General features: G+C 34.1%; 2 long non-coding RNA genes across 3 annotated transcripts; one reads left to right on the forward strand and one right to left on the reverse strand.

The window, feature by feature from the left end:
• Positions 1–29,973: 29,973 nt before the first annotated feature.
• On the forward strand, positions 29,974–30,909 carry LOC131806097 (uncharacterized). Its single transcript, XR_009343959.1, has 2 exons — positions 29,974–30,317; positions 30,380–30,909. It is a non-coding gene; the product is annotated as an uncharacterized LOC131806097 (long non-coding RNA).
• Positions 30,910–43,910: 13,001 nt separating this feature from the next.
• Positions 43,911–102,676, reverse strand: LOC109613816 (uncharacterized). Of its 2 annotated transcripts, none has more exons than XR_009343989.1 (3): positions 102,393–102,676; positions 102,114–102,325; positions 43,911–44,070 (listed from the first exon to the last, which is right to left on the reverse strand). It is a non-coding gene; the product is annotated as an uncharacterized LOC109613816 (long non-coding RNA). The 2 variants fall into 2 exon arrangements; XR_002195209.2 differs by lacking the exon at positions 43,911–44,070 and adding an exon at positions 100,137–100,371.
• Between the last annotated feature and the right edge of the window lie 41,503 nt (positions 102,677–144,179).

Genomic DNA, 144,179 nt, shown 5'->3' on the forward strand with positions numbered 1-144,179 from the left:
TATGCATTAGCCTATTTGGGGGGTGGAACGGGTTATTATCCTATTGTTCTATTACTATGAAACCAGGTTTAGTAGGGTAGAGCACCTTTGTAGCGTTTACGTATTTTTCGCATATTTCACTAGAAATTTAATTATTATAAATTTGTGGGTATGTAAAATTGTCAATATTTTAATTTTCAGATAGAAATATCATTTTTAGTCAATGCCAAAAATGTAACCTGAAACATTGTTGTAGCCTTTGTGTTATTTGTGAACTATAGAGGCATTGAGTTGAGAGGGGTTTGCCAAAGTTAAAACACAAATGTCGCATTGGCCCTTGAAACTTTTTCCACATTTGGACAGAATAACCCTTTAAATTGTAAATGGAAACTTATGATGAACAAATGTGTGCTGTGAACTACTATTTAAAAGTTAGACGACACTGAAAGTACATTTTCTGACATTTTTATAGTTGGTATGTATGCCATTGCAGCTGATTTGATGTTAGTTGGCACCATTGTGTTCATCATCAACAGCAACGAATCGGCATCCACGTTTTCGTCACACAGATCTCTTAACATGTGATCAACCTTGTCGTTTTTTATACCCTCCACCTTGGAAAGGAGCGTATATTAACTTAATTCCGTCATTCCGTTTGTAACATCCCTAAATATTCGTTGTAGACTCCATAATGTATATATATTCATAATCAGCATAAGTCGACTAAACAATGTCTGTCTGTTGAAATCACGATACAGACCACATTATTTGAGGTAGAGCGTCAAAAATTTAGCAAAATAATTTGTATTGTGTCTAGGATGGCTGGTATTGAAAATGAGATATCGGTCCACGTTTTGGTTTTTGTCAGACTTTTTCACGGATTCGTCTAAAAATTGGCATTTGTAGGTCATAATGGGTCCTAGTTCGTGTGACGAAACATTGAACGTGTAGGTCCACGCTTTGGTTTAGCCCCCATATAACGGTATCTCACACCACAACTGAAATACACTCTAATTCTTTCCAATCCTAAACATTTCCTGAAGCGTGTTTCGATCTGACTCTCTCACATCTCTTTCCACAAACAAAATTTTTCTTAAATCTCCCAAAAACTACTTCTATGACGTGGATGGTTTCCAAATGGGATTTTACATGACACATATACAAAATATTTTATAATTTTAGATAAGTAAACAACATATCGCAGAATATGTTGTGATATTTTTCATTGTACATCAAACCACATTTTTTGGTTTTAACAATATGTGTCAATCCAAGTGATTTGTTTACCAACACATGTACAAAAAAGAAAAAGAAATATCTTAACAGAAGAAAAACAACACAATCTATCACTAACATCATGAAACATGTGCTGATTGACTCCCGAGAGATATGCGCCTTTCATTTCAGTCAAGAAAATGCATCACATCACAACTCATCAGAACATATTCTTTTTGTCAGATAAATGTACACAAAGAATCCTTTCTTCTGTCAGTTGTACACTTACGTACCTTAAATGAACGCACAAATGTTGTTGTTAGGTAACCGATTTAGATTATAAACTTCAAATATATTCTACGTCATTACTGCAACACGTTTCAGATGAATGATGGAAAACTACGCACATCAAAGTAAGAAAAATAGACAATACTGTGTTGGGTTAGGATGTAAAATTTTTTGCTTCATTTGTTTTGGCAGCAATAAATTTCTTTAGTTTAACTTCCACCAACAAAAGGAATCTGTATTTAGTTTATCCATTGATTTGTAGTTTATTTTAATGATTCTAAAGACATTTTAGACCCGAATTAATTGAAATCTCGTATTTATAAAGGTACCACCCGATATTCGGTAGTTTGGTTATTTTAGCAACATTTTTCAACGGAATTGTCTGAAATTCTGCACAAGGAGTTCTTTGCGTGCACTTTACCCCTTGAGAGAGAATTGTCTATAAAGGACCACGATAGCGTATATCCCCCATATAACGGTACACCCACCCCCCCACATTCGGAATTTTCATGATTTTAGCCACATTTTAAAATGGAATTGTTTGAAATTCCACACAAGGAGTTCCTTGTGAGCACTTTATCCCTTGAAAGAGAATTATGTATATAGGTCCACGATATCGTATAGCCCCCATATAACTGTGCCCCCGATATTCAGTATTTTAATGATTTTAGCCACATTTTCCAATGGAATCGTCTTAAATGCTACACAAGCAGTTATTTGTGAGTATTTAACCCAGCTATGGAATTTGTCTTTTTATACCCTCCACCATACATAGTATGGAGGGTATATTAAGTTGGTCATTCCGTTTGTAACTCATCGAAATTATAATTTTAGTCTGAACAAAGTATATATATTCTTGATCAGCGTAAAATTCTAAGACGATTTAGCCCTGTTTGTCCGTCTGCCCGATATGAAGTTAAACTTTTGCACAAGTCTGTCTTTTGTCTGCAGGAAGGTCAAGTTCGAAGATGGGCTATATCGGTACACGATATCGTATTGACCCCATATAACGGTACCCCCGATATTCGGTATTTTGATGATTTTAGCCCTGAAAGAGAATTGTCTATATAGGTCCGCGATATCGTAAAGCCCCCATATAACGGTACCTCCCGATATTCGGTATTTTGATGATTTTAGCCACATTTTGCAATGGAATTGTATGAAATTCTGCACACGGAGTTCTTTGTTAGTACTTTACCCTCTGAAAGGTACTTTACCGGCCCAGGATATCGTGTAGCCCCCATATAACCGTTCGACCCGATATTCGGTGTTGATGATTTTAGCCACATTTTGCAAAGGAATTGTCTGAAATTCTACACAAGTAGTTCCTTGTGAGTACTTTAACCCTTGAAAATGAATAGTCCGATTTTCGGTATTTTTAAAAGTTTAATAGAATGTTTAATGGACTTTATTTTTTTTGAAAATTTCCAAATTCGTTCCAAATGATGGAGGGTATTCAAAGATCGGCCCGGCCGAACTTACTGCTTTTTCACTTGTTTTTACTAAAATAGAGCAGTTTTCTTCAGTTCAAGTGGTACGTATGTAGACCTTTTCTCAATAAAGCTTAGTATGTTGGTCATCTTCTTGTCGAAAATCTATTGGATTTTGTGAGTGCACATAAATGGCATCTTACTTTAGTTACCACTGAGTTGAATTCTTCCTTAGTTCTTTACTTATTTCGCCTTGCTTTTTCTAACACCATTGTAAATAATTTCCAATGTTGCACTTTGCAGCAAAGTTTATTTTCATGTTTTGCGAAAATTGCTCTCATAATTTGTTAGCTAGTTTGTATGTTTGCTGTATAACAAATGATCAGCTCCCGATGGTCATACATTTTTGTTTGACTTTGAAATTAATTTTAGTTTTTTGTAGTTTTTTGTGAATTTTTCTATGAAAGAAGTTTCCTGCCGGAGAAACTCTCCCAAAATTATGTTAGTTCTCATTTTAGTTAATCTCTTCGTGTGACTTCAAATTTATTGCATTTATTTGTATTTCATTACAAGTGGCCATCGACTGCACTTTAGGATGTATTGGCATTGCACATTGCCTTCCCTTCCGAAATTTGTGTTCATATCATTGTTTATTTTAATTTTATTTAATGAAGTTTAAAAATAAATCTTATGTATATAGGTAACGGCGTTTCGGTTCGTTATTAATATGATACATTGTGTATAATCATGTTACAACAAGTGGAATTTTTTTACTTTTTGAAATAAATTAAATAAAGTAGTTTTTTCTACAGCCATACATTTCATAGGAAATTTTGGCCAAAAATATTCTTGAATAATTAGTTAAATTGGAATTGTATTAAATTGGATTTAGGTACCCTTTAATAACTTGAAATATTAAATTAAACGTGACTCCATTGTATCGCTAGGTAGTTTAAAAAATTAAGTTCAGTCGTCGTTCAGTCCATAAAGACCCAGTAAACACTATCAAAAGAGTAGAATTCTTCTTTCCTGGGGGTTTTAAAGGTTTGTTTCATTGATTTAAATACTAAATTACAATCTGTGTGAATACTTGAATTTATTGGAGTATTGACGAATTGTCTTCAAAAATACTTGTGGATTCAAAAAAAGCTGTTCAGGTGCATTTTCTGTTTTTGTTTTTTTTGACGATTTGTAGATCGGAAACTTCGATATATAGACTTCGGGTGTCCGGTGATTACGTTGATAATCTTCGGGTCGTTGATGGTTAGAAGATAATCGGGTGCTGATGAGTCTTCGTCGGGGATCTCGACATTCCGGTTACAGGGGATAATCGGGAATTCTGGTGCTATTTCGTAGAGGACCCCGATGTAGATGATTTCGCTGTTGGGGTTGTATACGATATCGCTGTTCAGGTTATAATCAGGAATTCAGGCCGGCGACCATGTACAAATTTGTGTGTAAATAAAATTGGGAAATTAATAAAATCAAAAACAAAAATCCAGCGACCACGATGATGATGATGATTGGGTTATAAATAGCTTTGCTAAACGGGAACTCTTGTGAAAAGCGAGGAGTAGATAAAAGGGAACTTGTATCAGTGCTCGGAGGCTAGATAGTTAGACTATGCTACGGTCTACCTTTACTATTATAGATTTCGGTTGGAACAGCAAATCCAAAGCACCTGTATCAATATATTACCGGCCACTCTAATTAATGAGAGCCAGCCAAAAAAGACATTCCCAAGCTAACAGTTCCTGTTAGTCGGAGGATAGTAAATGATATCAAAATCACCACGTACCCTTTAGCCAAGCCCTATGTTCCGTTAACAGAAACGAAAACTAGTCATAGTCAAGTGAACGAGAGTTTTTTCTCATGTGTTGCTATGATGATAGCAAATGAGCGGCTATTATTTTATAAGCGGTGTAAGCATTGCTCATGGTGGTTGAGTTGCTCGTCGGTCTATTGTTTTGCTGGTTGGTTGACTGTGTGTTGTTATTGCTGTTAGAGTGTAGTGTGGAAGGTGATGGCTGCAATTGAGTGTTGATTGCTATTGCTCGGCCGTCCGAAATTTTAATCCCTCCACCATTCGGAAGGAACTACTAAAGCACTCAAAGGGAACTCCTTGTGTAGAATTTCAGACATTTCCACCATTCGGAAGGAACTACTAAAGCACTCAAAGGGAACTCCTTGTGTAGAATTTCAGACATTGAAAAAACTGTCTAAAGTGCCCTGGAGACGTTCAAATTTTTTCATCAAGCAAGTGCGTATGTATTAGTGTGTAACTTCCCTGCAAATAATGCGCAATTTATCACAACGCACAACGATTCAACCGACGCACCACGCTTCCAGAAACAAACTAAAATCAATGTCAAATTTGTGCCAAAAAAAAAAAAAAAAAAAAAAAAAAAAAAAAAAAAACGATAAACACGTGTCTGCAAAAAAACTAACGCTTGCAAAAACAACAAATTAATGAGCAAACGATAAAAAACGATCATTTGCCGTTACATTTCTTAACCCAAAACATTGTTGATTGACAATGGCATGGTCCATAGCTGCATTACATAGGACAATGTTGTAACCAGTCCGCAGCTGCTGAAATGGATCTCGTAGTCCACAATTATTTGCAGGGTTCGTGTTTTGCCCGCAAACATACAAACAAGTTTGTCAAACATTCATTTTGTAATTATTTTCGTTGAGTGAAGTCATGTCGTAGTCGGAAGATGTGTGGTTAAAATCATCAAAATACCGTTATATGGGGGCTATACGAAGACGTGCACCTGCATAGACAATTTTCTGTCATAGGCTGTAGTATCCATCACGAAATTCAAATAGGAAATTTGAAACATTTTCATTTCACGAAAATAGGTACAAATGATCCATTTTTAATACCAAAAGACCTGCAGACATAATATACATTTGAGTAAAATTTTATCAACCTACTTCATTTCGTTCGGATTTCGCTAGAGTAATTTCTACGGACGGATATACGGACGTACATCAGTAAATCGACATAGAATTGTATGCTGACCAAGAAAATATATACTATATACAAACGGAATGACAAACTTAATATACTGTGGTGGAGGGTATAAGAATATTTATTAGAGAAATGGATGTACCGGACCGAGTTTCACCAAATGAAAAAAATTGGTTGAATATGAACAAATCTATTCAATTTGAGCTGATGTTACATATATGGTGAACAATAACCTTAATATCTGATCTGATCGGTATCAAATATTAGTCTTGTGGAATGCATCAATGTGGTTTTCACCAAATTTGATGTACTTACTTCAAGACTGAATTCGGCCGGATGTGATTTGGGATGATTTTGGGATTTGGTGCACAATTAACCCGAAATCGGTTAATGATATATATATATATATATATATATATATATATATATAGATATATATAATTAATATAATATAATTCCTCTCCTATCTAACATAAGAAATGTTTTTCAAAACAGTACATTTTTCGATGTGGGTTTTTGGGTTTTTATAAATAACAAGTAAGCAAAGGCTACAGTCGAGCGGGGCCGACCGTTGAATACCCTACAACACTATAATAAACGATAAAGTTTATATAGGCGAGATACTCGAAAGAATTCCACAAGATATTGTGACAAATAATAAAGGAAAACCATCAGGCTCCGTTCTCTAATTTTCGAATAATAGCAACTTAAACTAAGTTGCTCATTTCCAATTTTTTGGCAGATGTTGCACGTAAATGGCCTTCCTAGATCTGGAACCAATATTTCCCAATATATATTCTTTAACGAAATCAGCGTTAACGACATAGTCAGAAGTGTGTCTTTCCTGTATTTGTGAATTCTCCAAAAAGTCACTGGAATGGACATTTTCGTATTTTGTCTACAAAAGTTGGCAAACTATTTCACACATTGAATATTTTTGGATGGCCATTCAAAACTGCTTGGCTTTTGTAAAGTCCGGTAACCACCATTCAAATTGCGTGAGTATCGGGCGATAATTACGACCTGCAGACAATTTTGCAGTTTTTTGGTCCATTGCAAACCCTAAATATATGGCGATCATCTCCAAAAAGAGTAGGCTTCTATTCTGACCCTCATCATATCTCCATGCAAAATTTCGTAAGGATCGGGCCATAAATGCGATCTGTATATGATATCCTGATATCCTAACTACTTAGTTTTGTTAGCTGTAGAAATATTACCAAATGTTTAATTCAATATGAAAATATGCCAAAAATATGACAAAATTGAAAAAAATATGAGAAAATTTTACAAAATCAATATTTTCATCTTTAGACATACATTTTTATGCGATTTTTTAGACGTTTTTTCTTTCCTGCCAAGAGGCCATTCTGAATTAATGAGAACTGTCGAAATCAGTTCAGCCGTTCTCGACATATAAGAGATCTTTCAAGCATATCTTCTTTGATAGACATATATATCGCACATATTTTGCTATATATCCGATTTGTTGGATGCTAACATCAATGTAAAGATCAGAAGTAACCTTGTCATGGCTTTGTGATTTAGCCGGGATTTAAAATATTCGCGGTTTAATGGAAAATTTTGAATTTTTTCAACACAAAATATATGGTCTATTTTACCCGCTAAATATTATCCGATGACCACCCAAATTGGTAGGCTTCTTCCCCGCCCTAAACTCTAGCTACATGCGTCGATTGGTCTATAATTGCGACCTGTATAGCTACTGCAAAATCCGACATTTTTTCAGTATTTGGTCCATTTCAACCCCTAAACATTTGGCGATCATCTTCAAAAGAAATAGGCTTCTATTCTGACCCCACCTCCATTCTAAATTTCGTGAAGATCGGGCCATAATTGCGACCTGTAGAGTGATTACAAATTAACATGGACAGACGGACAGACGGACGGACGGACATACATAGCTAGATCGACTCAGCTCGGCGAGCTAGGAAGATCCATATATACTTTCCTATATGGGAAACCAATATTTCTGGCCCAATCAAACTTATAATACCCCCAACACATAGTGTTGTAGGGTATAAAAACATTATTGTTATTTTGCTACCAACAGAGCTTTTTGTTACATCTTCTTGAAAATCATTTATTTAAAAATTTAACCTCAAAATACAATTTTTTTTTTTCTACTTTATTTCCCTTGAACTTAATAAGCTTATTCCCCGAATCTCCAAAAATGCCACCTACTTTGTCAGATTTTGACCATTTAACATAAATATCTGTTGGGTAGAACGTTGAAGTGCTACATTTCTCTAAAAACATTTCCTCATGCAACGGAAATTCTCCATTCACTTTTGAACGTGGCGTTCTCACAAGAGCAATCATTGGAGCAGAAATATACTAAAGTTGCAAAGGCGATGACAACACCACCATTCACAACTACCAAGCAGATATTTACCCTCCACCATAGTATGGAGGGTATATCAAGCTTGTCATTCCGTTTGTAACACCTCGAAATATACATTTTAGACCCCACAAAGTATATATATTCTTCATCAGTATAAAATTTTATGTCGATTTAGCGATGTCCGTCCGTCTGTCTGTCTGTGGAATCAATCTAGCTTCAGAACGAAATGAAGTGGGTTGATAAAATTTTACTCAAATGTATATTATGTCTGCAGGACTTTTGGTATTAAAAATGGGTGATGTAGTTGTACGTTTTGGTATAGCCGGAACTGTTTCAAATTTGATATTTAAAGTTCGTAATGGGTACTAAAGCCTATAACAGGAGATTGTCTGTGCAGGTCCATGTCTTCATATAGCTCCCATATAACGGTACCCCCGATATTCGGTATTTTGATGATTTAAGCGACACTATTCACCGAAATTGCTTCAAATTTGGTATATAAAATTCGTAGTAGATACTACAGCTTATGGCAAAAAATTTTCTGTGCAGCTCCACGTTTTTGGTACAGCCTGTATTCTGTATTTTGATGAATATAGCTACATTATTCACCGATTTTTTTTCAAGTTTCACATTAGAATAATGCAATGGCTTATGACAAAAGTCGTCGTATAGTCCATCATATAAAGACTACATTCGGTATTTTTAAGATTTTAACAGAATTTTTAATGGATTTTATTGTTTTTGAGAATTACAAAATTCGTTCCAAATGGTGAAGGGTATTAAAAGTTCGTCCCGGCCGAACTTACAGCTTTTTTATTTTTCTTATGTTGTTGATGATTTTGCCACATTTGCGGTATATTGGAAATTTGCTTTTATTCTATGTTCAGATTTTATATAGAATTGCACCTACAACAAAACAAGAGAATGAGTTTCATTGTTCAACTAAGTATACAATGTTTGTGAAAGAGATAATAGTTGTGTTCCATTACTTTTTTAGTAGTAAAACTAGCAGAAGAGAGAACAGTTAGAAATGTCATTCTCAATTAGGTGTGCTCAAAAAATAAGGGAACGGAAAATTAGCAGAAATGCGATAAAATGTCAAAATTCCAAGAGTAAACAGTCCAAATCGGACTGGTGAAACCTTACTGAAACGGACGCCAAAATTTAAAAAAATTAGTATTGAAGACGATACGTTAAAATTAATAATCTATAATAATAATTAATAATCTGATTCATCATTCAGCCAGTCCTCTTCACTACTGGAATCATCCAAACGTGCTCCATATTCTCTCTTTTTGTTTTTTGCACTACAAATATTAGCTTTTCCTTTAGTTTTTAAGTTGATCATTTCTTTATTTTTGTTATGACGCGGGAACATTGAAATGTATACATTTTTCAACCTTGTTAGCCCTGCCAATTAAATGTCAAATTCACAATTTGCACATTTCTGCTCGGCCAAATTCATGTAGCTAAAACAAGCAGAAATGTGCACCACTCAGCGCCATTTTTTTCTCGAGAGAGCTGCAAGTTTTGCTAGTTTTTGCAGTACGGGAACGCGTTGTAGCAGAATTAGTACTAATTAGTGCTAATTTGTAGGTTCTGGAACACAACTAATGTGTATGTGCCTTAAATAGAGTCTTAGCACACTGGGATAAATGACATTTCGGAAATTTAATTCAAAGCACGTGTTACATATTTGAGCAACTGATTGTCATATATTTGCACATGTTTGAGTGGTATTTATATCGTTAAATATATTTGGTATATTTTATAAGTAGAAATCCTAATGACAATGCTAATATAGATGTTTAAGGGTGAATGCTAATTAACAAGATTAAAATGAAATATATAGAAATAAATAGAAATTATGATTGTTTTAATGTATTTTCTATCAGATTTTTTGCAAATATTAATTTTTCCTTGCAAGATCTCAATATATATTTTGTAAGAATGAATATTGAAATGTGGGATTTTCAAAGATAATTCCATGTCATTCTACTAACGTTCTTAACATTCGTTGATATCGTTTGCAAGAGTAGTCAGTCAGTTTGACATCTTACATTCTGTCTTAATGATGATTATCTGTACCTCCCATCTATGAATATCAAAGTATTACCAGCTATTACCTGGCTATCACCAATTGGTCTCTATGCTAACACAAATACAATCAATACTGTCTTTACATCAACTCTTTGCCTACAGCCAATTAAAATTTAAAACATTCATATACAATCGGTTAGTCAATGCAAATAAATAAATTACTTATAATTTTTTCACATTTAATTTCAAGATGCCATTATACGGAAAAAAGATAATTTTGAGGGGTGATCGCATCTATAGTGTCACTGGAAAATTCAACTACATAATTATCCCACATCGGTTTCACATAAATTGATCTACGCCTGCGAGTGAAAGTCGGCAAATTAAAGATAATGGCAAAAATTAATGTTAATTTTCATACCTTACACTTGTGGACAGAATCAATGGATCAATAATTGCTTTGTGGTTAACTGTAAATATTGACATATCGGGGTTTTTAGCCATGTTTTAGAAAATGTTAAAGTTTTAATAACAATCCCCTACCCTTTGAACATGTGGTACTTTCATTAGACTTAATCCAGTTTTATTACATACCTTTGCACCAAAAAACATTGTTGCATGATTAGCACATTTTAGGACTTTTATACCCTAAAAGTAGGAATGTCAAAAGTTCTCAACCTTCGGCCAAAATTACCAATTCCCACCTCTTATTGATCAGTTTATGAAATTTTGTAGCTTTTCGTAAAAATTGCTCTAAAGAAATTTATTTTTTTTTTTTCAATTTACCTTTGCCTCTTATCTCCTTTCTAAATGGGAATAAATTTCATTATTTCCATGAATGCAGCTGTTCTACACAATCGCTTCTCTTATATTTTCTTATTCATATTTCTTTACAAAATTCGCGAATTTAAGATTTGTTTATTTTCTGTATGTCAAAGGAAGCCGTTTGCTAAAAAACGAACACATATATCCTAACAATGAGATTCCACAAATTTCTATTCAAAGAATGGAAGAGAAGCAGGAGTAGAAAGTAGAGTAATAAAAGTCTCACAATTTGCCTACCTTAGTAAACGTGTTTCCTTTGTAAAAGTCATGTATATCCTAAAACTCATTCTTCCTTTGTTTGTTTTCTGTGGTAGGAGAAAACATACACGCACAACCATTCTGCTGGTATTTGGAAGGTATATTATTTTCAGTTTTTATGATGGCTTTTTGTTTAAGATGCCGACTACTATTATTTGTGGTTTCACGCTTACACAGTTCCCTGCCTTACTAAGGGAAAACTTACACTTAGTGCACTTTCTCAAACTTGTGAGTTGGTGTGGTGGCTTAAACTTCCTTCTTCTTAGTAAATTGCTTTAATTTTCTGAAATAGTGCTATAAACTATGCAAAACTCTCTAAATAATCATTTAAGAACCATTGTGGAATACTAAAGTTATTAACTAATTTCCGTGTACTAAAAATTTACTCGCAATCATATTTATAGGAATGAAATTGTTAAATCCTTGTTAAGCCCCACCCAATTTGAGGCATTTTGAGCTGTTTGGATTCCCAAGGTGCTCAATAACTCTGTGCTACAAATCCGACTGAGATCGGACTGTTTTATTGTTTAGGCCTCATTTTTATAGTGTGGATATATTTTTTTTTAATATTGTGGAGGGTTTGATCACATTTTTCAACGGAATAAACTATAGTTAGGTATTTCGGTTTCTCATCTGTACCAAAACATTCGATCTCGATCCCATCTTAGAATTGTCTAAATATAATGGTTCCTCCCGATTTTGAGCTACAATCTGGTATTTAGAGTTCACGTTTGTCCACATAACAATTCTTTCCGATTTAGTTTTGAATAACTCATCAAGTTTTACATATTTTTATGGAAATTAATTTTATTTGATTTAAAACCACTTTTATTTGTAGCACAAATTATTCCACGGTATTCCATAATATATTTATCGTATTAATATAATTTGAACGTCCTGGTTAATTGGTGAACATATTTTTCAAGAGTTTTTATACCCTCTGCCATAGTATGGAGGATATATTAAGTTTGTCATTCCGCTTGTAACATCTCATTTTAGACCCCACAAAGTATATATATATTTTTGATCAGCATAAAATTATATGTCGATTTAGCGATGTCCGTTCGTCTGCCCGTCACTCTAGATTCCGAATGAAATGAAGTAGGTTGATGCAGGACTATTGGTATTGAAAATGGGTCATGTAGGTCAACGTTTTGGTATAGCCCCCATATAATGGTACCTACAGATATTCGGGATTTTGATAAATTTAGCGGCATTATTCACTGGGAAAATTGTCTGTGCAGGTCCACGTCTTCGTATAGCCAACATATAACGGTTAATCCCGATATTCGGTACCTTGTTGATTTTAGCGAAATTATTCACCGGAATATTTTCAAATTTGGTATTTGAAGTTTGTAATGGATACTGCAGCCTATGATAGGAAAGTGTCTGTGCAGATCCACGTTTTGTTACTGCCCCCATGTTACCTCCCTATATTCGGTATATTGATTATTTTAGCTACAATATACACCGATTTTTTTTCAAATTTTGCATTTGAATATTGTAATGGCTTATGACAAAAGTTGCCTATGCAGGTCCACGTCGTCGTATAGACCCAATATAACGGCTACATTCGGTATTTTTAAGATTTTAACAGAAATCTTAACGGATTTTATTTTTTAAATTGTCAAATTCGTTCCAAATAGTGGAGTGTATTCAAAGTTCTGCCCGGCCGAACTTACAGCTTTTTTACTTGTTTCCACTGAATTTTTCCATTTGATGAAACCATATGGCATATCTATTGCTCCAATAAATAGTGTTTTAATATAATCCTTATGGAAGTCATATTATGCACCGTACAGCTATGTTAATTGTTACTAGGGGTAAACAAATTGATTCAGAGTTGGAATTAGTTCCCAAATTGTGACGACTCTAAAGCCATGATGCGCATTCAAATAAGGTTCAGAGTTGGTATGATCTACTTCACATAAATTTCAATATAAACTTTGTTTGTTACGGAACTCCTTCTTCATACGCATTGTCGAGTACGGTATCATGTAGTTAGTCCCACCTGATTTTTTACCTTTCCTTACTGGTTTTTATATTCTAATTGTGGAAAACAATTGTTCCTTATTTATTGAAATACAATTCGTACACAGAATCCTTAATTAAATGTTTCGGTAATATAAAGCTCGAAATATTTTTTCGACACCCACCATGCCATATATTGAAAGTAAGGAAAGGACTCCGTATAAAATATCAGTTCAAACATTTGCTCTTTTATTAAATTTTAAAGGAATACAAATGATGAAACTCTAACAAAACTTGTTATTAGTCTCTAAGCAGATGGTGATTAATGAAGACAGTATCCAACATATTATATAGCTAGGGAGAAAGTTGGTCAAGTCACTAACAATCTTTACTCTTTCAGTTATAGTGTTCACATAAAATTCACATAATGTCAATTATAATTGGGTCATTTATTTTTGTGAATATAATTTGGAAGAAAATACAGCAAACGGACCACAAAATTAATCACTATCTTCATTGTCAAACAGAATGAATGAATGAATGAATGAATGAATGAATTGAAATGACTTGAAAAACTTTTTGCAAGAAAATCTATTTTTCTTCTCACAAGACTTTAAGAGATGAATACAATTTTCGAAGAAATTATTTCTGCCGTTTTGCTTTTTTACCATTCTATGAAACTCAGCAAACAACTGTTGACAGTGGTTCCCATTTGACAAGAGTTACCCATGGACTTCTGCTTAATTCACCACTCTTGGTCTTTGACTTTTCAAAATATTTATTTTCCATTCTTCTTTAAATGTCAATAGCATATTCGATACTTTTGTAGGAACGTATGTTTTACAATCTTAAGGGAGAATATATTTGTTGAGGGCTGGTAAACCAATGGTCTCCAATGGTTGATACCTAGCACATGCTATGGTTAACATTTCACAAACTTGATGTTTGCGTTATTTCATGAATATGAAAAAGGACGGAAGTAACGAATTGGACTTGAATTTTGTTTCAATTTCAATCAACGAATTGAAAAGAAAATATGTGGTAATGGTTAATTACAGAAGTTACTTGGTATTTAGAACACGCAAAGTAGAAGCAAGTATAGGTTTTATGGAAGGTGTTGGTATACCAGGAAATGAAAAAAAACACATTTTCAAATATAAGGATTCAAAATTTGTTTCTTAATAAAAGTTGAATGAAAAAATGAATTCAACATCTGACAGATTTATCTGGGAAAAGGTTAATCTTACCTGACATTGCAGAGAGTAAACTTTTCTTGGAACTCTAATTAAATAAACTTTGTCCTATCCTGTTAAGCACCATCTATTTATTATAGCAGTTGCATGAAGTTCATGCGAAATTCCGCGTCGATTGGTCTATAATTGCGACCTGTATAGCTACTGCAAAATCCGACATTTTTTCAGTATTTGGTCCATTTCAACCCCTAAACATTTGGCGATCATCTCCAAAAGCAATAGGGTTCTATTCTGGTTCAAGCCCCACCTACATTCTAAATTTCGTGAAGATCGGGCCATAATTGCGACCTGTAGAGTGATTACAAATTAACATGGACAGACGGACAGACGGACAGACGGACGGACGGACATACATAGTTAGATCGACTCAGCTCGGCGGGCGAAACCAATATTTCGTGATGTTACATAATTTTTGGCCCAATCAAACTTATAATACCCCCAACACATAGTGTTGTAGGGTATAAGAATTGTAAAAAATAAACATCCACTAAGTTTTTTAAAACGGCTTGAGAGATTCAGTTCCAAATATTCTCCTTCGAAAATCTGAAACATTCGTCAACCAAGTTTATACATAAGAACCTCTAAATATCTTTTATGATATAAAAACTAAAATTTTAAGGATGTTAAGAAATTAAATTTGTGGGCAATGGAAGTTTCCCTAACTTCAAGTTGAATAAATTCTTTAATTAAATACACAAATTCACATTCATCCTTGCCTCTTCTTTTACTGACCGATCGCTTATTCAAAATAAAATCTTAAATTTAAAATTGACAAGTGAAGACATCCTTTGTATGTATGCACAAAAAAGTGTGTCTGAGTAAGTGTGTGTGTTGTGGATCTGATTGCGGTAGAAAAACCTTTTGATAGGTTTTCGTTTTCGCATGGCTTCATTAACTGTCTTTTACGTTTCAGTTCACAACATTCAACAGGAAAAAAATCTGCCCAAAAGAGAAAAAAAGACATATACATACACATAAGTTTTATTACTATAGACTCACACTACAATTGAATTTTGTGCTCCTCAATACAATTAGTTTTTGTTTGATTAAAGAGACAATTAAAGTTGGAAGAAAAGCATAAATACACTTTTTGGTAATTATGGCGGGTGACTCCAAGTCGAATATTCTGTTTGCTTTCTCCCTCACAGATGGCTTTTTGGAACTTGGCTTTTTACTGCAAATAATACCATCTCTACCCATTTCACATCTACTACCAATACACTACTAGTCTTGTTCTTTATTAATAATCCTTCAAATGTGCTTTTGTGTGATCAGATTTTTTAACCCCTTTTAAGAAACATGATCTGATACATATTGCGTATGGCTTCACGAACAAATATCTTATAGTGACTTCCAAACCGTTAATTATGAACTTTTAGATGCCATAGTGAGCCAAATAATCTATAATGAAGTTTATACACTAATTTTTATCGATCAGAAAAACCCTTATATGCAAGATCATATCATATGAGATCCTATGATGCAACTGAGAACCAAAAAATTCTCATCAAGGACAAAACCTTGGTTTAATTTAAGAATCAAGGTTATTCTCGCGTATATGAACTTGGCATATAACAGATTAAAACGCTTAAGACTATTGAGCTTTAATAAGAGTCTCGTGAAGCCAGGAAAATGTGTTGGCAGTTTCATTAATGCTGCCAAAACGAAATACTATTGCTTAAACATCAATTTTGTAATTGACTCGAAAAGTGAATGAGAGATTGTTTATGATATCGGGGTTTGAAAATGAACTGAAATTAGTAGGGCTTTTATACCCATACCTAGTCTGTTTTACTCAGTTTTACTCCAATGGCAATGAGGCAAAATTTAATGTCGCTACTAGAAATTCGTTTGAGTTTCGGTGTATAAATAATGAGTATGTTTTAATTAGTTTTGCGCAAGTGAAATCGAGATCGGTCCTAAATTTAGACTGCATTGATTTTATTTTTTTAAGAATATTACTCCTTACTATAGAATATTACTGTGCTACAATTTGTACACGATTTTTTAGCACAGTTTTGAGTTAAATTGAATATCCTAAAATCTGGAAGCATTCAAAATTCTTACCAATCGCCAAATCGAGTGTTGAGTATAGTCCAATTTATATTATGTGTGATCTCCCTAAGGGTTTAAAAAAATTTACTCACCCAGATTTAGGAATACATTCACTGTGAGTCCTTGCTTTCTGAACGACAACCAGACTTTCGCTCTGATCACAGTTGCTTTACTGCCCTGGTAAAGGTATGTGGATCAATCAGAATTTACATTGATGACAACAAATTCGGTCTTCTTATACCTTTAGATAACTCCTAAGATGTTGACTCCAATGATCATTTGAAGTTATGTATGAAAGTGAGAACTATCTTTAATTTTACAAAATTAGTCATGTCATATATCACCAAGAAACATCAATCAGTTTGTGCGGAGAATACAGTATCTAATCAGTTGTTAGTAGCTAAGAGAGTATGATCTCACAATTCTTCCCTTCTTGCTAAAATTTACTAGTTCCACACCTTCTTTATGGTGGTGAGTCTACGTAATGTAAACCAAACCTTTAGCAGCATATCCTATAATTCTTGATATTTTTAACATTTTAAATATGAGTGACCACAACATTTTTACCCACACCCCTGAAACTACATAGATGACATCTACTGAACAGAATTTTTTCGACGATAAGCGGTTAATGCATTCCGTTTTCTGATAATCATTAGTCTATGGTCAGACCACATCATCAAAACTTTAGAGTAAAAACTTTGGAGAAAATTTTATATGCCACTTCAATTTAGTCATTCCAAATTTGCTTAAATATTATAGTTAAGGCGCACGTGATATCTTCTTGTTTCAAAATTCGTTATTAATTTGAATGTTATTCCCTTTGAAAGATTTTTTAAATGTATCTTCTACTGATCTGCATTGTAGTGCGTATTCGTTGTGAGTTTTTGTTGCTGCTTTTTTCAGAACAAGTGTGCGCTTTTGCAATTTCTTTCTATGCTTTTGTTACTTTTACTGTAAACACGCACAATTTAACCGAAATTAATTTTCTATTTTATCAAACCTCCCTTGGCACCACCATCGCAAGTTCAATCCATCTACACACTCATATCTACATCAATCCATTTCCATTGCTCATCAATGCCATCTATCTTTTGAATATTGTCCTTCCTTTCACTATCCATCATCCCATTCATTAGCACAACCAAACACGACAGACAATAATATTGAATTTCTTTAAACATAATTTAAGTGATTGACTGAGATTTGTTTGAGAGATTGAGATTATTCAGTGTTACTTCGGTTTTTGCGCTTTCTGGGGACTTGTTGGTTTGATGGATCAACATTGATGTCTGGTAATGGTGTCAAATATTTTAACATAGATTCTTATAAAGAAGGTAACTGTCACCACTTTTGTTTGTGTAAACTGAAGAATAGAACATTTAAGTGAATGTCAACTAGGCGAAGATAAATATTTAAAATTATTTATAGAGAAAAGTTTTATTAAAGACTTAAAATTATAATTATTAAATTTGAAAGGTCTTAGCGTTAGTTAAAAATCAATGGTTATGAAGTTTGAGGTTCATTGAGACGGTCAAAGAATTTTCGATACTACAATTAAACCTCTGAAAAAGCTATATACAACATGTTTAACGTCTTCTATCTACACATCGTCTTTAATGGCCATATTTCTATACGGTTGAGATAGAAAAACTACAACAAAGTCAAATCCCATAGTTTTTATTTTTTTTTTTTAAATTTTTTTGAATGAAAGCTAAAATTGTCGCAAATAGCATCAACTTTTAGAATAAGTTTGGATTTGTTCGAATTTGTCACCTTTGGCACGAATTATGGCCTTCACAGCCAACGAAACCGTCACAAGCTGCCCCAACGTAGATCTGCGGTATTTTGGTCCATTCCCGGCGAAGCGCTTGTTTAAGGTGATCGACACTTTCGTATTTTTTAGTGCCAACCTTGCTTTTCAAAATACTCCACACACAATAGTCCAACGGATTAGTAGTATCCGGAGATTTTGGTGGCCATTGTGCGCTGAAAATGAAGCGAGGAACCTTATTTTGAGTGCGATGGTACTGAGTTCTGTTGGAATGTCCAAGGTGTGCGGCCAAATGTTTGTGTGCCCAAAGCTTCAATGCACCCTACAGCATATTTCCGCCACATTTATTCAGATGCAACCATCGATTACTAGGAGTGGAGAGCGACCACACCATCACCATGGCCGGCGCTTGAGTTCTGGTGGCCAACCGAAGGTGCACATTTTCAGCTGACCTCTTTGGCAAGTAAACACGATCATTTTTTGAAATTCCAAATTTGAATTTCCAATGGCTTTACCTCAAGCTAATTTTTCAATATTTGCCGAATGGAATATTGCGATATGGTTAGCCTACGAGCCATTCTTCGGCCACTGCGACGCGTGTTTTGATCAACTCGCTTCTTTACTTTTCGAACCATTTCTGCCGTCCACTTCCTTGACGTTGGGCTATATTACCAGTATTACGGTTACGAGCGCTCCAGCATTTAAATGTGAATATATCTTTTGTGTCTCGTATATTTTTTTTATTTTTTTATATTTGGCTGGAAAACCACACACACATATATATATATATATATATTTATAGATACATTTCACAGGTAATATTGATTGATAATATATACAATTTTTTCTCAGTTATCGAAAACCGCATTTTATAAATATATCCCGTTCTATATTCCCATCGTAACAAATACAAACGGAGGAACCCGACTAAATATATCAGTGGTGTTTATAACCAACGCCATTATTCTATTGCAAAAAACTTTAAATGCAAAATATCTAAAAGTTATAGTTTTATAAACAAAATATTTGTGTTTGATATAACTACAGCTTCATGTTTAATTTATTTTATTTAGTTTGACTTTAATTGCAACAGTCATCAACACGTTTTTGGCCACAAATATACGATTTAATTAACATAAGTTATAACTGAATAAAGTGTGTACAATTGTACAATTGAAATACTTGGCGGATTGAAGCTCTATTTATTTCAATATGCACACATGTATGTATTAAACCAGTATTTTAATAACACAATCTATCCAAGTAATGTTTCACATTAATGTTCTTATTTCGATCTCATTTTTTTTTTTTGTTAAAAGTTAAAAAGTTTGTTCTTGTAAACGAACATGTGAGGCCCGTCAAAATAAGTCAAGAGGTAGCTTTAATAAAATGGCGACCTATAGGGGTAATTTTAAAGATGAACGATTTTTGACATTGGAAAGCCATAGGAAGTAAGTGGTCTTCAAATTTTCGAAAGAAGCTGTAAATGACGAATTGTATAAGTATAATCTATTGCGAATATAAAAAATCTTTTCACTCCAGAATGATTATTTCTCCAATTAGTGTAGTTTTAATAATAATTTAATTAAGTTTAAAAGATTACAAGCACCTTTGCATTCCTCATGCATCTATACTATACACTTGATTCGAAAGAGGTTAATTAGTTCAGAATCAATTTTTTCTATTTGCTGTGGAAGGTTTAAATTGGAATAGTATTTTTATGCGTTTGTCGTATACCACCAGATTAAAACTTGTTAGATTACCATCACTGTAGAACCGAGTAGAACTATTCCTATAGTGAACAAATTAGTCGGATGCGTTCAGACGATAATTCTCTTTTATAGAATATATTTACGCGTGAGTCTCGATCGGTCAATAAATGCGACCTGTACTTTGTTCACGAAAATACATGGACGGATAAATCGACTCAGAAAGTAACAGGATCCTCAAACGTAAGAAATGGTCTATAACTTTTCCTTCTGCATGTTACGAACAAATGTACAAATACAGAAAACCCTGCTGCACAATGTGGCGTATGGTATAACAACATGCTAACTACGCGGACTGGGTATATAAATAAGCCAATGAAATTGTGCAAAGATGTGGATAATTGTTTTAATGCCATAATTTTGTTTCTGAAAATAATATTTTGACAAATAATATGTTGCAGGGATGCTGACAAAGTGTCTGGAATTTATTTTTATTGGGCTTCACCAATATTTTACCAAAAATAAAAACAAGTATGCAGTTAATTTAATAATAATAATAATAATAATAATAATAATAATAATAATAATAATAATAATAATAATAATTATTATTATTATTATTATTATTGGTATTTAATTGTTTAAAAGTTTAATGGTTAAAAAGTTTTGTTAGTAATCCACATTTAATGAACACGTTCCCTTAAAAATGTTTCCTATTATCATTCCCAACAGTTAACATATTAACAAATATATCGAAGCAGAAGTTTCGGAAGATGACAAACGTCATATGTAATCCATCCACCAATTGTAACTGCAAGGTGCTCTGTCTCAGATGGTCGAAAAACCCCTACAATTTTATTTATTTCTATGTTACACAACAACAACGAAAGAACTACCCTAGATGTTTATCTCTGCTAGCTAATGATAGCACAATGGTAAAGTGTATGTATGCATTATTATTTTTGCATACATTCAGTAATGCATTCTTTACAAGACAAAATTTCACAAACATTGCTTAGATTTGCTTTCAATATAAATTCCTATGGTTTTACACTCTTAATTCCTGTCGAAACATTTTTATTTGCCAGCCAAGCTATACATAGGCGTTAACAAATTCCAATTTATGAGTAACTTGTTGATAGCACTGCAATTGTGGTTTGTGGGTGGAACTAACTGCACCTCGAAATGAAATTACAAATGTGTAAAATTAATGACTCATTATGGGAAGCAATTCTGGCATTTTCAACGGAATAATATTGGTAAATAATCAACATGCAATTAAACAAGTATTTACAGCAATAATGCTAACCTAGCACACATTTACAATGTCAAAGCAAATGTAGGAAATTAATGAGAATTAAACTAGGAAATTAATTTTTTTTATGATAAGAATTTTCCAACCACAGAATTTTAAATATCAAAAATATGAGATCTTAAAATTATGTGTTCAATTTATTTACATGTGCTCATTGGGTAGTTGTTAGTATCTTGTGGTTACGCGGTACGTATAAGTGATACGTACATTCATATTCCACAATGACATTGCTTATACGCCTATATATTATTGCTGTGTATTTCAATTTGACCATACGCGACAAAGTTTACATTAAACAAAAGAACTTTAAAATCATTATAATAGAAAAAATGTGCGAGTTATATTTTTAATATATTTTGGCGAAATGTGTAGGGCAGGCATATTACCCAAATACGCAAGGTTTATATCTTCAATAAAAAAGGAAATTTTCAAAAAAATTTGAATGTTGTTTTGTATTTTTATCTTTTGGTTTGTGAACACCACATGCTAATTTTGGCAACATGTTTCATATTATCATGAAATCATAGTTGATACAACGATACCTTCATAGAGGACATTTATATATTCATTGGAATATATAACTACCCCACATTTCCCTGGCGCATTTAAAATAGTAATACCTTTAAAGTAAAACTATATGCCATAATATCCTTTATATACCAGCACAGCCAAATTGTCCGCTGACACGTCTTCCGCATAGGTTATATAAAAGTGGTCACACAAGTGTCTAAATAATCAAATAAACTTTTGAGGATGTGTTCTAGCGTTAATATCCTATCTATTTACATTATTTTCTTCCTGTTCTGTCTAGTTTTGTTTTTCAAATCAATTCTCCATTTCACAAATTTGTTAATTTTCATGGATACATTTTCTGTGTATATTCTCTCGATAAGTTTGTGTATTCAATTACACCCTTACAATTGTAGTTTTATGTATTTCTATCGTCGTGTTGGGAATAACAAATTATTAGTTTTTTTCCTTGATCTGAAATATTGAATATGCCCCCTGACTAATAGTACGTATACGTTGTAAATTATTTAGAAAACCTAGCTGATTTCAATTGTCAATTCCATTGCATATACCTCAAATAAATCTTCCTAACGAAGGTTAATCCGAAAAAAATTTGCAACGTAAACATACCTTAAGGTAGTTAAGAATGTTGGTGTATCAACTTTCATATGTTTTCGTTATGATACTTGTATTTAAAAGAAAATATTCATTACTTTGGGCTTTGCATTAGATTTCTATAGGTTAGGGTAGATTAGTTTTCATGCTGTAAATTTCAAAACTGGATATTCCGATTCTCGTTATATATTGCCTCCGTAAAACGTTGCCCCGAAATTACCATATCAACTAATTTTTTGATTTTAATCAACTAGTTTTATATCTTCCAAACGGATAGGAACCACTTCATTATCAGGACCCAGGCATGGTATCTCACACATAATTCCATTCATCTTATTCTGCAGATTGACTAAATTCGTTTGTTACCCAATTCAGATAATATAATTTATATAATTTTATAATAATATAATTTCATATCATATCCAACAGAGGTACAGGGTGAGATGAAAAAACTGAAACCAAATTCAAACTGCTGTCATTTCTAAGCGACTAGCACTTTGGTCAGAATTTTACAGAACAAAAGTTATTCGTGATGGAATTCAAGCGCTGAAAAACGACAAGTGGCTATCGTTAGAGCACTCCAGCATTTAAATGTGAATAAATCTTTTGTGTCTCGCTCGTTACTGTGATAGTAGCGTAGCCCGACGTCAAGGAAGTGGTTGGTCGAAACCCGCGTCGCAGTGGCCGAAAAATGGCTCGTGAGCTGAAAGCCTTGGGCAGTGAAACATTTTGGCCGCAGACCTTAGACATTCCAACAGGACTCAGCACCATCGCACGCGCCACCAAGAATGTTTACAAAATGAGGTTCTTCACTTCATTTCCAGCGCACAATGGCCACCAAAATCTCCGGGTACCAATCCGTTGGACTATTGTGTCTGGAGTATTTTGGAAAGCAAGGTTGGCGCCATGGTACAATAAGGAGGTAGAACAGCTTTGTAAAACTAAAGAAATACAGCCCTGAGGCTCCTGTCAGACAAGGTGTTTTCATTTTTAAAACGAGTCTGATATCGCGGAAGATGAATGAAATGTCTGGATATTCTCTCCAAAATATGATCCTAAGCGTTCAATCTTAATTCCAAATTTCCGCATACCAATCCGTTGGACTATTCTGTCTGAAGTATCTTGGAAAGCAAGGTTGGCACTAAAAAATACGAAAGTGTCGATCACCTCAAGCAAGGGCTTCGCCGGGAATGGGCCAAAATACCGCAGAGCAACATTCATTGGCCATTTGAGCCAAAGTAAATCTAAACTTATTCTAAAATTTGAAGATATTTTCGACATTTTTTGCTTTCTTTCAATAAAATATAAAAAAATAATGTAAAAACTATATCGTTTGACTTCGTTGCAGTTTTTTTATCTTACCCTGTACATACATAAGACATATAGTCTCATTCGACACCTTTTAAACAGCGCTGTAGACGACATGTCGAACTTTTTACGCCTTAATAATTTAGTTACTTTCAATTAGATTACTCAAAAAACCATTACTTTTATGGGCTTATTGATAATGGCCGAACAATAATAAAATACGAGTTTTCTTCGACAGTATAACAAGAAAATGAAATTTGATTGAATTTCATTTAAACATTTATTCTATTAGGAATTATTTTCAATTTTAAGGTTTAGAAACATTAGTTATTATTGAAACAAAACTACATTAAACATGATTAAACAAAATATGAATATCTGGAATAGGTAAATGTAGCCACGAGTTTTGTCGTCCAATGAACAAACCAATCAACAAACACTTAAGAAGGAACATTGCTTTTGTATCAGAAGAAACAGAAATGGGATTATTCAGTGTAGTAGTGGATCCTCTAACTGTTTTTTGCTAACACCGACAAAAAAAGGTTGCTTTTAATTTTTTTAAAGTAAAAGCTCGTCTATTCATTTTAAATGTCACTATCATTTAAACTGAACTGCAAATAAGTAGTTAAAGATAACAACATTGTTACCTATTGGTAGGTTCTAGCGATGACTTTAATTTTGTAATATCGTTATTCTGTAGTTAACTAATTAGATAATCGCATTTATGATCTGAACGAATCGAATCGAATAATAACTTTAATCAGATACATACTCATAGGGAAAATAATACAACATGTATGCGTTTTAATACTGAGATAAATTATGTCGGAATTAAGATTTTAAATTCGTTAATGGTACCTTAATTTTTGTTATTCACCTGTCTGCTTTGAATTTGGGCACAGAGCTTAGACCAGAGACATATTTGCAAATCGTTGAATGTAATTTAAGAATAAAAACAATTACTTGGTGCATACATTTATACTCCTTTGAAACTTTATGTGTGTGTGTACCGGCTTTTATGATTATCCTTTTTGTGTGTGAGTGAATGATCTAAGGGTTTTATACCACACTACGCTAGAGGGGATAAATGTATAAAGATTTTATGATGTTGACGTTGATGATGATTATGATGTTGCGGTTGATGGGACTATGTTTATTTCAGAAATGACATTGGCCTCTAAGCATTGCTCTTTAATGAATTAGAATATGTATGTTGTTCGGTGACAAAACTAACTAAACAAAGTAAACATCCCACAAATTCTCGTTGACTTTAGCTAAGTTCTATTTTAATCCCTTTAACTTATTCAAAGAGAAGTTAATTAGTCGTAATAAACTACATTTGGATAGATTTACTAGTCCCTTGATATGCCATCTCCTGGTTGTGTTCACATGTTCCTAAATACAACATAAAATATTTAAGGAATGAAAACGAATAAAATTTTAGACATTAAGAGTGTGTGCGTGCGTATCCATCTATAATACGTTTCCTACAGTAATTGAAAGTTTTAATTGTTAGTTTTAAGGTAGACAAAATGTTAAATTTATATCAGGGCGTCTATTATATAATTATTGCGAATGAATGAATTAAAGATAATATAGAAACAAGTAAAAAACATTAAGTTCGGCCAGGTCGAAATTTTAATATCCTCCACCTTAGAGTAAAGAAAACATTTTTATATAACAATTAATAATACAGTTTAGCTTATAAAAATCATAAAGTAAGTGACTCCGTTATATGGGGACATACCAAAACGGGAACCTCTGTAGAAAAGTTTTTATTTCAAGGATTGTCATCTATCAAATCTCCTAAAATACCAAATATGAAACTAGGACTAGGATTATCCAAATACTGAATATCGGTGGGTATCGTTATATGTGCGCAATAGGAAAACGTGGAACTTAATATTCAATGTTCTGCCACCGAGCTAGAAACCACTATGAACTATAAATATAATTTTTATCAAAATATCGAATATCGGCAGGTACAGTTACCAAAACGTGGACCTATACATGCAATGTTTCGCCACCGGATTTAGAACCCATTATGACCCCAAAAACCAATTTTTAGACGCATTCGTGGGAAAATATGACGTAAAAATAACAAATATCGGAAGCCTATACAAATTTTATTGCTGATTATGAATATATACACTTTATTAGGTCTACGACAAATATATAGGGATTTTACAATTGGAATGACAAAGTTAATATACACTCCTTTTCAGGGTGGGGGGTATAAAAATGAGGAAATCTAATAAGTAGTGCCTCCAAACATGTATACAAATAGATAAGGTATTGACTAATTTATTCATTAATAACCAATTCGTTGGTAAGTTAGTAAAATTGCCTTTTTAGTAAAATTATTAAAGAAAAAAATATTAAAATAACTTTTTAAAATTCCTGGTGAAGCTTCTTGTCTGACCACTTGGGCCCATCCAATGAACTAAAGGATATACCATTTTTCTAAAACCTTATATATTTACTCCACAATTCTATATGCACCACAAAGTTATAGGTTAAGTGTTTTATAATTTTTACTGCTCCTAAAATTTTGTAACGCATTGGTAATGGATTCCCCGAATGTTTTTTCAAGTAGATCAATTATGTAAAACAATATATTGGGGAATTCGTTCACATATACAGAGACTACCATAAATTAGAGTGTTAAAGGGTATCATATAGTAGACTGTATCCGTTGCTTGATTTTATTTTTTTTTTTTTTGTAATTTTCTTGAAAATAGATATTTGACAAAAAAAATTATTTCCAAGAATCATTACAAATATAAATGTTTTGCGTAGATACATGAAGGTGAAGGCTAAAAACATTTGAGGGATCTTCAATCTCGCAATATGAGCCTAATAGCAACAATAATAAATCAGTCGTTGATTATCAAATTGAGTGAAATCAGTCTCTCAAGAATATTTGTGGAGAGGACAACATCCATCAGTGATATAAGAAGGTGGACACATCCGCGGAAAGTTTTACTGAACCAAGAAATATCCTTGAATCTTGAAGAAACACAACAATGTAAGTCCATCAATTTAAGTAAGTCCATCAAATTAATCGTCGACTTATTATCTTCATAAAAAGTCTTGAAGAAATGTAAGATATTGAGGAATGGCATATCATTTTTTACAAGGAGAGAAGTAATAAAAAAATATAAGAAATGTGAAAATTAGTTTTTTCGCAGGATAAATTCACTAGGCATCGATTGAAAGATATTTTTTCTGAGGCTACATTGATTGTTTGCACCTAAAAACCAGAAAGCCTAGAAAAATAGATGTATGTACAAAACATCTTAAATATACCAAGCACAACAACTAAAAATCACTTCAATAAATATTACTACAATTATGCTAAACGTCAACAAATAAAAACAAACGAGTTGTAAAAAAGGCATAATATTTTGGTTCATCGGATAAATAAAAATAAAACCAAGGGGGCTTTCATTAACACCATATTTTCTATTCCCTTGGTCAAGGTATGTTCTCTGTACGAAACAGACATTTGTCCATTGATATATTATGCCATTGCTTTTTTCCTGACCATATAGTTCAGTAGTTAGCCATCATTTTGTTCCACCCCAAGTCTTGTAAGGATTACCTTTGTTAAATTACCCTTAAGTATTAGCAGTAAATTACCAGATAACTTGTCTTTGTATTCTTTTTGCGTTCAAGAAATGGGCAGCAATAGCTAGGCTGCAAATGTCTATATAGTAATAAACACTAATTAGATCAATTATAAAAGCTTTAAAAGTGAATGAAAAGTGATGCTATTGAGACGCTGATGACATAATGCATATAATCTGATACTCGTTCGTAAATAGGAATTGTGCACTAAAAAATATTTTCAGACAAAACGAGGAATATAAAAGTTGGCGCAATTATGGTTGTGATTACTATCGAAGACATGAGCAGCATTATCACTAATTAATAATAGTAATTTTTAAGCATTTTAAGCCATACAATATCTAACTAATTGGGTTTATAGAACATTCGCAACATATTCAAACTGCGTTCCTTAAAATAGGTGGAGCTCTAAATAATGTTTATTCCTTCGCAATGCTTTGGGAAATCTAGGCGAGGAGTGATTTCCGTAGAACTAGATAAATACCATCCGATTGGGCAGAACTCAACAAACTACTCTTACTCAACTTAAGCCATTTAAATTTTCGGTTATTATACCCTCCACCATAGTATGGATGGTATATTAAGTTTGTTATTCCGTTTTTAACACCTCGAAATATACAATTTAGACCCCACAAAGTATACATATTCTTGATCAGAATAAAATTATAAGTCGATATTCGGTATTTTGATGATTTTAGCGACATTATTTTCCGGATTTGCTTCACATTTGGTATTTGAAGTTCGTTACGGATTTGAATTGGTATTTGAAGTTCGTAATGGATACTACAGCCTAAAACAGAAAATGGGTCATGTAGGTCCACGTCTTCGTATAGCCCCCATATAACGATACCTCCCAATATTCGGTGTTCTGATGATTTAGTGACATTATTCCCAGGTATTAAAATTTCCAATTTGGTATTTGAAGTCCGTAATGGATACTACAGCCTTAGCTAGAAAATTGTCTGTACAGGTCCTCGTTTTATAACCCACAAGATACATCCCTATATTCGGTATTTTGATGACTTTAGCTACATTATAAACAGATTTTTTTCAAGTTTCGCATTTGAATATAGTAATAGCTTATGACGAAAGTTGCCTATGCAGGTCCACTTCGTCGTATAGACCCTAATAAACGGATACATTCGGTATTTTGAAGATTTCAACAGAATTTTTAACTGATTTTATTTTTTTGAAAATTGCCAAATTTGTACTAAATGATGGAGGGTATTCAAAGTTCGGCCCGGCCGAACTTACAGCTTTTTTACTTGTTACTGTATCAAATGATATATATCCTCTTGAGATAAATGTCTGAGGGTATATAGAGTAAAAAGAGTATTAAGTTCTGATGGTAAAAAAAGTTAAAGGTTCAGTACTAGTGTTTTTGTTTGTTTAGAGGTTTTGTACGAAACACACTCAAAGTTGTACAATATTTTTTCAGTATTTTCAGTTGCTAGTCAAAACTTGTATCGAAATATTCATTTTGGATCCAACAAAGTTCATATATTCTTGATCATCGTAAAATACTTCTACAGGATTTGTTTCTAATTCTTCATATATAGTTTTAATGGGAATTGCCACTTGTGGCAATATCTACATAAGTTTATGTTTGTCAATAGCCCGCATAAAATCGTACCTCCTGCTTTTATACCCTCCACCATAGTATGGAGGGTATATTAAGTTTGTCATTCCGTTTGTAACACCTCGAAATATACAGTTTAGACCCCACAACGTATATATATTCTTCATCAGCATAAAATTCTATGTCAATTTATCATTATCCGTCCGTCTGTCCGTCTGTGGAAATCACTCTAGCTTCCGAACGAAATGAAGTAGGTTGATACAATTTTACTCAAATGTGTACTATGTCTTCAGGACTTTTGGTATTGAAAATGGGCTATCGAGGACCACGTCTGCGTATAGCCCCCATATAACGGTACCTCCCGATATGCTGTATTTGGATGATTCTAGCGACATTTTTTACCGGAATTGTTTCAAAATTAATATTTAAAGTTCGTAATAAATGCTACGGCTTAAGACAGAAAATGGGTCATGTAGGTCCACGTCTTCGTACAGCCCCCACATAACGGTACCTCCCTATATTCGGTATTTTGATGATTTTGGCTACATTATTCACAATTTTTTTTTTTAAGTTTCGCATTTGAATATTGTAATAGCTGGTGACAAATGTTGCCTATGCAGGTCCACGTAGTCGTATAGATTTTAACAGAATTTTTAACGGATTTTATTTTTTTGAAAATTGTTTAATTTGTACCAAATGGTGGAGGGTTTTCAAAGTTCGGCCCGGCCGAACTTACAGCTTGTTTATTTGTTTTTTTTTTTTTTTTCAAATTTGATACTTGAAAATTCAAAAGGATAGCATCTATTTCGACTGAAAATTTAAATGTTCTTTGAAGATTGGACAAAATGTTATATTTGAAATTAAATTGAGATTATCAGGCATGTCACAGAAGTTTTACGAAATCGATTTATTTCACCTTTTCCAAATCGTTACGATTTGCTTTTGCTTCTTCAGCACTCGTACGTTTTGACTAATCCGGAAAAAAAATCATTTCACATTTTTGAAATAAAAATATGGTAACTCCATGAAAAAAAAGTCGTAAACAAATTATTGACAATTAAAAAAGGAGTTTAAATTGTTTTTTTATAATATAAACACCAAAAGTAAAAATGCCAGGGGCTTCAATACTTGCTGTAATGGATGAAGAAATAAATCTACTGAAAAAATTCGTCGCCGGACATTGAGGAACGCATCAGATCCTTTATCTCACTCAAATGCAGAGTAAGGATCCACCAGCAATGAGTTATTTTCAAATTTATTTTAATAATAATTTATTTCTACAGATTTATAGCTTATTATCGGCTAAATGAAGAAGCTTTTGTTTTAGTTTTGGAAAAAATTTCTCCCCACCTCAAACGTTCCAATATACCGGCTATTATCCAGCTTGCAACAACGCTTAGGTTTTTGGCTACGGGTGCATTTCAAGGAGTTATAGGTAGAGATGTGGAGCTAAGCCTTGGGAGAAGTACAGTTTCTACAATTATGTGGAGAGTTATTAATGCAATTGAAGCTGAAATTTGTCCACATTGGATCAAATTAAGAATGTCTTCCGAAGAAAAAAGAAAGTCGAAATTGTACTTTTTTGAAAATTATGAAATTCCAGGAATTGTAGGATGCATTGACGGAACTCACGTTAGAATGGTTAAACCTTCCGAAGACTAATCCCTTTTTTACATTTCTACACCTTCTTCTTCAACACAAAATGCAATAATTCAACAATACAAGTCTGCCGTTCATTTCTGCATATTTTTTTGCGTTTTCATCATGGATTAGAAAAATAATAGATTTTTTGTAAAATAAATTCCAAAAACATGTTCATTCTAAGAGAATTTTGTTAATACAATATTTTCTGTTAAATGTATCTGTCTCCTGTTTATTTTTTACGTTAAAATCACTAAACATTTCAATTTCACCCTGCTTTTTGAAAGTGATATCAAAACGCAAAATTTTTGCGTTTTCCGTTTTTTAGAGAAGCTTAAACCGTTTTCGTTTTCACTCTTGAACGATTTTACATTCTGTGACATGCCTGTATATTCATTTTGATTTTGTTCTAAATGCTGGAATGGTTTAAAGCCCAGCTGCACATAAATGGTCTCTGATATTATAGTTTGCAGTTCATTTTATTCGCAGTCCATGAAACTACCTATTTGTTTGTAAGTTCGTTAAAAGAATAGTTATTGTATTTTACACTTCCTTTTGAAAGGGTATTGATTGTTTCTAGTTGAGGGTATTATAAGTTTGATTGGGCCAAAAATTATGTAACACCTCGAAATATTGGTTTCCCACATAGGAAAGTATTTATATATCTTCCTATCTCGCGGAGCTGAGTCGATCTAGCTATGTATGTCCGTCCGTCCGTCTGTCCATGTTAATTTGTAATCACTCTACAGGTCACAATAATGGCCCGATACTTACGAAATTGAAAATGTAGGTGGGGTTTGGGTCAGAATAGAACCCTATTGCTTTGGTCGCAATTATGGACCAATCGACGCGGAAGTTAGCATGGGGCTAGAGCTTAGGGCTGGGCAGAAGTCTTCCAATTTTGATTGTCATTGGGTTATATTTAATGGGTAAAATAGACCATAACATTTGTGTTAAATAAAAGTCAAATTTTCCATTCAACTGCGAATATTTTTAATCCCAACGAAAACACAAATAGATGAAAAGGTAAATTCTGACCGTTACGGAGATTCCGATCATAAATATATCGAATATATATAACGAAATATATAGAATGTGTATATAGAAAGGAATGATATATTAGACATAATGCTTATATCTCAAGAATGCCTGGTCCGATTTTGACAAATTTTGTCAATTCAGAATTCCCTCTTGGCATAAAATATTAAAGCATGCCAATATTAATGTTAAAATAGATTTTGTGATTTTTTTTATTTTTTCATATTTTTTATCGCATGCGACTTTTTCAATTTGACTTATAACATTGAGGAGTACATTTTGTAATATTTTTTTCACCTTACAACACAGGTGGGAGTTATTATATACATATTGTAATTATCGTCCGATCCCCACGAAAATTTTCATAAGGGTAGGGTTACGCTGAGAAGTACTAGGGCTATTGTTTTTAAAGATGTCCGCAATATAAAGAGTGATTTGTTAAGAGCTTGATAACTTTTTTTAAAACAAAACCCATAAAATTTGCAAAATCTCATCGGTTCTTTATTTGAAACGTTAGATTGGTCCATGACATTTACTTTTTGAAGATAATTTCATTTAAATGTTGACCGCGGCTGCGTCTTAGGTGGTCCATTCGGAAAGTCCAATTTTGGGCAACTTTTTCGACCATTTCGGCCGGAATAGCCCGAATTTCTTCGGAAATGTTGTCTTCCAAAGCTGGAATAGTTGCTGGCTTATTTCTGTAGACTTTATACTTGACGTAGCCCCACAAAAAATAGTCTAAAGGCGTCAAATCGCATGATCTTGGTGGCCAACTTACCGGTCCATTTCTTGAGATGAATTGTTCTCCGAAGTTTTCCCTCAAAATGGCCATAGAATCGCGAGCTGTGTGGCATGTAGCGCCATCTTGTTGAAACCACATGTCAACCAAGTTCAGTTCTTCCATTTTTGGCAACAAAAAGTTTGTTAGCATCGAACGATAGCGATCGCCATTCACCGTAACGTTGCGTCCAACAGCATCTTTGAAAAAATACGGTCCAATGATTCCACCAGCGTACAAACCACACCAAACAGTGCAGTGTTCTGGTTGCTCTTCACTCCAAATGCGGCAATTTTGCTTATTTACGTAGCCATTCAACCAGAAATGAGCCTCATCGCTGAACAAAATTTGTCGATAAAAAAGCGGATTTTCTGCCAACTTTTCTAGGGCCCATTCACTGAAAATTCGACGTTGTGGCAGATCGTTCGGCTTCAGTTCTTGCACGAGCTGTATTTTATACGGTTTTACACCAAGATCTTTGCGTAAAATCTTCCATGTGGTCGAATAACACAAACCCAATTGCTGCGAACGGCGACGAATCGACTTTTCACGGTCTTCAGCAACACTCTCAGAAACAGACGATATTCTCTTCTGTACGCACTGTACGCATTCGTGTGGTTGGTTTAATGTCCAATAAAGTAAACTGAGTGCGAAACTTGGTCACAATCGCATTAATTGTTTGCTCACTTGGTCGATTATGTAGACCATAAATCGGACGTAAAGCGTGAAACACATTTCGAACCGAACACTGATTTTGGTAATAAAATTCAATGATTTGCAAGCGTTGCTCGTTAGTAAGTCTATTCATGATGAAATGTCAAAGCATACTGAGCATCTTTCTCTTTGACACCATGTCTGAAATCCCACGTGATCTGTCAAATACTAATGCATGAAAATCCTAACCTCAAAAAAATCACCCTTTATTTAGATGTTGAAATAGACCAACAACTAGAAATGTTCCTGATTTTGCAGGCGTTACAAGAGTCAAAAGTAGAAACCAAAAGACACGAAAACTCGCATGATATTAGAGTTTAGAACAGCGGGTAGAATGGACCAATACTTTAGAGTAAAAATTACCAACATTTTCATTCTACCGAATCGCTGAAAATAACATACAGCGAAATCCAAAATACATAAATAAGAACTTCTGGCTTTTTATACCCTCCACCAAAAAAGGTATGGAAGGTATATTAACTTTGTCATTCCGTTTGTAACTCATCGAAATAATCATTTTAGACCCAACAAAGTATATATATTCTTGATCAGCGTAAAATTCTAAGACGATTTAGCCCTGTCCGTCCGTCTGTCCGTCTGTTGTAATCACGCTACAGTCTAAACGAATTAAGATAGGAAGCTAAAATTTTGCACAGATCTCTCTTTTGTCTGCAGGCAGGTCATGTTCGAAGATGGGCTATATCGGTCCACGATATCGTATAGCCCCCATATAACGGTACCCCCCGATATTCGGTATTTCGATGATTTTACCCACATTTTTCAACGGAATTGTCTGAAAATCCACACAAGGAGTTCCTTGTGGGTACTTTATACCTCGGCATAGAATTGTACATATAGGTCCATGATATCGTATAGCCCCCATATAACGGTACCCCCCGATATTCGGTATTTTGATGACTTTATCCACATTTTTCAACGGAATTGTCTGAAAATCCACACAAGGAGTTCCTTGTGGGTACTTTATAATTCGGCAGAGAATTATCTATATAGGTTCACAATATCGTATAGCCGCCATATAACGGTACCCCCCGATATTCGGTATTTTGATGATTTTACCCACATTTTTCAACGGAATTGTCTGAAAATCCACACAAGGAGTTCCTTGTGGGTACTTTATAGCTCGGTAGAGAATTGTCTATATAGGTCCACGATATCGTATAGCCCCCATGTAACGGTACCCCCCGATATTCGGTATTTTGATGATTTTACCCACATTTTTCAACGGAATTGTCTGAAAATCCACACAAGGAGTTCCTTGTTGGTACTTTATACCTCGGCAGAGAATTGTCCATAGAGGTCCACGATATCGTATAGCCCCCATGTAACGGTACCCCCCGATATTCGGTATTTTAATGATTTTACCCACATTTTTCAACGGAATTGTCTGAAAATCCACACAAGGAGTTCCTTGTGGGTACTTTATACCTCGGCAGAGAATTGTCCATATAGGTCCACGATATCGTATAGCCCCCATGTAACGGTACCCCCCGATATTCGGTATTTTGATGATTTTACCCACATTTTTCAACGGAATTGTCTGAAAATCCACACAAGGAGTTCCTTTTGGGTACTTTATACCTCGGCAGAGAATTGTGCATATAGGTCCACGATATCGTATAGCCCCCATGTAACGGTACCCCCCGATATTCGGTATTTTAATGATTTTACCCACATTTTTCAACGGAATTGTCTGAAAATCCACACAAGGAGTTCCTTGTGGGTACTTTATACCTCGGCAGAGAATTGTCTATATAGGTCCACAATATCGTATAGCCCCCATATAACGGTACCCCCGATATTTGGTATTTTGATGATTTTACCCACATTTTTCAACGGAATTGTCTGAAAATCCACACAAGGAGTTCCTTGTGGATATTTTATACCTCGGCAGAGAATTATTTATATAGGTCCACAATATCGTATAGCCCCCATATAACGGTACCCCCCGAAATTCGGTATTTTGAAGATTTTACCCACATTTTTGAACGGAATTGTCTGAAAATCCACAAAAGGAGTCCCTTGTGGGCATTTTACCTCCTCAAAATGAAGTGTCTATATAGGTCCACGATATCGTATATCCCCCATATAACTGTAACCTCCGATATTCGGTATTTTGATGATGTTAGCCGCGCTTTTCAATGGAATTGTCTTAAAATCAACACAAGTAGTTCCTTTTGAGTACTTCACCCCCTGAAAGAGAATTGTCTATACAGGTCCACCCCCTTGTGGGTACTTTATACCTCGGCAGAGAATTATCTATATAGATCCACGATATTGTATAGCCCTCATATAACGGTACCCCCGATATTCGGTATTTTGATGTTTTTAGCCATATTTTTCAACGGAATGGTCACAAGGGGTTCTTTGTACACAAGGGGTTCTTTGTGAGCACTTTACCCACCGACAGAGAATTCTCTATATAGGTCAACGATAACGTATAGCTCCCATATAACGGTACCCCGCGATATTCGGTATTTTGATGATTTTAGCCACATTTTCCAATCGTATTGTCTGAAAATCCACACACGGAGTTCCTTGTGAGTACTTTACACGCAGACATAGATTTGTCTTTATAGGTCCACAATATCGTATATCTCCCCATATATCGGCACCTTCCTATATTAGATATTTTAAAGATTTTAAAAGAATTTTTATTGGATTTTATTTTTTTGAAAATTTTCTAATTCGTTCCAAATGGTGGAGGGTATTCAAAGTTCGGCCCGGCCGAACTTACTGCTTTTTTACTTGTTTTTCTTAAAAGAGAGATAATCTTATTTTATTTCTTCCTTTCAACTCATAGCTTTTTAAACCCAAATTCAATTAACAATCACAGGTTATTGCTAATTATATAGCCACATTGGATTAGCATACCCACATTCTACATACAAGCATGTCGTGTTTTTAGTTCACATGAATTAATACATCAGAAATAACTTCAAAATCAATATTTAACAAATTTAATGTTAATTTAAACTACCTGTTGAACTGCCGAAGGATATCTGCAGCGCACAACTGGTGTGCATAAAATTTAGTCTGTTCTGTTCTACTTAACATTTTTAATCTCTTAAACAACAATCGGAATTTGTACATATATTGAAAAATGTTGAAACGTACCCAGAAATGGCAATAAGCGTGTGCTGCAACTCTCCAAAAATACGATTAAAATACCCACCAAATCAGAAAAACTAACTTAAAACTGCTATGGGCATTGCTGCGGATATGAAGGAACTTTTACTATTCAATGAAAAATTGTTATGCCCTCCACCATGCATAGTATGAAACGCCATTCCGTTTGTAACTCATCGAAATAATAATTTTAGACCTAACAAAGTATATATATATATATTTTTGATCAGCGTAAAATTCTAGAGTCAAAACGAATTAAGATAAGAAGCTAAAATTTGCGCAGATCAGTATTTTGTTTGCGGCCAGGTCAAATTCGAAGATGGGCTATATCGGTCCACGATATCGTATGGTACTTCCTGATATTTGGTATTTGATGATTTTATCCGCATTTTTCAATGTAATTGTCTACAATTCCACACAAGGTGTTCCTTCAGAGCATTTTATTGCCTGTAAGACAATCGTCTATATAGATCCACGATGTCGTATATCCCCTATATAACTGTACAAAACGATATACGGTATTTTATTTAATACGAAAAAAGGTTATATTAGGCGTAATTGCATTGTTATTGCTTTTATAAAAACAAGATATTTTCAATTTTGATGAATATCGGTTTCGATTTAAATGCATTTCGGCACACTAAATCGAATTCAGTCCGGAAACAAGTATTTCAAAGTTGGTGGATTTATAGTTTCAGATGTATCTAAAGACCCCATATATATGTTTCATCCGACTTGGTGTTCAAGTTCCTCACATTCGTAACATATACTTCACAACAATGATATTGGGTACCAGATAAAGCTCAGAAATGCATCTGCCAAATTTTATTGAGATCGGCTTAGATTTGAATATAGTTCTTACATATATCTTTACCCGCTTTGACATTTATTGTGCACCAAATGGTGAATATCAGGCAAAACAGAATGAATTTCGGCACATATGACCTAATTCAGCCAGGATGTGAGTGTAAAAAAGTGGTGATCGCTTCAGATATAGCTATAGCCCCCATATATATGTTTCATCCGATAAAGTGTTTTCGTCCACCACATTTTTAATAAGCACTCCACAAAACTGATATATGGTACCAGATATCAGATAGAGCTCAGAAATACCTTTGCCGAATGTTGTCGAGATCGATTCTGATTTGAATATAGCTTCCATATTTATATTCGTTCGACTTGAAGTATATTCTTCGCCAAATGTGTAAAATTAGCCTAAATGGGATGAATTTTGGCAGAGGCTACCAAATTTAGCCAAGAATCAAGTGTGTTGAAATTCGCTGCTATAGCTCACAAATGTATATATTTCTGCCGATTTAATTTTTTAATTTTTAAGTCACTCAAATCCCTATAATACACCTAATAACAAGGATTTTCGGTACAAAATATTGTGTATATCCTAAAAACGCCTTTTCCAAGTTTTGTCGAGATTGTGGTGGGTATCAGATAAATATTTCTGGGAATTTCAAAGTGGCTATAACTGGGGACCAGCGTTGTAGCTCCAAATTCTAGGACCTGGATCCACATTAAGCATTCATTGTCAGCATGTTTTCCACTTTCTATGGCCTTAAAACATTAAATTGTAACACTTAGAAACTTTAATACACCCTAAATTGGCCCAGTCTATAACATAAATACAAAATTACTGAGAATCTAGTTATAAGTTGTGAGTGAAACATTCATGAGAGTAAAATTCGTGATGTATTTCTATATGTGGGCTACACCAAATAGCGAACTTATATCGATTTGTATTTACTGAAAACTTGAACTGCCAATTCAAAAGTATTTTGATATAAAAATGAGTTGAACACCTTCATAATACCCTAAATCAGGACATCTTACTTTATAACCCCATTTACCTCAATATTATTCGTTTTCAGAAGATATTTCGCATCGAGGTCTCAAAATGAGACATTATTGACATATTTGAAATAGAAAATTATTCAACATAACAATATATTTGTTTTGATATTGTGACTAAATCCTTTAATATATAAATATATTAGGTGCCCTAGTAAATGGAGGACATATGTCGAACAACAATCAAATTTCGCTGAATGCCTTTAATTTATCTACTTTTTAAATACCAATTCAGAAGATTGAAACAACAACATAAGCCAACAACAAGTAGAGTAAAAATAAACAGAAAAACAACAAAGTAAAAAACAAGCCAAAGAACACGAATACACAAGGAATTGGAATGAAGAAAATAGAATAATCTATATATATAAAAATCAATTGTTGTTCGTTGGTAATGGAATCAGTTGAGAACGGCTGGACCGATTTGCATAATTGTTTGTACAAACGTTCGTCTTACCTCGAGTTAGGTTTATAAAATAATATTGACCACGCCTACTTTTAAGCGATTTATCGAAATTCTTTATATTTACCAAATAATAAAGATACCGGTTGAAAATTATTACACGCGATACTGTTGACTTTATCTCAAACCCTTAGTATTTATTTGGGGGCTGAGGATCTGACCACACCTACTTTTTAATATATATGTATAAACCAATTGTTGTTCGTTGGTTATTGAACCATTTGAGAATGGCTGGGACGATTTGGATATTTTTCTTTTTTTGACGTTCGTCCTAAGCAGAGTTAGGTTTTTATGCAAAGAAAAAGTGACCACGCCCAATTTTACGTCCATTTTTCGACATACTTAAAATCATACTAGAGAAACTGTCCACACCTGATTTTTTTAAATCTATATGTAAAAAAAAATAAAAAAGTATAAAAAAAATCTTCTTTTTTTGAAAGAAAATTTTGGGAAAAGCCTCCAGAAAAATCGAGGAACTGAAAAAATTGACTGTTCTATTCTGATATGGTATTTCGTGTAGAATTGTTTTAGAATGCCTTTTGGAATTGAAAATTCTTATTGAAAAAAATCCAGAAATTTTGTATTTTCAATTTTGATTAATAAATATTTTCAATGCATCAAAACATTTAAAATCTCATTGTTATTCCTAATGGGGTACAGATAGTAAACAGTTATTGCTGGCATTGATTTCACAACACTGAAAACTTTAAATGTCAAATTACAGTTCATTCGGTAGAAATTGTAACAAGAACATGCAAAAGACGAATGTTTTCTGGTATTATTATACCTAAACGAAAGGGATATATTCGAACTTCCGCATATTCGAATACGCATATTAAATTTGGCGACCTTTATTGTAATTGCAAATGGTTAAAGGAGAGGCTCACGGACATAATATAGTGGACATGATTTCCACTCTTTAACATACTCTATGCGGTCCATAACTTTAACAAACCGACGAAACTTTATTTATGATAGTTAAATTGCCAGGATTTCAATTTAGATCACAGGTAACGTTATACGGTTACTATGCGCTATCGTAATTACACTGCGCCGAAATCACGGGGTTGGGAAATTTTTCGGATGTTAGATACATATCCCAAAAGGGGGGTTCCCGGGTCCAACTTTTTTAGGGTCCATTTTATATAGCTTAACCATACACAAAGGGCCTCAAATACTTTGGTCTATACTCCGCAAAAGTTACGATACCGTTTTTAATTTGATACAGTCCTAGGGGTTACATGAAGAATCATTTGTATACATTGTGATATAGCCCCCCCTCAAATAATAAAGCCCCTTTCAAACTCCTCAAATGTTGGTAATTTAAGATTTTAGAAAGAACAACACATTCTTTCAAATAATTAGAAGTATAGGACCATGCATTGGTATAACCCTTCAGCTGATTTCAGCTATTTCCAGGATCTTGGTCACATTTTTATACCCTCCACCATACTATGGAGGGTATTATAATTTTGTCATTCCGTTTGTAACTCCTCGAAATATTCATGTCAGACCCAACAAATTATATATATTCTTGATCAGCGTAAAATTCTAAGACGATTTAGCCCTGTCCTTCCGTCTGTCCGTCTGTTGTAATCACGCTACAGTCTAGGAAGCTAAAATATTGCACAGATCTATCTTTTGTGCAGGTTAAGTTCGAAGATGGCCTATATCGGTCCACGATATCGTATTGGCCCCATATAACGGTACCGGTATTCGGTATTTTGATGATGTTAGCCACATTTTTCAACGGCATTGTCTGAAAATCCGCACAGGGAGTTCCTTGTGGGTACTTTATACCTCGGCAGAGAATTATCTATATAGGTACACAATATAGTATAGCCCCCATATAACGGTACTCCCACGGTATTCGATGATTTTTGATGATTTTATCCACATTTTTCAATGAAATTGTCTGAAATTCCACAAAAGGAGTCCTTTGTGGGCATTTTACCTCCTCAAAAAGAATTGTCTATATAGGTCCACGATATCGTATATCCCCCATATAACTGTAACGGTACCCCCGATATTCGGTATTTTGATGTTTTTAGCCACATTTTTCAACGGAATTGTCTGAAAATCCACAAAAGGAGTCCCTTGTGACATTTTGCCTCCTCAACATGAAGTGTCTATATAGGTCCACGATACCGTATATCCCCCATATAACTGTAACCTCCGATATTCGGTATTTTGATGATGTTAGCCACGCATTTCAATGGAATTGTCTTAAAATCAACACAAGTAGTTCCTTGTGAGTACTTCACCCCCTGAGAGAGAATTGTCTATACAGGTCCACGATATCGTATATCCCCCATATAACGGTACCTCCCGATATTCGGTATTTTATGATTTGACCCACATTTTTGATCGGAATTGTCTGAAAATCCACACAAGGAGTTCCTTGTGGGTACTTTATACCTCGGCAGAGAATTATCTATATAGATCCACGATATTGTATAGCCCTCATATAACAGTACCCCCGATATTCGGTATTTTGATGTTTTTAGCCATATTTTTCAACGGAATGGTCACAAGGGGTTCTTTGTGAGCACTTTACCCCCCGGCAAAGAATTCTCTATATAGGTTAACGATAACGTATAGCTCCAATATAACGCTACCCGCGATATTCGGTATTTTGATGATTTTAGCCACATTTTTCAATTGTTTTGTCTGAAAATCCACACACGGAGTTCTTTGTGACCACTTTACCCCCTGAAACGGAATTGTCTATATAGGTCCACAATATCGTATATCCCCCATATATCGACGCCTTCCTATAATATATATTTTAAAGATTTTAAAATAATTTTTAATGGATTTTATTTTTTTTTTTTAATTTTCTAATTCGTTCCAAACGGTGGAGGGTATCCAAAGTTCGGCCCGGCCGAACCTACTGCTTTTATACTTATTTTTCTTAACATTGTTTTAATTTTGATTTATTTTCACAGTTCTCTTTTCAATTATTTCTTTGAATTCTAAAGGTTATCTTTTTATTTCTCCTTTCATTCTTTCTTTTTTACAATTTCATTTACATGCTAGCTAGAGTTCGAACATTTTTTTCCGATTTATTCATTGCTTCTGCCTTGCTTCTGTTCCCAATCGACCCGACGACTGGAACTTAATAACTGAATTCACGGAAATTAGTTTGTTTTCTTTCAACCGCCTTCTGTCGATAAAACTTCAACAGGCTGTTTGTTACGAGAAATATTTTTTTCTGTTTTCTGCAAACGTGTGCAGTTATTGGTGCTCGTCAGCTTTGGAACAAATACAGTTCAGGAGAGAACTTCGAAAAGTCAGCTGTTAGAAAAAAAGCTTCCTTGACTACATGTGAAATTTCCTAAATTATTTTTTTTTTTTTTTTGCAGACTGGCTGTCACCAGCCACTTATTTCTCTTTAACTGAACTAGAAACACATAATACCTAAATAGCCACATTAGTGTAACCATCCTTCCCTTATCTAATATCGGTGGCAGACTCTTGTTTATTGCCAAATAGTGTTTTAAAACTCTCCAGTGAGAGGCAGAAATGTGGGTGAAAACTTTCAAATTATTTTGAATCACTAGTTCGTAAGGGAGCACACACTAGACTTGTTTGCGCACAAGTAATGCTCACTAGCGTTGTTGAAGAAGTAAGTACTCTCTTTTTCTTCTCTCTTATCACTTTCCATGACATTTATGTCGACGACGTTGATTGCATGGTCTATATTTGCAGTTGTAAATTTTATTGTCTAGATTTTGCATGCACCTGGCAATGTCATGTTGCACTCTCTAACGTTGTTACTGCTTTAATATTCTATTATACACCCAGAACAACAGATTCGTCAAAATACAATTAAAAAGGAGATAAAATAATATTATGAAATTCGTGCCATTGTAATCCAGTCTCTGATAATAATTTCAAAGTGGACTGACATTTTGCAAATTTAATAAGAATGTTACTCTTAATTAATTTTCTTCCTCTTTCTCTTTTCTTCGTATAACCCCCATATAATGGCAACGCCCGATATTCAGTATTTTGATGATTTTAGCTATATTATTCACCACATTTCTTTTAAGTTCAGGCTAGTCAACGTCGTCGTATAGATCCTAATATAACGGCTATATTCGGTATTTTTAACAACATTTTTAACGGTTTCTTTTTTTTTTGAAAATGGTCAAATTTGTTCCAAATGGTGGAGGGTATTGAAAGTTCGGCCAGGCCGAATTTGCAGCTTTTTTACTTGTTAATTACCCAATTGGGTACTTCTTTCTCAGGAAAAGGCAATGCCAGCACAACAATTACCGTTATTATAGTGGCGTGTAAGTTTTGGTATGCGAATTCGGATGTTATACTCCAATTTCAGTTTCGAATTTATATATTACTAGCTAAACCTGGCGCGCTTCGCCACACCATTTGATATTATATGCATTCAAAATAATAAAACAAATTTCAAAATTTAAAAAATACCGAATATAAATAAACTAATAGCTCGGTCTACCAACTCGTGAACTTGCCAGGAACAGCTGACCATGAGAAAGGTAGGAACATGCCAAATTTAGTCCGAAGGGCTAACTACAGAATTAGAGATAGCAACATACTTCCCTGTAATAATTGTATCCTGAGTTAAATTATTGTGTAGTTTTTTACTCTTACCTTAATACCATTGCAAAGGCGTTGTGGGTCCATGCTTCTTAATATATATATATATATATATATATATATATATATATATATATATATATATATATATATATATATATATATATATATATATATATATATATATATATATATATACAGTTTGTTAAATAATACTTTGCAAAATTAAAAAAAATATTTTTTTCTATATATATAAAGTAAAAATTTATTAAGAAAACTAATTTTTTTACCTTTTTTTCTTTTACTATATATTAGATTTAATAGTAAATATTGATATTAATGAAAAAATTATACGTTTCTACATTAAATAAAAAAACAAAATAAAAGCAAATATTTCCTTGTCAATAAATTCTTTGCAAAACGAAAACTCATAGTAGAATTACAACAGAAAATTTAAAATTTTTTTACTATGAAGGTTAATATTTGATATGACTGCGTTTAGCCGACGCGGCATTGACTGTAGGCAATCTAATATTCATCAAAAAAGAAAACAATTTACATTTCAAATTGTTGTTTTTTATTCGCCATTTTTTATTTGTGAACCAATAATTTTTAAAAATATTTATAAAAAGTAATGTAAAAGATGAATGATATGATTGTGTATTATTGTATTGCTTATTGTTGTATATTTTGATGATCTCGGAATGTAATAATGGTAGTGAGAGTGTCTCCCAAAATTTCTGGTTAAATAAGCCCTGAAAATATGTCAAATAATAAATAATAATTAAATATCCAATATCTAAACTTATCATTCTAATATAAATAATATTTATTTATTGCTTTTATAATCCTTAAGAAGAAAATACTCGCATATAATTGTACATTGAAATAAAGATAAAGTACAAAGGAGAGAAGAAAAGTTGGCACTCCGTCTTTTATTTTCTTCTGACGTTTCATTAATTTGTGACATTTCGTAACAAACTTAAAATACATATACCTTGGGGAAAGACTTAAAAAAGTTCAAAGGACTAAATATGCCGAAGCATTTGTATCCTTTAAATTCGGACTTGTTTTGCCCATTTGGTGTAAAATCAGATAAAAATATATATGGGAGCTATATCCAAATCTGAACCGATCTCTATAAAATTTGGCAAATATATTTCTGAGCTGTATTTGATATATTTCCCTGAATATCGTTGTTACGGAGTGTATATTACGGCTGTGGGTAACAAATACAACAAATCGGATGAACAATATATATGGGAGCTAAAGCTATATTTGAGCCAAATATGGCATACTACCTTCTAGATTTAATTCGGTCGTATGTGCCCAATTCCATCCCATTTGGGCAAATATTAGACGTTTGGTGCACAATAAAAGGTAAATCGGACGACGTTATATATGGGAGCTATATCCAAATCCGAACCGATCTCGATACAATTTAGCAAAGGTATTTCTGAGCTGCATTAGATATATTTCCCCAAATATTGTTGTTACAGAGTGCATATTACGGCTGCGGAGGGCAAAAATAACAAATCGGATGAACAATATATATGGGAGCTATAGCTATATCAGAACTGATTTCAATAAAATTTGGCATTCCTATTTTCAGGCCTAATTTGGTTGTATGTGCAAAATTCCATACTATTCGGGCTGATATTACACGTTTGGCGCAATTTCAATAAGGTTCGTCCGTCAGCCAAACAAATGATTTGTGCAAAATGTTTTCATCTCAATCGGATAATAAAGGCGACCTGCATTTTGTTCACAAGAATACATGGACAGACGGACGGACGGACAAACGAACTGACGTGCATAAATTAACTCAGAACGTGATTCTAAGGAGATCCTCAAAAGTAAGTATGGGTCTACCTCGCTTCCTTCTCCATGTTACAAACAAATGCACAAAGACATAATACCCTTACCACTATGTGGTGTAGGGTATAAAAACAGGAACCTATATAGACAATTTTATACTAGAAAGATTTGTATGTATTAGGAGTGTCAAGTGCAAAATTTTTAACAATTCTTTGGTTAAATGTGATCAAAATACCGAATATAGGAGGGTGCCGTTATATGGAAAACGCTTACCAATATTGACAATATTTTGACACCAATACCAAATTTTACACAATCCGTTAAAAAATGTGGCGTGGACCTACATATACAATGTTCTGCCCATTACGAACTACAAATACCAATTTTTACACAAAACCATGGAAAATATGGCTAAAACTAACAAAATACTGAATATCTGGAGGTACCGTTATACTGGGCCAATACGAAAACGTGAACCTATTTATACAATGTTCCGCTACCGGAGCTAGAACTCAATACGGACTGCAAACACCACTTCTTATAATACCATTTCTCAATCCGTGGACAAATGTGGTTAAAACTATCAAAACCCGAATATCGGGAGATACCGTTATTTGGAGGCAATAGTAAAACATGGACTTATATGGCCAATGTCCTGCCACCAGAGGTAGAACGTTATTTACTCTTAAAATCAAATTTGAAACAATTCCTTGGAAAAATGTGTAAAAATCATGAAAATATCGAATACCGGAAGATAGTGTTATATGAGGGCTATACCGAAACGTGAACCGATATATCTCATTTTCAATACCAACCATTTTAGCCTCAATTGAAATATTCGTCGAATATCCCAATATGTTTCAAACGGAATGACGAAAATTTTATATACCCTCTATACTATGGTGGTGGTTATAAAAAGCTTACTCGTAAAAGTTGATAGCATCACTCACGGACAAAAAGTAAGTATGCAACAAAATATTCTCCCAATCTTCTTACTCCTACTGGGATCGTACAGACTGTAATACTCATTCATATTCAACAACATTTTTCTACAATATCTATAGTATATTTTGCATAAATTAAGCCTAAAGAATTAAAAATTTCAAAAATTACCCTGCATTGAATTGGTAGTGTGGTAAACGATACATTTACATGCCGTCATAATTAAATATTTGATATAGCATGGACGTATTCCACGACTCAAAGGATAAAGACTACAAAATTAAAATGTCCATGCCTCAGGTGTTTTTGAATGCAGTATAAATGCACAATGAGCTTAATGAAAGGTAATCACGATATTGTTACATATATACGGGATTCCATCTTGCGGAATTGATTGAATCCTTTTGATACAGAAACACGAATACATACATGAGGGAGGTACCATTATATGATGGCAATACAAAAACGAGGACGTGCCCATTTTCAATACCAAAAGTCCTGCAGAGATAATATACATTTGAGTACAATTTTATCAATCTACTCCATTTCGTTCGGACGGAAATCGCTAAATCGACATAAAATTTTATGCAGATCAATAATATATACACTTTGTGAGGTTTAAAATGTTAATTTCGAGGTGTTACAAGCGGAATGACAAACTTAGTATACCCTCCATACTATGGTGGAGGGTATAAAAATATTTATTTACCAAATGATAAATCTCGGTTGAATATGAAAAAATCTATTCAATTTGGGCTGATCTCGATAAAATTAGGTTGAGGAATTTTCGAGCAGTATGTGATGTCCTGTATCATCATTGTTGTGAAGTGCATATTACGCATATGCGGGACTTTAACACCAAGTCGCATAAAATATATACATGGAAGCTATATCAAATTTGAAGGATAGACTAACATGCATACATCGACTCAGAAAGTGATGTTTTGAAGATCTTCAAAAGTAAATATGGGTCTTTCCCGCTACTGTCTCCATGCCACAAACAAATCCAGAAAGGCATAATACCCTCACCACTATGTGGTGTATGGTATAAACAGAAGGACATTATGGAAAAAACTTGGAGGGTATAAGCACTTAACACAAACACTCAACGAACCACCAACATTTTCATCGTTTAAGTTTTTGTACTCGAATGACAAAACAACAGCTTTAATCATTATTATCATTGCTGTATGTATTCGTGTTTCTGTATCAAAAGGATTCAATTAATTCCGCAAGATGGACTCCCGTATATATGTAACAATATCGTACGCACATACAATATGATTACCTTTCATTAAGCTCATTGTGCATTTATACTGCATTCAAAAACACCTTAGGCATGGACATTTTAATTATGTAGTCTTTATCCTTTGAGTCGTGTAATACGTTCATGCTATATCAAATATTTAATTATGATGGTATGTAAATATATCGTTTATACTTTTGATTCTTCGTCAGCATGTTATTCACCCTACCAATGCAATGCAGTGTAATTTTTGCATTTTTTAATTCTTTAGGCATTATTTATGCAAAATAAACTATGGATATTGTGGAAAATTGATGTTGCATATGAACATTACAATCTGTACGCTCCCAGTAGGAATCCGTAAAAGGAGCCTAAAGATCGGGCGGGCCGACGTTATGATACCCTTCACCAATTTGTATACTTAATAGAATGAATAAACCTTTTTATGGGGAATTATGAATGTATATTCTGACTTGAAAGCAGTTGTAATTAAAAGCCAAACGGAACTAATATATGGGAGATGTATCCTCCTCTGAATCGATTTCTACTAAATTTGACGGGGGCATTTATGTCTGAGCCAATAATAATCAAAATCCATCCTATTTGAGTTGATATTACATTTTATGGAACAGTAAACGCTAAATCGGATGAAGATATATATAACAATTAAGCATATATAAAATAAAGCAGAGTTATTTCTGAGCTATAGTTGATACATTTCGCCGAACAAATTGTTACAGAGTGCATATTACGGCTGTGGAGGATAAAAATAACAAATTAAATTAAATAAAAATAAATAAATAAATCAAATATGAGAGCTCTAGCTATATCTGAACCGATTTCCACCTTATTTGGCACACTTATTTCTAAGATCAATTTGGTCGAATGTGCCAATTTCTATCCTATTTGGACTAATATTGCACATTTGATGCACAATAGAAATCAAACCGAACGAAGATATATATGGGAGCTATATCTAAATTATTACCGATTATCCCAATGTTAATAGGGTTCGTCCTTAAGCCAAACAAATGCCTTGTGCAAATTTTCTTCTCGATGGAGCAATAGATACTGTGTTTACAAAAATACATGGACATGCGGACAGACAGATTCTATGCACATCATCAAGGGTAAGTATGATTCTGTCTCTCTTCCGTATCTCTGTTACAAACAAATTCACAAATACATAATACCCTGACTACAGTGTGGTGTAGGGTATAAAAAGCAGCATAAGAGAATGCTTTATTGTATGCTTACTTTTTTGTATGTAAGTCATGCTATCACTATCCAGGAGTTCCCTTTACTTTCTTAACATAATGACCGCCGGTGGAAAGCGTTAATTGGGAAACATCGTGTTTGGATTCCAAAATACCTTTTCTTCGCAATGAAAGTGTAATGCAGTGCAATATACGAACATGCATTCAAAATGTAATTTATTTTTGGCCAAATATGTTTTCATCGCTTACATTGTAGAGGGTAGGTAATGGTAAAGGACAGCTTTATGTTTTAACTATTCTAGCTTCGTTGAGTAATCAGAAAAATTAAGTCTTTAAAACTTAATTTACATTCGAAAGTACCTTACCGACTTTCCGTTTAGGTTGTTGATGCCTTCGAATGTATGAAATCAACAATGATGAATATATGAGCATACAATCTTTTATATATATTTATACCCTACACCACATAGTGGTAAAGGTATCACGTCTTTGTGCATTTGTTGTATCATGAAGAAGGGAGCGAGATAGATCCATAGTTATTTTTAAGGATCTTTATAGAATCACTCTCTGAGTCGATTTATGCATGTCTCTCCGTCTTGTGAACAAAATGCAGGTCTTATTTATTATCCGATTGAAATGAAATTTTGCAAACAGTATTTGTTTGGCCCAAGAACGAACCCTATTGAAATTGGTGATAATCGGTTCAGATTTATATATAGCTCCCATATATCTGTAACCGATTTCGGGTTAAGTGTGCCCCAAATGGCTAATATCAGCCAAAATTAACTGAAATTTGGCAGTTACGACTGAATTCAACCTATAAACCAGTATTTCAAATTTGGTGTAAATCTGTTCAGATACAGCCATAGCTCCTAAATATGTGTTTTATCCGATTTGGGGTTTAAAGTCCCTCACAAACGCAATATGCTTTCTACAACAATGATCTTTGGTACCAAATACCAGATACAGCTCTAAAATAAGTATGTCAAATTTTTCCAAGATCGGTTCAGATTTGGATATAGCTCCCATATCCTCCCATATATCCTCAACCGATTTCGGGTTAATTGTGCACCAAATATGAATATTAATCCAAAGATTGTGTTGTAATCATGAGTAATAATTTGGATAAACCCAAGTATTTTCCTTCATAGAATACCTATTGCCAATTTCAGTTACCAAATGACACACAATTCCGCCAAGTGTAAGGTTTTATTAGGTATCACAAATGCTATTTTGCTGAAAATCCCAATAATGTCCGAAAATTTAAAATTTTGTTTGGTAGTTACGAAGTCTGTAAACTCTTTAAAATTTGTATTAAACTTATATATGTTCCCAAAAAATGATTTTTGGATAAAACGTCTATCCAATATTTTTGGTCTTACTTGTAGCAAACAAAAATATATTTCCCACCTTTAGCTTTTCGCACAAACTGTATCCACACGAAGGAACTTTCGAAGCTACGTGATGTTATTTTGAAACTACAGCACTTGTCTCTCATTACTTTTCGCTAATTCTAAATTGAAACAAATGATCAAGCGGTTTGAAATTAAAAATCGTCCCAGAAATAAGACCAGTTAATAAATTTTTCTTTTTGATAGATGGAAAGATATTTTTCTAAACATTTACCATAATCTAAGATGCTTATGGATAATAATAGAAACGACTAGTATGACGCGGTAGCCACTCAATGTTGAATTTACTATAAAAGACCCTAAATTTGTCCTATGGTACTCTTACTAGAATAGAGCCAGTTTTCTTCAGTTCAAGCCTCACGGATGTTATGCGTTTCTCCAGAGAGTTCCGAACTTTGGATGTCTGGTCAAAAATATAATAGATTTTGTGAGTGCATGTATTTGGCATGTCACAATTGTTATCACTGAGTTGAACCCTGTAAACTGTTTTCAATGTTTCCGTGTGACAGCAAAGTTTGTTCACAGTTTTTACGAAAATTGTTCTTATAATTTGTTAGCTTTGTTAGTTAGTTTGTATGTTTGCAAATGATAAGCTCCCGATGGCCATATATTTTAGTTTGACTTCGAAATTAATATTAGTTTTTCGCAGTTTTTCGTGATTTTTGCTATGGAGGGAGTTTGCTGCCTAGAACATCCAACAAAAATATGTTAGTTAATCTTTTTGTTTGACTTCAAAGTTATAGCGTTTGTTTGTATTTCATTGCAAGTGGCCATCGACTGCACGTCTGGATGTGATGGCAATGCACAAAATCCCTTCCGAAATTTATGTTAATATTTTTGTTTATTTTCATTTTAGTTAAGAAAGTTTAGTAAATAAATTTTAATCTTATCGACAACGGCATTCCGGTTTAAAATTAATAGAATGGATTTTGGTTTAAATAAATTTACATTAAAGGATTTTAAGGCAAGTGCAATACCAAAATCGAAAAATGTTGTCAAAACGTATGTATGATATGTCTCAATTCATCCATCTTTTATATGGTGACTACATGTGATACCCTAAACCCAACAATATGTTAGAAACCCCTCTATGTCCAAAGAGTTCGCTTTTACAATTATATCACGGAGCACTGCCCAGATACTACCCTCAGCATTTTGACCAGGGGCATTTGGCTAAATTTACGCACTCCGTCGTGCTGTTAGTTGTTGTGGCCCATTTTACTGATAAATATAATCCAATGGTCATTCAATATGCTAGAATTCTTCTCTGCCCTTAACTCTCTTCTCAGGCGTGTCGATTGGCTTCAATTGTGTGATCGGGAATTTTTTTCAGTTTATAGTTCATTTGAACCCCTGAATATTTTGCGATCATCTTCAAAAACAAGAGGCCCCTCTGTATCTCCAAATTTGGACTCGTCTATATGATTTGCTTGTCTACGATATTTGGCTATATTCATCAACGAAATTAGTGAAAAATTTAACTTTTATTTAACACAAATCTTATGGTATGTTTCACCCACTGTAGAAAAACTGCAAACTCAGGAATTAATTTTATTTTTGGTCCATTTCAAAATATTTTGCGTTAGTCTCCAAAAGCAATAGGCTTCTATTCTGACCATAACCTTACCTCCATGCAAAATTTCGTTAGGATCGGTCCAAAATTGCGACCTGTAGCGTGATTACAAATTAACATGGACAGACGGACATACATAGCTAGATCGATTCAGCTCGGCGAGATAGGAAGATCCATATATACTTTCCTATGCGGTAACCAATATTTCGAAGTGTTACATAATTTTTGGCCCAATCAAACTTATAATACACCTAGCACAAAGTGTTGTAGGGAGTAACAACAAAGTTAAATACAAATTGATTTCGTTTTAGATGCAACAGCCAAGCATTAATGAGTCTCTTTGCTGTTTTTGCAAAGTAGAAATCATTAATCTGTATGTCTATATTATTTACCCATGTCATATATTTTTGTCAACTGTTACAATATTCCGTTAGAAAACAAATATAGAGGTTACAATCATTCCTTCCTTTGCTTAAACGCAATAAAACAGACAAATTGTGAATTTTTTATTGCATAAGATTAAATTCCATTCCCATATTTATTGTATCCTTGGCATTTTGACACCACTTTGCTAATTTAGTAGAGCTCCACATAACAATTAAAAGTTTTTATGAGCGAATTCAATCATACACGCTATCATTATAATTATAATTTAAAGTTCAAAAGACTAAATATGCCGAAGCATTTGTATCTTTTAAATTCGGACTTGTATTGCCCATTTGGTGCAGCATTTGAAATCAGATAGAGATATATATGGGAGCTATATCCAAATCTGAACCGATCTCGATAAAATTTGGCAAATATATTTCTGGGCTGTATTTGATATATTTCCCTGAATATCGTTGTTGCGGAGTGCATATTACGGGTGTGGGTAACAAATATAACAAATCGGATGAACAGTATATATGGGAGCTATAGCTATATCTGAACCGATCTTCACCAAATTTGACATACTAGCTTCTAGATCAATTCGGTCGTAAGTGCCAAATTCCATCCCATTTGGACAAATATTAGACGTTTGGTGCACAATAAAAAGTAAATCGGACGAAGTTATATATGGGAGCTATATCCAAATCTGAACCGATCTCGATAAAATTTAGCAATTGATATATTTCCCCAAATATCGTTGTTACAGAGTGCAAATTACGGCTGCGGAGGACAAAAATAACAAATCGGATGAATAATATATATGGGAGATATATCTACATCTGAACCGATTTCGATAAAATTGGCATACTTATATTCAGGTCCAATCTGGTCGTACGTGCAAACTTTCATACTATTTGGGCTGATATTACAAGTTTGGTGCACAATATATGGTAAATTGGACGAAAATATATATGGGAGTTATATCTAAATTTTGACCGATTATCTCCAATTTCAATAGAGTTCGTCCTTGGATCAAACAGACAGACGGACGGACATGCATAAATCGACTCAGTATGTGATTCTATGCATATCAGCAAATGAACTATGGATCTATCTCGTTTCCTTTTGCCTGTTACAAACAAATGCACACAGACATAATACCCTGACCACCTTGTGGTGTAGGGTATAGAAACATTACAAAAGAACATATTTAAATAATATATATTAATGAGTTTTCGTGTTCTTCAGTCAGAGTCAATATGTAAAAAACATGCTTATCTTGCAATACTCAGTAGATGTTGATGACGACAAGGGCGAGGGGCAGGAGTACGAAGTAATGTGTCATTATTACTGTTTGTAACTTAAATTTGGCGAACATTAACCGAAAGAATGAGTTAAACTGTCAATAAATTGTTTGAATAGTAGATGTTTGTAAGCCTGCGGATGTGCGTATCCGTTTGTGGGTGTTCGTAATTTACATAAATTTGTTAAAATAAATGTTTTACTTGTTCTCATTAACCGAGCGGTGTTGGTGTTTTTGCCTTTTCAACAAGTTTTTTTAATGTTTGCTTGCACGAATGAACGGTTATTTAATTACACACAGGATGCAAAGTGCTATGCTTGGGACGTTACTTGAAGGCAGTTACAGGTTAATACATACTGCACAGTGGCTATGCGAGACACTAGAAATGATTTTGTACACCTAAGACTCCCCTATAGACCCACAATGTTTCGTATTTCCCCAATATGTTAACGATTACTAGAATGTCCGCGCAATATATTTAATCGAATACCATAGAAGCGTCTTATTTACAACACACACGTGACTATTTTGGGAAAATTAATGCATAACTTAAATCTTAACAATAATATTCGATATTTTGATGGTTTTAGCCACATTATTCATCGGAATTGTTTCGTAATTGATACTGCAGCCTAAGGAAGAAAATTGTATGTGCAGGTCCATATTTTGGTTTAGACCCATATAATAGTATCTCTGTATATTGATGATTTTAGCTACATTATTCACCGACTTTTTTTTAAGATTCGCATTTGAATATTGTAAAGGCTTATGACCAAAGTTGCCTATGCAGGTCCACGTCGTCGTATAGACCCTAATATAACGGCTACATTCGGTATTTTTAAGATTTTAACAGAATTTTTTAGTTTTTTTTTTTTTTTTTTGAAAATTGCCAAATTATTTCCAAATGGTGGAGGGTATTCAAAGTTTGGCCCGGCCGAATTCACAGCTTTTGTACTTGTTTTGCATTTAATTCATGTATGAATTAAATGCAAAACTTGAAATATTGGAAAAACAATCTTGAAGAAAATAAGTCTTTACTTTTGAAATAGCCCCTCACTTTTAATTGAGTTACCCTTTAAAGACTATTTTCAGAATCTGCGGCAAATGTTTATTTGGGTTATTTCCAAAGAATTTCATAAATATCTTGGTCAAAATATCATCAAACAATCACTGTCCAAAATGTTGTTTAGAGAATAGGGAGATATTTTTATACCCTCCACCATACTATGGAGGGTATATTAACTTCGTCATTCCGTTTGTAACTCCTCGAAATGTCAGACCCAACAACGTAAAATTCTAAGTCGATTTAGCGATGTCCGTCTGTCTGTTGTAATCACGGTATCTCTCGAATGAATTCAGATTGATGGCTAAAATTTTGCACACATGTTTATTTTTCCAGTAGGCAGGTTAAGTTCGTAAATGGGCCATGTAGCTCCACGTTTTCATAGACCCCCCATATAACAGCACCTCCCGATATTCGGTATTTTGATGATTTTAGGGACATTATTCATCGGCATTGTTTCAAATTTGGTATTTAAAGTTCGAAATGGATACCACACCCTAAGACAAAAATTTTCTGTGCAAGTCCTCGTCTTTGTATAGCCCCCATATGATGGTACCTCCCAATATTCGGTATTTTGATGATTTTAGCGACATTATTCACCAGAATTGTTTGAAATTACGTATTTGGAGTTCGTTATGGGAACTACAGCCTGTGAGAGAAAATTGTCTATGCAGGTCCAGGTCTTCGTATAGGCCCCATATATTAGTACCTATTTATATGCGGTATTTTGACGATTTTAGGTACAATACCCACCGAAATTGTTTGAGATGTTGTATTTAAAGTTCGTAATGGATGCTACAGCCTGTGACAGCTTGGAAATTGTCTATGCAGGTCCATGTCTCCGCACAGCTCCGATATAACCGTACCTCCCTATATACGATATTTTGATGATTTTAGCTACTGTTTATTTCAAGTTTCGAATTTGAATATGGTAATGGCTTATGACAAACAATGCCTATGTAGACCCACGTCGTATAGATCGGCTGTATTGAATATATCGGCTATATTTGGTACTTTTAAAATTGTAACAGAATGTTTTAAGGATTTTATTTTTTGAAATTTTTTAAATTCGTTTCAAATGGTTCAGGGTATTCAAAGTTCGGCCCGGCCGAACTTACTGCTTTTTAACTTGTTCAATTTTGAATTGCATATACAAGTGGCGAGATTCCCTTTTAAAGAATGCATTAAAATACTGGTTTAATAGAAATATTATTATTTTTAAATAAAAATTGTAGCATATTTTACCCGCTACATATTATTCGATGACCGTCAAAATTGGTAGGCTTCTGCCCAGCCCTAAACTCTGAGTCGATTGGTGTATAATTGTGACCAGAATTTCTCTGTTTTTGGCCCATTTGAAACCCTTAATATTTTGCGATCATCCCCAAAAACAATAGGCTTGTATTCAGACCTTATCCCCACCGCCATTAAAATCAGGAAAATTGTGACCAGTACCGTGATTACAATTTAACATGGATAGGCGGAGAGAGCGATTAATGGACAGACGAACATATATTGCTAGATCGATTCAGCTAGGCGAGGTAGGAAGATCCATATATAGTTCTGGGCCCTATCAAATTTATAATACAAAGTTCTTCTATCACAGAATCGTACGGATGCAATTTTCTTAAGCCAAATGTGAATTATCTACGATTAATGTTACAGATAATTTGAAGTACACGTGGACATTACATAGAAGTTTGTGGCAAAACGATAAAGTCAAATAATACCAGAGTGAGTGCAGGAGGTGTCTGCATTAAAGTTTTATATTTACAACAGCTGTGAACAACAATTTGTAGTTGTAGTTGTCATGTATCCTTTGTGGTAGTATTGGTGACCTTATAGCGGCCATTTTGAAAAAACTCGCGACATTGTTTCCTTTTGCATCTTTTGATTGCTTCATTACGCAACGATATAAAGTGGATCAGATTGTATTTGGCTGCCGACATCAAGAGAAGATAAATGCACAGGCTTGAGCTTCACTATATTTGTTCATGTCATCATGTTTGTAAATATGCCATTGCGTGTGGGACAACATAGGCTGTTAAAAGAACAACACTGTATCAGTCATGCCTTTTTGTACGTTACAACTATGTGATATGTGTTTTTATGTCAGGAGCGACACTATGTGTGTTGCAAAAGTGTGAAAAAGATATTTAAGGACTTATTTAATTTTAATTCATCGAACTAATTAAGGATAGGCAACTCAATTTCCGATTAATCGACGTTTAGTACTCAAAGTTCTGAAACTCGAACTCGACTATTTACTTGGGTGAAACCCGAATACTTGACTATTCATACTCGATTGTTCGACATATGCTACATTCTCATTGCAATTTCAATCACGTTGTTCGCTCTCAAAATTAGTAAAAGTACATGGAATTAGTATTAATAATAATAGAAGAAATTATTTTTTTTCCTCCAAAGATTTATGTTACCTTTCAGACAACATTTTAATTCATGAATGATTTTGGACTTTGTCTTATTGGGCTTTTGTTCTGTCATTTAGATCTTTCATGTTTTGAACTTTTTGTATAAACGTTAACATTTTCGGTTTTTAAATACAAAATGTGGACAAAAAGCGTACCCCGGAAAAGAGAAAAATAGAACTTGCTTTCGTTCGAATGCACATACGCTATTATTCATAATTCTCAAACATCCTGAAAATTTAACAAGTAAAAAAGCAGTAAGTTCGGCCTGGCCGAACTTTGAATACCCTCCACCATTTGGAACGAATAAGAAAATATTCAAAAAAATAAAATCCATTGAAAATTCTGTTAAAATCTTTAAAATACCTAATATCGGAAGGTGCCGATATATGGGGGGATATACGCTATTGTGGACCTATATAGACAAATCTATGTCTGAGGGTAAAGTACTCACAAGGAACTCCTTGTGTGGATTTTCAGATAATTCCATTGGGAAATGTGGCTAAAATCATCAAAACCCCGAATATCGGGTGTACAAAATACTTTGTACATACTTTTGAGTGCGATTGAGGCGCTGGGAAAATGTAGCAATAAAAGATAAATGTTCTAAAATTAAATATTTCCCAGCCGCCATAAAATATCACATGTGAAGAATTCGGTGATCTTGTGCGCCGACGCATACGATAATGTGAGAGATAATAAAGGTTATGACCCACACGCACAGATATCGATGCGCTCAGTAGATGCACAAGATCACTTGAATGAAATGTAAAGCAGCCCTGCAATGTTCTCCATTCAATATTAGAATAGATAAGAACAATTGTGTGGCTGCGACTAGGTTAAGTTAGATTAGTTTCAGTAGTACGTAAGGAAAATATTTTTGAAATAAAACTAGAATTGAAACAACAGCCTAGTCTTTCGTTTGGTTTTCTCTTCTCATTCATCGGGGGTACCGTTATATGGGGGATATACGATATTGTGGACCTGTATAGACAATTCCGTTTCAGGGGTAAAGTGTTCACAAAGAACCCCTTGTGTACACAGAATCCCTTGTGACCATTCCGTTGAAAAATATGGCTAAAAACATAAAAATTCCGAATATCGGGGGTACCGTTATATAAGGGCTATACGATATCGTGGACCTATATAGATAATTCTCTGTCGAGGCATAAAGTAGCCACAAGGAAATCCTTGTGTGGATTTTCACACAATTCCGATAAAAAATGTGGGTAAAATCATAAAAATACCGAATATCGGGGGGTACCGTTATATGGGGGACATACGATATCGTTAACCTATATAGATAATTCTCTCTCAGGGGGTAAAGTACTCACAAGGAATTACTTGTGTGGATTTTCAGATAATTCCGTTGAAAAATGTGGATAAAATCATCAAAATACCAAATATCGGGGGTACCGTTATATGGGGGCTATACGATATCGTGGAACGATATACCCCATCTTCGAACTTTACCTGCCTTAAGACAAAAGAGAGATCTGTGCAAAATTGTAGCTTTCTATCTTAATTCGTTTAGACTGTAGCGTGATTACAACAGACGAACAGACGGACGGACAGGGCTAAATCGTCTTAGAATTTTACGCTGATCAAGAATATATATACTTTGTTGGGTCTAAAATGATTATTTCGATGAGTTACAAACGGAATGACGAACTTAATATACCCTCCATACCTTTTTTGGTGGAGGGTATAAAAATTTTATAAAATTTTTCTATTTTGAATTTTTAAAAGTCATAATTTATTTTCCTGATATATACTCTTTTTTGTTAGCGATGGCATACATTTCATCGTAGTTCTGAGAATGATCAACAAAAATCTTTGTTCTGATATTTTGTGTGGGGAATCAAGTAGATACTTCATAATTAATTGTCGAACAACGCTTAGAAAGCGAGTCACGTGCAATGTGGTTAAGGTGTGCTTGTAGAGCGCGCTAAAGGTAAGAATTCGACTGTTACCATTTGCATTTCCGGAACTGCGACGTACTACAATATTTCCATAGTAAGTAATTTGTGTTTTAACAGTATTTCCTAATGTTAAATATTCATTACCTCCACTCAGTGGACAAACTGTCGAATCTCAACAAGTTGAAGAAATGCTTGGAAATAACGAAATTCCCATTAGCATCGAAATGGATACTGGGAATAACCTTGAAACAGAGAAGGAACACACGAATATAAAAATTGTGCTATTATATACTTGCCATAGCAGGAACCAGAAATTGAAGTTAATGAAAGATGTGGAAAATCAGATTGAGTAACTAGATTCTGCAAGTCTGTGATTTTAATACAATCTTACATAAAATTGATGGTTTGTCATTCCATTTGACCAATTCAACTCCGTCCGCCTGTGAAAATCACTCTAGATTTGGAAAAAAATGGAATATGTTGGAAATCGTAGAGGGCATTTTCTCATGTAATAGAAAATTGCTTCTATATATCTCCCTATGTGCTATCCATATATATACCGTTCGAATAATGGATATCAGAACCTTATTTTCAAAATTGTAACTGGCCAAATTGTGGAGGATAAAATGTGTGTGCTGTCGTTCGCTAATATGTCTCGAATACAACCGGGTCGATGACTATGTACGGAAACCGGCAAACTTCGTTCAGGTTGTTTTGGCCAGAGGATTAAAGAAATTGTGGAAGAAACCCGTGTTCTATGATTTCGACTGCAAAATAACCTTCGAAGTATTAATGCGGATTGAAGCCCTAGGGAGTGCTACATTTTTAGTGGTTGAAGTATGTGACATGGGTCCATCGAATCGTAAGTTGTGGAAAGATTTAGGCATCACACATTGTAAGCATTGCACAGGAAACCCTCTCGGCAATATTTCGTCTCGGTATTAACTTGTGGATTAATCACATCGGTAAAAACGGTGAATAAAAATATAGATTTGAATTTAGTCATAGGGTTTTTAAAAGAACAGTATAACTTAGAATTATTTATCATTATTATTTTCCTTCATCGCTTGGTTTTTTATTTCACGCATTATTTTTTCGCATGTGTGCGAACTTCTCATTTTCATTACATCAAATTTTGCAATTATGTAAAAACAATAATTTATACTTGACTTGTAATATTACTTATTACTTAACCTTATATGTTTAGGAAAGCCACGGTTCTAACATCCCACCAATCCGAAAGACAATGTATTTACTTTCTTTGATGTTCCACATTTGTTAAAACTGATAAGGAACCACTTTATTGACACTGGACTACTTGTCAATAAAGAACTTCTAGTATCAAGAACAATAAGCGATGTGCTTAAGCACACCAAAAAGAGTGATTTGTCGATACAAGAAGAACATCTTAATGTAAAAGGAGCAGATATGGAGAGCCAACCCAAAATCTGAATAATTTTTTCACTTTAGTAATTCTAGGGCGACATAAGGTTATTTTTAAACTCAACTACAAACGCTATTAAACGATGCAGGTCATTGGGCATTGAAATATATAAATCGGAGCAAACAGTAGATTTTATAAAATTTATTAATGATTGGTTTGATATTCATAATGCTTCACTGTCAACTTTGGTCTACCGGGAAAGGTAAGTACAATTTTCTTTATTAAAAATATAGCAATCAACAACAAGAAATATTTTTGCAGATGGACATAATCAAGCCCTGTTGTTCCTAATAAGAAAACTCTGGAATGTTACATAAATATTTGCAAGAAAGAATGTTACATAAATATTTGCAAGAAAGAGGATTCAAATACATAGTGACATCGTTTGAACCAACGTGTTGTGGAACATTTTTTGGGGCCACAAGAATTCAAGTACAGAATTCGCAAATACATTTTAGGTAAGTAAACATGTTCGATATCTAAATAATATTTACCTTATGTTTACATTACAACAAGAAACACTGAAATTCTGTCGGGTAAAGGAAATGTTGAAGACGATGCAACAGAATGACCCTCCAAGAGACCGAAGAGTATACCCAAGATGGCGGCTATGAAGACACTCAGCTAAGTTTAACACAAGCTACCGATTTTAGTGACATTGATAATGCCAATTAACATGCTAGTTAATGCTATGTCATACGCAAGCTGAAATTTCAAGATTCTCCTTATAATGCTTGCACTTACACTTGGGTTGATCATGTTTCACAGAACTTAAAAGAAAGAGTACGGAAATACGTTATAATTATGTCAATGGCATGGACATTTTTTATGTCCCCTAACTTCGACGATTGTTGATTAGAAGAAGTGAAAAGGTTGACCTTTGCAAAAAAAAGTAAGGGAGTTATTCTTTAAATGCACCTCTGTCCTGTTGTGTTGTTTCAAAACAGAGCAAAACGAATATGAAGGCCACAGAGGAATTCTTGATAAAAAATAAACAGAAAGCAAAATCTCGACGTACTCTGTTGTTAACGAATGAGACATGAGGAAACCCATGGTTGAAGAATAAAGGAGCATACATCGACGCTTGGGAACATTGATATGTCAAAAATTAAAATGTTTTAAATATAAGTAGATTTTATACGTTTTCTTATACAACGTCATTCGGAAATTATTATAATTCGCGTTTTTCAACAATTTTTACAAGTTTGAATTATTTTTTATTCAACATTTTCAATTCCAAAATTGGTTTGACCAAGTAGCTGTGTCGATGCGTCTACCTATATTCTTCTTCCATGAGGAAAACTGAACACATTAACTAAAAGAACGCGGAACTAGCTACAAATTAAATTTGAATCATTGTTGAACAAAAAAGGGAAAGATGAAAATAATGTAAGGTGGTTTACACTCCGTTGAACAAAACGGTGCAAGTACTGGAATTGATCGGGAATTCCAGGGAAATACATGGTACAATTAAATCAAGGTAACCTTATTTCAAATTATATAATTATAATTTACCTTGTCAAATTTCACTGCATAGAAAATAGGTTCCCATCTCTGATCCTTAGGTATATACAATGGATTTATGAATAAAGATTTTGACAATGAGAGGTTGTCAAAGGTATAATTTTGAAAAAAAATTCAAACACATGATTGCATGACCTTACCTTCTTTGTTCTACCATGAGAAAATTCTTCGCAAGGAAGTGCGGCGAAATCCTTTCAGCTGTTTAACTATTAACATTCAAGTATATATATGTCCATTGTATTATGCCAGATGTTTGACAATAAACTGAAGGGATGGGAATAGTATAAAATAGTGCACACGTTTCCTCTGTTCCAGAACCTACAGTGGAATACTTTATTTTTAAATTGCCGACAAAAATTGGTAACCTTCAAAGGCTTATGGTTTCGGTAATATGAAAAGGTACGTCGACTTTCCATTAATTGAATTTTCGCATTCAAAGTTCTAGAACTTGAACTCGAAGTCGATATTCGATTTTTTTCAAACTTGCTAAAGTCGGTGTTGAAAAATTCGAGTTTTCAGTTTTAGAACAAAATCGAAAACTCGGAAAGTCCATTATTGCTTTCCATTACCTTTTCCTAGAACTAATTTAATTTATTAAAATAAACGAAACAACATTTATTTTTTAAGTTTTAGGCGAATACAAAATGGACATTTTAAGTTCCTTGTGAATAGAAATGCTATCTGAAATGTTTGCGCTATGCCTCCTAAATACATGTACTGGCTGATTTTCCTGACTTTTACTACATATGCATTTTTCAGTAAATGGCTTTTGTTAATTTCATTCTTAATACAAGTATCACTACCGAACACCGAATCACAATTTATTTTACAAACATTTACAATAGTTTTCCTTCGCTTATTATGGAAGTCAATAAAAGATTAGCACCTTCAAAATATATTTTTCACAGAATTTTTGTAGCGCTAAAATAACCACTAGCATTGTTCAAAAATATGAATGTAAACTGATTTATATTTTTAGCTTGCCTCTCTCGCTTTTTCAACCCTTTTGCTAGATATCGCTGACTTTCTGCAGAAACGACCATAAACTAGCAAAGGCCATATTGCATTTTCGCCCCTGATTTAAACCTTTTTATTTTTATGGCTTTTTTCTTCTTGTCACAAATATGAAATGACATTGTTTAGTTCACATTCAACTTTTAAATCCAAGGATTCGAACAAGGTAAACGAAAATGTGGTATGTCAACGACCATATCTAGAAAAAGTTGTAAAATATTTTTTTACAATGATATGTATGTATTGTTAACAAAGCACCTCATACAGAACAATGACATTTGATGAAATCAAATTCTTTTTAACGTTTGAAGAATTCCACTGCGTTTCGAAGCAAAATGTAAAAAGTTTGATTCAACATCGATTTAAGTGCGTCACTAGTCGGTTATATGTAACTGAAGGAATCTTTATAGTCGAATATTAGATCGGTATAGTGTGATATCGTAGATAGGAACAGTTGTGTGCTGAATGAGTGGGTGATTGAATTTTGGTGTGGTTGTTATTTATATGGGAGAATAAGTTTGGGAGATCAATTTGTTACAAATCTTAAAAGAATGATTTTAAACCATTTTGATGGAAGACTTCAGTGACGGAAAAAATCAACCCCCATTTTGCCACATCTGCGAATGGTTTTCAACACCTCGAAATATTCGTCAGAGACCCAACAAAGTCCATATATTCTTGATCGGCGTAAGATTTTAGTGAATTTAGCGATGTCGATATGTCTGTACGTTTAGGTCTGTTCTCTCCCTGCAAATACGGATATTCGGTATTTGGAGGTTTCTGTCACAATTTCCAACTAAATTAGATAATATGGGTTTCGTTTTTTTTTATTATTTTTTTTAATTAAAATGAATTGATATTCTAAGTTAACATATTCAATTCTATTCTTTTCATTTTACTTTGATAAATATAGCGTGCAGAGAATAAAAATTTCGGCCCGGCCGAACACAAACTCTTTTTACTTTTATAAGAATTTATTTTTTTTTTCACGGGTAAACAACATTCCGTTAGTCTTATTTTTTACAAGCCACGTGGTCGACTTATCAGCAGACAACCCCTACGCACAGTGGGGAAATTATTAACGGAGATTATGTATTAACAATATATAAACGGCACTTCAAAACTTCAGGTATTTTCAGAATCCCTCCCTGTAAAATTTTGTGAAGGTAAGTTCACTGTTACATATAGGACCTATATAATGGTGTTTCCTAATTTTAGGTATTTTGAATCAAAGTCTGCAGGAACGCAAGATTTGAAGTTAAATAATTGTTCATTTATTTCAGAAATGCGCCATGATGTTAAGGAATGGAACATGCCCGAAACGAGAGTCTAACATTTTAAAAGCGTTTTCGCAACTCCAAGGCATATTAAATGCATGTAATCCAGTGGTATTTGCTTTACCGTATCCATTTCAATATTTTCTAAATTATATATGTCCGTTCTAACATGATGCTCAGGATGATTTCTATTCTAAAAGAGGAATTTGTCGGCTGTAGTGATGGGAAAGACAACGCGATTCTAATGTAACTCCCTTTTTGCAACACATCTTGTATATGAATAGTACCCAGAAAGACCTTTTATCCCCAGTACAAGAACTTTGGCGAGGGCATCCATTATAACTGTCCTAAATTTTACGCCAAAAACTTTGTTTTAGTAATGAAACAACACCCTTCATATACACCAATTATAAAAACTTCAGCGAAAAATAGTTTTTTGTCTAAAATTGGTTAAATTTACTTAGAGGAATATTAACATCAATGTCAATTGAGTCGGCCTTGAAACTTGAATTTTTCAACATAAAATCAGTAAGGCAGCCCTTTAACCCGTATTTGGTGTAAGAACCATCTCCCATGCTGCATCTGTTGGTGTTCTTTTAAGTATTCTGCAGTCTTTGGGGGCATTGAATTGCCAAAATAATATTTTTGTGCCCACTGCCACAATTTTTGGCACAATATTCCATTTTCAGAATTCTCAAAATTTTCCGATTCAGATTCCTCGTCGCTTTCTTTTTTGCTTTGGCTTGTACTTTTGTTTCTTTCTTTTCAGTAAAAGTAGGTTTTCTAGAAGCGACATTGGCACTGCGCTTGGCTCCGGACGACATTATTTGCAAACTTCGTTGATTTTCAAAGAAAATATTCATTAACTATTGTAAAAACTGTGGCATGTACAAATGTAATCATATCTTTTTATCCCCTACAACACTATGTGTTGGGGGTATTATAAGTTTGGTTGGGCCAAAAATTATGTAACACCTCGAAATATTGGTTTCCCACATAGGAAAGTATATATGGATCTTCCTATCTCGCCGAGCTGAGTCGATCTAACTATGTATGTCCGTCCGTCCGTCTGTCCATGTTAATTTGTAATCACTCTACAGGTCGCAATTATAGTCCGATCTTAACAAAATTCAGAATAAAGGTGGGGATAGGGTCAGAATAGAACCGTATTTCTTTTGGAGATGATCGCATAATATTTAGGAGTTGAAATGGGCCAATATATTTCTGATTTTGTAGTTGCTCTACAGGTCGCAATTATAGACCAATCGACGCGGAAGTTAGCATGGGGCTATAGCTTAGGGCTGGGCAGAAGCCTTCCAATTTTGATGGTCATCGGGTAATATTTAGTGGGTGAAAAAGGCTATGACATTTGAGTTAAATAAAATCAAATTTTCCATTAAACCGCGAATATTTTTAATCCCTGACCGTTACGTAGATGCCAATAGTAAATATTTCGGGTACATATAGCGAAATATATACAATGTATATATACAAAGGAAGGGGATGTTATAGATATAATGCTTATATTTCAAGAATGGCTGGACCGATTTTGACAAATTTTGTTAATCCAGAATGCCCTAATGGCGTAAAAGGATAAAATCTAAAAAAAAATGCATAAAAAGACGCCTATAATGATGTTAATATAGATATTTTAGTATTTTGTGACATATTTTTATTTTTTCATATTTTTTATCGCATGCGATTTTTCAATTTGACTTATAATATTAAAGTGTATATTTTGTAATATTTTTTCACCTTACAACACAGGTTGGGAATATTCTATATATATTGCAATTATCGTCAGATCCTCACGAAAAGGGTAGAGTTAGGCTCAGAATGTCTAGGCCTATTGTTTTCAAAGATGTCCGCAGTATATTTAGGGGTTGAAATTGACCAACAAAACATGTTCCTGATTTTGCAGCCGTTATAATACAAATAGAAACCAATCGATTCAAAATCTCGCATGAAGTTAGAGTTAAGGACTCTGGGTGGAATGGACCACTACTTTGTGTAAATAATACCAGCATTACTTACAGGCGATATCTGACGATAGCCAAATATCGTAGATCATATCGTAAATCATATAGATGAGTCTAAATTTGAAGATTCAGAGGAGCCTCTTGCTTTTGGAGATAGTTCAAATAACCCAAAAACAGAAAAAAATTCTGATACACAATTGAAGCCATTCGACATGCCTGGGAAGAGCGATAAGGACAGGGAAGAATTCTAGCATTTTTGCACAACAACTAACAACACCACATAGTTCGTAAATATTGGGCAAATGTCCCTGTTCAAAATGCTAAGGGTAATATCTGCGTGACATAGTTTCAAAGACGAAATCTTCCAAAATGGATTAGGACATAAGAGGGCTTCTAACATGTTGTAGTGTTGTAGGGTATCACATGGTCGTCCCCGCACGACTATAGCCTTTGCTTACTTGTTTAAAATTATATTAAAATTTAGAGATCGTATGGATTTCTGAGAGAAATTGCATAATGAAAAGGTTGCGACGGCGATCTAAGTGCATTGAGCATAACAATGAAATTAGTCAATCTTTGATCTACTTTGACTACGTCACTGGATGAATAAATTTTATTTATCATTTACACAGGCAAGGAATGCATAACAGAATGATAACTTAAATATTTATTTGAATGAAAATATGTACTGTTGCGTGAATGGCCGAGATAAATTGTTCTATTTATTTGATAATAACTGGCAGCATCCACTTCGTGGTTTTCCAAACTGCCTTATTTATGAACAATGTTACCACTGGCGAAAGTAGTTAGTGGAAACGTATCGTATCGTATAGCCATACAACCATGTGTTGGCCGCAATAGATTTGTACAGGCCAATAAAAGAGAAAAAATAAATATCAGGAAAATTGGCGAAAATAATAAAATGTGGGAAAATTGCTTCCAATGGCTGCCGTATATAAAGGGTAACGGAGCCAAAATTTGATATTGACAATTTTGGTGAACATTAAGATTTGGTTATATATAATTCCATTTTTAAATATATGGTTATTTTTAGTTCGGCAGATTTTCACACAGCCTATGAGGTACTGCCACTGTGCGTTGCCACTTATTTAACTTGGGCCCAATAGGCCTACCTACCCAGCACAACTTTTGTGTGCGAATCGCACGACTTTTCTTGTATGCAAGCAAATGTCGTGCTACAAATACCTACCAAATTCGATCTATAAGCTCCTGCATGTTCGTTACAGGACTCGATCTGGAGGCCCCTGTGAGTTTGTTGCAAAAAATCGATCTAGATTCTCCTACGAATTTTCCAGTAAGTTTCTTGTTGTACATTTATGTGGTTTACGCAATGGATTCCAGCAAGAAAGATGTGACTACTGTTGAGTAAAATTATTTGGTAAGTATTTAACAATGGATTTGAAGTAATTCTTAGATTACAAGCTATATTTTCTTTCTTCAAGGTACCACATGAAAGGGGCATCAAAATGATACCGAATTCGCTGTCTGTCATTGCCGTAAAACTCGGAGGTCTCCGGAATAGCTGCTGTTATATAGTAGGTGGCGACATATGAGTTTTAGCTAAAAATAAGTAATGATTTGTTTTAGTTTTTTTGAAGGACCGGATGATGAAAACTTCTGTTGGAGTTGGAATAAAAATGTACCTTCTGTTTGTTTTGTGTATAATAAATGGAAATACAACAGATATAAACCTGTTCAGCAATATTAAAGTGACGAAGTTAATTATTTGGAAAAAGATTAAGGGGAGGCAATAGGTATAACAAAAATGTATTGCAGATACTTTTAAACTCTACACTACACTGTGGTCAGGGTAGTACAGGTCGCATCTATTGCCCGATCGCGATGAAATTTTGTAAACATCATTTGTTTGGCCCAAGGGCGAACCCTATTGAAATTGGAGTTAATGGGTCAAAATTAAGATGTCCAATTTCAGATTTATTGTGCAAAAAAATGTAATATCTGCTCAAATAGGTTAAATTTAGATGAGTATCGATTTCTATTAAATTTCACAGAGGCATTAGGGGCTGTTCTGTGAAATTTAATAGAAATTGAGTGACTTTCTCTTATTTGTTCCTTTTTGCTATTAATTTTAACTATTTTAAAGCCATATTACACATTCAAAATAATCGTACTTGATTTATTTTTCATAATTTCTCCATTAAAACGTTTAGTATGGGTAGCTCTACTAAATATGCAGTGGTTTAGGATAGAATAAAGTCGGCCCCGTTCGACTTTTAGACTTTATATACCCCCCACCATAGTATGGAGGATATATTAATTTTGTCATTCCGTTTGTAACACCTCAAAATACACATTTTAGACCCCACAAAGTAAATATATTCTTGATCAACATTAAATTCTATGTCGATGTGTAAATCACTCTAGCTTTCGAACGAATTAAAGTAGGTTGACAAAATTTTACTCAGTACTCTGCAGGACTCTTGGTATTGAAAATGTGCTATATATATAATATAACTGTACCTCCATATATTCAGTTCTTTGATGATTTTAGCTACATTATTCACAAGAATCCTTTCAAATTTCATATTTGCATCTAGTACTACAGCTGTGACAGATAATTGCCTATGCAGGACCGTGATCTTCGTATAGCTCCCATATTACTGTACCTCTCTATATTATTTTCATGTTTTTGCTACATTATTCACCGGTAATGTTTAAGATTTAAATATAGTAGTGTCATTTGACAAAAATTGCCAATATGACGGTAGCTCCCTACATTTTGTATTTTTTATGATTTTGCTTTTATTTATTATTATTTTTTATGGTGCAGGTTACCTACATTTTCTAATTACACCAAGGGCAATTCCTAAACTTTTTGCGGTGCAAGACAATAAATAGCTTGTAGGTGAATTTTGCATGCATTTAAAAGATTTTCTTTGTTTTGTCGTATTTAGATGTGTTGTCTAAATGAAATAAATTGTAATTCCCAATTCTCGGTATGGTTTGTGTCACATTTTTCAACGGAATTGCCATCAAAGCTCTCCTCGGATCTTAATCCTCTGGAAGAGAATTGTATGAGCAGGTCCCTCTTTTTCTGTAAACACACACATTTTTCTACAAATGTTATTAGGACGATGGAGGATGTAAGAAGATTGGTTGATCTTCACACCTTATTTACTTGTGTGACCATTGTGCGTTATGAGGAGTATGGTTGTGGCATTTCTGACAGCCAAATTTACTATTCCCTTGTTTTGCTTTCGGGGGTGGAAAAGATCGTTTCTTCTTGAATCTATTCACGTGAGCACTTATTGTTTTGTTTTTTATTGGCAAATATAATTAATTCTTAAAACTTGTGATGACATAACGAAAATTTGACTGCATATAATATTTTTATTCAAAGATAATTATAATTTCGTCGATTGAGAAAATTTTCTTTGGCGCATACACATGTTGAAACAATAGTGTTGTACTATAATGTGTACATGCTAGGTATTATACACTTTTATGAAATATAAAATGTTTGGTAAAATGCGTCGAACTTAAAGTAGAGATTTTGAAGGCGGTATTTGCAACAAATAAATAACGGCGATGAAAGTAGGAACTCGGAACAGAGTATTTTTATTTCTTTTTTTTATTTTTATTTTCCAATCAAATAGTGAATTACAAAATGGCGAATTTAAAAAACGTATTATTTTGCAATATTTGCAAACTTTTTTTCTAAATTATAAATATAAAGGAGTCTATTGACTCCTTTTGTTTGTGTATATCTCTTCTCTTTTTATTGTTCTAGGACTGCTGATGGCAGTGTTAAGAACATTTTGAAAGTATGTGCCCCGACTGAGCGAGTTGGTACCCCACCATAGCGCCGCATTAGGTGGTACGCTAACTGTACTTACTATTACTCTTTCATAAATTTGGATATTAATTTATTTGCTTTTTTAATTGTTAATTTAAAATTTATTTTTACTTCCAATATTTTTTCTCCTCTTGGTTTCCTCACACTTCATAACAACAAAACATAAAAAACAACTTGCTCCATTTTCACTTTTCACCATGTAACATATTTATAGTTTAGATATTAAATAAAAATCGCTTAAAATGATCATTAGAAAAGGATTGAATAAAAAATGGTACATTGTTCATGTTTTTTGTAAACAACCAAATATCTTATATTCATCTCGTAGAAGGAACTTAGTATTATCTTCAAGACGATGAAACATAGACAACTACAAATTTGTTTTTGTACATTATATTTATATTCTTACATGACGCTAAGTAGTTACCCATCAAAGTTGGCAACAGTATTGTTGTTGTGAATATGCTAACTATTGCCTTATAGTGGAAAAGAAGTGTCGTGGAGGCTTCTCTTAGGCATGGAAGTGAGTGATTCAACGTATCGCCGTTTTGGAAGAAATGAACCACTTCTTAACATTGACTTTTTAGTGGTAGATGAAATTGACGATGCGTATGGGGTCGAATTTATAAAAACTGTAAACTTATTACCAATTGATCTCGCAGTTCATTTTCAGTTAAAAGTTTTCTATCAACATTTGTGAACTCGTTCAAATTATTCAAGGGTAAGGATATCAGTAGGTTAAGTTGCCCTTCCACATGAGCAAGCTCTTGAATTGCCGTAATTAATTTTTTGGGGTAATAACTTCTTCAGTTAGCGTCTTCAGAAGCATTTGGCTTGCCACTTGATTTTGGTGGCTATTGATTATGAATTTGTCCAATCTATCTTTAAGGCCTCGTACCTCCATTTAAAGTTGGTATATATTTATATCTTTAAGAATGAATGTATTAATATTAGAAATTGTAAAAATTATAAATTGAGTTAAGAGTTTAATTTTCATTTAAACACAGACCTAAAATATAAGTATTAATGTTATGATTTTATTTTTATAGAAACACCCTAGTCGTATTATGTTAATTTCAATTTGAAGTTTTTAAGCTATTTATACGCCGCTTAGCAATAAAGAAAAGAGGATAGACATAATTCTTACCCAGGTGAATAATTAATATAATAGTATATTAAAATGTAAAATTTTAAAGCATATCAAGTATAGATAATGTGACCATTTATATTTTTCGTCAGAGCGGTACGCCTGCGGAATTTTGTAAAAAAAAAATTATGCATTTAAAAACTAATTTTATTCAAAAACGGAGAGAATACCTATAAATCTAATTTATGAAATTAATCTTATGTCTAAGTATTTGTTTTATATTTGTCAGCAGAGCAAATTAGTTTTAAAATATCAGGTCTAGTTTTCAAGTAGGAATGGAGCTGATTACATTGTTTGTTGATGTTAGTCTTAGTAATTAAAATAGCTTTTAAAACTGTCACACTTAACTGCGTTTTTTCACTTGTCCATATTTTATTCATTAGGGAAAAAACTCTTTCGACAGGTGCGTTACTTCCAGGCATACATAAAACATACTCAATAATTGTGCGAAAGTTTGTGCAGTTCAGATTATTAGCACGGAAGTGTTTAAACAGCTCCACCCAACGGTCTTCAGTAGCAATATTCTCATCGTTCCAGCTTTTGATTTTTTCAACTGTGACGTAACTGGAAATAAGCGAAAACTCATCGAACACCTCCGTATCTTGGCTACTGCTAAGAAATCTTTGTGTGATCAGCAAATCCGTCACATTCTGTACGTCTTCCCAAGTAGGGACTTTTCTCAAATTTGACAATTCAAATACTGCTAGTAGTGCATTGAACTGGCACCACTGTTCCAAGTATTCTTTACTTGTCTTATAAAAATCCGCTGCCGCAGTTTTCACATTCTGCTCATCAACAGCAACGTCAGTTTTTTGTAATTTTACCAGTAGATTGCGGACGGAATGAGGAAGGAAAATCGAATTCTCTTTAAGTTCTAAGTTATCTCGGAGACGATTAATTTCATTCGCAGACTCTATTGCGGACACGTTTTGTCCCTCGATTTTCAACACGGCTTGATGAAAAATCGCTGTCTGTGCGTGCAAAAAATATAACCACAATTCAGAGCTGGGATTTTCGAAAAACGTTTTTAAAATAGTATGGCATTTATCTATGCTCAGAAAATTGTTTTACTGTAGCCCAACAGTTTCTGATACTCTGTGTCGGTGGAATCACAGAACTCTTTCAGAACTTCTACCCGAATGCTGTAGATGTAGAAGAATGAATAAATTTTCACAATGATGCATTCCAATTCAACAGGGAGACAATCTGCGGCTGTTTTGATAGCATTATGAATTATGTGGGCTCCACACCCAATCCCAATGAGCTGCCTTCCGACGGATAGGTTCAATTTCGCGTAAACATTATTTATCCCTTTTCTATTCTTTCCTCCGAAATTGCAGTTTGTATTGTCTGCACAAAATGTCACAATTTTCTTATTCAAATCATTGCCAGATAATACTTCTTTCAAATAATCCACAATTATATCAGATGATTCGCCTGGCTGCTTTTGAAACTCTAAAATCCTGACTCACGCCTTCGTATGGTACAAAATAGCGAACTAAAACAGGGAATAATTTTATTGAGCCATGATTGGAAGCATCGGTTAATAAAGATATGCAGTGGGCTTCGTGAAGGTGTTCTTTCAATTCGTCCATCGCCATAGGTGCCAGCACATTTACAACTATAGCTTGTGATTTTGTACGGGCACATCTAAATTTTTGCTCAAAACATGTTTGTATTAGATTTGAAGCACAGTCAATCGAACGAAAACTGTGGTTTTCTTGCACTGTGTGGTACGCCCACGCACCCTCCGCTGCAGCTATATCCAAGTCTTTGGAAGTCGCCAAATTTGTTCTTTAAAAAAAAAGAAAGCATTGACGAGCTTGAAGCGGCAGCTTGATCAGAAAGCTTGTGTTTTTCCGATTTTAAATGCTGGCACCACCATGTCCAACACTAAAATCAGTTCACACGTAACGTCTGATTCACCACTTCTTTGTTTTATAAATGGATACTTATTTTGCAAAGAAATGTTAAAAGTACACTTGCGTTTAGGCATTATTGTAATGTTACAATCACTAACATTGAAAATAATTTGTTTGACTTTGCTCGCCTTCTCCGACTCCGCGATGAAAAGATACCAGAACAATTTAGACCGTCTATGCTTAGGGTACTGACAGAGTGACAGAAACTTTTTCTGTTTTTATAAGCATTTTTAATTTGGTGATTTCCCTTGTTATGCTGGAGTTAATGTCAACGCCGTCGACGACGCCGAAAAAGTTGAAACAGATTGAACTTTTTCGGCGTCGAATTTCTTACGGCGTTAAGATTAACTGCTCTCATAAAATTTCATACGATTCAATTTTTTGACATTTGACGGCGTCGACGACGTCGACATTAACTCCAGCATTAGCATTACAAAATCTTTCGAGTTATCGAAGATTTATAAATAAAATATTTTAAGTATGTATTTGTACTACATTTAGCAAAAGCGAAATTGAGGGATGCTTCGAATAAATTTTATATTTTTCTAAGTCATGTTCTTCGCATTTCAAAGTGTTTAAGTGTATTACGAATCATCGAAATTGTAATGTATTTAAAAAAATGTCGGTAGTGTTATTTTACAGAATTTAAATTACCTTGTGTTAAGGTTTGCATTAGATGATACACCAATGGTTGATTGTTGCTTTCATCGCAGTACATCATGGTTTCTAAATGAAAAATCATTTTTGTTAAATCATGAAAACCTATATACTAATAAAAAGTACCTGTATTGTTTTTAAATCTGGGGACTGGGAATCTCTTAGTATGAGGGCTTTATTTGAAACGCTTGAGATTGAGAACTCTATGTCACCCCCAATAACGAAATTTTCAGTTTTTTATCCACGTAACAGAAATTATTGTAGCCGTCTAAATTAAAGTAAAAACTTTCCGTTTTTACTGAATGTAACATTCGCATTCACTGCATATCTTCTTCTATCTAAATGTTGGAATTTTTTTCTTGCAAATTTGTGCACACCCGTTGTTAATTTTTCACATACTTTTAAATTTTTTGAAGGTGGTTTTCAAATTGAAAAGCTTTCACATCTTCAAGGCTTCCATATAGATTAGCAACAAAATGTATGTGGATAAGACCGTGGAAGTTGTGCGACAAAAAGGACAAATCATAAAGCTCTGCCACATCATTTACAAATGACTTTAACAGAAAATCTGCATAATCCTTGTTGGTCTGGATCAAGCAGTAATCTTATTGCAACCGAGAGCTTCAAAAATGCTTGTATCTGTCATTGGATATAACGTTTTGTAACACACATGGCCCAGTATACAATAGTATTTGCCTCAACTCTGTAGCCTTTTACCTCTCCAATTCATCTAAGGACCGTGGCTTTCTAGAGAATTCGTCTGTCAGTCATTTTTTCAGTTCACTTAATTTCTTAGACAGCCGTGAAATGTGCTAAGATTGTAAGGAATATGCTTCACCCTTAACCCGAGTCCATGATTTAATTAGAGTTTTGACAACACCGAGGCATACTAAATGCATATAGTCAAATGGTATTTGGTTGACAAGGTCAATGTCGAGACTTTCTATAATATTTTTTTCCAGCCTCAAATGATGCTCTAGTTGGGCTCTGTCTCGAAAAGATGAATCTGTTTGGTTTTCAGACCCAGAATTGGAAAAAACTACACGCTTCTTGTACATCAACCTCTTCTCAACACATTTTGTGCACGAATAATACCCAGTATGCCGTTTTATTCCCAGCACAAAGGATTTGGCGGGCACATGCATGATTATGGTTCTCAATTTTACAACGAAGGTTTTATTTTTGAAAATAAGGCCGATGCATGTTAGCAAATTCAAATCTTCCACAAATTCTTTCAGATATTCATTTGTGTTTTCTGGTTTTGAGTATCCTTCGAATACGACAATTAAAAAAATATCATTGTACGACGGTACATTTCCCAGAATAGGCCAAACCTGCTTAGACGAGCTTTTGCATAGAGGTAAACCGTCAATATTTACATCTGTACTTATAAGGTTGTTTTGAGAGTTGGGATTTTTTAATAAAAAATCTGTAAGACCATAGTGGATGTAGGAACAACCTCCAATGGTACGGATGTTTACATCGTTTGGAGTTCTTTCTAGTGTCCTACAATCTTTAGGGACATCAATACCCTCTTCTCTCAACAAAACCAACAGTTTGTTCAGCGCATTATGGCTAATATAATTTTTAATAGCCTATTGTCATAATTTTTTCGAAAAAGATTCTCTTTCTCCATTTAGGACATTAGCTTCTATTTCGTCATCATAGTCGCTTTCACTACTGTCCGTACTTCTATTCACATTCATTCCATCAGGTACAAAAAAAAAAAAACAAAAAACTAATTACCTTCTGGTGTTATATTTTCTTCAAAACACATCAACTTTTCAGGTGGATTACAACTATTGCGTTGAGAGGAGTTTGGGATAAATTTTGATAATAATTGAGACGTTTCCCTCTTGCTTCTCAATTCAGTAGCTTTTTTGAGGGTATGGAGGGTATATTAATTTTGTCACTCCCTTTGTAACTCCTCGAAATACTCATGTCAGACCCAACAAATTATATATATTCTTGATCAGCGTAAAATTCTAAGACGATGTAGCCATGTCCGTCTGTCTGTCTGTAGTAATCACGCTATCTTTCAAACAAATTGAGATAGAAGGCTAAAATTTTGCACACATGTATATTTTACCAGTAGGCAGGTTAAGTTCGTAAATGGGCCATATAGGTCCAAGTTATCATATAGCCCCCATAAAACGGTACCTCCCGATATTCGGTATTTTGATGATTCTAGCGACATTATTCACCGGAATCGTTTCAAATTTGGCATTTGAAGTTCGTAACGGATACTACAGCCTAAGACAGAAAATTATATGTGCAGGTCCACGTCTTCGTATAGCCCCCATATACCGTCCCCCCGATATTCGGTATTTTGATGATTTTAGCGACATTATTTAGCGGGATTGTTTCAAATTTCGCAGGTGAAGTTCGTAATGGATACTTCAGCCCATGCCAGAAAATAGTCTGTGCAAGTCCCCGTCTTCGTATAGCCCCCATGTATCGGTACTTTGATGATTTTAGCTACATTATAAACAGATTTTTCTTCAAGTCTCGCATTTAAATATTGTAACAAGTTATGACAAAAGTTGCCTATGCAGGTCCACGTCGTCGTATAGGCATTAGGTATTTTTCAGATTTTAACAGAATTTTAACGGATTTTATTATTATTATTTTTTTTTTTTTTTGGAAATTGGCAAATTTGTACCAAATTGTGGAGGGTATTAAAAGTTCGACCCGGCCGAACTTACAGCTTTTTTTACTTGTTTTCTGTTAAAATATACAAAATTATAATGATGTACTTAAGGGTAATATTTAACAAGTGTGGATATGGAACAAATTTTCAAAAATTATGATTTTTAAAAATAGCTCTATACCTTTTCTTCCATGGAAAAATTTGAATTATTGTTTACAGTTCTCTATTATCTGAAGTGCAAACCAACCATATAATGCCCTACACCACCATAATTTACGGCCAAGTATCATTACATCTGAACCTTCTTCCACAAAATTGAAAGAGCCGCTGAAAGTTTTAGGATACATAATTGGACTACTTACAATTTCATTCCGAAAAATAAGGTTCATTCTCTAATTTTATTGTTTTCTCCATAAACAAATGTCATGAAATATAAAAAATATCAGAAAAATTAATACAGAAAAATTAATAAGTTGTTTTCGAGTGAGTGACTTTACTGAAACAATGATCAACCATGGTGACATCTGCCGGAAGGGGTAATCCTTAAAACAGTTTAGTCTATACCTTTGTTTATGGTTTAGTGTTTGGTAATTTAAATATTAATGCGTTTTATGGATTTAGAGTGGTTAAAATTTGAAATCAGTTGGAATTATCCAATGACAGCTATACCTCAACCGATTTCTATTAACCTTGACCGATGCATATTTATGTTATCAAATATCATTGCTATAGAATGCAGAGATACATCCAAACCTAAACCCATCTCGACTGAATGTGGCAAATGTGTTTCTCGGCTGTATCTGATATTTTGTGCCAATATTCGGCAAATATTAAAAATTAAGCTCGGGGTAAATCCATTCCAAAAAGCATCGTCAAAATACCGAATACCCGAAGGTACAGGTACCAAATTCTTTAGAAAATGGGGCTTAAATCGTCAAAATACCGAATATTGGGAGGTACCGTTATATGGGCCATATAGCCGAAACTTCACATTTTCAGTTCGGTTGGCCACATCGCAGCGATTTTAAACCGTTTTGTGGGGTGACATCAGAGAAAAGTCACAATTGACGCTTCAGGAAGCCAATGGCGAAATACAGCTGCACACAATCAATAATGTGCTTAGAAACTGGACCAATTTGAATAAAATTATTTTCTGTTATGAAACGGAAGGATTGTAGTTTAACATTTCTATACAAAAGTATCTGGATACAAATGTGTTCCACTTTAAACTACAAACTCCAATATGATCGGTAGGAAAATTAAGACAATTTTATACTACAAATTTTGTAATCTATTGTGAGTTTTAAACACCAAATTTAACATAATTTCATGGGTAAATGTGACTAGGATTATCAAAATAGCGAATATCGGTCTACAATCGAATACCGAACTTTTTTACACCGCTTGTAGAACCCATTATGAATTAAAAATTTCACACAAATCTCTTAGAAAATGTGGCTTAAATCGTACGAGCGCTATAGGAAACGTGGATCTAGATATTCAATGTTCTGCCACCAGACCAAGAACACATTACATAACTTCAAATTCCAATATTTAGACAAACCCGTGGAAAAATGGAGTAAAACCATCAAAATAACGAATATCGGAGGTACAGTTAAATTAAAAAAAGAATTAAATTAATAGCCAGACTTATCAGGGTGTCTACTAAGCACTTTGGTGGCTGACGACATCTTCAAATAAAATAAATAATGAAACTTACACCTGCTGATGTCATATATTCTCAATTTTTCATAATGGTTAATGTTGAACCTTAAATATATTTTCAATTTGATCTTATATTACATACTTTTTCGTTTTAACTCTACTTTATGCCATCCCTTTTCTTTAAGGGTTGCATTACAACTTTTTTCTCCAAATTCTCCTGTTATAAAATTCAATGAATGACTTTAGGACCCAACAAAAAAAAACATAAGAAGCCAGTTATATGAAAGTTGTTCACATGTGTTCAGTTCTATTTACAGCCCATTGTCATGCCTCTTCAACCCATTCAAAGTAATTGGTACCACACGTTCATTGTCATTGACAAAACTTTGGTAATATTTATAGAGAATAGCAATTGTGTCCAATGTTTTTCAACACTTTTTTTCTGGCGTCTTTACATTGGTAGTGGTTGTTGGTTACAACTTTTGCGTAATATGATGCTCCGCTTGGCTTAAAGGCTATATGACTTTTAATGATAAGCAGATTGTAGTTGTGTGTGTATGTAACAATTTTGGCCATCCAAATAAGAATACTTGTCATTATGGAATTTACTATAACAACCACACTAAAACAAAAGTAATGTTAATGATGCGGCCATCAACGTTTTCCCCTGCCTCATTTAAATTTTAAAGATGTATTTGGTCCGAAATTAAAATTGTGACGACAATGAGATATAGTGTAACGTGGTTTTCTCGTCGGCTGAGGTAAGCTCAGCTGTATCCAGGGTCTCCATAAGGACCCACTAAACCTTATGAAATAATAAGAGTAGATTTCTCCCTTTTCTGGGGGTAAAAATCGGATGTTTTATTGATCTTTAATTCTAAATTACAATCTACTCGGGTTGAAATACGATAAGATAAATATGGAATATAGGATGGAAAATGGACTTCGGAGATGGTCGTGATTTCAAGGTACTGGTGCTTAGGTGATGATCGGGGGTTCGATGTTAACTCGTATCGTATGCAGGAGAACGATGACGTCGGGTGCACACAATGAATACTCGGGTGGTTGATGTGAGGTGTGATTAGTCGACGACTTGAAGGCGATAGGATTCTCGGGGATGACCGTCGGAGGTTAATTGTGGGGAAGATCGGGAATCACAGTGTTGCGTTCGGGTGACGCTTACGTTGACGATTTGAAGGTAATCGGGAACTTGTGTTCGTCGGTTGTCGACGATGATTGTGTTCGGGTGATGCGTTCTGTTGACGATTTGACGGTAATCGGGAACTTGTGGTCGTCGGTTATCGACGATCCGGAATTACGATGATTGTGTTCGGGTGATGCGTTCTGTTGACGGTAATCGGGAACTCATGGTCGTTGACGATTTGAAGGTAATCGGGAACTCATGGTCGTTGACGATTTTAAGGTAATCGGGAACTTGTGGTCGTCGGTTGTCGACGATCAGGAATTACGATGTTGGTGTTCGGGTGATGAGGGTTGTTGACAATTAGAAGGTAGTCGGGAGCAGCTGTCCAGGTCTTCGTGAGCGGATTGACATTCGTACTGGTTGGGCAGCTCGTTGAGGGTAGATTCGGCAACCGATGCGTTCGTGTAGATGGTTCGGGGCTCGTTCGTGTTCGACAGCTCGTTGAGGGTAGATTCGGCAACCGATGCGTTCGTGTAGATGGTTCGGGGCTCGTTCGTGTTCGACAGCTCGTTGAGCGTAGATTCGGCAACCGATGCGTTCGTGTAGATGGTTCGGGGCTCGTTCGTGTTCGACAGCTCGCTGAGGGTAGATTCGGCAACCGATGCGTTCGTGTAGATGGTTCGGGGCTCGTTCGTGTTCGACAGCTCGTTGAGCGTAGATTCGGCAACCGATGCGTTCGTGTAGATGGTTCGGGGCTCGTTCATGTTCGACAGCTCGTTGAGCGTAGATTCGGCAACCGATGCGTTCGTGTAGATGGTTCGGGGCTCGTTCGTGTTCGACAGCTCGTTGAGGGTAGATTCGGCAACCGATGCGTTACGCTGTGTAGATGGATCGTGGCTCGTTCGGCAGCTCGGGTTTCTGTTATTCGGGTCGGCTACAGGGGCGAGGTAACTAGCCTAGCTACGATTCTCTAACTACGTCTACCAACGTTTGACTATAATACGGAACAGCGAACCGAAGTTCCTGTGGAACAACGAGCCGAAACTCCTGTGGAACAGCGAACCGAAGTTCAAACAAGTCATTGCGAATTTTTAGCCTTACGCTGTGAACAGCACACCAACGAAAAGTACTTTGTTCACCACGCGCCCAATGAATGCTGCGTTTGCTGGCTAGTGCTGTTGTCGCCTTGCTGACTGCGTATGACCGAGTCGTGTGCAGTGTTGCCGTTTGAAATTTTTATTTCAGCCCAAATTTTTTCTGAAAACCGCCCAAAATCGACCATATCCGCCCAAACTGTATATATATATATATATATATATATATATATATATATATATATATATATATATATATATGAAAAAGTAACATAATACAAGAATTCAATGTATTAAATACTTTAATTATTATTCAGGTTTTTATACCCTACAACACTCGCCGAGCTGAGTCGATCTAGCTATGCATGTCCGTCCGTCCGTCTGTCCGTCTGTCCATGTTAATTTGTAATCACTCTACAGGTCGCAATTATAGACCAATCGAAGCGAAAGTTAGATTGAGGCTAGAGCTTTGGGCTGGGCAGAAGCCTTCCAATGTTGATGGTCATCGGGTAATATTTAGTGGTTTAGTAGCATTTGTGATAAATAAAAGTAAATTTTTCCATTAATCCGGGAATATTTTTACTGCCGGCCAAATCACAAATAGACGAACAGGTCAATTCTGACCGTTACGAAGATGCCGATGGTAAAAATATCGGTTATATATAGCGAAATATATACAATGTATATATACAAAGGAAGGGGATGTCAGCTAGAATGCTTATATCTTCAGAATGGCTGGATCGATTTTGACAAATTTTGTCAATTTAGAATGCCCTTGTGGCATTAAAGTATAAATACTAAAAAATCGCATAAAAAGATACCAATAATGATGTTCATATAGATTTTTTAGTATTTTATGACATTTTTTTTATTTTTTCATATTTTTTATCGCATGTGATTTTTCCAAATTGACTTATAATATTGAAGTATTTTAATGTAATATTTTTTCACTTTACATCACAGGTTAGGGTTATTATTTATATACAGATTGCAATTATCGTTCGATCCTCACGAAATTTTTCACAAAGGTAGGGTTAGGCTCAGAAGGGCTTTGCCTTTTGTTTTCAAAGATGTCCGCAATATATTTAGGGGTTGAAATGGACCAGCAACTCAAAATGTTCCTGATTTTGCAGCCGTTATAAAGGTCCCAAATATAAACCTAAGGACACGAAATCTCGCATGAAGTTAGAGCTAAGGACAGCGGGTAGAATGGACCACTACTTTTGTGTAAAAAATACCAACATTACTTACAGGCGATACACAATAGGCGAACTTCTGGGTTTTTTATGCTGATTTCGTTGAAATATCGTAGACAAACAAATCGTATAGATGAGTCTAAATTTGGAGGTACGGAGGGGCCTCTTGCTTTTGGAGATGATCGCAAAATATATATTTACAATTGAAGCCAATCGACACGCCTGAGAAGATAGTTAAGTACAGGGAAGAATTCTGCCAATTTGGATGACCATTGGAATATATTTAGCCGTAAAATGGACCACAAAAACTAACAGCACGACGGAGTGCATAAATATTGGGAAAATGTCCCTGGTCAAAATGCTAAGGGTAATATGTTGGAGTGCTCCGTGACATTATTTCAAAAGCGAAATCTTCCAAAATGGATTTGGACATGAGGGGGCTTCTAACATATTGTAGTGTTGTAGGGTATCACATGGTCGGCCCCGCACGTCTATAGCCTTATGTATTATATATTATTAAAAAACTTAACAAAAATCTATAAAACAAAAAACGATTCATCTCAATAAAAAATATAAAATTCAGTTAGTAATAAAATAATCTAAATTACGTAAAAATAAACAATAAAAAAGAAATTTGTACCCAATATGGAAAAAATCCGCCCAAAATCCGCCCAAAATCCGCCCAAACCACAAAATTTATCTTTTTTCCGCCCAAATTTGGACGGAAACGCCCAAAACGGCAACACTGGTCGTGTGTGCATGATGGTGGTGGTGGTTGGTTGGTGCTGTTAGCGTCGCACTTGCAGTGGCCGCTGTTGTTGTTCTCTTTGTGTAATAGGTGCGGTTGTTTGTTCGTATAAATGTACGTGATGAAATCAGCACGTTACAATAGACATTGTGTTTTTATTTTGTAGTTGGGGTTGGCACGGCAATTATTTGCGTGTGATTAGACCACTCTGTTATGAATGACCTTAAGTGCTGACATTGTATTTGGATATTAACATGAGAAATCATGTTAATAATATGCCAGAAATTACAATTTGTAATCAGAGGGACCTAATATATGATATTTACACTGAATCGATTTCCACCAAATTTGACAAAGGCATTTGTACCTCTCATACCAAATAATATTGATATAGAGTATATGATATGACTTCGAGAAGGATTATATGAAAAAGCCTATATTTTTTTAACTGTATATGATATCTGGTACCAAATATTTATTGTGTATTGGGTATTGTGTTGTGGGTGCAAATCCAAATCCGAACCAACTGTAAATGCGGCCTGTTCTTTGCTTAAAAAAATACATGGACAGAAGGACGGATGGGCGGAGAGATGGACATGCATAAATCGATTCAGAATGTGATTCTATGAACATCATCCAAAGGAAATATGGGCCTATTTCGTTTCCTTTTGTATGTTACAAACAAAAGCAGAAAGACATACTACCTTGCACCAGGTGTGGAGAAGGATATAAACGTAGGATGTAGATCCAATAGTGATCTCTTCAGCTGAACTAAGTACTATGTACCCTAACCCATTTTCTACACTTACATCAAATTTAGTTCCATTTAGTACGTTTAGTACACGTTATAGTAGGAACTTCCAAATTCACCTCCATATCTAAAGTCTTCTCATACACAGTAATCCTAATACCGAAATTCTTATTTCCCGTCCTATTCTTACACCATATGCCAAATTTATTACAATTTAGTACTTTTCGTAGATTTTTGTACGCACTTTGTCCAAAACCACCCATACCCACCAGCAGTGACCCCAAAATCACAATTTTAAATTTCCAGCAGTATCCACTCACCCACAACTAAATTGTATTAAATTTACCCTCATTAGTATAGTTCTTACATAATAGGAACACATGCCACAATTTACAGCAAATTCAGGATAAAATTGTGACAAAACCAGGGTAGTCCTGCAGACCTATCACACATTTGAATGAAATTTTATTACCCAACTTCATTTTGTTCGAAAGTGAAAGTTATATCCACAAACGGACGGACATCGCAAAATTGACATAGCATATATGCTGGTCAAGAATATAAACACTTTGTGGGGTCTAAAATGTATATTTTGAGGTGTTCCAAAAAGAATGACAAACTGAATAAACCCTCAATACCATTGTGTGGGGTATGATAATGTCATATAGTCACATAAAACGATTTTCGGCCGGATGCATGAGCATATGAGAAATTGCGAGGAAGTAAACGAGTGACACTCAATCCTCGCGAGAATTTAGGTTAATTTTCTTATTTTTCTCTTTCAAATCCTATACAAAGTTGTCTCGGACACTTATTGGTGATGGTACTCACCCAGAGTTTTCTGGTCACTTATTATTCCCTTCAGAATGATCCTGAGCTATTATTTAACTTTTGTATTAGGAGTCTAACAGGGTCTATAAACAATTGAGTAAACAAGTCATCCTTCTAGTTCCCGGAATATACACATAGATTGACACGAGAACTCTGGTGATGTCGTGGAGGGTGATTTTATTTCTCCTTACATGCTAAACAGGAAACAATAACAATACATATTTATATTCTGAGCCTAATTGCCTATAACGATATTCATATACGGATAATTTAAACCGATTCCATTGAGGAAAAAATCGTATTGCATAACTTTACCATATTTCAAACTTTTTAATGTTAAGACCCTGCACTTATAATCACCTAAGTTTAGTCCTCAACAACTTACAACTTCTTAACATCCATTTTTGCTGTACCTCTTCTGTCCACCTAATAATAACTGTATTTTTAAATTTCTTCAATTTTGGCACATTATCCAAACCCTGCACCTTTGTATTATCAAATACTGAGATATCCAAACCACCCGCTTATTAGCTTTAATAATTTTTCCATAATAGTCTACAATGGGTTTTTCAATTAAGCAGCGAACCTTTTTTAAGCTCGGCAAACTAATTACTATCATTTAACGCGTAACTAATTCATCATTCTGGTGAATTTTTTCTCTGAATTGAAAAATATTTACGTCGGCTTGATTTTACATTATCATAAATCCTGTTGGTAATTCCTCTCTAAAAAATTATTTGATTTGACCCGAACATCATCAAAGAAGACAAACAAATTCCAGCTCATTACCAAGGCAAGCAATCAAACAACTGATGATGCCGGAAAATCATCAGTCTCTGAGCTTTGAAGCGTCGGCATTATATCACTAATTAAATAAAAATCATGATTATCATTATCATCATCGTTTATAATAAACTTTATTTTTATTTTACAATTGCGATTACTGGTGTTATTGAACATTTATTACATTTCATTTTGCCGATGCAAATACGATAACAAAGGCTCTAGCACCACTAACAGTTGTAGCAGCATCTACATCAATCTTGTAACCAGCAGACAATACTGACGACTATAGTAATGCTTGTGATAATATTGGCATAGCTACTACCATCATCGAAGGACCCATAAAATCAACATCGTTTATTACAATGTTTATTTTATGAGAATTTTAAATTTTATAGAAAAGTGATTTATTACTTTCTTATTGCAAACTCAGTCCCTTCTTCTGCTTCTTTTCTCTAGAAGTAGAAGTGTTTCAAGGATTTTAAAATAAGAAAGAAAAAATAAAGTAAATGTTTTTCTCAGTAAAAGTAATATTTTGAAAAGCATAATTATGAAGAAACATACAAAAGAAAAGGAAAAACACAGCTTACAAAAGAATAACCAATAAATTGAGTTGTAAAATGAAAACGAAAATTGTGTATTGTGTCTAGGATCGTTAGTATTGAAAATGAGATATATCGATTCACGTTTTGATATAGTCCCCATATAACGGTACCTCCCGATATTCGGTATTTTGATGATTTGTGCCACATTTTTTTCACGGATTTTTTCTGAAAATTGGTATTTGTAGGTCATAACGGGTCCCAGTTCGTGTGGCGAGACATTGCATGTATAGGTCCACGCTTGGGTATAGCCCCCATATAAAGGTACCTCCCGATATTCGGCATTTTGAGTACTCATTACGCACTATAAATATGAAAATTTAAACAATTACATTAAAAAATGTCTCAAAAATAATCAAAATACCGAATATTGGGGGTACCGTTGATTGGGGGATATGCGATATCGAAGACCTATAAAGACAACACTTTTTCAGGGGGCAAAGAACTTACAAAGAACTCCTTTTGAATTTCTGACAATTCCATTCAAAAATGTGGCTAAAACCATCAAAATACCGAATATCGGGGCATACCGACATATGGGGCTATAAGATATTGTGGACCGATATGCCCTATCTTCCAACTTGACCTGCCTGCAGACACAAGACTAATCTGTGTAAAATTTTAAACTTCCTACCTTAATTCGTTTTCACTTTAGCGTAATTGCAACGGACGGGCGGATGGACAGGTCTAAATAGTCTTAGAATTTTACGCTGATCAAGAATATATACTTTGTAAGGTCTAAAACTATTATTTCGATGAGTTACAAACGGAATGACGAACTTAATATACCCTCCACACTATAAATATAGCCTCCATATGGTAAAAGAAACTTGATATACCGAATTTTAAACCATCAGTCAGTATCAAGTGCCGAAACATTGGAAGGCAACAATGAAATGTGAGAAAATAAGAATTATTGTCTGTTCAGCAAACTGATTTTTCTTCCTATTGCATGGCATGCAGTGGCAGACATATAGAATTTTCGTACGTAAGTAAATAAAAAGAGCATTTTTCTTTGGCAAAGGTTTTTATTCTGACCCTAACCCTGACTCAATGCAAAATTTCGTGAGGTTTGTGTCATAAATGTAACCTGTAGCGTGATTAAAAATAAAACTGGACAGACCGACACACATAGCTAAATCGACCCAGATCGGCGAGATAGGTAGATACATATTGTGGGTCTAAAACCAATATTTCGAGGTTTGTGTCATCCCCTAACCTTTGGCTGATTATGTTTTTCTTTTTTGGACATAATCCCCATTCCATTATTGGGGTTTGGTGATAATTTCCAGAATGTGGCGGATATAATCCCCATAATAATGGGTATGCACAAAACAATTGGGTATTCGAAAAAAAATGAGATTTTCTCCTCTGGGTACGTCCTGCACCTAAATTTCATAATTGTTGTACTGCATAAGGGGATTGTGTCCGTTTTGGAAACATAATTGCAATGGGAATTATATCCGGACACCGACACGGCACCTCCAAATACTACACTAGGAGTTATTTGTAAGTACTTTACCCCCTGAAAGAGTGTTGTCTATATACGTGCACAATAGCGTATTTCCCCCATATAACGGTACCTCCGGTGTACGGGTTTTTTAAGATTTAAGCCACATTTTGCAATGGAATTATCTCAAAGTCCACACAAGGAGTTCCTTCTGGGTACTTTAACCCCTAGAAGAGAATTGTCTATACAGGTCCACTATATATATATGCGGGATATACAACCCCTATATTAGCGACATTATTCAACGGAATTATTTCAAATTTCGTATTTAAAGTTCGTAATGGGTACTACAGACGATGACAAAAAAATGTATATACAGAATCACATCTTCATATAGCCCAAAAGGGTTTCCCTTTAAGCGGTATTTTCGACGGATTTTTTTTCGGGTTCCTTCAAAATTAAGGAGGGTTTTAAAAGTACTGATTTTTACTTGTTAAGTTCAGTTTTGCTAAACAATTGACATGGTGTGAAATACGCGTTTTCATATGCTTTAAATTTTATAGAAAATTTTGTTCACATTGCAAATCAACAATTTTTTTAAATATTTAGCATTGGTAGCACCTGCAGCGAACTAAAACAAACATATTCCATATTACCATTCAAATAGTGAACTGTTTTCCATAAATGATAATTTAATAATATATTTCCCAATAAACACACATTAAATGCGCATTCATGTGTGAACATCAAGTGTAAAATAAAAAAGTCCTTTTATATTAAAGTTCCCATTAAACGATTGCCGTGGAAACAGTTTTACACAACTGCTGAAAATACAATTTTTTACATATTTAATAAATTGTATTTATTTATTTTTTACGCTATTATTTTTTAATAAAATTTTGTCGATATTATTTGTTGCTGTTGCAATCGGTGTTGTGCATTTTGTGAATTATGTAAACGATTTCGTTTGATGGAGATGGATTCTTTGTCGGTGTGTGTATTATTACGATGCAAAATGCTATATTTATGTGGCAGCCAAAGCAATGGATCAAGCTTCAAAAGAACAGCAAAATTGGTGTACATATGTACATGTGGGTGTTTAACATGGCATATAAGATTTTTACATAAATATTCAACAAACAATGTGTGCAGTATATACTCATGAAATGAAACAATAAAAAATAAATACACTCAAGAAAATAATTGTCTTCTTTTAATACCCCAAACCACATAGTGGTAAGGGTATCATGTCTTTGTGCATTTGTTTGTAACATGGAGAAGGAAGCGAAATAGACCCATAGTTACTTTCGAGAATCATCATAGAATAACTTTCTGGTTCGCTTTATGCTTGTAGTCCATCTGTCCACATATTTTTGTGAACAAAATGCAGGTCTCATTCATAAACCGATTGAGATGAAATTTTGCAACCAATTTTTGTTTGGACCAAGGACGAACCCTATTGAAATTGGTGAGAATCGGTTTGAATTTAGATATATCTCCCATATTTTGTTGTTGCAAAATGGTCAGGCTTAATCCCTTTATTGTTGTTTCTATAAAAACAACGTTTGTTTATTAGGGGAGAACGATAGTAATGTTTATCCTATCCAGGGGTAAGGCAGGGAATACCTAGGTTTTGGAAAGAGCCACCAATCCTCATCAGTTCCCTTCTTTTTTGTCTGGGATATTCTCACCAGAAATTATTTTAAAAACAAGTAAGCGAAGGCTATAGTCGTGCGGGGTCGACCATGTGATACCCCACAACACTACAACAGGTTAGAACCCCCTTTATGTCCAAATCCATTTTGGAAGATTTCGCATTTGAAACTATGCCCAGCTATTACCCTTAGCATTTTGACCAGGGACATTTGCCCACTCCGTTTTGCTGTTAGTTGTTGTGGTCCATTTTTCAGCTAAATATAATCCAATGGTTATCCAAAATGCTAGAATTGTTCCCTGTCCTTATCCTCTTCTCCGGCGTGTATACTGGCTTCAATGGTGTGATCAGAAAATTTTTCCTTGTTTTTGGTTCGTTAGAACCCCTAAATATTTTGCGATCATCTCCAAAAAAAAGGAACCTCTGTATCTCCAAATTTAGACTCATCTATATGATTTGATTGTCTATCCTATCTATTTAGCATATCCAACTGAATTCAGTTCAGAAGAAAGTACGTCAAATTTGTTTCATATAATTTTGTGTTTAAGTCCTTTAAATTGGTAATATGCATCCCACAAGAATGATATTTGATTCAAAAATATCTCCGTCAAATTTTATCGAGATCGGATCTGATTTAGATATATGTCTCATATATATTTTCATCCGATATCAGGTTTATTGTGACCAAATGATTAATACCAGTCCAGAAACAAGCACTTCCAATTTCGTGAAAATCGGTTCAGATATAGCTATATAGCGATTTGGAGTTTAAGTCCCTCACATGCGTAATATGCACTCAACAAAAATAATATTTTGTACCAGATATCAGAAACAGCTCAGAAATAAGTGATTAAAATTTTGTCAAATTTGTTTAAATATAGCTCCAATGTATATCTTTATCCGTTTTCAAATGTATTGTGCACCAATTGGCTTCGAATGGAGTTCGGCCAAAAAGAAAGTGCTTCAAGTTTTGGTGAAAATCGGTTCAGAAAATGGGTGTAATTCCCATACATATGTTTCACCCGATTTGGTGTTAAAGTCACTTACATGTCACTTGATACCGGACATCAGATTCAGCTCGAAAATACCTCTGCCAAATTTTATCGAAATCGGTACAGATTATTATATAGCTTCATATATATGTAATAACCATATATGTAATAACAGCCCAAATTGGATAATTTTTTTCATATTAACTATTGTTCTAATAAACATTTTTTAATATATCAGACACAAGGTATAGGAACAAAAGCCTCCGTCAAATTTGTTGAAAATTGATTCAGAGTTGAATATATTGCCGAAATTGTCACTACTCTAAATACATAACACACATTTAAATAAGGTTCACAGTTGATATGATCTACTTCACATGAATTCCCAATATAAAAGTTTTTTGCTACGGGATCTCTACTAAATACGCATAGTATTGTAGGGTATCCTATAGTCGGCCCCGCCCGACATTTGATCTTTCCTTACTTGTTATTATTTTATTATTATTTTTTTTTTTTATTTTATTTTATTTATTTATTTTTTTTTGTTGGGAAGTGTTAAATGTGGTATTATTTCTATATATAAAAGGAACCTCAATTTTCTTAATTGTATTTTATATTTTATTACATATTTATCAATAATTAAACATTTATATCCACTTACATTTTTAGCAACATTTTTTCTCTGAGCTCTAAGCGAAACAATTGAACTGTTATAATTTACGCGTTTACTTTCGCTGATTCCGTTCTTGAAATAAGAAAAGAATAACTACAATAACAAAACTGAAAGTTTCTGTACCAGAAAATAATGAAGGAATATAAGCAAACAACGCGCTTCCTTGCCTCAGCACAAAAATTGTATTTCGTTTATGTCTTTTAGTTTCTCTGAAACTTAAAGCAAATATATAGTTTTTAGAAGAAGGTTTTCTAAGTTGTTCTTTTTTTCGGAGCAAATATTGCAAAAATGATTTTCAAAGCAATAGATACTGCTCGACAGACAAAAATTTAAATTCTTGAAATTAATTTGCAGCATTTTGTATTCCCACGCTTCAGTCTCTACCATGGCATGGATTCCTATATTTCTTGGTGTTCAAGTGAGGCTTTATTCTAGTAGCTGGCATAGCAATGCCGGATGCCCTTTAAACTAAAATTTACATATTTTTGAAATTGAAAGCCAACTTTTATTCTCCAAATGAAATGGTCAAAAGGCAAAAGGAAAGTACTCACTTCTGGTTTTCGAGTAGCAGAAGTCTGTTATAAAATTCATTCAAGAGCTATTCGCCATAAAATGATTGATTTTTACTTAATGACATTTGAGTATCTTTGAAAAAGCAGTGGGATAGTAGAGGAAGTTAAATACTTAAAAACACATTTCATTGTTTGTATGGTTTTGGTTTGAAAGAGGAAGTCCACAAGTAAAATAATGATGATTTTGTTTAGTAATATCATCAATTTTTCTTAATATTTGTTCATGACAAGTACAAAAGCATCTACCATTTTCTGAGATGTGATATTAGTGCATTTTATAATTTCTTGAGATGCTAAGAATTATACATTTAATATGAGAAAGTATTGTATATGTTAGCAATTAAAATATCTAACGAAAATCTTCAGAAAACCGAATATCGGAAGGTATTATTTCGTAGAATACAAAAACGTGAACGCATATGAAAAAAATGTGTCAAAAGAATTGGAAGCTATTACGAAAATCAAACTCTAAATATGAAAGAATTGTGTAATTGATAGCATCCAAATACCAAATTCTGGGCAATGGTGACCGAATATTGGAGGGAGGGGTTATACGCAACAATGGAGCTACCTAGAGAATTTCTGCCAAGGTGATGAATACCTATTTGGAACACATAACGAATTCCAGACAACTGCATTGAAAAATGGGAAATCGACAAAATATTGATTATACCGTTTTATGGAAGCTGCGCACAATCGTGATTTAATCCAACCAACTCCCTACAAAGGAAGAAAATATCGCAACTATATTGGCCAGTGGTAATGATAACCATAAATTATTATTTCGTCGCCGGGTCTAATACCAGCGTAAATATGGTGCATTTTGGCAAAAATGACTAAATTTGGTAAAAATCTGTGAAGATTTAGCTCCTATATATATGTTTCATGCGATTTTATATCTAAATCACCCAAATCAGTATTATGCACTCCATAACAGTATTTTTTGATGCATAATATTAAATATATTCTAAAAACTAATTTTGAAAAAATTCGTTCAGATTTGGAATTATCTCCCATACATTTTTCCCTCTAATTTATGGCAATTAGTAATTTTCGTACATGAGCATCATAATATAAAAGCTGCATAGTCATAGTGATTCCAGCATTATTCACATTTCTAGCTCTTTTCCTACGCTCTGCATTAAATTTTGAACCATTAAGAACTTTTCGTACATGTTAATGTAGGAATTTCCAATTTTAACTCCTTATCTAAACGCATAGACTTCACAGTAATACTTATACCAAAAGTCACTATTTTCGTTCTATTCCTATATTATATGCTAATTTTAGTTGTTCTCGTACTTTTATTGTACACATTTCCAGAAACAACTTTTTATACCCTACAACACTATGTGTTGGGGGTATTATAAGTTTGATTGGCCCAAAAATTATGTAACACCTCGAAATATTGGTTTCCCATATAGGAAAGTATATATAGATCTTCCTAGCTCGCCGAGCTGAGTCGATCTAGCTATGTATGTCCGTCCGTCCGTCTGTCCGTCTGTCCATGTTAATTTGTAATCACTCTACAGGTCGCAATTATGGCCCGATCTTCACGAAATTTAGAATGGAGGTGGGTCTGGGGTCAGAATAGAACCCTATTTCTTTTGGAGATGATCGCCAAATGTTTAGGGGTTGAAATGGACCAAATACTGAAAAAATGTCGGATTTTGCAGTAGCTATACAGGTCGCAATTATAGACCAATCGACGCGGAATTTCGTATGTAGCTAGAGTTTAGGGCGGGGAAGAGGCCTACCAATTTGGGTGGTCATCGGATAATACTTAGCGGGTAAAATAGACCATATCTTTTGTGTTGAAAAAATTCAAAATTTTTCATTAAACCGCGAATATTTTAAATCCAGGCGAAATCACAAAGCCATGACAAGGTTACTTCTGATCTTTACATTGATGTTAAAATCCAACAAAACGGATATATAGTAAAATATGTGCGATATATATGTCTATCAAAGAAGATATGCTTGAAAGATCTCTTATATGTCGAGAACGGCTGAACTGATTTCGACAGTTCTCATTAATTCAGAATGACCTCTTGGCAGGAAACAAAAAACGTCTAAAAAATCGCATAAAAATATCTCTCTAAAGATGAAAATATTGATTTTGTAAAATTTTCTCATATTTTTTCAATTTTTTCATATTTTTGGCATATTTTCATTTTGAATTAAACATTTGGTAATATTTCTACAGCTAACAAAACTAAGTAGTTAGGATATCAGGATATCATATACAGATCGCATTTATGGCCCGATCCTTACGAAATTTTGCATGGAGATAAGATGAGGGTCAGAATAGAAGCCTACTCTTTTTGGAGATGATCGCCATATATTTAGGGATTGAAATGGACCAACAAACTGCAAAATTGTCTGCAGGTCGTAATTATCGCCCGATTCTCACGCACATTTGAATGGGGGTTACCGGACATTACAAAAGCCAAGCAGTTTTGGATGGCCATCCAAAAATATTCAATGTGTGAAATAGTTTGCCAACTTTTGTAGACAAAATACGAAAATGTCCATTCCAGTGACTTTTTGGACACAAATACTGGAAAGACGCACTTCTGACTATTTCGTTAACGCTGATTTCGTTGAAGAATATAGTCAAATGTCTGTATCTCATATAGATGCGTTTCAGTCAAAAACCAATAATAAATGTTAATCTTTTCCCACTTCTGAGAGATTATAGGTCTTTGGGAAATATTGGTTCCAGATCTAGGAAGACCATCTAAGTACAACATCTACCAATAAATTGGAAATGAGCAAATTAGTTTAAGTTGCTATTATTCGAAAATTAGAGAACGGAACCTGATGGTTTTCTTTTATTATTTGTCACAATATCTTGTGGAATTCTTTCGAGTATCTCGCCTATATAAACTGTATGGTTTATTATAGTGTTGTAGGGTATTCAACGGTCGGCCTCGATCGACTGTAGCCTTTGCTTACTTGTTATATACTGTGTTTCGAATTTTCACTTTTGTTCATTTACCCACAACAAAATTGAACATTTCGAAAATCACCGCCTTATTTTAGTGCATTTGTTTGTAACAGGGATAAGGGAGCGAGATAGACAAATACTTACTTTTGAGGATACTCATAGAATCACTTTCTGACTCGATTTATTCATGTCAGTCAGTTCGTCCACGTATTCTTGTGAACAAAATGCAGGTCGCATTTTTTTAAGATAAATTTTTACAAAAATAGGACCAAGGACGAACTCTATTGAAATTGGTGATAGTCGGTTCGCTCACAATATATAAAACATTTTAGTATCTTTTTATATGCATCCTTTTTGCCAGATCTTCGGCTTTTCCCAATCGTTTCATACAATATTTAGATGTTTTGTGTTGAATGAATATTTATACCCTCAGCCATATATATATCCACAGAAGATCAACATTTTGAATAGCCATAACCCTCATAAAATACAAACTTGGCACATCTTACTGCTATTACCATCACAGAATCTGGTGTGCAGATTAAATAGATCGGACCTTTCCTTCTGATACCTTCCCCAGAAGGAGAAGGTAAAGAAACTTTACCGCATTCTCCAACCAATCTTACTGGTATTTGTAGATTAACGTTAGTGACAATAAAAAGAGCAGCAAAGTTCATAGATAGAGCCGTCATGCACAACTCAATAACCAATATTTGTACGAGCGGCCATTAGTTCAATGAGTCAGGGTGTTGGGTGGTCTTACGATAACTGGGTGTGACGGCCACAACCAGTTGCAATAAACACATAGAGCTAAAACGGATGCAAAAAACTTAACACAAAGAAGTGATTTAAAACACACACTGAGATATTACACACTCACCAACATTTATAAAGCTTATCCTTTTTCCGTGTCATATCCTTATCTCCGTCTTGGCGTTTATGCGTGTAAGTGTTTTCCCTTCACAGTTTTCTTTAGAAAATTTCTTATTGACTCTTTTTCTTCTGTTACTGTGGCATATTAAATCTTAAAACAATCTGGACAGAAATGTTATTGAAACCATGAACAAATAACAAATCGCCATTACATGCTGCAGCACTAACATCAGTGCAAATGGAGTTTTTGTAACGATTCTCTCTTACAGGATAGTATACATTTTTGAATGAATGTGTGTGTTTATACCCTACAACACTTTGTGTTGGGGGTATTATAAGTTTGATTGGGCCAAAAATTATGTACCACGAAATATTGATTTCCCACATAGGAAAGTATATATGGATCTTCCTATCTCGCCGAGCTGAGTCGATCTAGCTATGTATGTCCGTCCGTCCGTCTGTCCATGTTGATTTGTAATCACTCTACAGGTCGCAATTATGGACCGATCTTCAGGAAATTTAAAATGTAGGTGGGGGTAGGGCCAGAATAGAACCCTATTTCTTTGGGAGATGATCGCATATTTCCTGATTTTGCAGTTGCTCTGCAGGACACAATTATGGACCAATCGAAGCGAAAGTTAGCATGGGGCTAGAGCTTTGGGCTGGGCAGAAGCCTTCCAATTTTGATGGCCATTGGGTAACATTTAGTGGTTGAAATAGACCATAGCATTTGTGATAAATAAAAGTCAAATTTTCCATTAAACCGCGAATATTTTTAATGCCGGCGAAATCACAAATAGACGAACAGGCCAGGGGATGTTGGCTAGAATGCTTATATCTCCAGAATGGCTGGAGCGATTTTGACAAATTTTGTAAAATTAGAATGCCCCTTTGGCATAAAAGTATAAAATCTAGAAAAATCGTATAAAATGATACCAATAATGATGTTAATATAGATTTTGTTGTATTTTGTGACATTTTTTTATTTTTTCATATTTTTTATCGCATGCGAATTTGACTTATAATATTGAAGTGTATATTTTGTTATATTTTTGCACTTTACAACACAGGTTGGGGTTATTATTTATATACAGATTGCAATTATCGTTCGATCCTCACGAAATTTTTGACAAAGGTAGGGTTAGGCTCAGAAGGGCTTCAAAGATGTCCGCAATATATTCAGGTGTTGAAATGGACCAACAACTCAAAATGTTCCTGATTTTGCAGCAGTTATAAAGGTCACAAATAGAAACCAAAGGACACGAAATCTTGCATGAAGTTAGAATTTAAGACAGCGGGTAGAAGGACCACTACTTTTGTGTGAAAAATACCAACATTACTTACATGTGATAACACAATGGACGAACTCCTAGCTTTTTTATGCTGATTTCGTTGACGAATACAGCCAAATGGATTTTGGAGATAATATTTAGGGGTTCAAATGAACCAAAAACAGAAAAAAAAAGCCTGATTACACAATTGAAGCCAATCGACACGCCTGACAAGCGCGTTAAGCACAGTGAAGAATTCTACCATTTTGGATGACATTTGGATTAGCTGTAAAATGGACCACAAAAATAACAGCACGATGGAGTGCATAAATATCGGGAAAATGTCCCTGGTCAAAATGCTAAGGGTAATATCTGGGCAGTGCTCCGTGACATAATTTCAAAAGCGAAATCTTCCAAAAAAGATTTGGACATGAGGGGGCTTCTCACATATTGTAGTGTTGTAGGGTATCACATGGTCTGCCCCGCACGACTATAGCCTTTGCTTACTTGTTTTACGTTCTGTCTGCTCGTATTTTCTTAATGGAACTTTTGCGTTCATTAGACGTGAATTAAGTTTTAATAAGGTGACTGTTTATAACGTTAAATATTTTTTTCTTTCAGCGGAACGTCTATTTACAGCGAGAAAAGTATACATCCGTTATAATTTAAATTTTATATTGAAAAGTGAATATTTACACAAAGCTGAATAAAAAATCAACGTGTGTCTTATTCATTGTGTGTATTATTATGACAGATTTAATAGAATTTTACAAAACATTTAAAAGAAAAAAGAACAATTTTCTTCCAATTACAGTGAATGGTAAATACAATGACCTATTTAAGGCACCCATCGTTGCTCTTTTTGAAATACTCTAAATGGATACAGCCAGTTTCATTGTGTCGTTATGAATTGTTATAGAAGAGAAAGAGACATACATTCATAAGTAAGGAAGAAAGTAGAAATTAAACAACTGCAATGTTGGGCGATTAAAAATAACAATCTTGTCGATACTTCGTATGCGAAAGTCATATATTGTTTGATGGGAGAAAAAGTTATTCATTTAGAATTCCAAATTTAGGAAATATATCCCCAATTGATCCATGGTTGCAAAAATCATCCGTACTCAGAATTCCAAACAAAGTGTGCTGAACACCATAAAAGTATCAAATATATTTCCCCATATTCTCTATATAGAAATATTAGATAAGTTAGGTAAGTTATTCAAGGAAAACGTGAAGACAATTTTCTCCTGAAAGAATTGACAATTATTGGTTATAAGAAACGTGAACTATAAAAGACAACATTCAGAACTTTGAACTTTGATGTTAAACTTTTTCATAGAAAAATATGACAGAATATCAGAAGAAGGTATGGAAAACGCAGACCCATCTAGAAAGTTTTATATGTGCCAAGTCTCAAATAGGCATGGGGATATCGAAAATATTATATATGTCTATAGGGATTTTTTTGCGACAGGGAATTTGATTTATAAATCTGACTAAAACTCCAAACTTCCGAAAATAGGGAGATACTGTTGTATGAAGGCGTATTACGGATTAAATAGAGGAAATTACATGAGAAAATAAGTATAGAATTTCAGGCTGATAAAGAAAAATATATAATTTCAAGAAGATATAAGACAATTCAGATTTAGGAAAAATCGGAAGAATTCTATGATAAGTTTAGACAAATTCGTTCAGTTTTCGATTTTGTATTCCTGATTATTTATCTCATATCATTCGATACGGCCAAAACGTGCCTCATTTAAGACCCTAGGTCCCTTTTGACAAAATCCGCTTCATGACATTCGGAGTCGATCTAGCGATACCCGTCCGTCCGTCTGTCTGTCTGGCTGGTTCGCACAATAACTTCCGAAGGGAGTATCCGATTTGATCCAAACTTGGTACATAGTTATATTATTATCAAAATAAACTTAGATCAAGTTCGGAGATGGACAATAGTGGTCCACTCCTTCTTGTAGTTCCCCCACAAAAAAATAAAAATTTTCAAAAAATATTTTACTGCTCAAAAAGAGAAAGGATAATCCGATTTTGCCCCAACTCTACGAATCCTAATATATGCGTCAGCTCAGGTACCTCCCCACAATAGGTAAATATTTCATATATTTCCATCAACACAAAATCTGTTATGAAAATAGTAGAGATAGGACCATTTCTTATAGTGTCTCCCCACATAGGGTTCAAAATTATGAAAAACAAACGCTCAAAGAAAGCCATAAAAGTATCCATCTTTCTTCAATTCTCCCACATACAAACACTTTTTCTCGTGTAAAGATGATATATATCCGCGAACCTCTTCTGGTACCTCTGCCAGAAAGGATCAACATTTTCATTACTTTTATCTGACAAACTTGCGAAACAATTCAGCAATTCTTTACAACTTGCTATATTTAAGTATTTCTCCCAACTAGAAACCTGAGATGAATACGGAATTTATTTAATTTTTCAGAGGGATCAGTGAAAAATTGGAGTAAAAATAGAACTGTATTACAAAATTAAATACATTTTAAAACGACAAATCTTGGCATTATTATTGAAAAGCAAGGTATTGATTTATTTTTAGTGCAGTAATTTGTGTGTTTAGTAGTTGTGTATAATATAGAAGATGTGAGTGATCTGAGTTGCCTTTAAGATTAATTTTGAAAATAAAATTGGATTTCAGGTAAAGTTTTAATTGTTTTCCCCCCTGAATCCTCCAATGTGATTTTTGTTCACGCCGACGGGGCGTGGCCGACTTCATGTTACCCTACACCACTTTGCATATTTAGTAGAGCCTTACATAACAAATAAAGTTTTTAATGGGGAATTTGTAAGAATTAAATCATACCAAAGGAACTAATATATGGGAGGAATATCCTCCTCTGAATCGATTTCTACTAAATTTGTCGAGACATTTGCGCCTTTTCAATTCGGGCTTGTATTATCCATTTGGTGCAGAATTATCTTGAAATCGGATAGATATATATGAGAGCCATATCTAAATCTGAACCGAACTCGATAAAATTTGACAAAGGTATTTCTGAGCTGTATTTGATATATTGCCCCGAATATCGTTACTACGGATTCCACATTACGGCTATGCAGAGCAAATTCAACAAATCGGATGAACAATATGTATGGGAGCTATAGCTATATCTGAATCGATTTCCACCAATTTTGACATTCTGGTTTCCAGACTCAGTTTGGCCGTAAGTACCAAATTCCATTCCATTTGGGCTAATATTACACGTTTGGTGCACAATAAAAAGCAAATCGGACGAATATATATATGGGAGCCATATCCAAATATTAACCGATCTCGATAAAATTTAGCAAGGGTATTTCTGAGTTATATTTGATATATTTCTCCAAATATCGTTGTTACAGAGTTCTGGTCGTACGTATATTCCATACTATTTGGGCTGATACAAGTTTGGTGCACAATATAAGGCAAATTGGATGAAAATATATATGGGAGCTATACCTAAATTTTGACCGATTATCTACAATTTCAATCGGGCCTTGGGTCAAACAAATTATTTGTGCAAAATTTAACTTTGATTTAATTTTATATTGAATTGTTATTTTATTTTGTTTACAAAAATCAAATTTGGAATTGATTTATATAAAAAATAACAAACCCAAATAACCCTTATTCGGGAGGTACGTTGTAAGGGGACCATGCCAAAACATGCATCGACCATATCCATTTTGTCACATTTTTTATTTTTATCCCATCAAGGTACCATAACCAAAGATTCATATTGATATGTGCACTGAAAGTATTTTTGGCCGCTGTTTCCATACGACCTCGACCACTGTGCAATGGTAGCCTTCATGTGAAAAACACAGGTACTAGTACCTTTTATTACAAAATTCCAAAATGGACATCATCCCCATCAAGTGATACCTGCCATTGAGATTTTAATGTTCTTCTAATACAGTGTCTTTAGAGCATGCAGAACTAAAATATAATAAACTCTGCTAAAATGAGTCTCCACTTCATTTTCAAATAGAACTAAAGGCCTTTTGATAGAATTCCATCTCGAAATCCCAAAAAGCAATAAAAATAATTTTCCAAAAGTTTAGTAATTTTTATTTTAAAAACATTTTCCAAGAGATTTCCAATTTGGAAATATTTGTCAAAATGAATGTGCTTGACTTTTCGTTGTTTTCTTACGTAACCAACCATTAAAATATTTTCGTGGATAAAAAGACTTGAAACTACTTTAAATATCCCCACACCCCTCAGGGAAGTTTACAGTTAATTTCAAAATATTTTTACTCTGTGTGTCTATTCGAATACTCTCATTGCCATCGCTAATATTCCACAGCTGCTTCCATCTTAGACAAAACCATAATGTCCTGCATTTTTCTAAAATGCCTTTAGCGGAAATTGCAAGAATTCGCGGTAATAGCCCGGCTTTATGCTTGCCACACGCACCCTCTGTTAACAAGAAATTGAAGCTAGAAACGCCATGACATTTTCGTTGGAGTTGACTCATTGTGACTTAGCCGGGTGCGTATCTGTGTCGTGAGTAGAGTTTTTTGCTTTGGAGTGTCAAGTCATTCTATAATTATATGTTTGTGTGTGAATGTTTGTCATTTCACCATGGTGTAAAGCTAGATGGTGTGCCATATTTTGCCATTAAACCTAACATTGCCCGTAACAAGTTCTGTCCACAGAGGATTATGAAGACCCCCATAAGAAACACCATTGCCTCCCTTTTGCTGTCATAATGTATCGAGTTCACCAAGCATGTCCTAATTGCATTTCAAAAATTATGTCTAATGGAAACATCAGTAAACTACCAAGTTGTGTGAAATGCTTTATTATAGCGCTTGTAATGCAACATTGTAACTATGTGCCGCAAACTCCTTTATTATTGTCCCAGTTAAGTGATGCTAACAGTTATTAATTAATAAATTAAAATTTTCTTCTTTCATTCAATATTTTAGAGGATTCTCAGATTTCGTACATTTTTATACCAAACTCCATAAGAATCTTTAAAAGCCCATAAAGAATATTAATGTATTCGTGTTCAGCATAAATTCCTCGATCTGTCAAGATAGAAGTAACAATGTTCAAGATAAAATAATTAACTTTGGCAAATATGTTTGTATTACTCCCAAAAAATTTTGGAATTTAAAAAGGAACCCATGTAATGGATTTTCAACATTTTATATGTTTTTAAATGAACTTCGGACCAGCCGAAGTCAAGGTCGCCTTTGCTTGTTTCTTGTCCTTTTTATACCCACATCCTTTATAGATCCTAGGTCTCTTTAAACCAAATCCGTTTCAGGACATTTGTAGTTGATCTAGCGATGTTCGTCCGTCTGTCTCTCTGGCTGGTTGGTGCGCACGATAATTCTCTAAGAGAGTATCCGATTTGGTCCAAACTTGGTGCAACGTAATATTATTATCAAACATAGATCGAGTTCGAAGATGAACAATATCGGTCCACAACTTCTGGCACCTCCCCCACAAAAGGTCATAATTTTCATAAAAAGCGGGTAGATAGATTGTTCCAACTTTGCAAATCCTAATATTTGCATCAGTGCTCGATCAGGTGTGAAAATGGATAATGTCGGTCCACACCATCCTCCCCCACAAAGGTTCAACATTCTGAATAATTTTAACTCTTATAAAATAAGAAATAACTAATAGCCCGATTGTCTTCAAATTACACACATCACAATATTATTATTAACCCAAGGCAATTGTGTGAATATAGCGGTCCACTCCTTCTGGTTCCCCCCAAACACTGAGTCAAACTTTTAAATATTCATGAAGCTCATAAGACGCGAAATTTATATCCAATTCCACTCAGACTTGGCACATCTTAATATTTCTTTCAATACAAGATCTGTTATAAAGATGGTAGAGATCGGACAATTCTTTCTGGTACCTCCCCCACAAAAGGATCAAAGTTTTAAATAACCAAAACAATTATATAATATTTATGTAATTTCGGCTGAATTTATGCTGGCAATACATGTTTACCTATTTCACTTTGCACCACCACTGAAAGCTGTCCTCGCTATTATGTAATTGTAAACAACAAACTTCTGTTTTCTGTTTTTGGCAAAAAATTTTGCCATAATTTGTAAGTTAGCTTATTTACTCTATTGCAAATGATTAGTTCACGTTGACCAAATTTCTGTTTGGTTTTTAAATTAATTTTAGTTATCCGCAGCTATTTTTTGGATTTTTGTTATGGGTGGATTTTGTTTCAGGCAAACTGCACCAAAAACTTTACTTAAGTTAATCTCTTTGTTTGCATGCAATGCTCTTGATATTGAATTTATTTCACTGCAAGTAGCCATCATCTGCATGGTGGGATATAAAGTCACTGTGTCAATCTGTTTTTCGAAATTTATTTTTAAATTTTTGATTGCTTTAATTTTACGTCTAAAAGTTTTAAACAACAGACATCAAATGCGGATACAGAAGCGTTTATGTTTAAGACTTCGGGAATAAAAGGAAAATTGACTAGGGTGTAAAGTCTAAATAGACCTCGAAATATTTTAAAACAAGCTTTGAAATTGGGCACAGGCATTGACATTATGTCAAGAATGTATGAAATATATTGGGAGGTACTGTTGTATGGAGACTTTACTGAAATATGGATCTATATATTTTCTACTGTGACGACGCATCTTTTTAGTAATAGCCACTCCAGAGTTCACTACCTTAAATCTCACCGACAGTGAAAAAAATCAACTGTCATATTCTCTTGTCAATGTGTTTATGATCGAAAATATTTATGAAATGAACTATGTATATTATTAATTGGACTTACCCAAATAATCCAACGTAGTCTCCGGACCTGTTGACGGGGAATATGATGAAGATAGAATAGCTTCATCATATTCCCCGTCAACAGATTAAAAATTTCATATGCACTCTTAATTTATCTGTTAATTAAGTGATGGATATCCGATGTTATTTCTGGAAAATTTGTAGCAGCGGGAATCTTAAGGGCAGTGTTTCTTTCTCAATTTTCTAAACCTTCTAACAATTATAAAAGTTGACTAAATTTCCCTCCAAATATAGATACAATACAATCATGATAGCTTACAATTTGGCATTGAAATTGAAATGCATTTGAATCCCAAAAAAGTGTTTTGAATTCTGAATTTTTTTATGGATCCATTTTACATCATTCGATTTTCATTGATACCGCACCAATGACGTGCTTTCAATTCGTCACCATATTCCAAGGATACTAATTTTCTTATAATTCCAGCTGGTGGCTTCTCGTTCTTATTTAACGATATTTTCATTTTCTTCAGGATTTAATTTATTTGAATCTATATGATTTCTTTATTCTTCAAACAATTTTTTATTTCTCTTCTTTTTATATTTGAAGTAATAATTCTCAATATAAAAATTTGAATGACAAAATAATTTTTTTGCTCAGCCTACTACTCACATAAATTCTTATTGTGGAAATAAGTGAGCTTGGGTTTCGACATGAGTGCACAGAGTGCACAACCTAACATTTTGTTTACAACCGTACAAAAGCATTTTGGTGAGCATTTTCCAGAAAAAAATTATTCGTGATGGAATTCAAGCTTGATAGTGTGATTTCTTTATATTTGGCTGGAAAACCACAAGTGGCTATCGTTAGGGCACTACAGCATTTAAATGTGAATAAATCTCTTGTGTCTCGTACCATCGCTCGTTATCGTGATGCTGGTAGCGTAGCCCGACGTCAAGAAAGTCGACTGAAGAAAACAGCAACATCAGCAGAAATGGTTCGAAACGTAAAGAAGACTTGATCGAAACCCGTGTCGCAGTGGCCGAAAAATGGCTCGTGAGATGAACATATCGCAATTTTCCATTCGGCAAATATTGAAAAATGAGCTTGGGGTAAAGCTATTGAAATTCTAAAAAGTGCAAGAATCAACAGAGCTAAAGAGTTGCTTCGCTTGGCTGAAAGTGGTGAACTGATGAATTTGGTTATTTTCGATGTGAAAACATTCGTTGTCCAGCAGTCAAAGAGGTCAGCTGAAACTGTGCACCTTCGGTTGGTCGCCAGAACTCAAGCGCTGGCCATGGTTATGGTGTGGGCCGCCATAACAGCCGATGCTCGTTCTCCGCTCGTATTAATCGACCGCACTGTGAGCACAAACTACCATTTTACAGCAATTCGATTTAATTATAATTAAAAAAATCCACATTACCTTTAATCTGGCAGTACCGTTGAACAGAAGTTATATCGAAACATTGGCCTATATGACCCCTTTTCAAAATTCTACTTCCTCTGGATTTTTTCTATAACAAAAGAAAAATAATTTTGTCGCTCAGGGTTACGTCTACCAATAATGAAATTTGAAATATTTTTATGCAACAATTTAACGCCAAAATTATGTTGATTGTTCATCTGACGCCAATAAATAAATGGCACATCATTCTCCCACATTTACCTTAATTTGTCATTGCAAACCAATAATAATATTGGCAGGTGGTTGTGGTGTCATTGACAAATGCCACAACATAATTATGCAACATCATTGATACTAATAACATTAAAAACCACTTCGTGTTCGTACAAATGTACCGAGTGAAACTCGGTTAATTAACTGATAATGTCATAAGTTAAAATCGTATTAACGACAAATGTTGCACTGCAAGTAGTGAATATTGAGTTGAGAAATGGGTTCAATGATTGCTTTGTGGCTGTGGCCACACAAATGTTATGACACATTTAGAAAAATACCGAATATCGGGAGGTACCGTTATAAGGGGACCATACGAAGACGTAGACCTACACAGACAATCTCCTCTCATAGGCTGTAGCATCCATTACGAACATCAAATACCAAATTTGAAATAATGCCGGTGAATAATGTCGCTCAAATTATCAAAATACAGAATATCGAGAGGTACCGTTATATAATGACTATAGCAAAACGTAGAGGATGATATGACTTCGATAAGGATTATATTAATATTTATTGAGCTATAGATATACCGGACCGAGTTTCACCGAATGGTAAAATATGAAAAAATGTATTCAATTTGGGCCGATATTACATATATGGTGAGCAATACCCGTGAAATCGAATGAAGATATGTATCGAAGATATATATCAAATCTGAACCGATCTCTATAAAATTTGGCAGAGGTATTTTTGAGCTGCATCTGATGTCCGGCATCAAATATCCTTGTTGTGGAGAGAATATTACACATGTGCGGGACTTTAACACCAAATCGGATGCAACATATACATTGGAGCTATAGCTATATCTGAACAGATTTTCACAAATTAAACTTGAAATTTAATTAAAATGAAGTTGCATAATTTTAAACAAAATTCTTATGTGGCATAATCAGAGTAGTGCTCTGGTTAAGGAAAATCGTAAACTGTGATGTATGAGGATTAGGACGATGATATTACGGTGATGAGTGGTCGTCGGGAATGTTCGAGTTATGGATGATCCGAGGGTATTGGGGAATTCTGGTGAACGGTCGTCTTGGACAAGAAAGATAACGTTCGGATTGTAGACGAATTGAAGATAATCGAGGACTCTGATGAACAGACGCCGGGTAACAGAATATCACGATGATAATCTAAAGGTTGTAGGTGATTTGAAGAAAATGGAAAATGGTTTGAAATGGAAAATGGGGAAAATGATAAATGGTCGTCGGCTGTTCTGGGATTACGATGATGTTCTTCGGGTTGAATGTGATTTTAAGATAATAACGAACTCTGTTAAATGGATGGGGTTACGGACGATCCGAGGATAATCGGGTATTCTTTTGCGGGTTGCAGACGAGTTGAAGATAATCGGGAACTTTGATGAAAGGACATCGAGTATCCAAGGATGGCGATGATGATGTTCGGCTTGGAGACGATTGGAAAATAATCGGCAACTCTGATGAACGGGGATGGAAGTCGGGTTCCAGGGATCCGGATGTTAGGGTTATGGATGATACGAGGATAATCGTAAATCCTGATGAACGGTCGTCGAGTACACCGATAATGAAGCTTGCGGTATAATTGGATAAAATATGGACAAAATTACACTTTTTGTAGGGAAATAAATCTTTAGAGAAATATAAAACATGATCTATAATATAAATTTTGACCTTCTATTCATTTTTCAAAAAAAAAAAAACAACTTGTCGCATTTGTTTTCATAGTAATTCTGACATTACAATCCATATAGATACGTCTCTTTACATGCAACATTTTCCAATTTAGCCAGCTTTTCTTTATTATATCATGTTCCCAACTAATGAAGAACAAAAGAACAAATGATTGCAAAATCAAGACCTTACCTTTAGGCAAGCCTCCTGCAGGAGGGAGTCTCCTTTGTCCACCGAATGGAAAACTATTTATCTCACCACCATAGTAATGTCAATGCGAATTATTTTGCATGCCACGACAAGTGGTGTAAGCATTGCATATGGTGGTTGATTTGTTCGTCGGTTTATTACGTTTCTTGAGTTGTATGTTGGTGTGTTGGGCTATGTGTTGTAAGTATGTTTTGTTAATGGTCGCTATTGAGTGATCGTGTTTGTCACGTTACAGGTCCAAAATCGACAATTCTGCGTATTTAGGTACCCATTGAGCGAAAAATGAGCTTCGTTGCTAAACACAATATCTCGATAAAAAAAGTACATCTACGGTCAACTTTCCAAAAGCCCCCAAGAAACAAGCGTAAGCTGTTCTATTTCCATTGCAGGTGTTTACGAAAACAAAGTTTTCAGCTGTTATCGAACAAAAATTTAATTAAAATAATGTTTGATAAGTTTTAACAGCAACATTCTATGTTGCTATTGCCGTCTATACAAACAAGATTAACGTTTTTCTTCCGTCTTAAAATATAACCAAAAACCAGTAAAGAAAGTCCTAAAGCCGGGCGGGGCCGATTTTATGATACCCTACACCACTTTGCTAATTTAGTTGAGCTCCACTTAATAATTAAAAGTTTTTATGGGAGAATTCAATCATACACGCTATGATTATAATTATAATTTAAAATTCAAAGGACTAAATATGCCAAAGCATTTGTATCTTTTAAATTCGAACTTGTATTGCCCATTTGGTGCAAAATTAATTTGAAATCAGATAAAGTTATATATGGGAACTATATCCAAATCTGAACCGATCTCGATAAAATTTGGCAAAGATATTTTTGGGCTGTACTTGATATATTTCCCTGAATATCGTTGTTACGGAGTGCATATTACGGCTGTACGTAACAAATACAACAAATCGGATGAACAATATATATGGCAGCTATAGCTATATCTGAACCGATCTTCACCAAATTTGGCATACTACCTTCCAGACTAAATTCGGTCGTATGTGCCAAATTCCATCCCATTTGGACAAATATTAGACGTTTGGTGCACAATAAATGGTAAATCGGACGAAGTTATATATGGGAGCTATATCCAAATCTGAACCGATCTCGATAAAATTTAGCAAAGGTATTTCTGAGCTGCATTTGATATATTTCCCCAAATATTGTTGTTACAGAGTGCATATTACGACTGCGGAGGACAAAAATAACGAATTGGATGAACAATATATATGGGAGCTATAGCTATATCTGAACCGATTTCGATCAAATTTGGCATACTTATTTTCAGGCCTAATTTGGTTGTACGTGCAAAATTCCATACTATTCGGGCTGATATTACACGTTTGGTGCACAATAAAAGGCAAATCGGACGAAGATATATATGGGAGCTATATCTAAATTTTTACCGATTATCTCCAATTTCAATAGGGTTCGTCCTTGGGCCAAACAAATGTTGTTTGCAAAGTTTTATCTCAATCGGATAATAAATGCGACCTGCATTTTGTTCACAAGAATACATGGACAGACGGACGGACGGACGGACCGACAGACGGACTGACATGCATAAATCAACTCAGAAAGTGATTCTATGCAGATCATCAAAAGGAAGTATGGGTCTATCTCGTTTCCTTTTGCTGTTACAAACAAATGCACAAAGACATAATACCCTGACCACCTTGTGGTGTAGGGTATAATAAGTCATAATAAGAATAAGAAAACAGAGCACAGAAAACCATTCCCGATTCAACAATTATTTACAATGGGATTAAGGGCAAACTATGAGCCAAAAAACACAGTGAACCAAAAAACGAAGCTGTATGACATTTTGCCATATCATATTCTTAAGTAGGCCAGAAATTGTGGGGATACCTCACTATGCGAAGCAAAAACATCACAAAAAGCGTAAATATCGTACTTTGAACGGATGTACTGGCTATGCAACTACAGAAAGTAACAAAAAAAAAATAAACTAACACAAAAGCAAGGAAGTAAACTAAAGTTTTATTTCTCATTTTCAGCAGAGTCATTTCTGTGTCGGCTTTATGGACTAAACTTTCTTTAGAAAAATAACTTCTTCTTGGATAGCAATTCTAAAAATGAAGATAAATCCTAACCACAGTCTATGCCATAGGAATTCGGAGAAAATAGCTACAACTACTTAACATTATTGTTAAACTATTGTTTGTGGCAAAATAGGCGAGAACAATGAAACAAAACTTTGCTGTGAAAAAGATCTGCCAATAGAACTTGAGTCCAACCTGGAGAGTTTCTAGTGTATAATTCGCATATGCTAATTTGCAATAAGTTCGAAATATATACTACTTTCCAGAGAACGGCCCTTGTAAGCCATCATCCACATCAAATATGCCTGATGAGCCGCTTAACCAACGGCGAAACGCGTCGCATAGTGGTGAGTGTGTGATAGTGTCTATCTGGCTTTCCTTTTCACTGCAAATTTCAGATCATTAAGCTCGTCTCGAAAGAGAAAACAAACAATAAATCATAAAACATATGATCTTCGCCTTAACAAGGCAAAACTGAAACGTTAAAGTTTAATATAATGAAAAGTGTTTAAACGGGAAATTAAAAAATGAAACAATATAGCCAAAAAGTGTTAAGTTTATGTGAAAAAATTAAAGAATAAATAGAAGGGAAATGAATATTAGTTGGTTCAAAATAACGCAGAGAAAATACAGAAATCGAAAACATTGCTGTCTGTAATAGGGTGAATGGTAGACAATGGGCGAATGCTCCAGACTTAAGCAAGCAGTTCATACAAATATTTATTTTATGAAATATTATTGGATTAAAATATCTCGGCACAGGTTTCTGCACAGCGCATGCGTGCTGTTATTGTGAAATGGATCGATTTTAATCATTTACGACATTTCGGGGCGAGTTGCTTTTATATAGTATATGTACGTTCATGTCAAAAACAACTTGATTCCTGATGGAGATGGTACCCAAGTTATATATCTAAATATCCCAGCCGTTATGCTCATAACGTTTTTATACCCTCCATCATACATAGTATGGAGAGATTTTGAGTATTGTTCCAAATTTTCCAATGGAATTGACAAAAATTCCACACCAGGAGTTCCTTCTGAGTACTTTACCTCCTGGAAGAGAATTGTATATTAAGGTCCCCGATATCGTACATCCCCCACCCTTATACCTTTTTTGGTTTTTGATGATATTAGCAACATTATTCATCGAAATTGCTTCAAATTTGATGATATTAGCGACATTATTCAACGGAATTTTTTAAAATTTCGGATTTGACAAAAAATTATGCAGGACGACGTCTTCGTATAGCCCCCATAGAACGGTTTTCATTTGAGCGGTATTTTTTTGACGGATTTCTTTATTTTTTGAAAATTGTCAAGGTCCTTCAAGATGGAGGGTATTAAAAGTTAGTTTCTTAGATGATTTCTACTTGATTTTTATTCTTTTTACAACATCTACATACAGTAGAAAGTAAAGATATATGAAAATTATATCATTTTATTGGTGAGGCCTTTTAAGTGCTAAAAATGCATAACTTAATCTCAATTGTGAAAAATATGATACTCATCTCAAACTCATCAACCCAGATACATTTCTATGTTTGTGGACAACCGTAAATGTCCCACTCTCCCGCAATTTTCTCAAATAAAAAAATGAAGTTCTTATCTTTTGTTAGTCTTTGAATAAAGTCGATTTATTTAGCTTTTGTTTGGGTTTAACTAATTTGGCATTAAAACAAAAAAAAAAAAAAAAAACAAGACAATCTAAAGAACTTCAAATTTGTCATAATGTAGTAAATTCAAATCTGCGGCAACACAATGGCCATAATAAAAGAAATTGATAAAAAAAGAAATGTTTAGTCACATAACTGAAAAATTGCTGCCAAGAAATTTCATACCTGGCGATTTGTTGTTCGCATTTACCTTTGTCCTTATCTTTCTACAAAATGGAAATTAATTTGTTTATTTCCTTGTATGCAGCTGTTTCACCCAGTTTCTTTCCTACAAAGACATTATTTATATTCCTTAAAAAAGAAATTCGAAAATTTGGGATTTCTTGCATTTCAGAATTTCCATGGAAGAAGTCGCACAGTCTTCTTAACAATGAGATGCCATGAATTTCTGTACAAAAGTATGGAATATAAGTGGATGTAAGGGAAAAACTTCACAATATTCCCACGCTTAGCAGAGACGTTTCCTTTGCAGAAGTCATGCACATCCTTAAACATCCTTAAACTGGCTGGTTGGGCAAAAAACCCACACATACACAACAATTTTTTTTTTTTGCTTTTAAACGGTATATTATTTTGAGTTTTTTATCTTTACATAAGATGCCAAAAAATTGTATTTGTGGTTTCTGTTTTGCAATATTTCCCTGCCATGCCAAGGCTAAACAAACAATCATCTTACTTCCACAAATTTGTGGGATGCTGTGGTGCTTGGGAAACTTTCTCCGGTTTTTGGTAATTTGTTGTGATTTTCTGAAATATAATATAGCTATTGAAAATTGTAAACTTTTCGTTTGTAACAAGAAAATCTAAAGAAGTAGTTTTAAAATAAATAATCTAAGGAATTTAAATGCACAAAACTATTATTATAATAATAAAAATTTTAAGAAAAAAAAGCTAAAAAAATCGGCCCACTATGTAATTGGTACAAATTACTAATTTCAAATACCAAATTTTAAAAAAATCCCATCGTCCTCAATCTTCCGTCTTTAATGTACTATGATATTTTCAACTATATTCTTAGGTAGTTGAACATATCACACACAAAATTCTCTCTCCTTTTGTGTTATCATTTCGCATAGTCTTTGCACTCACAAAGCCGCGGCTCAATTAGCTCAGGCCATGCACATGAGGCAGCGTTAAAATTAAACTACTCGGCTTTAGTTTAATGCTTTATTTGCTACTTTAATTATATAATAAGGACAATCTCATTTAACTATTCTCATTTAAATGTTTATTTCGGGGAACATTTTCTGTTTGTTTATTTAATTAAGTTTTGTCAACCTTTGCTGTTATTGCGGAAATAAGCAATGACTACATGGGACGGAATCTAATGCTAGTTACAATTAAAGAAAAATAAAAATCATTGAATTGTTGAAAATTTTAATAATCAACATTTAAGTAGATTTGCGAATAATGGCATGAACGAAGAGGAAACAGTTTGGTTCACTATCAATATGAAAATGAAAGTAAAGGCTATAGTTGGGAAGGGCTATATAATTTGGGAACTATAAGTTGTGGTCAGGTTTCTGTAGACGCGAAATCTTTTCGATTCGAATGAATGAATCCCTCAAGATGCATCCCTATATCTACTCCTTAAGAATCATTGCAAATATCAAGATTTGCACTCCAATTTTCGATTATTAGCGATATAAATAATATATTAATTTGCAAATATAATTTTCCAGCAAACAATGTTCGCTAGAATAATATTTTATGTATTCCAATCCAAGTTCATTATATAATAATATAGATAATACTCGATTTGAGTTCGGATTCTTATGCAAAACTTTTTTAAAGGCATTTTTAGAACCTGGACCATATACCAAAGGACGCCAATATTTTGAGATATATTTCGCAACATTTATTATAGACCTTTAAATATCTATAGAGAGCTTTTGGGTTATTTAAAGTATCATTGGTTTGCAAAATTGGCCATGTCGCCTTACTTTTAATCACATTTTTCTCCATCCCTTCGCCCAATACCAAAAATATAAGACAACTTAGTACTTTTCGCACAAATATAGTACGTATTTCCAAACCACCACCAAATCTCAATCCCAGATACCAGTAGATACCTCAATATCAAATTTTGGGATTCCTGCTCTATTCTGTGTCACAATACCCAATAGGTACTACTTAGTACTTTTCAAACAATATAGTACACATTTCCAAAACTACCTCCAAACCTTCACCACAGTGACATCTACATCAAACTCAAATTTCTGCTATATTTCTTCATCCAATACCAAATTTAGTACCATTTAGTACTTTTCGTACAATTATAATACACACATCCCATATCAAACTGGGACAGCACTACTATTTTAGGATGCCAGCCCTATCTCTACACCCAATTCCAAATTTAATACCATTCAGTTCTTTTCGTTCAAATGTAGGACACATTTTCAAACCACCGCCACTTCTTAGACACAGATATTATCAATAATCTGAATAAAAAATTTCAGAATTGTTTCAATATCCCATCATCCAATACCAAATATAGTACCATTAAGTACTTATTGTGCACAATAGTACAAATTTCAAAAACCACCTTCACATTCAAACTTACTTCCCTACCTTGATTCTCATACAAAGTTTCAAGTTTTAGCTCTATCTGTTCAAATTATACCAAATAGCGTCATTTTAAAATTTTAGTACCATTTTAGAACTTATCGCAACCTTAAATTTTGAACTTCAAAAAACCCTCATGCATTCACTTTTATTAAATAGGGTCTGTTTAAGTTTATGATATAAAAACTAATTTAAATAAAATTCCCATTGACAAGTACTAGTAGTTAACCATAATTTATAGTAAGGGACATATCAAATAAAGTGTAAACTTTGGAATCTAGTGGTCTGTCAGACATCCAGAAATACATTCTCTCTCATTTGCGACTGTAAAATACACTCACAGTCATAAATGAATCCAACATAAAGAAAATGAAAAATCAATACTGTGAAAAATGAGAAAGCCAAAAGAGTAATGAATTACATTTATATTAACAATGAGAAGAACATGTAAAATAAGAACCACAACCAATAGTTGCCACTGAGCTTAAATGGAAATGGTTGAAATGTAAAATGAAAGAAATATTTTTTTTAAGTTTTTAAGTAATTTCGGTTCATTCGCTCTGTTTGGAAATGTTGAAAGTAATTAATGTTGTGCTTTATTACACCCTACACCACAAGGTGGTCAGGGTATTATGTCTTTGTGCATTTGTTTGTAACAGGCAAAAGGAAATGAAATAGACCCTTACTTCCGTTTGATAATCAGCATAGAATCATCATGAGTCGAGTTATGTATGTATTTTTGATAAGATTTCGCCATACAAAAGTGGTAACAACACAACTACAAAAAGTAACTAAACGGTGAGATGAAAAAACTGCAACCAACTTCCGACTACTGCCCCTCGTCCGAGAGCTGTTATAATTATTCCAGTGACAGCTCATTATATTGTTTACAAGTGTACAAAAGCATTTTGTGATTTTTTTATATTTGACTGGAAAACCACAAGTGGCTATCGTCAGAGGACTCCAGCATTTAAATTTGAATAATTCTTTTGGGTCTCGTACCATCGCTCGTTACCGTGATACTGGTAGCGTAGCCCGACGTCAAGGAAGAGGACGGAAGAAAACTGCAAAATTGTCTGCGCAGGTCCACGTCTTCGTATAGCCCCCATATAACGGTACCTCCCGATATTCGCTATTTTTATGATTTTTATCCACATTATTACCGATTTTTTAAAGTTTCGCAATTGAATATTGTAATGGCTTATAACAAACAATACCTATGAAGGTCCATGTCGTCGTATAGACCTTAATATGACAGCTACATTCGGTATTTTTAAGATTTTAACAGAATTTTAAACGTATTTAATTGTTTCTGAGAATTGCCAAATACGTTTCGAATGGTGGAGGGTATTGAAAGTTCGGCCCGGCAGAACTTACAGCTTTTTTAATTTTTTTTTTTTTTTTTTTTTTTGAAATTTGCTTATTTTTCGCAAGCAAAAATATTTTCAATCTGGTAAATAGCTTTGATCTCTCATTGTAATAATACATTTTCTTTTTTTGTCGGGCTATATATAAGCTCCAAAATATTTAACTATATATACGAAAGAAGTTTCAAACATGTAATTATATCGACACTACTATTAATTAAAATTAAGATTTCATGAATTTTTCTGAATATTATGTGTTTGTCTTCTTATCCTTACTATATCTCTATCTCTTAAAAATCACTCTTGGTCATTAACGTTTAAAACATTGGGAGTCAGTAATAAAGAACACAGGGCCGAAGCCTACTCATTCCGATGGTAATCGAATAATATTTATGGACCACAACTTTTATGTAAAAAATACCAACATTTCTTTTGAACAAGCAATATTTTGATCCCTAGAAAACAAATACAAATACACGTAAAGGTCACTCCTGACCGTATTGTAGATAACAGCCACGATATCGGCTGCATAACAAAATATGCAGAATCGTTATATAAAAGAAAATATTGCTAGCTTCTGCGCATATATCTCAAGAATGGTAGAAAAGAAAAAATCTAAAAAAACGCTTTAAAATATGGCAATGAAAAATGGCATAAGATTTATTCAGCATTCAAAATAAAATCTTAATGGGTTTCAAAAATATAGAGGAAAATAAAACTTTACTTAAAATTTTATAAAACCCATAAATAGTGATACTTATTTAATCTTCATTTTAAAAGCTCCCATGAAGAATTCAGAAGAAGCCACTAAATTTCTTTTAATTCCAATCCCTTCATCATCACACAGCAATTGATGTTTGTCCTTTTGCCTAGCCCTCAAAGTTTCATCTTCTTCTTTCTTTCCATTTTCTAGTTGCGAAACAGAGAGAAAACAATTCTTCTTAATTTGTTTCCATCTCCTAATGTTATTGATTTCGTTTCTTGACACGTTTTAATTATCCTGCGGCGTTTAGTGATTTGTAAATATGTGAGCCTTCTGTATCGGTGACCGTGTTATTGTTGATTTCATGTGAGGAGTACGGGTACGACTTGATGGTTGCAGTAGACGTCTCTTAAATTAAAAATGTTCAATTCAACTTGAAATATGGTCTCATCATTTGGGAGGGACTTTCATGTCTCGGTCATGTTGATTTCGCAGCATTTGGAAGGACGTGCAATTAATTCGAAATGGAAAATTAATTGAAAATAAATCATTCTTGACTAATGATGGAAAATTGATGCACAATTTAATAAGATTAGGAAGAGTGATATAGAAAAGAAGAGAGTGTGGAAGGAATCAAGAAGGAGTGCAAAGAAAACTTTTCCCAATTAAGACTTTAAGAAATACTTTTTTAATCTAATATTAGCACATATTTTCTTTAAAAATATTTAGAGCCTAGATAGCTTAAACAAATTTTAAAGACATACAAAGCAGCGGTCGGTTCTTAGTTTTCTACAAGGGACATTACACCACATTTGGCATTTCTAAACTTCCAGTTCAATAGTTTCATTGAATAACAACACAAATCAATATCCTTTTCCATCTTTTTATTTACACAACAGTTTATTAAAATATTTTGAATTTCATTTGACAGGGGGCAACATCCTCTCCATTCAGCTATTGGCAGAGGAAACAAGTGTGTCTGTGTATGTGATTTAACTTTGTTTTCTTTACGGTAGAAAAACATTTTGACAGACTCTTAATTTGGCATCGATTTATTAACTGTCTTTCACATTTCAGTCTATGGCAATCAACAGGAAAAAGTAGGTGCTTGAGAAGAAGAAAAAATATACAATAGAGTTTTGGGCTTTTCAATACAATTTTAATACCTACACCACATAGTGGTAAGGGTATTATGTCTTTGTGCATTTGTTTGTAACATGGAGAAGGAAGCGAGATAGACCCATAGTAACGTTTGAGGATCTCCATAGAATCACTTTCTGAGTTGATTTATGCATGTCAGTCCGTCTGTTCGTCCGTCCGTCTGTCCATATTTTCTTGTGAACAAAATGCATTTATTATCCGATTGGGATGAAATTTTCCAAATAACATTTGTTTGGCCCAAGGATGAACCCTATTGAAATTAGAGATAATCGGTAAAAAAATTAGATATAGCTCCCATATATATATTCGTCCGATTTGCCTTTTTTTGTGCACCAAACGTGTTATTTTTACCCAAATGAGATGGAATTTGGCTCATGAGACCGAATTAAGTCTAGAAGGTAGTATGCCAAATTTGGTGAAGATCGGTTCAGATATAGCTATAGCTCCCATATATACTGTTCATCCGATTTATTATATTTGGTACCCACAGCCGTAATATGCACTCCGTAACAACGATATACAGGGAAATATATCAAATACAGCTCAGAAATATCTTTGCTAAATTTTATCGGAATCGGTTCCGATTTGGATATAGTTCCCATATATATTTTTATCTGATTTCAAATTAATTGTGCACCAAATGGGCAATACAAGTCCGAATTTAAAAGATACAAATGCTTCGGCATATTTAGTCCTTTGAACTTTAAATTACAATTATAATCATAGCCTGTATGATTAGATTCTCCCATAAAATCTTTTCCCCGTATAGCAGTATGTCACTATATTCAATATTTTGATGAATAATTGTTAACTTACTGCTTTTTTACTGATGATTTTGATTTGATGATTTTCGTATATATTTACGACTTGTATTATTACTTACTATATTGGGGATTTGTTGAATATCACACATTACATGTTTTTAGCAGACACCAAGGAAAACCTCAACAAGACATTCCACAAACCAAAACTAATTATTTATAAATTTTACAATGAAAGTAACAGCTTCCGCAACGTATTAAAGACAGCTATTTGTATTGACGGCTTTGAACACATGTCTGGTTGTACGACGAAAAAAACATAAACAAATAAAGAGCAGCGGTAATTTGAAATAAGAAACAATGACTTTACCGCGCTTTGAACTTGGCATCTAAAAATACACAAATAAAATAAAAGTTGCCCTCCCAACAAAAGCAGGAAAATATTAAAAAAATAATATTGAAGTATAACGGTTGATGTCCATAAAAAGAATAAACAAACAGTATTCTTTGATTTTACTTCCAGTCGGGAAACATTAAAGACAAAAACAAACATTACTTTGGTTTTTATAGCTTATGACTTAAGGACGATTGTTTTACTATTAACAGTGAGTATTTGGAAATGGCGTTGATGACCAACACATTGCCCAATAATATTTTATGCTTTAATTTCAGCCTAGTTTTGTATGAAAAAGTAACGCCATGTTCTGTGAAAATGGAAAGTTGTTCTTGTATTGCTTGTATAGGTTACACTAAGAAATTGTGGTTAATAATATTCTACATATAAATAGAAACCATTACTCACCGTATTTCGCCTCAAGTTTGATGATTATTTGTTTATCTGCTGCAAATTTGTTAAGAGCATAACAATAAAATACTGATTTTATTGGGCAAACGGTTGTGTCAGTAATACTTTCTTGCTAAATATGTATTCAATAGATGGGAAAATTTAGTAAACCGCCAAGCAGAGAATGCCATTCCATTATTATCAAAGAAAGCGCAACATCGCCATAAGAAGCCAATAATTTCTCAGGCCATTACTCCGTCGGTTTTATGCGTCCCCTTGTAAGGGAATGAAAAAACCAGGACCGAAAGACGCTAGTGATATAGATATTTTGAGATTTATTTGTCGAATAACAACATTTCACCTACATCGCTTCGATTTGCATTCAATATAAATTCCTGACATTTTTGTGATGCAGAAAATACATATTGTAATTCGATTGTACGGTAAACTACAAACTCACTTTTCTGCAGAGCATTAATAAATTTCTATTTGTGAGTAACTTGTTGATAGCATTTCAATTGTGGTTTTTGCAGTGCCACAAAATGAAATTACACAAAATGTAGAAAACTAATGGGTATTGTATTATAAGTGGAATAATAATTGTAAATAAATTAAATACGTTTTACGTTTTCCAAACATAGGGGATTAATATTATCTTACAGTAGGTAAAATCGTAAATGGTATTTGATAGTATTGCCTGAAAAAAAAATATTGTTACAGAAAAAAAAGTAAAAACAAACATTAAGTTCGGCCGGGCCAAACTTTTAATACCCTCCACCTTAGGGTAAAGGAAACATTAGAAGAAATGTGGAAAAAACCATTAAAACGCCGAATATCGGGAGGTATCGTTATATGGGGGCTATACCAAATCGTGGACCTACACATGCAATGTTTCGCCACACGTACAGGGACCCATTATGACCCACAAATACCAATTTTTAGACAAATCCGTGAAAAAATGTGGCAAAAATAATCAAAATACCGAACATCGGGAGGTACCTTTATATGGGGACTATACCAGAACGTGCACCGATATATCTCATTTTCAATACCAACCATCCTAGACACAATGCAAATTGATCTGCTAAATTTTGGCGCTCTACGTCAAATAATGTGGTCTGTATCGTGATTTCAACAGACAGACAGACAGACGGACATCGTTAAATCTACTTAGAATTTTATGCTGATTATGAATATATATACTTTATGGGGTCTTCGACGAATATTTAATGATGTTACAAACGGAATGACAAAGTTAATATAGGGTGGAGGGTATAAAAATATCGTTACAATGGTATGCCACGTAAAATATACGAAGTTTTTGTGGTCATTCGTAGTGTACAGGGTTGCCCATATTCGACGGACCCATGGTTTTTTTTTGGCCCATTCCAATCGACGAGGCTTGTCCGCAGGCAACATTCTTTGCGTCAATTGAATTTTGTACGGGAAAAAATGCAAATCAATGCGAATAATCCGTTCTAAAGTGGACCGAGCCATGCCCAACTGTTGAGAACGGCGTTTTTGGGATGTTCTTGGGGACCTCTCAACACTGGCTCGTACGGCAGCCATATTATCGGCCGGTCGCCTTGGTCGACTTTTATATGGCCTCTTCGGATTAGAAAGAGCCTTACCAGTCGAAAATTTTTCGTATAAACGCTTAATGGTGTTCTTAGAAGGCGCACTTCTCACATTTTTAAATGTTTTAAAAGCACGTTGAGTTTTCACAATTGACTTTTTCTGTTGAATGTAAATTTCAACTGTTTCAGAGCGCTCGCGTGGCGCGTATTTGTTCATGGTAAAAATCTGCTTGGACTGACGCTTCAAACGCGGTATGTCATTAAGCGATGTGACATCTCTGTCAAAAGTTATGGCGTTGCCAGATGGGTCCGTCGAATATGGACAACCCTGTATGAGTAATAAGGGCATTGATAATACGTCCAAATATGTGTAAGGGCGAGCACATATGCTTTGGTTCACAACATATTGAAATCAACTAGTTTCGCCACTAATAAAAAATATGACTTATAGATTTACAAATTTTGTAAATTATATTTCATTTGCATACCAAGTAAGACACAATATCCTTTTGACAAATAACCTCAAACTTATAAAATAATGTGTGCGCATCGACGGTTACAAGAATAAATATAGGCGTTTTTAAACCTAGATGTGTTTTAGGTCACTGCTTAGGACTTAAACTAATTGTATACGCAGGTAATTTAGGAAGATATATTTATAAATATGAATTCATAAGAAATGATGAGGCTGACTGCCTTGAAAGCTAGAATCTTCAAACTTTGCTTGTAGGTAACTATTAATGCGTGACATCGTACGCAATGAAAAGTTTTACAAGCTGAGCTTTTCACTAGGTATGTAGGTAGATATTGGAGAGTAGGTGGGCGAGAAGGTGGAGCTTTCGTAAATACTTAGGCCACTATTAGTGAGAAGTAACAGAAAATTTTTTGGGTTTTGTAATACTATACTAAAATATAAAAAAGTAATGTTCAAAATTGTTTTTAAAGTATTGAGTACTTAAATGTATCAGAATGTTGATATTTCGCACCATTGCACAGTGTCCCACATGTATGGGAAGATGTGACAAAAATGTTTATATGCAACTAATCGATCTGATTTTTTAGAGTGGCTTCAAACTCTAAAATTTTAAATAGCACCCCTAGAACCTTACCCCCGAGTTTACTTCTTTTTAAGGTTTTTACCATAAATTTTCTATCGATTTTGGTAAAATTTTTGCAATAGGGTAACAAATTGATGTGCCAAAATTGTCAACATTGAGCATGTTTTTGATATAACTCCTAACAGAGAACCCTACCACCAATTTGAGATATTTTTTCAACATTTTCCCACAGATTTTGATGAAACCCGAATGCAATGTATACTTTCCTGACAAAAAAAAAATAAAAAGTATTCATTTGTTGGTATACCCTTCTCCACATTTACCGTCACAAACCATAAATATCCAGCTATATGCAGCTGAAATCATTTTTTCGTAACCATAACGTTCAATCTAAAAATGTTTTATAAAACACTAACATTTGGTAGTGAGTACTTCAAATTTCTCCAAGATCATAAAAGACTTCCTCCTACTTCTACACTGGAGTCGGTCGCATGTCCCAAATTCAGGTCACATGCCCATTTGGGGCACGATTAACCCGAAATCCGTTGAAGATATATATGGGAGCTATATCTTAATGTGAACCGATTAACACTAATTTCAATGGCTTCGTCCTTGGGCCAAACTAATATTGATTGAAAAATTTCATCTCAATCGGATTCTAAATGCAATCTGCACTTTATTCACAAGAATACATGGACAGACGGACTCACATGCATAAATCGACTCAGAAAGTGTTTCTATGAAGATCCTGAAAAGGATCCATGGATCTATTTCGTTTCCTTCTCCATGTTACAAACAAACGCACAAAGACATAATACCCTTACCACTATGTGGTGTAGGGTATAAAAAATATATAAAGTGGCCGAGTTCCAGCAAATGGAAACGTACGTCCCGAAAATTTGGCAAAAGTATTTCCGAGTTCTATAAGATATCATGCCAAATATCATTGTTGTCGAATGCAAATTACAAATGTTAGAACTTAAACACCAAGTCGAATGAATTTGCTGATTTTCTGATTTGACTGATTTTCTACAAATTTGATGTACTTGCTTCTAGACTAAATTCGGTCATATGTACCAAAATTCAGGTCATTTGGACGGATATTAGCGTTTTGGTGCACAATTAACCCGAAATCGGTTGAAGATAAATATAGGAGCTATATCTAAATCTGAACTGAACCGATTGATAAATTTTAGCAGAGGCGTTTGTGCTCTGTATCTGATATCTGATAACAAATATCATTCTTATCGAGTGCATATTCCGAACATGAAGGTCTTAAACACCAAATCGGATGAAACATAAATATGGGAGATACAGCTATATCTGAACCGATGTTCACAAAATTTGATGTACTTGCTTCTAGACTGAATTCTGTCGGATGTTCCAAAATGCAGGTAATTTGGACTGATATATAAAAAATGTATTCACATTCTTTTTGGCGTATTTTTATGTATTTTGGGACACTTGGTGTGAATTTTGAAAATCCCAGAACTGTCTTTTATGGGTTAACTTTTATTTCAAGTATTTTTAATGTTTCTGTCATATCTTCCATTTAATTTTCAGAGATTTTCTTGAATTCTGAGTATGTACAAAAAACTAAAATGTGAAAGGGTTCGATTTTCTTTAAACCAACCCAAGGTCCGATGCATATATAGGTCCAAATTAAAACTGTTGTTCTATCACTATAACAAAATTTAAGTGCCCTAAATCATGTCAATGACATTATTATTATGAATTGCTCAGAATTCTTCTTAATTTTCTCCATTATATTCTAGCTCCTGTCATGAACTTACGAATATATTTTATTTGGTAATTTTATAATTATTATTAAATTCAAGGCCAACGTAATTGCATACATACATGAGATGTCTGTACATGTGGAAATATTCAACTTTTTAGAGGCCCCTAGATACCTGTTATCGCATCTGTCTATCTAATTGTTTGCGGCAATTTGTGCTCTAAAACACAGACCTGTGTATTCGTCAAGCTTTAAATGTAATTTCAGGATAGTGTAGGAATATAAATGAATAGTAAAAATATATATATGTGAGTTTCCGAAAACTCTAATTACAACTTTACCCTTTTTACATGGCTCTGTACTTGTGTATGTGTTTGCTAAGGTTAATTCATGTAAAACCTTTTGCCAATTTTAAACGTTTTTATTTGTCACAACTTTTGGGCTCGTGTATCAAAGCCTTCTCTTCTATCTGCAATGTACGAATAACAAAATTGGTAAATTAAATCGCATTAGATAGGACTTCTCCTAATTTTTTTCTATTTGTTTGTGAGCATGTCTGTGTGTGAGTTAATGTGTTTTTTTGCACATACTATATTTAGAAAAGGTTGGTAAGTTAACAATACTTAATGATGCTGATGAGGATAATGATGTTGGATGTTGTCACTAGGGACACTATGTTAACTTCAGAATCGACATTGGAGATGGCCCATGACAATTTTATTTTGGAGTAACCTTAGTTCTTTTGGCTTGTATGTTTTCTGTATTATAATGAAAATGTATATATGTAGATGTGTTATTTTTTCTATTTTAATGCCTTCAACGAAAAATAATCCTTACCCTGAGTTGGGATAATAAAAGTTATTTGTTGCATTTATGCCACCCTTGTCTTGCTTGGGCAAGGAGAAGTAAATTAGTCATAATAAACTATGTTTAGGAAGATATGTCATCATTTTACTGTATTTCATAGATTTTTACTAAATGCAACATACAATGTTTAAAGGAACTAAATTAGAAGAATTGTTTAAATTGTAGTTCAATTTATATCCGACTATAAAATTCGCTTACTCTAAATTTAATAAAAAAGTAAAATATTTGACTGACTGACTTAACGATTCATCAAAGCCCATACGAAACGGCTGAAGCTAGAATCTTGAAATTTGGGTGAGGGTCACTCATGGTTCGAAAGGGTCAGATGAAACTGTTTGGAAATTCGTACTAGAACGGTATTAAAATGTACTAAATATGGTAACCTTTGTATTTGACGAAGCAGTAGAGCTGGATCTCTTAAGTTTGGAATGAGGGTCACTAATTTACCAAAAGGTTTTTGAAAAATCTTACTATATTTGAACGAAAGTACAAAAAAGTACTACATTACTTTTTACTACTACTAAAAACTTGAAATTTGGAATGGAAATCAAGGTTGAGGAGTAGAGTCGATGTAAGCAGGTAGTTTTGAAAGTGTGCACTCATGTACTAAACGGAAAAGTACTAAACGGAACTAAATTTAGTACAATTCGGAGGAGGATTTAGAGGAACGGATGGAGTTGCAATCCTGGAAAAGTACTAAATTTGGTACAATTTGAATGTGGGTGGAATAAGATTACTGTTGGGTTTAAGTATTTATAAATCCCAACAATTAAGTTTTATAAAAAAGGTTGCTGTTTTGTTTTCGGAAAACAAATTAGAACTGCAAATTATTTTTCTTGTCAGAAAATAAAGGGTGATTTCTTTGAGGTTAGGATTTTCATGCATTAGTATTTGACAGATCACGTGGGATTTCAGACATGGTGTCAAAGAGAAAGATGCTCAGTATGCTTTGACATTTCATCATGAATAGACTTACTAACGAGCAACGCTTGCAAATCATTGAATTTTATTACCAAAATCAGTGTTCGGTTCGAAATGTGTTTTTATCGACAAATTTTGTTCAGCGATGAGGCTCATTTCTGGTTGAATGGCTACGTAAATAAGCAAAATTGCCGCATTTGGAGTGAAGAGCAACCAGAAGCCGTTCAAGAACTGTCCATGCATCCCGAAAAATGCACTGTTTGGTGTGGTTTGTACGATGGTGGAATCATTGGACCGTATCGTTCGATGCTAACAAACTTTTTGTTGCCAAAAATGGAAGAACTGAACTTGGTTGACATGTGGTTTCAACAAGATGGCGCTACATGCTCGCGATTCTATGGCCATTTTGAGGGAGAACTTCGGAGAACAATTCATCTCAAGAAATGGACCGGTAAGTTGGCCACCAAGATCATGCGATTTGACGCCTTTAGACTATTTTTTGTGGGGCTACGTCAAGTCTAAAGTCTACAGAAATAAGCCAGCAACTATTCCAGCTTTGGAAGACAACATTTCCGAAGAAATTCGGGCTATTCCGGCCGAAATGCTCGAAAAAGTTGCCCAAAATTGGACTTTCCGAATGGACCACCTAAGACGCAGCCGCGGTCAACATTTAAATGAAATTATCTTCAAAACGTAAATGTCATGGACCAATCTAACGTTTCAAATAAAGAACCGATGAGATTTTGCAAATTTTATGCGTTTTTTTTTAAAAAAAAGTTATCAAGCTCTTAACAAATCACTCTTTACAAACATTTAAAATCGAGGCTAACTTGATGAAAATAGAAAATTGCAAAATCAAAGATAACTTAATGAAATCAAAAATTAATTTTATAAAGTAGATAATAAAGTATTTTAAAGCCGCCACATTACTATTACATTCTAGGACTGAGTAATAAAGGTAGTTTTGGAAATTAGTACTTAAATGTACTTAATGGCACGAAATTCGGCACAACGTAAATTTTGGGTGAACCAATAGATTTAAAATCCTGCAATTTGAAAAAAAGATTATTGTCGTAGTGTTTACACCCCCAATCCTAGGGAAATTTAGGTAGTCTTGGAAATTTAAACTTATATGTACTAAAATTTTCTAAATTTCGCACAATTTGGATTTATGTGAACCAATAGAACTGGAATCCTGAGATTGGATTTTATTGCTGTTGGAGTATAGGATTGCGTTGTGCAGAAAGTTTTGGAAATTCGTACTTATATTTACTATATGGTACTAAATTTGGTACAATTTGTGCTAGCTGATAAGGATGAAATGCCGAACTTTGGAATTGGGATGACTGTGTGAATGTAGAATTGGGGTATGTAGGAAGCTTTGGAAATTCGTACTTATGTGTACTAAATATTACTAAATTTGGAACATTAAGGATTTGGGTGAATCGAATCCTGGAATCCTGATATTGGGAAATACGATTTCTATTGGATTTATTCTTATAGAAATGTGTACTATATGTTACAACAATTTGTACAAATTGGTATTGTGGTGAATCTAAAAAGCTGGATTTGAGTTTGTGTGAACCGAACCTGAAATTTGGAATTAAGATTATAGGTGGAGTAAAGGATCGGAGCTTTTGGGAATTCATACTTATGTGTACTAAACGGTACTATGTTTTGTAAAATTTGATATTGGGTTAACAGATCGTGCTTGAAATCTGAAATTTATATTAGGGTCTGTCTCCATTTGGAGGTGATTTCGGAAATGTGTACGAAAAGAGATAGAGATAAAATTCTGAAATTTGATATTTAGATTATGGATGATAACTGATTTGGCGATGGTTTAGAAATGCGTACTAAGTTTATTAAATTTGAAATTGGATAAAGGTATACAACCGAAATCCTCAAATTTTATATTCAGGTCTCTCTAAATATTTGTTTCTTCTTCCTTTCCGAGAAAGGTAAAGCTTGTATAATATGTGAAACCTTGAAAGTCTGGAAAATATTGTACCATGTATGAAGTTTTAATAAAATATTTCTGTAAACCTAAACAAATTGTGCATTTTGCGTACTAAAAAGTCCTAACACGAACTTTTGAAACGAATCTAAAACCTTAAGGTGGACTTTTCGCTGACGAAGTAGGGGACACTTGCTTGTATTGAAATATTTTTTGCAGGGAAGTTTAAGTGAATTTTGTATTAAAATCTATAATACTGGTAGTTTTGAGAAACTCGTATTGACTGGTGTTTTTTCATCTCATTAATAAATACTTAATTTATTAAAATACCTCAAATTGAAATATGTTTAAACGTTTTTAATTTCCGTTTATAAAAATCAGATAAAACGTAACGCACTTTTACTTGTTCAATTCCATGTCAAATAATATTTTTATGTAAAACCTTCGCCACAAAAAACTACCTGTAGTACAAAATTAAACTTTTGAAAAGCTATAAAATTTCAAAGAAAACTGTCTCTTTGTCTGTCTTTTCATAGCCACCCAAAAACACACAACGATGATAGGGCCTTATTATTAATTGCGTTAAAACAGTAAACTTGTCACCAAAAATACCGACCACAGACATTAAAATTTAACAGTGATGTAGGGAATTTTTGCAGGAGAAAGAATTTTTGAGTGTGTTTGTATTAAAAATTATATGTGCATGTTAAACAAAACGCTAACACCTGCAATATTACAGTTTGGAAAACTAAAAGTTAATCCAATAAATTATCACCATGGAATGCCAAAAGCAAATGTCAGCAAGTGTTTGTATGATAGCGTATTACTCGGGAATTATATGCGACAGGTAAAATGTGAGAAAACTTATAATGAGAAACTTTAAATGGCTGTTATATATGGACAATTTGCTAATACCAGACTATTTAAATGTAAAAGTTATTTAATATCTTCAAAAATCATTGGTTAAAGTTTAATGAGAAATATTACTGAGTTTGTAAACCAAAGCCAAAGACCGTTCCCGAAAATTCTGAACGAAAGTTCCAACAAAACGCAGGTTTAGAACTCAAGCTTAGATCATCAAAAAGAAACGATATTTTAAGATAGGAAACCAGCTGACCATCCATCATATACTGTGTAGATCGATTAACCACATTGACTCCACACAGTATTACAACTCTGATTGCAAAATTCGAACATCCAGAGATATCTGAACATCAGTAATTTTTCAAATAGACAATTTGATTCGGTTTGTGTCCGTAATCGCCATATTCGGTTGTGGACGGAATTAAGACGCATGTGCAACAGAACTTCGTATTTATTTATGACACTTACTTGCTTTTGATTAGATTCCTTTTCAGAGATTAGAAAATTTCCAATCACCTCATTTAAGACTATTATAAACAGGAACCACCATAGACGAAAACTCGATATGTTACGTCTTATACTAAAACGTCCATAACACCTCTAATCTACGATCAATATTAAAGATTCTTTATAGGGCAAATAAACATCTAACAAGAAACCAAAATACCCCCAATTCCGATGGAAATTGTGGTTCAATACTTCCAAATATCGGAATTATGGACGTCCTGCAATAAACAACTTAAATCTTCAAGAGACAGATGTTCCACTAAAAAAATAACAACTTTGGCCAACTTCGAGATATTAAAAAAAAAAAAAAATATAGATGAGTTTTTAAACTGTACTCACACAAAAATACCATGTCCAGACATTAAAACATATAAAAGTTCACCATCGAGGTTGACCGACCATCTTATGTCTTATTTCGTAATAATGGTGATTATGTTCAAAACGATTGCGGACATAAACTCTATTATGGGGTAGATATATTTAACCTGATTATGGGAGAAATACACAGTTACCTGCTTATTTGACCCGAAAGTTCGAATTCAAAATTCGGGTTCTATTCTACAAAACTGATATGTACAAAATCTCAATTTCATGATTTTTATCACTAATATCTTCGGAAACAAAAGAAATATAACGACACGTAATACAGGGTTAGTCAAACGCCATAATTTTTAAATTTTATTTTGGTATTTTGGCCCATTTCCGGCTTGCTTGAGGTGATCGACACTTTGGTATTATTTTGTTCCAACCTTGTTTTCCACAATACTCCAGACACAATAGTCCAACGGATTGGTATCCGGACATTTTGGTGGCCGTTGAGCGCTAGAAATGAAGCAAGGAACCCATTTTGTGACCATATTTGGATGGCGCGTGCTCAGTGCGATGATGATAAGTCCTGTTGGAATGTCCAAGGTCTGCGGCCAAAATGTTTGCGTGCCCAAGGCTTTAATACACCCTCCAGAAAATTTTTTTGCGATACTATTCCTCATTTATTCTTATGCCACGGTCGATTAATACGAGCGAAAAGCGACCATCGGCTGTTATGGCGGCCCACACCATCAAGTTGCATATTTTCAGCTGACCTCTTTGGCAAGTAAACACGGAGAAAACCAAATTCGGCAGTTCATCACTTTCGGCCAAGCGAAGCAACTCTTTAGCTCTTTTGGGACTATTTTCCTTTTGTTGCTGTGTAAGTTCTTGAAATTTTTAGAATTTCAATGGTGATTTCCAATATTTGCCGAATGGAATATTGCGATATGTTCAGCTCACGAGCCCTTTTTCGGCCACTGCGACGCGGGTTTCGATCAAACCCCTTCTTTACTTTTCGACAGTTTCCTTGACGTCGAACTACGCTACCAGTATCACGGTAACGAGCGATGGTACGAGACACAAGATTTATCCACATTTAAATGCTGGAGTGCTCTAACGATAGCCACTTGTCACACTATCACGTTTGAATTCCACCACGAATAACTTTTTTCTGGAACTGCGTTTGTCCGCTTGTAAACAATATAATGAGCTGTCACTGGAATAATTTTAACAGTTGTCGGACGAGTTGCTTTGAAATAACAGCAGTCTGAAGTTTGTTATAGTTTTTTTCATCTCACCCTGTATACCTTTATCAGATGTTAAGTTTATTGTGCACCAAATGGCTAAAATCAGCCCAAATATGCTGAATCTTGGCAATTCCGACTCAATTCATCCTAGAAACAAGTACCTTAAATTTGAAAATCGGTTCAGATATAGCTTTTTCTCATATATATATTTTTAATCCGATTTGGTGTTTAAGTCCCTCACATGCCTACTCACTCCACAGCAATTATCTCTGATGCCGGTCTCGAAAATACATCCGCCAAGTTTTATGGAGATCGGTTCAGATCATATACCCTCGATATGCATCTTCATCCGATTTTGCGGCTATTGTTCACCACATGTATATCTAATATCCACCCAAATCGGATATATTTTTTCATCTATATATATCTAATATCCGCCCAAATTGGATAGATTTTTTTGTTTTATTATCCTTATTTGGTGTTATTTGGTACTAGAGGTACTAAAGCATCCGTCAAATTTGTTTAAAATCGATTCAGATTTGGATATAGTTTCATAATTGTGACTACTCTAAAACCATGGTTCACATTCAAATAACTTCACATAAATTTCCAATATAAACTTTTTTATTACGGGAGCTATACTAAATACGCATAATGGTGTAGGTGTAATGGTGTATCATATAGTCGGCGCAGCCCGACCCCCATAATTCTATTGCATATATTTATATGTCGCCAAGTAATTCAATTGCTAGGGAATATTGTTGTCCTAGTAACTCGAGAACAATGACCTGAATATCACCGAAGACATGAAAATAAAAAAAAAAAACAAGTAAGCAAAGGCTACAGTCGAGCGGGGCCGACCGTTGAATACCCTACAACACTATAATAAGTGATAAAGTTTATATAGGCGAGATACTCGAATGAATTCCACAAGATATTGTGACATATAATTAAAGAAAACCATCAGGTTTCGTTCTCTAATTTTCGAATAATAGTAACTTAAACTAATTTGCTCATTGGTAGATGTTGGACGTAAATGGTCTTCCTGGATCTGGAACCAATATTTCCCAAAGACCTATAATCTCTCAGAAGTGGCAAAAGATTAAAATTTATTATTGGTTTTTGACTGAAACGCATCTATATGAGATACAGACATTTGACTATATTCTTCAACGAAATTAGCGTTAACGAAATAGTCAGAAGTGCGTCTTTCCTGTATTTGTGAATTCTCCAAAAAGTCACTGGAATGGACATTTTCGTATTTTGTCTACAAAAGTTTGCAAACTATTTCGCACATTGAATATTTTTGGATGGCCATCCAAAACTGCTTGGCTTTTGCAATGTCCGGTAACCCCCATTCAAATGTGCGTGAGGATCGGGCGATAATTACGACCTGCCGACAATTTTGCAGTTTTTTTGTCCATTTCAATCCCTAAATATATGGCGATCATCTCCAAAAAGAGTAGGCTTCTATTCTGACCCTCTCCATGCAAAATTTCGTAAGAATCGGGCCATAAATGCGATCTGTATATGATATCCTGATATCCTAACTACTTAGTTTTGTTAGCTGTAGAAATATTAACAAATGTTTAATTCAAAATGAAAATATGCCAAAAAAATGACAAAATCGGAAAAATGTGAGAAAATGTTAAAAAATCAATATTTTCATCTTTAGAGAGATATTTTTATGCGATTTTTTAGACGTTTTTTGTTTCCTGCCAAGAGGCCATTCTGAATTAATGAGAACTGTCGAAATCAGTTCAGCCGTTCTCGACATATATGAGATCTTCCAAGCATATCTTCTTTGATAGACATATATATCGCACATATTTTGCTATATATCCGATTTGTTGGATCTTAACATCAATGTAAACATCAGAAGTAACCTTGTCATGGCTTTGTGGTTTCGCCGGGATTTAAAATATTCGCGGTTTAATGAAAATTTTTGAATTTTTTCAACACAAAAGATATGGTCTATTTTACCCGCTAAATATTATCCGATGACCACCCGAAGTGGTAGGCTTCTTCCCTGCCCTAAGCTCTAGCTACATGCGTCTTCGATTGGTCTATAATTGCGACCTGTATAGCTACTGCAAAATCCGACATTTTTTCAGTATTTGGTACATTTCAACCCCTAATCATTTGGCGATCATCTCCCAAAGAAATAGGGTTCTATTCTGACCCAAACCCCACCTTCGTGCAAAATTTCGTAAGGATCGGGCCATAATTGCGACCTGTAGAGTGATTACAAATTAACATATACAGACGGACAGACGGACGGACGGACATACATAGCTAGATCGACTCAGCTCGGCGAGCTAGGAAGATCCATACATACTTTCCTATATGGGAAACCAATATTTCGTGGTGTTACATAATTTTTGGCCCAATCAAACTTATAATACCCCCAACACATAGTGTTGTAGGGTATAAAAACCAGTAAGGAAAGCTCAAAAGTCGGGCGGGGCCGACTATATGATACCCTACACCACTACGCATATTTAGTAGAGCTCTCGTAAAAAGGTTTACACAGGGCATTTCAGAGCTCTATGAGATATTTGGTACAAAATCAAAATCTATCTAATTCTATCGTGCATTTTAAGAACTATAGCTATCTCTGAACCGGGTTTCTCCAAATTTGACGTATTAGCTTCTAGACTGAATTCGGTCTTATGTACGAAAATGCAGGTGATTTGGGCTGATATTGGCCATTTGATGCACAATTAACACGAAATCGGATGAAGATATATATGGGAGGCATATCCAAATCGGAACAGATTTTAATAAAATTAAAATCAACTATTTTTGGGCTTTATCTGATATCTGGTACCAAATATCATTCCTGTGGAGTGCATATTACGAATGTGAGGGATTTAAAGATGAAATCGGATGAAACATATATATGGGAGCTATAGCTATATCTGAACCGATTTTTACTAAAATTGGTGCACTTGCTTCTAAGCTGGTTTCGGTCAGATTTGCCAAAATTGATGCTATTACGGCCATTTGGTGGTCAATCACCCGAAATCGGGTGAAGATATATATGGGAGCTATATCCAAATCTGAACCGATTTCGATAAAATTTAAAACAGCTATTCCTGTGCTCCATCTAATACCTGTTACCAAATATCACGATTGTGACGTGAATATTACGAATGTAAGGGACTAAAACACTAAATCGGATGAAACATATATATGGTTGCTATATATATATCTGAACCGATTTTCACTAAATTTGATATACTTGCTTCTAGGCTGAATTTGGTCCGATGTACTAAAATTCAGTCCATTTGGACTTATATCGGCCATTTGGTGCACAATTAACCCGAAATCGGATGAAGATATATATGGAAGCTATATCCAAATCTGAACCGATTTCGATAAAATTACAAACAGCTATTTCTGGGCTGTATCTTATATCTGGTACCAAATATCATTCTTGTGGAGTGCATATTACGAATGTGAGAGGCTTAAACACCAAATCGGATAAAACATATATATGGGAGCTATAGCTGTTTCTGAACCGATTTTCTCCAAATAGGGTTCGTCCTTGGGCCAAAAAAGTATTGTTTGGAAAATTTCATCTCAATCGGATAATAAATGCGACCTGCATTTTGTTCACAAGAATACATGGACAGACGGACGGACAGACGGACTGACATGCATAAATCGACTCAGAAAGTGATTCTATGAAGGTTCTCAAAAGTAACTATGGGTCTATCTCGTTTTCCTTTTCCATGTTACAAACAAATGCACAAAGACATAATACCCTTACCACTATGTGGTGTAGGGTATAAAAAACATTGTGTCCAAGCGATACCCCCGTTTTTCTAGGATTAATATCACAATATGAATTCAATACATTTTCAGTTTACTGCAACACTAACTCTTTTTCTCTCTTATATGTACATCTAGTGCAGCTATTACACTCCAATACAAAATGGCTCTCCTGCAACACCAAGTGAATGGGGATGTTACAAAATCACGATTTTAATATTGAAAACATATTGAAAACACTGTTTGGATTGGTGTACTCCATGCGTGTCTGTATCTGTGTGTTAGCCATTTTTATTCCCGCTTCAACAAATCAACATCTATTGGTCCTAAAAATTTTTGGAGGAAAAAATTGTCCTTCCATTTTCAATATTAAATGCCCTTGGCCAAAATTTACCAAAAGTGGGTGTGGATGCTGTTTCCATGGATAAACTGTAACAGTTTAAAAAATTGATATGTACAAATTCTATGATTTTTGTACTCTAAAATCATTCTGTGGGGGTATTATATATTGAAGAGGAGTTTTGGATACTTTCAGTTAAGATATGAAGCTATTATAGAGAGTCTTTTACGAGGGCATCAGTAGATCTACACATAGAAAATGTTAAATTATCCCATTCCACCTTCTCCCAAGAAATTTATTTTACTTCTATAATTCTCCTAAATATTTAAGACCTCGCTGTACGGTACCACAAAGTCGTCCACGGCCAACTGTCATATCTTTATATTTCGTTCAGGTTGACGTTGTTATTATTGTCATTTTATTTGACACTACGACGCTTTATTATATGGTCCACAATTCCGGTTTTTGTTTCTATCGTTGGTTGTAGGAAAACATTGATTTTGACCATCATAAATATTAAGCTGGATGGGTAGTGTTGCAATAGGATGCTGCAATCATAACAAAAACCAACATTGCCATAGCCGCCATTCATGGTCAGATGACGTGGTTATGCATCAAAATACATGTTCATATGTGTGTGGGTGTAAATTTTCAAATCCTAGTTGACTCCTATTTTATCGCACAAAGCATCACATGTGTTCTTAATAAAATTTCGCTACACCATCCCACCAATTTTTTATTGAATTCGATATGAGGTTAGAGGAAATCAGAGTTTGGTTTTCAATATTCCTCAGATTTCAATAATTTGGTTTTAGAATATTGGCGTTGTGTTGTTGCAATTTCCAGAGAAAATCCAATATTTTGTGTCACCAATGAGTAAACAAGGTTATCAAATTCAATATGAAATAACGTCCAAAATATGGCCATTAAAATGTGTCCATGTGTATGCGTATGTGGCAAAATGCCCTGGTGGCCAAAAATTGGCGATAAGACTTAAAATGAAATGTAAAAACTGTTCAGACGGAAAAAAATAAACAAGAAATTGATTTAAACGACTGAGAAAGTACATGTGAACTTCATGAATGAAGCTAGCATCAATTAGTGATGGACCCTGCATTTTATAATTTCCCCTATGTCTTCCTTAAAATACCCATAACATTTTTATTGTTTTTTTTTTTTTTTTTTTGGTGCGTTAAAAAGCATTTGTTACATTTTACACTTCCTCTTGTAGTGGCATTGATAGATTTTAGTTTTTCAATTATAATTTTATTGTTCACTTCTGCAATTTTTTAGTGTGTATGTGAAATACAATGTTCAATTATTATTGCTGCGGTCCAATAACTATATCGGAAGGAAACTACAATTCTCTCACAGACAAACTTGCAAAACAAAAATACAGCTATTCTTTTGTTTCATTGCTATATATGAATATAATACTCAATTTTGTTTCATGATTTATATGTATACAACACTGAGAAGCAATAGAAGTTACAATTGCAATTTTACAGCAGAGGATGTGTTACATGTATGATGATGTGTTACTCATTTCAATAGCAATCAATTTCATGAACTTTTTTACTGCAATTGGGCAATTTTTTAGTACTTCAACTTTTCGGGAAGAATTTTTAGGTATTATGTAAATTGAATATCACTGTTAAACAGAAATCACTTTCCCATATCTGGAAATGCTGTACATCTTTTTATACCCTCCACCAAAAAAGTATGGAGGGTATATTAAGTTCGTCATTCCGTTTGTAACTCATCGAAATAATCATTTTAGACCCAACAAAGTATATATATTCTTGATCAGCGTAAAATTCTAAGACGATTTAGCCCTGTCCGTCCGTCTGTCCGTCTGTTGTAATCACGCTACAGTCTAAATGAATTAAGATGAAAGCTAAAATTTTGCACAGATCTCTCTTTTGTCTGCAGGCAGGTCAAGTTCGAAGATGGGGTATATCGGTCCACGATATCTTATAGCCCCCATATAACGGTACCCCCGATATTCGGTATTTGGATGATGTTAGCCACATTTTTCAATGGAATTGTCTGAAAATCCACACAAGTAATTCATTGTGGGTACTTTATACCTCGGCAGATAATTATCTATATAGGTCCACAATATCGTATAGCCTCCATATAACGGTACCCCCCGGTATTCGGCATTTTGATGATTTTAGCCACATTTTTCAATGGAATTGTCTGAAAATCCACACAAGGAGTTCCTTGTGGGTACTTTACCCCCTGAGAGAGAATTGCCTATACAGGTCCACGATATCGTATAGCCCCCATATAACGGTACCCCCGATATTTGGTATTTTGATTATTTTATCCACATTTTTCAATGAAATTGTCTGAAATTCCACAAAAGGAGTCCCTTGTGGGCATTTTACCCCCTCAAAAAGAATTGTCTATATAGGTCCACGATATCGTATATCCCCCATATAACTGTACCCCCGATATTCGGTATGTTGATGATTTTACCCACATTTTTCAACGGAATTGTCTGAAAATCCACACAAGGAGTTCCTTGTGGGTACTTTATACCTCGGCAGAGAATTATCTATATAGGTTAACGATATCGTATATCCCCCATATAACGGTACCCCCCGATATTTGGTATTTTTATGATTTTACCCACATTTTTTTCTGAAATATCTGAAAATCCGCACAAGGAGTTCCTTGTGGGTACTTTATGTCTCGACAGAGAATTATCTATATAGGTCCACGATATCGTATAGCCCTTATATAACGGTACCCCCCATATTCGGTATTTTGATGTTTTTAGCCATATTTTTCAAGGGAATGGTCACAAGGGATTCTGTTTACACAATGGGTTCTTTGTGAGCACTTTACCCCCCGACAGAGAATTCTCTATATAGGTTAACGATTACGTATAGCCCCCATATAACGGTACCCCGCGATATTCGGTATTTTGATGATTTTAGCCACATTTTCCAATCGTATTGTCTGAAAATCCACACACGGAGTTCTTTGTGAGCACTTTACCCCTGAAACGGAATTGTCTATATAGGTCCACAATATCGTATATCCCCCATATAACAGTACTCCCCTATATTCGGTACTTTGATGATTTTATCCACATTTTTCAACAGAATTGTCTGATAATCCACACAAGGAGTTCTTTGTGAGTACTTTACTCCCTGAAAGAGAGTTGTCTGTATAGGTCCACGATATCGTATATCACCCATATAACAGTACCCTCTGATATTCGGTATTTTGATGATTTTAGCCACATTTTTCAACGGAATTGTCTGAAATTCCACACAAGGCGTTCTTTGTGAGCACTTTACCCCCTGACATAGAGTTCTCTTTATGGGTTAACGATATCGTATAGCCCCATATAACGGTACCCCCGTTATTCGGTATTTTGATGATTTTAGCTATATATTCCAATGGTATTCTCTGAAAATCCACACAAGGATTTTTTGTGAGCACTTTAACCCCTGAAAGGTATTTGTCTATATAGGTCCACAATATCATATATCCCCCATATAACGGTACCCCCGATATTCGGGGTTTTGATGATTTTAGCCACATTTCCCGATGGAACTATCTGAAAATCCACACAAGGACTTCCTTGTGAGTACTTTACCCCCAGACATAGATTTGTCTATATAGGTCCACAATAGCGTATATCCCCCCATATATCGGCACCTTCCGATATTAGGTATTTTAAAGATTTTAACAGAATTTTTAGTGGATTTTATTTTTTTTAATATTTTCTAATTCGTTCCAAATGGTGGAGGGTATTCAAAGTTCGGCCCGGCCGAACTTACTGCTTTTTTACTTGTTTAAGAACCATTGACCCACAACGCCTTAGGTTAACACTAAAAAACAACATTTAACAACAATTAACTTGAAATACGCATATTACGTGGAAGTATGTTGCTACCTCGAATTCACTAATTGCAATAGAAATGCCACTCAACTTCAAAAAATTGCAGTTTCAATTGCACGCTTGGTATTTGCTATGAAATAAATAAATCCAAAGGACGAACCCTTCGTGTATGCATGTCATGTTACTGCTTTTCTAATGGTTTTGTTTATTAACGCAGTAAAGTTACGCAATATTTTTTTAATTTTTTAAATTTGTTTTTTTTTTATCCAACATTTATTCGTGAATAAAATTTTGAATGCACATAAAATCAAAAGGGGTAGCGAAGCTCACCGGGTTCAGCAAGTTACAATACAAGGCTTTATCTTAGGGGGAGGTGTGTCACCAGGAATTTAATTTTAAAAAATGTATTAGTTTTGTAAAAATAAAAAAGGTTGAAATGTAACAATGTTGCAATAATGTATGCATATGTGTCAAATGGAATAAATTTTGTTATATGAAAACAATATTTATATTTGCCCATCATATCCGTATTAATGCTTTCAATACATCCCAGATGATGTACGTAGAAGTAAAGTTGCAACTGCTATGTGTAAAAAGTTTAAATTTATTGTTACATGTATAAGATTGTACAAATAAAATGCTATTGAAAATTGTACTGTCAAACGCCTTTCCAAAATTATTAAATCTATTTCAATTTTTTGCTTGAGATGAAATTGAAATTTTTTCTAATAATGTAAAATTAAAAATGAAATAAGCAATAATACAAAACACTACAACGTCAGGGGCCTTAGGGACTGGGTACATCGGTATGACCTGAAAATTTCTTAAAAAGATAGACATTTTAAAATTCGAATAGGATAGTCATTACATCTATTGTCCTTCATAATTGGGGTTCGCATTTTAGTAAAAAAAAAAATTAATAAATAAAAATAAAAAATAATGATCAATTATCTTTAAACAGTTTTGAATAATTTGACATTGAATAATTTCAATGAATACAACAGAAAATGCTTTGAATATTGCAATTCCCTATATTCACAGTCATATAGGTTATATTTTTTGTTTTTCTTTAAATATTTGCAAATAATCAAAATTCAAAACAACAAAATTCAAAACAACTTCTTGTTGAGTATTTGCATTGATTTTAATTCTCAAAATTTTTCACTTGATGATGTAAATTATTTTTCTATGTTCTTTAAGCTCTAATTGTTTGTATTGTATTCTGATGAGTAAATTGTTATTTGGTTTTCATTGTTAAATTTAAATGGTTATTTACTAATGCATCGACATTTATTGTCAATAAAATCTTACATCAGCCTTGGGCTTTGCAATCAATATGTGAAGTTTAAATTTAATTGTAAATTCCCCAAATGTACAAGAGCAAAACTTGTACACATTCAATACTGTCTATTCATGCAAAATATAACAAAATTAGGATTATTGTAGTGAATTTTAAAGATATTAAAAAAAAGAATTCTTTAATGTAAATTAAATTACAAACTGCAAATACAATTTTTCAAAATTTATTATTATTTAACTAATCTTAAAGTTAAACTAGAAAAATACACACTACCTACATTTCTACAGAGAGAGAGAGAGAGAGATGATATGACCATTCATAGGAATTTTTCTTTTTAGTTTATCAATAACTCTATATGAAATTATTAAAGTTTTTTTATTAAATACAACAAAATTATTTTGTAATTTGTCTATTTCATTTTCTTGGTAATAGCGCGTATTTACTTTAAACAACACTATATATTTCAATATTCTCACTATCAATGTTAGACTTTTTATAATTGTTATAGCAGAATTTTACAGTCGATACGCATTCACACATTTATTCTGAGTCATAAAAGCCACAAATACTGTCCCCATAGTATATTTATGAAATCCTAATAGTATGCTATTGTCAATTGGGATATGACATAATTTGTGACGTTGTTTTCAAATGTATATATGTGTACATACTTTTAATAATTTTTAAAATAAATATAAATAAAGACCTCAATAAAATATTGAGGAAAATAAGTAGAGATACGATTTAATAACAAGTTTAAATACAACTAATTTAATTGGTACTAATAAAATGTAAAACCAGGAAAAGTCAAAGTCGGGCGGGCCCAAATATATGATACCCTGCACCACTATGTATAGTTAGTAAAGCTCCAGTTACAAAACAACTTATTTGAAGTAGATCATACCACCTATCAATATTCGGCTTTAGAGCAGTTATAGTTTGGTTTCAGAGGGAACTCATATGTAGGAGGCATATCCAATTCTGAATCTATTTTCACTAAATTTGACGGACATGTTAATCTTTTATGCGCATTACATTGGCATAGAGTGCATGGTATCACTTCGAGAAGGATTATATTAAAATATATCGGAGCCGAGTTTCAGCAAATGAAAACGTACGTCCCGAAAATCACTCCACTTTGGCTGATATTAGCCATTATTTGCACAATAAACCTGAAATCTGGAGTTATATCTAAATTTGACCCGACTCTCACCAGTTTTAATGATGTTTGTCCTTGGGACAAACAAATATTGTTTGAAAATTACTTCTCAGTCGGATAATAAATGCGATTTGCATATTGTTCACAATAAAACATGGCATGCATAAATCGACTCAGAAAGTGATTTTATGAAGATCCTCAAAAGTAACTGTGGGCCTAATGCGCAGAGTTGAGTTTTTAAGCCCCTCACATTCGTACTATGCTCTTCACAAGAATGATATTTGGTACCAGATATTTTATAGATGAAGGCAAATCAGAAACCTATGAGGTAAGAGCTAGAGTTCCTCATGGATCAGTTTTAGGCCCTGTTCTATACAATCTATTCCTAGCGGACATACCACAACCACCTAATGATTTATTATTAATAATATATGCCGATGATATATTAGTAGCGGCTACACACCCGAGGGCAAGACAAGCGAATACAATGCTATGCCATTATTTTGCTACTCTCAAAACTTATTTTGACAGATGGGGACTGTCAATTAATACCAATAAAAGTAAAGCAATTATATTTAAGGGAAAGGGAGCAAATCTATACAAAAATACGAGGAAGTATTCTCCAAGCATTTCTATTGGAAATGAATTACTTTCCAATACCGAAACTCTCAAATATTTAGGTGTAATATTTGAGCAGGATATGAGCTACATTAGACATGTAGATAATGTTATAAAAAAAGGTAGGAGAGTTTATCATGGTTATCAATGGTTATTAAATAAAAGAGGAGGACTTAACAAAAAAGTAAAACTCCTACTCTACAAACAAATAATTAGACCAGCTATGACATATGCTTTCCCAGTATGGGCATTTATTTCATCTCACCAAATGGAGAGAATTAGAATTTTCGAAAGAAAAATTCTTTCACATTGCCTCTGTCTTCGTAAACAATTAACTGAACAAGGATTTTATAAATGTCCTTCCTTGAAAAAAATTTACAATTTAAGCAAAATTGAAAGATTTGACAAATTTGCAATGCGCACAGCTATCGACTGCCTCAAAAAATGCATCACGCATACTAATAATATGGTAAAAAAATTAAATTTATCCAGAGATGAATTTAATAGACTTAAAGAAAATAAACAATATTTACCAGCCATGAGTCTTCTACATCTTGCTGATACTGGGGGTCTTCATGACTCAGCAGGAAATATAAAATTCTACCATAGACGATTCAAATCGAATAACATAAACGATCTTGTTTATAGGTCAGATTAATAAATTTAATATAAATTGTCTATTTGAATCATAACAATGTAAATATGTAAATAGTTATTTTTATCTTTATTTTGTTTTTGTTTTTTTGTAGTAGTTATAAGTAGTTGTAAGTAGTTCATAAGTAAAAGATATAACTTGTGTTTTTTCCTTTTTCACAAGACACAATTAAAAATTGAATAAATACATAAATAAACAATGGGAACGGGCTGGCCTGCCATAATGTTCAAATTTATTATCTAAAAGTAATAATTCTAGAAAAATAGGAAACTATGTTAGAAATAAGCATGTAATTAGACTTAAAAATATATAAATATATATAAATAAATATGTGGTGTAGGGTATAAATATATACATATATGGGAGCCGAGTTTCACCAAATGAAAACGTACATCCTGAAAATCTGATATTAGCCATTATTTACACAATAAACCTCAAATCGGATTAAGGGTGTATACGGGAGCTATATCCAAGCTATAGACGATCTCGATAAAATTTGACAAAGGTATTTCCGAGCTCTATATCATTCTTGTGAAGTGCATAGTACGAATGTGAGGGGCTTAAAAACTCAAACATATATATGAGACCTAAAGTTACATACTAACCGATTTTCAACAAATTTAATGCACTTGTTTCCCACTGAATTCGGTCGGATGTGCCAAATTTCAGGTAATTTGGATTGATATTGGCCATTAAGTGCACAATTAACCCGAATTTGGTTGAACATATAAATGGGAGCTATAACCTAATTTAAACCGATCTTGATACAATTCGGCAGATATTTAGGCCAAAATTTAGGTTATTTGGACTGATATTTGTCATTTGGTGCACCAGTAATCGGTTGAAGATATATATGGGAGCTATATTTAAGTTTGAACCGATTCTTACCAATTTTATTAGGGTTCTTCCGATGGCAGGATTTTGACAGTCAATGTTAGTCAAGCAAAAGGTAAAAATGTCAGAAATAATCAGACGGTATGTGACTAATTAAATATTAACCTTCCAATTTATTCCACCCTAAATCAGCCTTTTGTGTAGAGGTTTTTAAAATTAAACGTTTTACGTTCAATTCATTGAATTTTGACCGACCATAATTGACTGGTTTGTCTATCGTTTATGTTATCCACAAAATGAGCAGTAGATTACAAAGTCAATATTGCAATTTCGCATTAAAAACCATCTCAAATCTGATCTATTACATCAACCTGATTTCGTTATCAAATATCCTGTTATTGATTTCAGCTTAATAGTATCTCATCATATCAATGCGATAATGTAAAATGTTTCGAAAAGGCCAAAGTATGTAAACAGCATAATTGCAAATCGAATGCGCATCAACTGCGTATTTATGCTGCACAACAACATTTATTTGTTTATTATGTTTTAGCCCCCACATGTTTAACAGAGAATAAGGTTATGAAGCAACACAAAAAGGGTAACACAATTAGCATTGTGCTACTTTAAAACAGTTTCAGTTTTCCTTGATATATATATATATATATATATATATATATATATATATATATATATATTTCCCACTGTCACAGTCTCATTTTTATGATTGAATATTTTACCCTATGAAATTTGAGCTACAGCAAACAATCAACAAGATTTGTCAACAAAAAAAATTCTCACAAACGTATTTTCATAGCCTCTAGCCTGTTAAATATTTAATGATCAATGAGTGCTTTTATATCACTTTATGTGCGTCTGTATTTTTGTGCGAAGCTGAAACAACAAATATATTATTTTTTTTTCTATTGAAAAACAGTTAGTACGTTTTCTGCATTATATATTCAAATAATTGAGTTTTATTTAATTGAAAATTGAAAAATAAAAGCCACTTAGTAATGCACGTATATATACATAAACCAGTAAAGAAAGCTCAAAAGTCGGGCGGGACCAACTATATGATACCCTACACCTCAAGGCATATTTAGTAGAGCTCTCTTAAAAAAAAGGTTTATATTGCGATTTCTGAGATCTTTGAGATATACGGTACAAAATATCATTATAAAAGAGTGCATATTCCAAATGTTTGAGATTTAAACACCAAATCGGATGAAACATACATATGGAAGCAAATTTGAAATTGTTGCTTCTATGCTAAACTCGGTTGAATTGCGAAAATTCACTCCATTTGGGCTAATATTAGCCATTTGGTGCACAATAAACCTGAAATCGGATAATGATATATATGGGAGCTATATCCAAATCTGAACCGAAGTCGATAAAATTTGATCTATGAATTGCTACGCTCTATCTGATATCTGATGCTACATATCAGTCTTGTGGGGTGCATATTACGAATGCTAGGATCTTAAACACAAAATCGCATGTGAGAGCTATAGCTATATCTGAACCGATTTTCATCAAATTTGAAGTATATGTTTGTAGGCTCAATTCGGTAGGAAACACCAAAATTCACTCCATTTGGACTGATATTAGACATTTGGACCACAATAAATGTGAATATGGGAGCTATATCCAAATTTGGACAGATTTTCGCCAATTTCAATAGGGTTCGTCCTTGAGCCATACAAATGTTATTTGAAAATTTCATCTAAATATAATAATAAATGCGACCTGCATTTTGTTTACAAATATGCATGGACAGACGGACAGACGGACTGACATGAATAAATCGAATTAAATGCGATTCCATGTTGATCACCAATTGCAACAGGGATAAACAAGTAAAAAAGCTGTAAGTTCGGCCGGGCCGAACTTTTAATACCCTCCACCATTTGGTACAAATTTGGCGATTTCCAAAAAAAAAACAAAAAATTAAATAAAATCCGTTAAAAATTCTGTTAAAATCTTAAAAATACCGAATGCTTATATGACGATGTGGACCTGCATAGGCAACTTTTGTCATAAGTTATTACAATATTTAAATGCGAAGCTTGAAGAAAAATCTGTTTATAATGTAGCTAAAATCATCAAAATTCCGAATATGGGGGTTACCATTATATGGGGGCTATACGTAGACGTGGACCTGCACAGACAATTTTCTGACATGGGCTGAAGTATCCATTATGAACTTCACATGCGAAATTTGAAACAATCCCAGTAAATAGTGTCGCTAAAATCATCAAAATACCGAATATCGGGAGGAACGGTATATGGGGGCTATATGAAGACGTGGACCTACATGAAGAATTTTCTGTTTTATGCTGCAGTATCTATTACGAACTTCAAATACCACAATTCCGCTAAATAATGTCGCTAAAATCATCAAAATACCGAATATCGGGGGGTACCGTTGTATGGGGACTATATAAAGACGTGGACCTACATGGCTCATTTTTTGACTTTGGATGGATACTACATTACGAACTTTAAATACTAAATGTGAAACGATTCCGGTAAACAATGTCACTGAAATCATCAAAATACCGAATATGGGGGGTACCGTTATATGGGGGCTACACGAAGACGTGGACCTGCACAGACAATTTTCAGTTTTACGCTGTAGTATCCAGTACGAACTTCAAATACCAAATTTGAAACAATTCGGGTGAATAATGTCGCTAAAATCATCAAAATACCGAATATCGGGAGGTACCGTTATATGGGGGCTATATGATAACTTGGACCTACATGGCCCATTTACGAACTTAACCTGCCTACTGGCAAAATATACATGTGTGCAACATTTTAGCCTTCTATCTCAATTTGTTCGAAAGATAGCGTGATTACAACAGACAGAAAGACAGACAGACACACAGACAGACAGACGGACATGGCTAAATCGTCTTAGAATTTTACGCTGATCAAGAATATATATACTTTGTTGGGTCTGACATTAGTATTTCGAGGAGTTACAAACGGAATGACAAAATTAATATACCCTTCATAGTATGGTGGAGGGTATAAACATTATTACAATTTTCTTTTAATTGTAAACACAATCAATTAAGCAAAGGCTATAGTCGTGCGGGGCCGACCATGTGATACCCTACAACACTTCAATATGTTCTCATTCGGTAGAATGGAAATGATGGTATTTTTTCACGCAAAAGTAGTGGTCCATTCTACTCACTGTCCTAAACTCTAACTTCATGCGAGATTTCGTGTCCTTTTGTTTCTATTTTTGACCTTTATAACGGCTGCAAAATCAGAAACATTTTAGTTGTTGGTCCATTTCAACCTTAAATATATTGCGGACACCTTTAAAAACAATAGGCTTAGCCCTTCTAAGCATAACCCTACCCTCATGATAATTTTCGTGAGGATCGGACGATAATTGCAATCTGTATATAACTACCCCAACCTGTGTTGTAAAGTGAAAAAATATTACAAAATATATACTTCAATATTATAAGTCAAATTGAAAAATAAATATGAAAAAAATATCACGAATCTATATTAACATCATTATTGGCATCTCTTAATGCGATTTTTTTAGGTTTTATTCTTTTAAGCCAAGAGGGCTTTCTGGATAGAAATTTTGTCAAAATCGGTCCAACCATTCTTCAGATATAATCATTTTGGCTAACATCCCTTTCCTTTGTATGTACACATGGTATATGTTTCGCTATATATATGCGATATATTTACTAACGGCATCTACGTAACGGTAAGAATTGACCTTTTCGTCTATTTGTGATTAAAAATATTCGTGGTTTAATGGAAAATTTGACTTTTATTTAATACAAATGTTATGGTCTATTTCACCCACTAAATATGACCCGATGACCATC

The sequence above is a fragment of the Musca domestica genome, unplaced genomic scaffold (assembly GCF_030504385.1).
Source record: "Musca domestica strain aabys unplaced genomic scaffold, Musca_domestica.polishedcontigs.V.1.1 7, whole genome shotgun sequence".
NCBI lineage: Eukaryota > Metazoa > Arthropoda > Insecta > Diptera > Muscidae > Musca > Musca domestica.